Source organism: Tyto alba, unplaced genomic scaffold (genome assembly GCF_018691265.1).
Source record: "Tyto alba isolate M040663 unplaced genomic scaffold, T.alba_DEE_v4.0 Super-Scaffold_23, whole genome shotgun sequence".
Taxonomy (NCBI): Eukaryota; Metazoa; Chordata; class Aves; order Strigiformes; family Tytonidae; genus Tyto; species Tyto alba.
Genome location: NW_024881297.1, coordinates 19,925,429 through 20,069,607, shown reverse-complemented (window position 1 = coordinate 20,069,607; position 144,179 = coordinate 19,925,429). Strand labels below are relative to the sequence as shown.

At 38.7% G+C, this 144,179-nt stretch overlaps 1 protein-coding gene and 2 long non-coding RNA genes across 3 annotated transcripts; all 3 read right to left on the bottom strand.

Moving 5' to 3' along the window:
* Positions 1-4,620: 4,620 nt before the first annotated feature.
* Positions 4,621-10,719, bottom strand: LOC116962789. The gene is made up of 3 exons (XR_004407811.2): positions 10,612-10,719; positions 9,840-9,979; positions 4,621-5,560 (listed from the first exon to the last, which is right to left on the bottom strand). It is a non-coding gene; the product is annotated as an uncharacterized LOC116962789 (long non-coding RNA).
* A 14,358-nt stretch (positions 10,720-25,077) lies between these two features.
* Positions 25,078-59,494, bottom strand: LOC116962788. Its single transcript, XR_004407810.2, has 8 exons — positions 59,398-59,494; positions 57,056-57,146; positions 51,362-51,427; positions 44,659-44,898; positions 43,367-43,430; positions 30,967-31,806; positions 29,041-29,173; positions 25,078-27,277 (listed from the first exon to the last, which is right to left on the bottom strand). It is a non-coding gene; the product is annotated as an uncharacterized LOC116962788 (long non-coding RNA).
* Positions 59,495-61,313: 1,819 nt separating this feature from the next.
* On the bottom strand, positions 61,314-119,941 carry LOC116962787. The gene is made up of 11 exons (XM_042796522.1): positions 119,834-119,941; positions 108,959-109,069; positions 108,526-108,571; positions 108,241-108,345; positions 101,990-102,067; positions 98,507-98,642; positions 73,164-73,264; positions 71,120-71,292; positions 69,200-69,229; positions 63,776-64,012; positions 61,314-61,630 (listed from the first exon to the last, which is right to left on the bottom strand). The coding sequence occupies exons 1-8, from the start codon at positions 119,851-119,853 to the stop codon at positions 71,173-71,175; spliced, it is 717 nt and encodes a 238-aa protein (XP_042652456.1). The 5' UTR covers positions 119,854-119,941; the 3' UTR covers positions 61,314-61,630; positions 63,776-64,012; positions 69,200-69,229; positions 71,120-71,172.
* Between the last annotated feature and the right edge of the window lie 24,238 nt (positions 119,942-144,179).

Sequence of the window (144,179 nt, the reverse complement as noted above, 5' to 3'; positions counted from 1 at the left end):
CTACTGATTGGAAGAACTATGCTGTGTTAAGACAGTCTTACTCAAACCTTCATGCTCCCACTGGGAACACATTATTGTGTGCAAGGGCCATCCTACTACCTTCTTAGTATCAGCAAAGTTAATAAGGTCAAATTATTTCATACACTGCAGAATACTTTCCATGGATGCTCTTATAATACTAAAATTTAAAAACCCTTTAGGCAAATACTAAAACCACGCACAGTTGTCTAAATGACACCACTGATGCACAAGAAAGGAGAGAACACAGGGCTATCTGAAACTGGTTACTGAGTGGAAGCTGTGGTGTGTGTAACAGCAGTTAGACTGTATGTAAGGTAACAAGTCCATCTGACAAAATTTCTACTAGCAACAGCCAAGCTCAGCCAGCTTTCTTCTAACACTGTAGACAAGCCTCACAACAAGATTATGGAGTCTGTTCAAAATACCCTTCAGATAGTATTTTGGTTCTGATCCTTCAGAGACTTGATCAATTTTGACCATTGCACATGACCAGAGAAGCCAATTTTAAGCCTCCCTATTTGGCATGAAAGAAATACTTTAACAATATAGGTAAATGTTTAATTTCCATATAGTCTGATCCAGTTAAGTCAAATCGACATCTTTGCATTAATTAAAAGGAGGAGACCAGCTCAGTTATTTGAGTACTCAGTAAGAAAAATTATCCTGAAATTAGGATCAGAGTCTTTTGTTTTTTTATTACATCCTCTAAATTAGAAACACCGTATCAGGTGTAAGAGATTGGTTTTGAGTCCTACCATGATTTGGGGTGGCTTTTTCTCCATCTCTGCTCTTCATGCAGCACTAAATCTTTTGAGCAGTGTTCCTCACAAGAAGAGAGGGAAAGGAACAGTGCATACCAAGAAGGTAAAAAATTTTAGTGCCCTGTACAGCATGATCTCCTCTCCTTACTTACCTGGTTATAATGACAAAATTGTTGGGCTCTCCAGGTAATAATCTGTTTAAAGCTCCTGGAAGGTGCCTTTTTTATCAGCATTAATTGCTTCCAGTGGGACTAAGCATTAGTAAAAGTAAGTCTTTGCATCATCAGGGACTAATTGGGACAAGTGCAAAAGAAAAAGAAGTAGAGTGAAAATTGTTCTTATTATTCTTAATCCCACTATGTATTTTGTTCTGAGCCTAACAGCACACTTTTTTCTTTCTTGCTTGTAACATTACCTATTAACATCATGAGCATTGTCTAACTTAGTGGACTTCTTTTGTTGTATCCATCCTTATTTTTAATGTATTTATATAAATTCTACCAATTAATGTTTGATTTTGATGCTGCTTTCAGTGGGAAGCCACACTTGTGAAGATCAAGTTCTGTACGCAAACAGTTTAGTGTCCTATTCAAGGAACACAGATTGAGTTTGATTTTTCCATAGTGACTTTACCTGGACACATATGGGAAAACATAAGGTATGTAGTAGCTAAGGTGGAAGTATATTATTTATTTCATTTTTCTGTTAGCTGTCATCATGCCTACAAATTTAAGTGGACTATAGTCCCTTATTATTTGGCATTTTTGAAAGATGAGTGATGGATGGATGAAGGAATAAGAGTTTTAGTTTTGTATATGTTCATACTGTACATGGTATACTATATGTATAGCATTAGGTATAGCGATTGCTGTTTAATATTTATGTTATATATATAAAAACAATGTATCTAATAATATATTACCAATACTTTCAAAGAAAAAATATGAAGTTTGATTCCTGTGTTTACTCAGGGCCTTATCTGACTATTTTATAGTGATATCCCTGCTGGCTTGATGTAGCAATCAGTTATAATTAATCTAGTTATTCTAGTTATAATGTAACCAAAAGGAAATCAATATAAATGTAAATAGAAAGTAGAAAAATGTTTTTTCCCTCAGCTACTCAGTATCATTTCTAAGAATGAGCAGGCTATCTAATATAAGCACTGTTTGAACTCTAAAGCAATGAATTTTTCGATGGTGTAAGAATAGAGTACCTCACTGGAATCACTCTCTAGGGCATTAGAGAATAATCTATAAGTAAAAAGCAGAATGTTGTGATCATGCCTCCTTATTGTGGTTCCTGATTACCTGACTTGCTAATCACACATAGAATTTTCCTTAATGGAACTAAGTTTCACTACCACAGGACCAGCTGACATGGTAAACTGTAAAACCTGTAAGTTTAGTTTATGCTTTTCTGTGTTCTAAGAAAGAATCTGATTAAAAAAAAAAAAAAAAAGGCAATAAAGAGTATATGTTAAATTCAAGAAAAGAATCCACTTTGTCACATTAAATGATTCCAGAAAATGCTGTGATTTGGGAGGCAGTTTTGTGACCTTGTTTATTAGTTTTAGATCTGTAGTTACTGTTTGCTACTATTGTAAAATATTATACTGTCGTATGTACACCATGTACACAAGATAGACTGTCCTGTTCAGTATCTCTTTGTGTGCAAGCGAACTACTAATAACTACTTTCTGAGTATTTCTCTCCTCAAACAACTGTGCATCTGTTGTTTAATCTTGACTATCTCTCCCAATTTGCTTTTGGGAATTTTATGTTGGAGGGTACCAAAAACTTTGTTATGCTGTGCAAATATACATTGTAATCTTCCCACTCTTTACCAGGCCACTTGTAAATGAAGGAAAGTAAGCTAGGTTAGCATTTGGTTTTGATAAATCTTTGCTTTTCAGCTTACAGTGATGTAGGTACCTGTAAATTGATTATAGTAATTTTTCCAGATGTTTTCCCAGATAGTCAAATCAGGCTAGTAGGTTCCTGAGATGCCTTTTTCCCCCTTCTTTCTTAAAGATAAGTAGGATGTTTGATCTGGTCCAGTTTTCTGGATCTTCACTTAGCTCAGAGACATGGAAAAGAGTGAATGTTACCTAGGTCACACTGTGTTCAGATGCCAGAACAAACATAACAGAACAGGTAACAGGCATTTCCTGATTCCAGGTATGTAACAGATAACACCTTATTCCAAATCCACATTATACCACACTAGCCCTGAGATCTATTTGAACTACTACTAATATCTTTATACTTCCATCCATGTCATCATTGTAGCTGCATAACCAGAGATTCTGGAGGCAGTCTATAAGCTTTGGAAAAGTTCACTAAAGTTTTAGTTAGTTCCTCAGCTGTAAAGCCAGGCTTACTGTCATTGTCCAACATAATGATTCACAAGCTTGAGGTTAGGCAAATATTGTGATCAATTCCCACATTTTAAAAATATGCCTTTCTGTCTCTGGTGTGCAGCTACTCTCTAACCAGTCAGCCCTGTTGTCCTCTCCCAGCTATTTCAACTCAGAAGCATAAAGTGGGCCTGATCGCAGAGAGTTGTTTCTGGGGCACACAGTGAACATGGATCGCAGTAACAGCCAAAGTGGTAGACATTTGTGACCATATGAAGAAAGGACTCAAGACAGGAGGAATGAGGGAAGAGAAGTCCAAGCTCTAAGAATAAAGAAATAGGAAAACACTACTGTAAAGAACTAGAAAAATAGCATGTTTTTTTGTGAGATACCTCAGTGATTATTCTTTTACTGGAATCATTAAACCTTTCTGTAATTAAGTGAAAAGCTTGTAATGCTCACATACCCACCTCTATAGGAATTCCTTGAGTATTTTGTTTAGCATGCAGAGGCATAGTTTAAGTTGGCCAATGGTAAGAGACAATCCTTGGTTTATTTTTCACTGGGGACTTCTACACCACACAGACTTTCTGTTTAACCTTTACATTTTCTTCAGAGGACAAGAGGTTGAAGTCTGCAGGATAACCAGAAATACCCAACGTGACACAGCTGCTCTGGAGAAAACCTAAACTGCTTTTGAGCACAAGAAGTAGTAAACATCTGGGGATCATTTGAAACTGTAGCTGCTCACTCACTATGGAAGACATGAAAGAAGCAGTTAATGTTTCTTTTCTGGGTAGGGGATTGATCTTTATCACCACTTTCCCTAAACTGTATTAATAACAATCACTAGGGACAGGAGAAGTACGCATATTTTAAAAGGCAGCAGTAGTTGCCCCAGGTCACAGAAATAAAGGAGGAATTTAAATCTGTTCTACTTGTTTTCTATCCAGAAGCATGAACCTCTTTTGTTGGAAATAATTTTTGTGTGAAGTTTGACTGAGACTTGTAAGTATACATACAAATAAATCAAGTTAACAAAAGAAGAAAGAAAAAATCCCTCCTTTGGAGGCCTCCTGTAAGGCCTCCAAAATAATTCTTTCTCTACTGTACAAAAAAGAATTGTAAATTTGGAGGGGTTTTTTTTGAGCCAGGGCTTTTTATTTTTAATTTAAGATAGAAGTATATGAGAAGGTTGTTCTTGCTTTCTAGAACATTCAGTCTAGTATTTTCTATAGCAGATCACTGAGACTGCTTCTATCTGTGGAGCCAATAATCTCTATGGCACCCAGAGGACTGTCTTCCAGCCACGCAACATGCATGGCTTGCTTTGTGTAGAAACAAAGAGGAGTGGAGGAGAAGGAATGTTCTTCTGCAAACATATCTGGTGAGGTCACTTGAGTTTACTGATATGAAATATCACTGTGGGATTACTTCCTTGTACACCCACAAGACCATGTAAAATGGTCCTCACTCATGTCTGTTCTGAGTGATTCTGAATCTTCCACTCTCAGTCCCTACTGGCCAAAGTAAGTGGTAAGGGTTGGCATCCAGTTGCCTCAGAGCTGTCCCCTTTGCTGAAATACTACCATTACCATGGAGCAAGTTGTTGCAGGAGCTGGTCCATCTGCTGCTCAGCAGTATCTTCCTTCTGTAAGAGATAAGGTCTTCTGCATCATCTGTACCTCTTGGATGCTCATGATGAGGGTGGATCAGCACAGGAAGGGTCTGCCCAGAGGGGCCACAGAATTTCTGTTCCTGCAGATCCTCAAAACTTGACAGGACATTCTCTGGCCAAGCTGATCTAACTTTGAAGTTGACCATGGTGTGAGCAAGCGATTGAGCTAGATGATGTCCAGCAGTTCATTCCAGCTTACATTATTTTATGATTCTGCTTTAAGTACTAGAAACTGTATACCTTTGTAGCAGATCTGAGATCAGAATTAATGAGGAATCCTACTGGCTGCAGAAGGAAGACCTTTGGTCAGTAACAGATGCTTCACTAGAATATCCTTTTTTTTTCCAGCCTTGGAACTCACCAGGCTGCATTCCTGCCTGTCAAATAAATGAGTTGGTTTTCTTGGTTGTGGAATTTTCAGGTCCAAGTACAATTATCAGGCATTCTTAAGTTCAGAATTTACCTACGACCACTAATGCTCAACAGTCACCTGCTGTCCCATCAATAAGTCTCCAAGGATGGCCAGATCTAGTGTCCTTCCCAAACTGGAGGAACCGTGGAAGCTAAAAGCAATCCCTCAGAGCTCTTGCTCCAGGAAAAAGCAGTTGTTCTTCATTCCCAGCTGCTCCTGAGTGTCATCCTGCCTCTTCAGATCTTGGAAGCTAGGCAGTGTTGCTCCCCCTTTCTTCCTTCCTTCTTCTTCAACTCCCACAATGTAAGATGAAGTCTTCCTTGTTCTTTCTATACAGAGCCACAAAAGCCAAAGGAAAGAAACATGTGAATCTCTTACTTTTACTATGGGTGTAAATGAAAATTTGGGTTTATGCCTTTAAATTCTTACTGATGAAAGGTTGAGGTGCTGCTTTTTCTGATGTAGTGGAATAATGCAAGTACTAGTCTAAATATTTGAAAGTTCCTCTATCTGGAGCATGAACTAATGTATGGTGTGAATTTGCCATCTCAACAATCTAACGTACCTCACAGGTCTTTATGTATCTTGGGGATGTTGTCTTATAAAACTTTACTTTTCTTAACTTTGAGAATGTAGTAACGCACAGATATCAAAATCAATGCAAGATATTGATGGTGTAGGAGCTTTTCTAAACTTTTCTTGACTATTTTTAAAGGAACCCTTTCTGCGCAGCTATGGCAAGGCAAATTTCCGAGGCAGCATACTTGATTCTTGCTGCTGTTAGATATTAATGGATGTTACTTGGTTGAGTCCCCCTGTGGTGCTTTGAAAGGGCACACTTGTGTGTATAATAAATTAGTTTGTTTCCTTGTTCACAGATTTTTTGAGCTGTAGAACTACAAAAGCATTCCTTCCTATAAGACAGAAGCAAGGCCCACATATCATACTTCATTCCTTTCAAATGGATGTTTCTTTCCTGGACCTGGAAAAAATGCTATAATTCCAGCTGGTAAAAATTGGATTTCAGTGAAGTCAGAGGGGAACATGAAATCCCTGAAGGAACAGACCACATATAAACCCAACAGCACAAATTAAGGAAAGGTTCTTATCTGTCACAGACTAATTGGCTGGGGCCTACTGTTTCACATATCAGATCTCTCCTACTGTTTAGAGAATCTTCAGTAAAATAAATCTGTGCTAGAAATAATTTATACTTATATGTGTATATCTGTTCATAGATCACAATGTGGCCTGCCTCCTATACACCCCGTCTGTTTGCAAGTATCACCACTGATCTAAAAAGGGGATGTATGCATCTGTACTAAAGTAAACAGTTTTTACAAAGTTAGACACCATGCTCATCTCATTCATCTTTATTGGGTCATATGTAGGTAAGGGTTTTGTTAAGTGCTCTATTATTCTGAAAGTCAGTTTAATGACTGCATACTATAAAAGTTAAAGCAATTATATGTAGTGCATAATGAACAATATCACTTCCAAATGTTCACATGTAATGCATGTCAGATTTCTGTTGAAAAACAAAACAAAACCAACCCCTCAAGGTTGCAGTCTGCTCTTTAGAAGAGCCACATGTTGTAACCTCAGAACCTCAAAATATCAGCTGATTTCTGTGCATGATCAGAGCAGTGGAATCTATGCCATATTCTGCCCTTAATTTTTTTGAATCTGGCTGCAGTAATGATCAGATGTGCACTTCTGCCAAATGCAGTGTTTGATCCACATACAGATCAGTGAATTGATCTAAACTCTTTTTCTCATGGCATATCTCATTCTGACACAATTTTTTTACAGGATATAACAAAGACAAATATGTAAATAACAAATGACCTTTTTTAAACTTCATCTTTGGTTATGTTTGTTATATTACTTTTGGTAAAATTAAAATATCTATAGACACCGAATGAGTTCAAGGACCTCATACTGGAAGAGGTAGTATTTTGTGAAACATTTAAAATCTAAATACTCTGGACAGATAAAAGAAACAGATTTACACCTTCCTAGAGAGAAGAGTAGAAGTGATCAGTCATGGTTGTCAGAAATGCCTTGCCATTGTCAGAAGAACCTCTTGAGGAGGCCAGTTACTCTCGTTTTAGTCCTTCAGCAGATTTCCACGTCCCACACATCTTTCCCATTCTGTTTTCTGTGTACCTGCATCTGCTATTCTTATCCACTGCTAGTGCCTTCTTTACCATACAGTCCATACAGTGTTAATTGGTTTATTATCAGAACTGTTGTTGTAAGTTATCATAGTGAACTGAGCTTGAGCAATTTAGGAACCTGTCCTTTCTGGCTCACCTTTTCTTTCCCCAGAGGCAGTGGCACACAGGAAAGAGTTAGGGCTAAGGGCCAGGACAGCAGCTGCCTCAACTGTCAAACTCTTGTCTGTTTGTATTCATGAGTTGGCACTCTGAAATTATACACCAGTTTAGTCAAAGAAAAGTTCCAAATAAAGATCATTAATTATAAAAAGGACAGTGCGAAAGCCTGGCTGAACCACTCAGATGACTCAGACTGGATTTCTATTTCCTCCTTTGCAGGTGAACTTATTATATGAGAAATATGGCCTCAAGCCCTGAACTTTTGAACACTCTATCAAAATGCATTGATTGTGATTTTGCTGAGGATTGCAGTATTTCTTGAAAAGTTCATATGAAGGGTTTAGTTTGGGGGGTTTTATGCACCTACAGAAATATTGTAATCTTCTGTTCTGAAGCAAGTCAGCTCCCTGGGAAGTTTGCAACTCTTCAGATTAGATTCATGTAAGCTACTTAGGAATATTCCCTTCAGATAAACAGACCAACAGTATCACATTTGGAAATAAAACATGTTATATATTGAAATAAATTTTATGTATGGAATTTTATTTAATACAACATCAATATGATTTTAGGTAAAGCTGTCCAACAGGGTGAAGCAAATGCTTGAAAGAGTTTTTATTTTACTTCTTTGCTTATATTGTGGTTGGTATAAACTGCTTTTGTTAGTTTAATAACAAGGGTGGGAAGAGGCCAAGCACTGGGAGATTAATTTAAAAAATAGCTCAGAAGAATTAGTCACAGGAGAGCAACTTCAGGGTGTCTGGCACATATCAGCATTTTATTTCATTGTAACCAAAATATTGCACATGGATTCATAAAACACATTTGTTGGATTTTCTTTTAAGTTTCACGGTTTGTTCTTTCTTTTAAAACCTGTGGTAGGTCAGAATTAATGGTAGCAATTTCCTTTGCTAATGACCTCGAATATACTCTTTTTAAACCCCCCAAAACCCAAACCATCACAATCCATTCTTTTAAGTAGGATTTTGTAGTTGTATAAGCTGGTTGCTTGCTTTCTATATTTTAAAGTGTCCAACAGGGTAGTAGAAGGATTTGTTGATGTTCTTGTCATGAACTTCACAGATACATGTACAGGGGACAGATCTCTGTGTAAAGTATTTGCATCCTTGGACAGCTTGAAGGCATTTTTATACTACAGAGTTATGCTACTGGAGATCTTGTATCCACTTATGTCACAGTTTAAAGTAATCTATAGAGAAGTTAGGGGTTTTTTTCATGTTTTATTTTTAGTATTTAGAGCACATGATCATTATTAATCAGATTCAGACTAAGTGCCAATAAATTCCACAGGCCTACAGTCCAGAGATATATCAAATGACTTTGTCCTAAAAAGATGAAGGAAGTAAATTACTTACATTGTGCAGTTTCAGGCTGTGTTTCTATAACTGTTAATATGAAATCTTTGGATCAGGCACAGGAATACAGTTGTATTTCGTCTGAGTGAGCCAGCACCTTTAGTTCAATCTTGATGCCATCTTTATGCTTTTAGATATTCTTTAAAAACACGAAAACGTGCCCAAAAAATGAACCCCCCAAGTCTGTGCAGTGAGTCTGTACCAGACAGGTAAATTGTATTACGTGGTTGCAGCAATTCTGAGCCAGTAGTAGATGTCCATGAAGTGGAGATGCTTGCTTCGTTCATGATTTAAGAGGGAAACGAATGCCTGGGAAGGCTACCCAGTTAATGGACATCTTGTTCATCACTGTCTAGACATGAGTGTGGGCATATTTATTTTTATTTATCTTCTACGGTAGAGAAGACAAAATTCTGGCTACGGCTGACCTGTTAGCAGCAACACTTGTGCTAGCTCAGCAGAAGGCCAAGAAACATGATTTCCAAGCTACTAAAGAGAGCCCCACTCTGATAAATCTCTTATGAGACGAGGTGTGAGTGGGCAACTGCAAACAGCTTAATTCAAGTGAACAGTGTTATACATTAGAAATCAAAATAAGCATTTTTATCTTAGTGAAAAAAGAGTTTCGGTGTGATAGGTGTACTTTGGTGATGAAAATGCTGTATTTAAAGCATTCTGGTCTCCTCTTTTTTCCCACTTCCAAATGGCAGATTCACATTTCCTCAAGTCTGCATCAACACTTCATCTTTCTAAGAAAGATTAATAGTGTGCCATAAAGTTTTCCGCATGTCTGCATCTCTCTGAGGAGCCTTTAAAACCTTATCTTCTCAGAAGGACTTTTTTTAAAAAATAAAACAAAACAAAACAAACGACCAAAACACAAAAAAAAACACCCAGCAGTTGGGGTTTGCCCCAGTGACCTCAGCCAGTCTCTTTCCAGAGTCATAGCACCTTGTTTCCTGAACGGATGTAGCGTTGCACTTCAGAGGTGGCTGCTTTTTAATTAGTTTGGTACTGTTTGTGAAGGAGAAACCTAGATAAAGGTAAGGTATTCAGTGAGGTTTTTTCCAAAAGAAGTGACTAATAATCTAATAATCAAACTTTTTGCTCACTGAAGTCAGTCACGGGCTTTAAGAGGAGCTGAGTCAGGGCACCAGTGGGTGTTTTTGAAAAATCTATCCCTGCACTGTTGGGTTATTTTAGTATAAACAGGAATCAAATTCGTCTTCCTTTGTTTATCCCTTCATTTCTTCCATAGAGTTTTCTAGTTAATGATGACTGAAAATAAATTATTCACCTCTCCATTTTCCAAGCATGGAAGTGTCAGTGACTCTTCCCTTGCTGTAGGTGTTAACACATGGAAATACTATTTCTGCTTTGTATCTATAGCATGTTAGTTTCTGGCATGTGCACAAAGGCTGGCTGTGTTTATTTTCAGGTATTGTTTACATAGTTCCTATGGAACTTGGTTTAATGATATCCCTTTTGATTCATCTACAGAACAAAACATCTTTTTATTGTTTTGTACAAGTGATTCTAAATGTTTGAAAAGTGAAATGCCATTTGAATGCATTTCTTTACCTTTTGCCAGTGTCATTTTTCTGAATCACCTTTGCAAAGAAGTGGCAAAAATTTTCATGCATTTCTGGATAGCTCAACATGTACCAGTTTTTATTGAAATTAATTTGCTGTCAGATGTTTTCTGCAAGTTCCATCCTGGGGTAGCTTGTTTTAAGACAGAAGCTTTCTAATGCAGGCAAAGTACTATGGCAGCACCTATGAGGAAGTAATGTCTATTAAGAGCACAGCTCTGATTTTTGAAGTTTCTTTCTTGTTCTCAAGCATAGCATATATCTCACCCTATCATATAATTTAAAAGGATCTTTTGAACAAAAAACTGACATGCAGAACTAGTGCTTTGGGGTTTTTAAAACTGATTTCTTTATTAAGCTTACTATTACTGATGAGGGCCTGATCATAATCCTGTAATCTTTACTTCTCTTCATTTGACCTTTAAACCTGGAATGAACAAAAATATAACCTGGGATGAGCAGGAGTTTTGTACTTCCTTGTCAAATGTTTTTACAAGAACAGAGTGGTAATCAGGCCATCCACACCACCCTAGCTCTTCCAATCTTCCCATCCCTGCAGTGTCTCAAGCTTTGATTTCTAAAGTATTTTCCTCAAATAAGAAAGAATGTTAGACAGTAGCCAGTTTAGGAACAAGCTTTGATGCTTTAAGGATTTCTACCTCACTGTGGGCATGAGTATGCATTTTCCATCCCATGCTTCTGAGACCCAGCTAATGTTCATTTGTGTCCCACAAAGGCCTACAGACTCAGATATAGCAAAGCAGGGACTAAGCAGCACAGCATCAAAGGCCTTTTTGTGAAAATATGGACAATGGTATAAAACTAACCTTGTGTTAACCTACTGAAGAACAGAGGACAAGAATTCTGAATGCCAAAATATAGAGAGATGTGTGAAAGGGAAAACTTATACAAAAGTAGGCAGACTGAATAAAACTATTTATCTTTAAGCCACACAAGTCATGGTAATTAAATTAGGTCAGGCTGGCTATAAAGCTACAAAAAGCAGGCTGTAACTAATTTAGAAAGAGACAGAGAAGACCTGAAAAGAAAACAGATTGACAGCCCCCTATTATTTTTTATCTAATCAAGGCAAAAAAACTTAAGAAAGAGGAGAAGGAAGGAAAAAAAACAAAACAAAACAAAACAAAACAAAACAAACCACATTGATTTATCAAGATTTTCTCTCAAACCATTAGGATAGACAAAAGCACGTAGTCACATCTTTGATGTGTGAAGGTTTTCACATTGTTATTAGTGCTGAGGGTTACATGCATACAGATTTTACCCCTGAGAAAACCAGAATGATTGAATGCCTTAAAGTTCAGAAAGTGGGGGAAAGTATATCAAAGAATAAAGCTGATCTGAGCTTTATCATTACAGTATCATTTCACTGAATCACTCTAAGCATCCATATCATCTGCTGCTATGTGAAGAGAAATCCTCAAAATCAGTGAAAATAGGACAATTAGACTTTCATTTATAACTATTTCTTCATAAAAGCCACCTGCCACTTTGTATTAAAACAACTCATTTTGAAAATATTTTCAAATATTTTCTTTGAATTTGAATGTGTCAGGTTGTATAGGGTGTGGGAAATACCATTCTTGGCAGTTAAGAATGGAAAGATTAGGAATTCATTTATAGGTGTGGAGCCAGGCTCATTAAACAAGGTTTAAAATAATATTTCAGCTGATTTCTACAATTGTTTTCTTTCTTCAAGTGATTAGAAAAATTAGCATGCTAAGGCTGTCTGAAGGGTGAAGAGGACTGTGTGAACAAAATGGGGGAAGGGAGTAGACAAAAAGCCCAGCTTGGTTTGTGTTGGTGTTTAATAGCAAACAACCCTTTCCCACCCTGCTTGTCTTTTATGCCTGTTTTAGTTTTAAGTAACTTCTAAAGGTTTTCCAGCAGCAGATGACACTCAGCCACTACATTCATCTGAAATAAGATACGAACTTTGCCCTGTGAAGAAAATATTTGAGGTTTTCAACACAATTACGGGGTTGCAAATTCTCTGTGAAAATGGAAATTCCCTCCCATTTTTACCAATAGGTCCCTGAGGGTGAAGTTTTGACCCCGGTGCAGTCAATGGAAACTTCGTGCTCTTTCATTAACACAAGAGTCATCCTTCATTCCATCTTGCAATTGCGACAATGAAATGTGGATAGTAAAGCAAAAACTGTCTCACTGGTGTATTGCCATTAGGTAACACCTTTTCCAGACAATGAGATAGAAAAAGCGAGACTTTGAGAGATGATCAGAAAAGATACACAAAAATGCATGGAGTCAGAAAGGGGGAGCAGGCAGGAGAAAAGGAACATTAAGCATTTATCCTTGCAGAACTGTCCCTGGGTCTGGCCTGATACCTTGAAGGTAGAGGAAGAAGGAAGAGAAACCATTTGAAAATGGCTCTAAGCGGGAGAGAAGAGTCTGTTTGCTGCAGAAAAATGTAGTATAGAGAACTTAAGCAGTGAGAGCTGTCTTGTCAATTTTTCAAAGCTGAGCTGGCACCAGCAACAGAATTTATTTCTGTTTCAGAGAAGAGGAAGCTCTCACTCTTCAACCTGAAGAGCACTCAAAACTCTTCATCAATAGAAATACAGAATTTTAGTAAGAAGTTTCAAAATTAATTAACAGAACCCCAGAGCATTGGCCCAGAATTTGGCCTAAACATAGGCTCAGAAATTCCCAGCGTTTCTGTATCAAAACTTGTTGGCAAAACCTTCTATTTTCCCTTCATATATCTTGTCCGCTACCTGCCTCCTCATCCATCTTCTTCCTCCACCTTCACTCACTGCTTCTGAGTCCACACTGCTTCCTGCTGCTGCCCTCTCCTTGCTGCCTCCCCTTTGCACATCTGCTGTCACTGGCAGAGGCTCCAGGGTTGATCCTCCAGCTCCATCCGAAGCTGAACCAGAGTATGACAGCAAAACTTAATTTCTTGAGCTCTGAACTCCTTCTCATCTCTACTATACAAGTGTACAAATGTCAACACTGCACAACATTTTTTCCATGTCTGTCACTTTAAGTCACTTATGTATAAAGAATTGCTAGCAGAATAGGTCATCTCCAAGGACACAGACATTTCCTCTGATGTGCAATATGGAATTGATAAATTATGGAGAGGATGAAATAACAACCCCTTTCCTCCTAATTTTTCATGCTTTGAGAACAGAACATGTTGGCAAATGGTTGCTGTGGTACATACCGGAAGAAGACACAGAGCAGAAAGAAACTTACTCTACATTATGACTGAACTTTCAGTTTTGCCCTGGCACACCCTAATTTGAAATGTCTTAAAGCCAGTTACAATTGTCCTAAACTCACAGGGAAGGTAGACCACCATTTTCAGACATGTATGTCTGACGTTGTATCTTAACTCCTTTACCTGAGATGGATCTTAAGTATTTTGTTTGTGTGCTTAACGTTTAGTGAATACAGTGGAGCTCTGAATATGTCAGAAACTGCCAGTGGAGATGAGCTGAGGCATCAAGATAAGAAGGAGATGTTACCAGGTGCAGTGTCCTGCTAAAAAATACTAGCCAGAGACTAATATAGAACCAGATTTTTAAAGATAAACCACACAACCAGGTCTGAACTCCAAGATTTCAGTATAGCAATTTATTGCCTTGTGCAGTGTTCACATGCAGCCAATGTGAGCCAAGGGACTGAATTAAACCCATTGAGCTTTGACAGATTGACTTTTATTTCATTTTTATTGCTTATAGATAAAAGGGGACCTGCCAACCTACAATAGATTCTGGATCTGCAGGATTTGGACCATAATATCTTGTGTTTTACTGTGTTTCTTTTAAAAAGACCCCTCCTATTTAACTAGAAGCTGTAGTTTATATTATTTTTTTCTCTTTTATACTTAAGATAAATTGGAGATGGCACAGAGCAGTGGAAGAGCAACAGCCTTTAGAATCACTCTCCAAAATTAGAGTTTGTGAAATACTTTCCAAACATCTGCATGAACAGTGCTACATCAACCTTCCAGCTGACTGGTTGAAAAGAGTGTCCTTTAATCTGAACTATGTTCCTTGGGATTTCTTAATGTAATTAATTCTTCATTTTCTTTTTATACTTTGCCAGTGAGAAACTGACTGGTGGTTGTTACCTCTGAGTCCTTTTCACTAACTGTTTCTTTCAGTTTTGGCACGATGCTGTACATTTTCATTGCATGGGGATCTTCTCAAACAAAGGAAAATTATGAAACTGTCAGATAAAATTTCATATGTTACTCTTGGCATTGCATTCACTAGGCCTGGTACACAGTGAATTTTGAAAGTCTCTGATCTTTTATAACCATTTCCAGTCTTATACATACATTTTAAAGTTTTTTTATCTGTAGTCACTGGGAATATGATTATTAAAGCTGAGGTAATTTGGATATTTTCTTTATGTAAAGATATATAGTGATCCATTACACCATAAATAATTTCTAATGTTTCATTATCCTTTCTGCTACAGTTCTTATTGTTTTATTAAGACTCTGAATTTATTTCTTTCACTTTTTTTCCCCTCTGCTATAATACTTTAGAACTTAAAGTCAAAGTGCTTAGATGTAAAAATAGATTAATTCAGTTTGTTATATTTTCAGCACCTTTGGTTTTTAAATCAGCTTTGTGCTTCCTTTTAATTTTTTTTTGCTTTTGATTCTCTAAAAAGTGTTCTTTTATCTCTATGTATCTTCGATTTAGTAGATTTACTTGCTTATATAAATTGCAAAATGTTCAAAATCATTTCAACAAAGAAGAGTATTAGTGTTTTCTATATCTCTGATATACAAGGTGGGATAAAATCAGTGGGGTTTGTAACTGTTTTGCTAGAAGGGAAGAGTTGAAGTTACTCAGGTATTGTTCAGAAAGTGTGCCTATGAGAATGAACACTGAGAATGGGTTCAGAGTGGTGAGGTCCCCCTAAGTCTTATAGTACCATAAAATAGAGACATCGAGGACACAAAATCTTTTTTTTCTCCTTCCAGATTGCTGTGTCAATCTGAAAGCCTAATGATCATGCATTAGCACCTCAGTTATTAACACTCTTGTGGGTTGGGATGAGTGTGACTTCTCTGCACTATTGTGTTCCTCCTCGGTTCAGGGAAATCAACTAAACTGAAGATACATTGACATTTTGAGGTTTAAATAGAAGAGAAGATCCCTTGACACAAAATCCTTTAAGTGTATTTATACAGCGATTCCCTTGGCCAACTCAGTGGGCCACACAAAAGATTTCCAGAGCTGAAAGCATGAGCCTTGAAAACTTGGGCTACAGTCTAAATTAAATAAAAAGGCTAAGCTTGCTGGAGAACATTAACAGACAGAAATCCCATGTTATTTGTGGGGTTATAACTCAGCAGTTGCTTCAGAGATCAATCACTCATGACTTCTTTATGAAAGGAGAAAAAGTTTTTTGGAACAATTGACTGAGATGACAGGTTATTCAGATGCCTTTTCTGAATGCAAACAAAACCATACTATCTTTAATGTTTGGGTTATAAACGACTTGCATCAACTCCTGAATCCCCTCCCTCCTTTCCTTCACTCATATGAGCACTCAAATTTAAAAGGGGGAGTTATTTTGTCAATCTCTCTCAAACTTCTGATTGTACTTCCTTCTTCCTTGTACAGCTCATGAACAAGTCAGAGCAGAGTATTTGCATTCCTCTGTTATGAATACAATACACTTTCTGATTGTGGCTGCCACTATTTCCAAAACCATTTCTTAGTAGCCTTTTAATTCTGGCTAGGCAATTGGTAACTTTCTTAGACGGATTATTTTTATCCTTTCTGTTTTTCCTTTCCGTTTTTCTTCGCCATCTTCATGGTCATGTAGCCTACTATTCAAGGTCCATCTGCTTTTCTTAGCTCAGATAAAAATCCTTCCTTGTCTACATACTAAATGTTGGTCTCCTACCCCAGTGTTTCTTTTGACTGATCCTGTTATCAGTTCCATATCCTGATCTTTTGAAATTTCAGGTAGTATATTCAGATAGCATAGAGTATTTCAACATAGCTATTTTTGGTTCTGTTTATTACTTCATACATCATCCTGAATTGATGACACTAAATCTATCATCTGACTTAGTGAAAAGCTCTGCATGAGGCATGAGGAGAGTTTCCGTCACTCTTTGTCTTCATCACAGTACTCTTTCCTACCTCTATTCATTGTTTGTTTTTCTTAATCAGATGACTATTGCTTCTCTACGTATTGAAATACCATTGTAGGTCAGTGAGAGCAAGTCAGCGTTATTCTTGCAAGGTAAAGATCTTCTCCAACTCAATGGTATACCAAAAATATGGGTGGGTTGAGCTGGGATGTGTTGGAAACAAATAATTCAGGGAATGAATCCTTGTGGATTATTCTCTTAGTTGAGAGTCTCTTTCTTATTTCAGAGAAATCTCAAATTTAGCTCTGATTTTTTTTTTTTCCTGCACTGGAAAGATATGTGTAATGTCTCTGAGAGAAGGACATAAAAAAAAAATTTCCTTAATGAGATTTGTGGATAATATTGCCTATGCTGGTTTTAACAACAAGCATAAACAGGCCACTGCCTAGAGAAACTCTGCAATTCATTAGCTAGTTTTATCTTTCTTTCAAAGAAGAAAAGAGAAGTATCTGACTGATATGTCCATCCAGCACACTCTGAAAAGAAACAATTCTTAGCCAAACCATTCCCTTCCTTAACAAGAAAGCCAAAGAGAACTCATGCATTAACTTTTTTGATTCTCAAAGAAGAAAGCCTATAATCTAACTAAAAAATGTTTTATATTTAGAAAACATGACAGAACAAAAATAAATTTTCAAAAAGAGAGCTTCCATGGTATGCATATGGCAGCATTAGCACTGTTAAATTTTCTATCTGAAAAGCATCTTTTGGAAGCAAATATCAGAGCACTGAAGAAAGGACAGTGCACAGAAGTGAATGAGAAATATGGCAAGGTTATCAGTGAGTGTGACATGGACTAAAGTAGTCTTTAATGAATAAAAAGGAAAGTGTTTTTGGGGAGGGTTCCTGTGTTTAACAGACCCCTAAACTTTGCTCTAAGTGGTATGGGCAGAAAATCTGTGAGGTTTGCTCAGAGTGGTTCACCTTGTGACCAAGCACATTAGGGAAGCTGCTACACAGCACCAAGTTCAGTATGGAGATTATTACACCACTTAACCTTATCCTCAGGTCAGGCCCTCCTAGATCCATTAACTGTCATTTTGTTTCCTCCCGCTTTCAAAAGCCCTTGAGATGGTCTGAAAATAAAGAGCCTGTTTTACTTCAAATCATTTAGCATGGATGTAGCTTTGATCTCGTAACCTTTAGCAAAGCAAGGCAGCACAAGAGCATTGTGGCACTGCTGTGGTACAGCATAAGCAACCCTGTGTGACACTGGTAACACTGGCATCTGAGACACCGTTTCTTATCATCAGGGCTTTAGTCATGTTATTAGCTGGTAGAGTTAATAATTTCAACTCCTATGGATAGGTAAGATTCTCACAAAAAAAAAAAAAAAAAAGAGTGAAATTAATTCTATTTATTTCATTTTTAACATTTCTTGAAAGTACTCCACTACACTTCAGGAAAAGAAGGGAAAAATTCACTCACCCAAAAGAAAAGAAAGGTGACTGGTATTGGGCTGAACAATAAGGCGAAAGAGGCCACGTGTCCAGCACACACTGCACTCCAGCTATTCTCAGCTGGAGTTTGGTCCTCTGAAGGCAGGCATAGATTTGAGTCTCCTGACAGTGTCTTACCCCAGGATCCTCATATAGAATTTGAAATTTAGCTTTAGGCGAATAATCTTAATCATGGCTCCCCTATAAATAAAATGGAACCAGTGGGACTTGCATAACCTAGAGGAGTGAAGCGCTATTAATTTGTAAATACATATGAAGCATTTAGATTGAAGGTGGTATAGCATGTGCAGTACAATAACAGGATATCTTGCCATCTTATTAACCGGATTAATTGATCAGCCTTTTCTAAGTGAACAGTGAAAGGAAAAGAGTTTTTGGTTACATAAAATATTGGTTTGCTTTGCTATGATGGCTTAAGACATATTATTACTAGAGGTGGTCTTTAATACAAGTCTCATGATATCCTTAAGCCATAACTCTTGGGACCACCTTGTTCCTTATACCTCTTCCTCTGAGTGGGAGTGTTGCAGCACAGCACAGTTCAGCACTATACGCCCCATTAATGGAACTTATATAGCATCTTATAGGCCTATAGGTCCAGGGGGAACTTTTGACAGACACAAAAATGCCTTGTAAGACTGTGGGAATGCTGATGACCTGACAGTGATTGATAATATTGCATTAGGAAAATAAATACCTGTATAATATTGCAGAACCTGTCAAGATGGATAAAACAAAGATTTGCCAGTTACTATGTTGTGCAGCTTTCCAAACCACTGAAACTGCTGGTTAGCCCAGGCCTCTATTTCCTCCAAACCCTCATAAAAATTTATTGCAGATGGGTACTGAGAAACTACAAGAAAATACTTCACCTGTCTAACAGCACCTCTGCCTTATGATAGTCCTACAGGAACTTTTTTTTTTTCCCTCCCCCAGCAGGAGAGGATTTCTGCAGCCCAACATGGTTTAATCCTCTCTTACAAATGACAAAGAAAAAAAATTTATTGGCCTAGCTGGGATAGCCAAGGCATGAAGTACCAAAAAGCTGTATATGAACAAGAGAGACTTAAATCACACTTGCAATTGCAGGCACAGTTTCAGCTGCTGTGTGAAGATCCCTGACACTATCCTCAGCCCAGGTATTAGTTTGCTCTGGGGCCTGATTGTAACTAACTGCCTAATATATCAGAACAAGACAGTTTTGTGTAATTTGGCTTCTCTTCTGCTATGTATTCATCAATACATTAGGAGCAAAAAAAGCCCAACTGAAAGCAAACCTGCTCGACAGTGTGATTTGGAGCTGACTGAAAGCTGGAGTAATGGGTCAGTGTACTGGCATGCTGGGGACCAGGACTTGGCATATGCCATGTCCTTTTGTACCGCTCGCTGCACAGAAAGGCATGACAGAACAACTTTGAGATCCAGCTGGACATGCTGTACCGATAAATCTCCTCTCACACTGGTGAACCTCAGCAGAGCACAGACCTGGCACTGGTGGCTGTACACTTGTACACCATTCATTTGTATCATCGCGAATGCAACAGGTTTACAATTAGATACTGGGAGTTGTGGGCTTCAGCAACCCACCATCTGCGGGAAGCCTGCCTGTCCCACCCTGCCGGCAGGCTGGGTTTAAACCACGCCAGGCTGGCAGGAGCCCCGGCTGCCTCCAGGCTGGGCTGACCTGGAGCAGGCGCCGAGCAGAGTCCTGAGCTGCGCCAGCGCCTGCAGCAGCTCCCGGGGCTGGGGTGAACAAAAAGTGGTGGCAAGCGTCCTGTGCTTTTCTGTGCTCACGTGTGATGGCCCTACTCTAAAGACAGACAGAGCGCTGTATAAAATTCACTGCCTATTTCTGAGTGGTATACAATCAACCCAGGCTCTCTAGAGGAAAACAGTTAAGCCCTGTATTACCCAAAGATGTGAAGGCAGTGTTTAGAGAAGTGTAGTCTCAAAGCCCTGATGTGTCCCTTTGACCCTGACACAAGTACCTGCCTACTTTTAAACTTACAGGTGACCAGTCTAAACCTTATTGACTTCAAAAGGCCTACTCCACAGATTCAGGATATGCACCTGTTTGAAAACAGATAATCTATCACCACAGAGGCAGGAGTTAAAGATTGACAGGGTAAGTTAGTCTGGGATAACTTTTTTCTTTTCCCAAAGGAAAATCTGCAGTATCTAGATCTGAAGGTTACTAATGTAGTATGTAGATTTACCTAAATGTTTCTCTGTGTGCAGACTTTTGCAAAAAATTAACATTATCTATTTTTCTTTCCACTTACTGTAGTGTGCTAGTGAATCTACTATGGGATTTCATTCTGTGGAATTTGGGATCTTACTGCTTAACCAGTAAAGTCTGAGAACTGAAATCTGCATTTGCTGGAAATATCAGGAATTGGGATGTGGAAATCAGGACATGTGGAATTCCAAACGCCAGTAATAAATGTCAGTTCAAGTTGTCTTAATTTTTTTCCAAATATTTATTGGTATGGCTTGTCTGATCACATATATCACATTTATTTCATTGGTAACAACTGTTCTTTGTCATGAAATGTATATGAAATCTAAGCTTATCCTCTATATTGTTGTTAGTACTTTTTTAAAAAAAAGAATTATTAAGCACTGAAAAATCCAAAATAAAAAAGAGGACTTTTTAAACGAGAAAAAAGCATGACAAGAATGTACAAGCATTCTGAGAACTGACTGGCATTACATAATGAATAGCATGAGAATAAATTACAGCAAACCAAAATCTTATTAAAGGATATTGAAAAGCATAAAATCCCCCTATTAAAAAGCAAGCAATAGGACAAGTGCAAGAGTTAACCAAGTATCTGATTCAGTTATACATGCTGTGAATCAAGACTGAATGTGTAGAGATGTGTTAGTGTGATTTTAATATTATAACTATTTTCATTCATTAAGAGATTACAGATACAAAGAGATAATCTCTTATTTTACAAGAGAATGCTTTTTGCTGTACTATTAAGGTTACAGACCTAAATAAGTTTTACATGGACTATGAAGCATGCTTTGTGCCTTCCTGGCGACAGCAGGTTAAATCTCAAGATAACCACTTCAGACTGGCTGCATACTTCAGTATTTTTCCCCCTTCACAGTTGTTAAAACTTTATAGAGCCTCAAAACATATCCAGATGGACAGTAACTGTGACTGCCACTTACGAAACCAGTATAATTTAGCACAATACACAAAGTAGGGTAAGTGTGGAAGGAAAACAAGTTCTGAATAGAGGACCTCCTTGGAATATTGGATCAGCCATCAGACACACCAATTCTGTTTAGACAGGCCTGTTATACACACCCAAATGTTCTGCAAAACAAAGCACACCCCCAACCTTTCACCACTGCAACTCCTAAACACTTCTGCCCAAGGGTGGTCTTCACCCTGCTTGAGGCAGTATTTGTGCCTACATCTTTATTCACAAAATGAAGCATTGGTTTCCATAGTTTTTTGGCAAAGCTGAGACACATAAAGCATGTTCTTCCTCTGAGAGGAATATCGTATCTGGGCAGTTTTATTTGGGTCTGACCTTTTCAAATATGCAATAGCAAAATATGAACAAATAGATCACTGTACCATTGCGCTGCCATTCTGTCTCCAGTGGATTCCCCTGCACACCTCCTTCAGCCTGCTTGTGCGAGCCGGGATTATCTTAAATGACATAAGCGTAGCAGAGAATTTGTCCAAGATAAAACTGTTGTTATTTGAAATTATAGTCTTTGTTCACTTGTTGGATGATACCTGCTAAGCACACCAAACAGCAATATCTAGTGGCTTCTATGGATTTTTTTGTGTGCTGAGCACAAAAATAATACATACTTTTTTGCATACGGTATCCATATCTCACAACAGGATGATTAGGTAATGGAACCATGAAATAAGAAAAAAAAAAACAAACCCTGGCAGATTTACAGCAACTAAATCTATGGCTTCATTCCTCACTCCAGCTAGAATGGATGCTTACTTCAATTGAACTTAATTCTGACACCTATTTCTAGTTATGCGTATGTTGGCAGAGACACATCTGAGTGCAGCAGGCATGCTCATATACTTCCTTATTTGTCACATTTTGCAAATTTCCAACTTATAAGTTAACAATTAAAAAAATTGTATGGGAAACTGATTTTAATTCATGGTATTTCATCCCCTTTGCTGCCTTTCTCCCTGTCCTTTCAATTCATTGTAGTCTCATTATGTGTTAAAACTCTGGTGCAACTGTTCAAGTTGCATACCTGCTGCTGGTGGAGAGTGTGTTTTTAAATATATCATACAAAAGGACAGTATCTCTTAACACATGGTAGTAGTGCTGTGTTTTAGTTTGCTGTTTTGCAGAAAAGATTGCTTGCCATATGTCTTAACAGAGCCTGCTCTTCTTTTCCAAGAAATTGGCTATGGGAGTTAAGATTATTTATTTTTTGGGGGTCTTTTTGTATTGCAATTAGATATTGGCACATGAAGTATTTAATTAAACTGTGAATACTGCTGTTTATTTCTAAGTTAAACAAATGCTGTATCATTCAACTATCTCCAACTAATAACCTTAATTAAAAGTAAAAAGAGTTAGGTAAAACCTAAATAATCTTGGAGTCTTTTAACCAGCTGTAATATATTCATACAACACTATTCTACTGAATAAGGAAGCTATCATTAAGGCTTTTGTCAAAGCAAAAAAAAACAAAAAAAAAAAAGTTCTGATATTTTTGTTTGGGTTTTCTTCATGCTGCAAGCAAAGCTCCGGCCTTTAGCATTTCAGCTCAACTCCTTTTTGTACCAGAGGCGACTGAGCCACTTGAACAGTCAGTTGCATGTAAATGTGCTGAACAAGAACCAGATCATAAACAAAAGCACACTGGGGCTCCAATAAGCGAAGCACAAGAGCAGAATATTAACCACGAATCCTGCCTAGGTAAAAATTCCTTTTGCTTGGTCATGGCATATAACAAGGTTTCATGCCTCTCTTTTTGGCATGTTTGGTGCCACAGACTCCCCAGGAACCTTATTTCATTCAGACGTCTGTTTCTTAATGAGCTGATCTTCAGAGGAACATCTATTTACTGATTCATTGCTGGGTTACACCTTTAGCACATGATTTTCTTTCACAATGGTTCAGGAAATAGAAAACTCAATGTGTCAGGCAACTCAAACCACAAGCAATTGCAAGAACAGTCATGCAGCCAACACTGGGAATATGGGATTCCCTCATTTAGGTGCAGAAATTATTTTCAAATGGAATAATCCCTTCAAGTGGCTTAAGCACTAATTAGGGACTCTGGGGTACATTAGAAAATATAGGGTACATTAGAAAATATACTGTATCATTAAATAATACTGTTTTAAACATCAGTATGTATAAAAAGCAATGAAAGTGATGTAAACATGACTGTGTCTTCTTCACGCCTTGTGGCTGTATCGACTTCACACCTTTTAATTTTTCAGGCTTGCACCTTTGAATAGGAGGAGACCACAATGTGTATGCTAATTGTTAAAATACATTTCCTTCACCTATTCATTCTGTCCAAACACTTGCAGTTGTGGAAACGTTCAAAATATTCCTTTAGTGAACTATGGCTGTATGAGAAAGACTGGGAAAGGAGAAAAAGAAGAGACTTGGTGACTTGACTCCTTCCAATGTTTATGTCTTCTAATTTTTTAAGGTCTTGATTTTAAGTTTGACCATTTTCGTATCCAGAATGTCCCCCTGAAGGCCAGCTACCTCTAAATTTACCATGTTGACAAAATAACCAAAATATTGCTGTGTTAGCTAGACATCAACAATTAATAAATCAAATTTGATTTCCCACGACATTTTTGCACTAAATTTGCTTCTTGAAGCAAAAAGTAACACAGTTGAAGAAAGGTTGGAATTACTGAGCTAGCTATGTGTGAAAGGTATGCATGAGAGTGTTAACTCTTGGATATAGCTATTCACTATTGACCATCATTATTTCATCATGTTAGCAGAAAACAGGATGCATTTCATTTGGGAATTAGTACACTTAGCTGGAGGGAATGCCTTCCTAAATATCATTCAGTCATTAGTGAACTTGAGGAGCTAGGTTACAGTATAAAGCTGTATTCTTGCGTCAGATAGATCTGTTTAAATCTAGGTGGTCTCTACTGATTTCATTGAGATGGACTGAATTTAATTCAGAGTAATTGTAATTGGAAATGGTCTATGTAATGAACAGATTCTACTATGTGTTGCACCGTTAAAAAGTAATGCAAGCAAAGCTTGTCTTGACACAGAATATAGCCACAGTCTACTGAAAATAACACATTTGAATATGCAAATACAGTTCTCAAACAAGATTCTGAAGTAGTAAAACACAAATCTCAAGTCATAATTTGTGTAATCTTTCCAGATGAAGAAGAAGGATTTAGGATTAATGAAAAGATGAGTTAATTTTCTCTCCATCATCAGACTACAAAAATAAAAAAATAGAAAGAAAGGAAAGAGATGCTTTCCTGAACCACAGCTACTCAGAAACCTCTCTGTCCTCTCTCCTCCCAGCCTTTTCTTTTCAGGCCCATTTGGACAAACATCAGTCAGTCTTGTTACTTTAGTCTTTTTTGCTCATGTTCTGTGGGTTTCCAGTTTATTTCTGCATAACCTGAAAAATTCATATTTGCATCACAAGCTGACCAAAATGTTCTTTAATTATTTCCCAGGAGCTTTGCTTCATTCTCTGAGTGGGCACCACTGCATTGCTACACTGAAGGGCTTGTCAACGCTCCCATTACAGATGTCTAATTTTGCAGGATACTACAAACCTGCTGACTTAATTGTGTAGAGCTGCAATTCATTTTACAAGATTTCAGGAAGGATGCCAGGTATTTAACATGCTTACGTTGAAATAACTTGGCTTTTTTTTTTCTTTTTTTTTGGGGGGGTGGGGGGTGGGGGGAAGGTCTCAAACATGATGGAAAATAAAAAGCAAATCAGAGCAGAGTTAAAACTTGCCAGGTTACTTCTTGTCAAGGTAGCCCCTCATTCCCCTCTATATGCTGCCTTTCTCAGGTATCAGTTTTTAGACTTGAGTGTCTGTCACTCCTAATGCCTTCCAGGGGAACTTACTACCCAGCTATTCCTTGGTAATGTCTTTGTTTCTCTCACTTTTAATCCTTCTCTGACTTTGAGGACTATAATCTCAAAATTAGAGATGATCAATTTTTAAATGATTTTTTAGATCACGGAAGTTTTACAACCAACATATTTAGGGGCACCCACTGCTTCAGCTGGGTACTGTACACCACCCATGTGTGGCCCACATGTGGCTTCTGTCACTATGAGTAGGTACTTTCAATACTAAATGGATATCAGTATAATTAGCCCTAGGATGTCTTCTACCAGTGACTGGAGAATGCACACATTCATTTATTGTAAGAAATGCTATTGTCACTGCCAGGAGTTGTCCCCACCTCCTAGAGAAAGTAAGAAAGGTATTTTCATATTTGTGATGCCTTCAGAAGTTTTCAGAGCATTTGTATTAGGTTCAGATAAAACTCTGCCTTTCTGAGTATTAATGTATGAAAAATCTTTGAACTAGTTGAAAATTGTCAATAATATCTTCTGCATTTGTTCAGTCCAAAGGGATTTAAAAAATTCAGAGCAGAGCAGCTGAGGGTGAGAGAAGTTTCACCCCTTATCGGTCATCCAAATTTGCCAAGACAGTTTTATGAAAGCAGTGAAGCAAATGCAGAAACTAAAACCATGGACTGCTTGATAATGCTCTAAGCCAAAAACAAAACAGAAAAAAGAGCAGGTGTTGCTACTATAGCTTACATCATATGTAACTTAAATGAAAGGGAACAGGATCAATACAGAGTATGTGGGCGAGGCAGGCAGACACATGGTGTTGGAGATACAAGGTCAAACATGACACTCTTTCTTCCAAATTGAAATTCAGGGAATTGTCAACAAGTCCCCATCCACATGGAATAAGTGAAAATGGGCTTGCAAGGAGCCTGATGATAATCCTAGGACAAATGCTGCTCTCCTTCAGCCTGGCATCAATTCAGAAATCTGGCTGCATGGGGACTGCTTTGCATTGTTGTTCAACAGAGCTGGAGAAGAGTTTTGCCCTGTATCATAACACATTTATCCCCAATGCTAGCACATGCATCTGTTTTTGTATTCAAGTTTTTTTTTATGCAGTTCAATAGTTTCTTGCTAGTGGCCTCAGGGATATTTAAATAAGATGAACCCTTTTACCTACAGGACCATAAAAAGAGAAGAGCAAACAAAAGGCTATGAGGTGTTATGGCAGAGGTGATGAGGTGCCTTTATGGGACCTCTGCAAAGTGCTTGACACCCTGAGTACAACAGGCAGAATTCATCTTCCACTAGTGTCTCCAGGAAGGTAGAAAAAATTAAGCTTTTCCCAAACATCACTCCTTTGCGCACGTGTGCACAGGAAATCTTGAGGCACCGTCTGCGGCATGTTAAATGATCTGTGCTCAGCCAGTGTTCCAAATTCCCAGCAGAACATGCTTGGAAATCCACTGCTGGCAAAGCTGAGGCTGTCAGGGATTTAAGCCATTACACTTAGTCATATTTATATTCTATTAATGGTAGAACACTCTTAATAAAAACAAGCTCTGCCACTAATTTTGGTTACAGCCTATGTGATATAATGACATCGACTACTATGCACTGCATATGGAAATTTCTCACCAGTGCGAGGGCATGGACAAATTCTTCACAGCCACCTTTTATAACTGATGGATGTATTAGCCTCTTTTCTTGCCAACAAGATCTTAGGAACTTGGCTTGAGATTCATGAAATTTGGCTTTGCCAAATCATTTAGCATTGAAATCTCAGTAAGCAGCAATGTGCTGATTTGCTGTTTAATCATTATCCAGACTACCCCACCTGGTTGTTACATGCAGCTCACACCCAGCAGCACCCCATATGAAAAAAGAACCAGCAAAAAAGGACTGTCAAGATGAGCTAGGCAAACATGATTCTGCCTGTATTTCAAATTTTATAATTAGTCAGAATCTTTTCTTCCACACTAAAGCATATTTTGGTATTTCCTCAGGTCAGATGGAGAATACCGAGTTTGCTCTTTCCAAATCAGTAATCTGAAAAAAAAAAAAAAAAATGAAGAATTAATAAATACTTCAGAAGATAAATTTTATATAGATATGTAAGCTGCAATTTCTATGTGGATTTTTAAGTTAGAAGTCTGATTGAAGGAAGATTTGTTAGACCCTCCCTCCTGGTTTAGCAAGAGGAGTATTTTGTAAAGTTTAGATCTGCAATTCAAAAAGCAACATTGCAGCCTCCTCCCTCCCCCACCCCTCCAGCTTCAGAGTCCACAACTGGAGATATTCTTCCACTCTAAGGCTGCAATATTAAAAATAAGTGTGCATATGCCTGGCCAGGAGATGTGCCTAGCTCCTAACAAGAGCAGCCCCAGAGCTTTCCCTGAGAAAAGATCTCTGAAGAGTTTCACCCAGCAAACCATTTTGGGAAGTATGCACATTTTCCATAGATCAGCTCAGAGTCATAAAAGAAGGAATGCTGTTTGCTAGCTGAAGCATTAACTATTACCAAGAAAATGATTCAGAGGGTGCAATGTAGAGAGAGGTTTAACATGGCACTTGAATGCCTAAGGATGACATGGGAACCATGGGTCAGTTGGCAATAAATACAATGTACTAGTACTATGTACTATCCCAGATTTCCCAGATTGCTGTCACAAAGTTGCGTTTGCTCAGGGCTTTGTTTCAGAGATACCAAAATATGAGCAGGGTCTCTCCAAACGTTTTTACATAGATGAAGCATTGCTGTATCAGCCCTAAGTGTTCACCTCTCATCTTCTGCCTGTGATCTGTGGGCAGAGGTTTTTTGACCTCATCTGACAGTTTCTAACCTGGGAAAGGAGTAGTTTGATACTATCACAAAACAAATAATGAATTATAATAAACATGGGCATTAGTTTGTTTGTTATAGATGGAGGCAAGATGTAAATGGGAGCATTTCACTCAGACTTATTTTGGAATTCCAAAGACTTAATCAGTTACTGGGAAAAATCACATCATCCGAGGTCAGAGTTTCTTTTAGTGTAATAATTTCAAGTTATAAATTAAATATTTTAAAATTAGAAATTAAATTATAATTTTTTTTTTAAAAAAAGCCCATTAGATTTTTAAATGGATATTCGTAGTAACAGGACAGTTAGTAACAGTGTAAGGTGGAAAGTATGGCTAAAACTCTATTACAGCTTTTTTCACTGCTCTTCTGTGAATACTGGTTATGGTACTGTAGTTAAAAATAAACTTCTACTGTGAGCAGGGCTTTCACCTCTTCTGAATTATGGTCCCAATCCTCTTGGATGTTCAACAAGGATAACTTTACACTAGCCCCCACAACATGTTGTATACTATTTTCCCAACCATTTATAAAATCCTTCCATAATTTATGATAAAAATGTATTTATATGTTTTCTCTGAAGTGTGAGAGGAAAAGAATTACAATCACTAGCATGAAATGCTTGTTGAATAAATAGTAGGTAACTGTGAAAAATAGTGGCTAAAGTTCTGCTGGGAGAGGGGCTTGGCTAACGTGTAGAAATTATTGCCAGGTTTTCAAGGGGTTTCCAACCGTACAGAACTGTAATGAGTAGCCCTCTTCTGTGTTTGCTGATTTGCTTTGTAAGAATCTGTTAATATTAATTAAACAGAATAAAATAAATACAAAAATAAAAAAAAAAAGAGTAAAATAAAAGGCAATGCAAAATACATTAAGATGGAAACATTTAAAAAGAACAAGTGTCTGTTAGCACTTTTGCCTGGCAGTATAGGTGTTGAGGGTGCCAACCTAATGTAAAAAATGTACTTACAGGCATAGCGTATCAGCATTGGACCTACAGGCGTTATCCAAGGTGGTGTTATAGTTACAGTAGGTCTGTTACTTAAATCAGGTTAGTTGCACTATCTTGAATAGGACCTGAGTCTCCATCACTGCTGCAAGGCCTGTACATGAAATGAAATACAAAATATGACCAGAATGTCTGTCGGATAGACACTACCTCAGCGCTTCACCAAACTGAACATTCATGACTCCAACACTGAGACACAGACAAAAGCACCACGGAAAAATGTTGTACTTTTTCCTTAAAGTGATCACAAACACATCTAAGAGCAGAATATAACAAGCATTTGTATTATGGTGTTTGAAACTCTGTATTGTATTTCCCAGAGATAATGCAACAGTTAACTTTCTGCTTTAGTTATAATGTTTTTCCTCAGCATCAGTTGCTACTAAATAAGTCCCTATCATTTTTCAAGGGCATAACTTGCAACAAGACAGCAATAACAATTACATATTGTTTTCAAATAAGATGCCATTTTCCCTTCTGGCAGGCAGCAATGGGGTTTTAATGTGTAACATTTGTTTAATAAAACTCACAGATGCTTCCTTGACAATTGCAAAGGAAGAAAAGAGAAGAAAACAAACCCAAAGACAAGGCAGAAAATATAAAGAGCAAATGAAAGATTCAGCTTCCATCACAACTATTCATCTTGTGTCTGAGGCTGATTATGTACATTTTGACTGGATCAGATATCTCTGGTGAACCTGAGCATAGGAGGGAGGTGCTGTGATTTGAGGCCCTTCTTTGCTGAAGCATTGCCTCGATTTCCTACAAACGAAGAAATGCTGTGTGCTACCAGGAGGCCCCACCTTCATGAAGGTCACATCATTTTGGCTTTTGTATTCTTACGAGGCCATTCAGCTAAGCAGGACAGATTTTTCTGCTAATTACACATGGCTGCTATAGCTCCAAGTCTGCCTACACTTCTTAGTTAATAGTGTGTGTGAATTGCAGCAGACAACATTTCTTCCTTTGGAGCAAGAAATAACATATATAACCTTTCACTGATTTCACTGACTCTTTGTATGATAAACTGAAAAAAAAAAATCATTCTGATCTTGAAAACAAAACAAACAAAAGGAAACCCCACTTCTTTGCAATTAAAATCCTTTAATATAAGGATAATAGACACACCGGATAAAGAGAAAGGGAGCACACATACATTGCAGAAAGCAGAACCACCTTCCAGCTGAGAGTCCTGAGCCCTTTCAAATACAAAAGGCCAATCTCTATTGCTATCTCTACAACTATAAAAGGATGTGGGGCTGAGACAGGAACCTCCCTCAGGTCACCCAGCCAGCTGCAGAGCTCTAGTGAGATCTTGGGTCTCCCACCTTGTGTAGCCCCACCAGCTGCTGGCTAACTAAATGCCCACTCTGAATTGCAATGGGAAATATTAGAAGAGAATTACCATGAAAGTGGGGCCAGTCAAGTAAAAGCAAAAATCATAGGGAATAAGCTTTCCAAAATGTAAAAATAATGAATATAGATATAACTATAGTAGACAAATAAATATGGCACAAATCTCATTCCAGTATATGAAGTGCACTGTGAAGTGGCACTAGTCTAACCTGAACGAATGGAAAAGCCAACATCTACAGAAGAACCAGGACAGTAGTTATGGCCATTGCTTGCTTTTTTCATGTCTATTTTTTGAGCCCTCCAGCATATCTGGTGAGTGCCAATAGGTACTTTTTTCTGTGAACTGACCCAAACCTCAAGCCCTCAAGAGTCCATCAGCTGTGCTTCATGGCTAATGCCAGAGAGCAAGAGATAGGCAACTGTGAGTGCCTCAGTCTAAGTGGTTGGATAAAATTCAGAGTCTCCACATATTCTGCATTAGAAAGAAAAATTGTTATCATCATGGTGTATCTTTGAAGCAATCCTGCTTACCTACAAAGGTCCTGTTTCCCAGGTCCAGGAGGAGCCAAGCTGCAGGAGATGGTTTCATTTGCACAGCTCTGGGTCAGCTTCAGCCAGGACTCAGCCCTCCAGCCCTCAGCTTTCCACACTTCATTTGTCTCCAGTTCGGACTATTTCCTCACTCTCAGCTTCTCTGCTCTTCTTTTTTTGATGCAGACACAAAATCCTCCAGAGAACAGCTAAATGGGTCATAACTAGTACATGTCCGTGCCTTTGGTTTGGATGGTAAAATCTCTCTGTACATGGAGTGAGGTGTCTGAGTGTTATATGAAGCAGGTTCAGTGAATTTTCCCTCATGTGATCCCAATGTCTTTAATCTGGGTGACCATCTATGCAATCCAGTATTTACTAATCATAGCAGGTCCAAGAAATACTGCAGTGAAAATACTGCTTCCTAAACATAGGTACTCTGCAAAAATTTGCAAATTCAATTTGCATTATAATGGGATAAGAGCAGATCATAATTTTTAATTAAAAACTGCATCCCCTTGTAACGTCTGCAGCTCTTTCACATGGCTGTCATCCAGAAATAAGGCAACGTGAGCTAATCTCCACAGAGAACGGGACATCACATTCCAACACTGGTACACAGAAAGGGTTTTTTTTCCAGTTGTCACATAAACGTTTCACTGGCACAAAAAGTAATTGGCAGGCATTGTTTAGTAATGGATGGCAGACTGGAGATGGGAGTAGTTCCCACTTGACAGAGCAGCCATGTGCTCAAAAATTCCTCTAGAAAAGGGATTCCCTGGACAGCTACAGATCAGGAGATCCTTCCCCATTATCCATCAGAAACGATGAACAAACTCCCTGAGAAGAAAGCAAAATAAAAGATAACAAAGGAATGCATCCAGTTCTTATTCTGTAGCAAGTTCAGTTGTATTTTTCTCTTCATCCAGCAAGTGAGGGAAATGCTTTTTTTCTGGGTCTCATTTCCTACCTGTATGTATTACAGCTGGATACTAGGGATAATCATAAATGCTAAAGGAGATTTCTTTTTTCAAAAGCAGAAATATCCAGTAATAACCACAGTGTAACTCATAATAATGTTGGGAAAAAATCATGTGCTTATAAATCTGAAGAATTTTTAAGGGATTATGTCCGGATGATGGGACAGAAAAATATCAACCAGAGTCACTGGTGTCCTCTGATGGCTTGCTGTTCAAGTAGCCTGTAAAACTCCCAGTAGTTTAAATGGAAGCAGGATTTCAATCTATGCAGATCATACCTACCTGAGAAATAAGCATGGGTTTTAATCCAGGACCAGTATAAATTCAGTGTATCCTCCCACATACAGTGCACTTGCTACATTGCAAATGTCTGAGCAAAAGCTGGTGCCTGGCTTTCTGTAGCCATGCACAGGCCTTGCACTGTTACACCCAGTCCATGCTGCTGCCTCAGGCATTTCTTTCCTGAGGCTTTGCCTGATGTTGTTTTAATTCTTCACACCCTGGGACCCCATCACTCACTTTCCTTGGGAGATCATTCCAGAGTTTAGAGATGTTACTATGCCTTTTTTTACCCTTGAATTTCAGCCTGAAATTTACTTTCCTTAATTTAATTTTGTTCTCTACAAATCTTTTTTTTCTCTATGGATATTTTTTTATTCCAGATAAAGTCAAACTATTAGCAGCTAGAAATCAGTCTTATTCCTTAGCTTGAAAGACCTAATCTTGAGCAGGCATAGGTAATTATGGATTGTACTTAGGGGTCCGCTAAAACTTTCTGCTCGATTAACTATCCCTGCAGGGATGATAATTGCCGTTACACATGAAAGTATCAAGCGCAGAGTGGAGGCACTGCCTCTCCAGCAGTGTGCAGGGCAGCACTGATGGACTCCAAGAACAGCTCTGTGTAGTCCCTCGGGCTGAGAGAGAATAAGGAACTGCATCCCAGCTCTTTAAAACACTGGAGACCAAAACAGACCCATGAATAGACTGCTGGAGGGACCATGGTTACATGATCTTCTCCCCAGTCAACTGTACCTCACTACACAAATAGGGAACTGTGACTATTCGAAATTAAGTTCATAAGTGGAAGGAATGGGTTATGTTCTGATTTCACATTAGTTTAAATCAGGAGCTTCTCTAATAATCCTGTGGAATCGGGTGGGTCTGCACGCCAGCTGAAGTAAAAGACAGCTCAGGCTGAGGTGATGTGTGCCACCAGGTTTGCTTTTACTTATTTATTTATATTTCCACCAGTGATGCTTAAATATCAATCCCAACTGGTACTAACAGAAGATTCCAGGAGCCTTTCCCAGCTGTTTTGGGCTGCAACCCCCAAAGCTTGCCTCTCATAATTCAGTTTTAGCTTTAGGCACTTTAAAGTTAATAGACTCATTTGAGCAAAGGGCTTATTTGAAATCCATGTTGGAAAGAAGTGAGCGTAAGTACGCTAGTGCCAAGCTATAAACACGTTTATACAGTGCAGTAAATCAATACTGCTGCCTTCCCTTGGAGAGACTGGGCCAATTAAGCCGAATGTACGTGACACGATGATGGAACCTGTTCAGTTTATTATGGGACCAGTAGCAAAGACTGCAACATAATACCCTGCTGCGCCTCATTTTGACGTTCCCTAGCCTGGCCAAATTTTAGACCATTTGTTTTCAGCTTGTCATGCATTGACTACTGGAAAAGAACAGAAATATATTTTTTTCTTAATTATCTGAAAAAAATGGTGGGAGTCAAAGAAAGGATTCAAGGAAGGGGATAATTTATGTTTTCACTGTCCCAAAAACTTTGTGAGGTTTTTTTGTTGGAAGCATCATTCAAATACAGGCTGGTCTATGAACACTGCAGCTTTTTCCTGTAGTCACCTGCTTAAATTTAAGCCTGTTAGTAGACATGTCTATTGAAATGTTTGTGAGTTGGCTGTCTTCCTCTGGACTGAGGTGAAAGTTATTAACTTTATAAACCCGAATTGATTTTGATGAACGTGGAGCGCATGGAAAGTAGGGAGAACATCAGTGAGAAAAATGCATTATGAAAATGGAAAGACATTAAAAGCATTGTGTGGGTGCAGCATGAGGACGAGCAAATGGGAGGAGGCAGGAAAGGTGATGCCTATCTACATCTTCCACTTGTACAGAGTCTACAAATGTAGTTGGACTCTGTAATGCAATAATGATGCTACACTCACTCTCATAAATTCCTACATAAGAAGAGGTCATATAATCTGACCAGTAACTTTTTGCAAACACAGAAATGTTCAGTTTTTTGCTATTGGAGCATTTCATTTAACTGCCTTAATAATAGGGCTTCCCCTCAACCTCTTTTAAGTGTTACAGAAAATCTAAAACAAGGTTATGAAAAAAGTACACAATGTTACAGAGAGCTGGTTAGCTCTTGGTGCATTAAGTCCCTGAAAATAATTTATATGTTGTGTTTATGTAGAACCTGTCATTGAGTAGTAAATGTAAAGTTGCCATGGCCTGAATAGGTACTCAAATCATAGAAAGCTTACTGTATTTGGAAGCTGACAGCTGGCAAAGTTGTCTTATAAAAACTCTCTAAATTGCATTAAAATGTGCACAAGAAGAAAATTTTTAAATGAGAGAAAAGAGGAAGAAAAAAAACCCGTGTCCCATTTAAAAGGGGAGAATTCAGACCTTGAAAGAACTAAAAAAGGGGGATTTGAAACATTATTTTAAAGGTTTTCCTTTTCAGATCCAAAAAATTCAAGCACGCTTGTTGCCACCCTAGCCCCTAATGCAAGATGGTCCTGTGTATATCTTACCTGTGCAACTCTGCCAATACCTATTTAAAGCAGGAGAAGGAGATTTCCAAACAAAGTTAAGTGCCAAAAGGCAACTGCCAGGTCACCAGCAGTGCCTGACCAGGTCCCAGCCCATGGCACTAATTATCCATCTGCCTCACCAGGCACCTGAATAGGTTCTTCATCCTGTGGCTGGGCATAGGAAAAGGCTGCCTTGCCTCTTCTCACACATCTGATTCTGTGAGTAGGGTTTTTTAGAATTGTTTTTAAATTTTGTACTAGCTATTTTTCTGTTCATACCTTTACTCAGCTCGTTACTTGTTTCACTGCTCATTTACCCACTGGCTCAAAAATTGCTGAAGTTGAGACAGGCAGTAAAGAAGTGTACATTTGTGAAACTAAACTCAGTCACCTCATGAGGTTAGCAACAAATTGTACCATTGTAAAACAGATACATTTACCCTTAAATCTTGGCTTTTGGAAAGCAAGCAGAGAAACATGTAAGCACAAAGTGACTAACGTAAAACTGAGAATCCACAAATATATTGGTAGGGCAATATGCTCACGGTGCTGTCCCTGTGGGGCACAGCCCATACCCCTGAAGATGCATTCATAAACAGCTCATTATTTGGCAGTCCTTTGCAGAGGAGATGCTGTCACCTGAAGAAATAAAGGAGATATCTTAGCATGGGCCATGGAAACTGTTCTTTCTACAAAGGCTAACTGATATCAGTGTCGGGGGAGGATTGGGACAAGGAGGAGGAGAAGCACACAGGCTCAGAGGCAGGAAGAGCAGCGGCCTCTGATTGCAACTTACCCCTCATAGCCCTGGCCATATGCTGCTGCCCACCTTAATCCATTTACTTCATCAGTGAGGCAAGAGTGTATTTTTCCCCCTTCATGGCTTCTGTACAGCATGAATTAGTGAGCTGGCTATACACTAGTAAAATATATCTGAGCTCCCATCCTCTCTCCACCAAAACTGTCATTATCTGCAGAGCAAAAAGAGCGGAGAGTGAAAGATAAAAATCTCGTGTGTGAGCTGTTGATAAGTGATTCTGTCTGGCTGCTTCTGTGGGTTATGTCAGCCTAGCTACTCCCCTCAACATGGTACTTACTGTGTAATACATTATCTTTCACAGCTAGTACTCTTAGTTTCTTAATATATTGTCTGCTTCTTCCAGTACATTAGGCCTATCTGCATTTACAGCTGGGATCTCTAACCAACTTAATTTGTCCTCGTTGTGATTCCGAAGAAATTTTGAAAGGCATCTCAGAAACTTCTCTATCTGCCTTTTTCCAAGTGTGCTTCACTATTACAGTGGACATTATATTGAGTTTGTGTCGTCTTCATAGCTACAACATGTGAGAGATTTCATTCATTGCAAATCCTTTATAATAGTCTAACTTCTTCAATGGATTAGCAATATATTTTATTACTAATAAGCCTGCATTTCAAAGCTGCCAAAGGCTTCGCACAAATATCAGTCTGGTGTGGCTCCAAACTTTCTTTTCAGACTCACATTCAGGCTTTACAGAATACCAACTGCACAGACACATGCAATAAATTACTTAATGATTTCTAGTTTTTGTTCTTTTATTCCCCCACCATTTTTTTTCCCTTTTCTTTCCCTTGACATCAACCTCCAACTCAGGGATGAATTTTTACTTTACACCAGTACCTACTAACATTATAAGAGGTGTCCCATTTGCCTAGGGTGAGGTATATTGGGTCAGCAGGGTTCTGATGCTTTCCCTTACTGACATCAGACTACATTCAGTGTAACAAACCCAAGTTTAGCATCATTATTCCTGATTCTCAGCACAGAAAATGAGATTAAAATCTGCTCCAGTGAGTACACACTCAAAATAAGATACACAGCTGGTTTTTATCTGCATATGAAACAGCTTAGATTGCTATAGCCTCCTTATTTTCTCCTTCTGTACTATCAAAGAATGGCATTAGTAGATGATACAAAAGCCTCAGTGGGGTTATCAGGTGTAAAACATTTCAGATAATCCCCCAAGACTTTAAACAGATGATTTATTTGTGGCACATGTGGCGTGATATGGAAATTAAAAACCAGGGTTGTATTTCACTGCAAGTGGTTAATAAAGTCTGCTTGCTGTTTGTTTTTCTGTGATATAAACTTATAAAAGTACATCAGTTCCTCATCAGTTTGCAGTTTATCTCTGAATATTCCCCGGTGGTGTTCCCAATAGCATTGTGGGGAGGACTGAAATGGCCACAGGGATTTCAGAACAAGTGCTTTGCAGAGAAGATAATAATTTACAATATGTACATTTATTTACTTCTGCCATAATTGCTACATCTGCTTTATTGACACCAGTTAATTAAGCCTCATTTAATTAATTGTGTTCTCCAAGGAAGGTGATGTTGACATTTTGCAGCTGGTACTCGAGAGGGGAGCTGTGGAAGTCAAAGTTCTTGACAGCATCCCTGGTTTGAAGTCCTCCAGCTCCCCAAGCCCCTGCCAGCGCCCATGGGCTACGTTGGGCTGCTCAGCTGGAACATGCTGGATATTAGCCTTCTCAAAATTGCCAAAACAACTTCAAATGAAGAAATAACAATACAAAATCCGAGCTGAGTCTAAATAAACCCCAAACCCAGAAACAGATATGTGGATAGCATACCTTCAGTTTCCTTTTAGTGCTCTCAGTGAGAACTCCTCTATTTATTTACTCATTTAGTTACTTAAGCTTCCTTGGGTCAAACTCAGATGCGATGGGACAGATCTTCTGTTGTTCTGGATCAACTTAATATCAGCCCTACATGTCTGACTTGCACATCATTCCTGCGTGTGCCTGCACATCTTGTTTTACACAGATGGGCAATCATGCATACAAATGTTCGTATAATTTATCCCAGAGTTGCAGAGCTGTTTATACAGGCAACTTTCCATCTATTCCTAACATTCCACATCCTACAGAGGTGTTTTCTCTTGTTCCCAAAATATTATTCTTCATTAATTAAATTTCGGTAAAACAGCTATACCTTTGAGAACTGGAGATTCTTAATCTCCTAATGGGCTCTTTGTGGTTAGGGGAAAAAAAAAAAAAAAGTGTAATATTTTCCACAGTGCTATGTTGCCTACTAATTTCTTGTCAAAATGGCATATGTTTACTACCTCTCATCGATGCTCTGACTTGAGTTTGGCAATAAAACCTTTGCCAACAACCATTTTACAAGCAAACCCTGCACATTTCTCCCTGAAAGCTAAGTTTAAGAACACTTGCTTTAAAGAAAATTCTTTTTATCATTTCATAGATTAGATGTCCTGCTCCCAGTCTAGCTTTACTGATTTCAGCACCATTACACCAGGAGTGAATGTGACTTGCTCGATTGTTTTCAGTGGCATGATGTCGCATGCATTTACTATATCCTTGGCAACAGCAAGGCTGCCCTATGGCCATTTAAGAAGAAAGAAATTGAGTGAATCAGAATAAGCCATAGTCTCTGCAAAAAGGAGGAAGAAGAAAAGAAAGAAAGAAAGGAACAGCCACAGAGTGGGGTCTGGGAAGATTAGGCACTGGTTTGAAAACAACAATGCAATGAACTGAAATCTGAAAGATTACTTGTCTACTTTCTAGCTGCACCAATAGTCATTTCTCTGCTAATTACTGTCCTTTTTGTGGCATGGGTGCCATTAGCAGTATCACAGCAGTAGTGCTGCTGTACCCATGACAGTCCAAGGGTATACATGAGGCAAAGCTTGCACAATGCATGTGTTTGGGGTACGTGCCATGGGATCAGCCACCAGACAGATTTCAGGAATGAATCTCAATGCCTGCGTTTATTTTGTTTTGCTTGAAAACATTTGAGCTCTAGTATTTGGCAAAAAAGGAAACCACTGCATGTCCTTCTCTTTCAAGATCCACATAAAAATCCTATCAGTGGTTTATAGACAGCAGCATGGTAGTTTTCCCAGCTCCAAATGCTTTTCTGTGCCTGCTACTCATCCAGATGGACAGGTTCTCCAAATAAAAGTTGAGTACAGTGAAGGCATGTGTAAGTTTGCTTCCAGCCACTTCAGTTTGCAGATATTTGTCTTTCTGCTGTTGGCAAATCTGTCCTTAAAGGTCATAACTAGAGGTTTATTAGAAATGCAACAGAACCCTTCTTCCTGTCCTCTTTTGCTTTGTCTTTCCTGCAGAGCAAGTTATCAGCACACACTTGTCAACATTTGATTGCTGTAATGCAGGTGACTACAAGAAATAAGAAATACTTGGGGTTTTTTGAATGTTTTCTGTCTCAGTCTGTACCCAGGGTGCTGCTTCCACTTGAAATTGTTTTTCACTGCTGTTATCTGAATCCCACAGTTTATAACAAAAAGGGCTGATTATGTAAAAACAAAGTGACATTGGGCTGTCAAAGCAAAATATCCTCACCACAAATCCCAGCCTGGGCCTTGAGCTGGCAGCTGGATTGCAGAGCAAGATGAATGCCTTTGTGGAAGGGGAGTGGAAATGCGTGCTGCCGAGAGGGGTGGCCCAGACAGTGTGCAGGTCCCATTCAGGTCCTTACTCATGGGAGTGGGTCAGCCTCTTCACACAAGTTTCACAATTGCTTTTGTGCATCGCTTGCTTCTAGATCAGAAAGGGCACAGCAGATAGGGACCACTGGCAGAATACGTGTGGCTTTAATAGGAACAGTCTGGAGCCAAGTATTTCCCTGCAAAAGACTTTTGATGTGTAATAGAAGCCATACTTCTCCACAGTGCTGAATAAATTGCAACCCAGGAAAAACCAAAGACTTTTGCTAAGAGTTTGAATTTTATACATCAGCTCTGTCTCATAGATCATGTTTATATATATATATGAAAAGAAAAAAAAAAAAGAACATATGATTAAGAGGATTCTTTTTCTTTACATGAATGCAGGCACACTGCCGATATCCACAAGCTTCATTTTATACCACGCCAAAGGGAGCTGTCTTCACTTCTTCGCTTTATATTCCAGTTTAGGACCAATACTTCCACTGATAATTTCAATAGAAACTACTACTCCAAAAAGATTGGCACCACTTAACCAGGAGCAGGATTCAACTTACCTAAGTTTAGGTGTCTAAAAGTTGGGCATTGAGTCTCAGTTGCTTGGTTTGGTTTTCTCTATACTGAATGGAAAAAAAAAAAAGATATTTCTCCATAGGGCAAAAGTTCCCTCTGTACCATGCCTGTCACATGGAGAGGTCTCCAGAGGTACCTATTTTTCTGCCCCTGCCAGTGTAGGGCAAATAGTTAAGGATTAACTCTTAATCATCTGAAGCTGGTAAGATGCATCCCCCTTCATTATGTCCTTAAATAATGAATCACTACAGCATCTTAATCTGATGGGGTTTTGGGTAATCTTGTGAAACTCCTCCTCCCATCTTATTATAAAATGGTATAAAAATGTGTAAAACCACTCCCTCTTGCAGGAAAAGGTTTTAAATTTCATTTTGAACTCATCAGTAACACAAACTATAATTTCAGAAAGGCTGCTATTATTGTTAATTAGAAAGTCAAAAGTCAGTTTTGGGTAGAATACTTTGGTTTTTAGTAGAGCTTATTACTAGAATGAAGACATGGCTTTGATAAATTCAGAACACACCCAAACTACAAACAAGAGTTTTTGTTAACTTCCAAAAAACCTCCTCCTTGGCAAGCAGTTGTCTGACTCTGTTTTTTTTGGTTTTCTCTATTTCTTTGCAGAACTCTTGGCAACTTCCACACTAGCTGTGCTACTTAAGACCAATGGTATCTGTAGAATTACTGCCAGAAGGAAAGAAAAAAAAATAATTTTAGATCCCGTCTTCAGAGAAGACCTGTCATGAAAGGGAGCCGGAGAGATCTCTCCCCTAGCGTAAAGCAGATGACATGAAAAACCTAAGAAATGCAGTTTAAAGCCAAGAGCATACCTTGGGACAAGATCAGGACTCGAAGGTTTCTGGGTCTTGGAAAGCTGGGTTCATAGGAAAGGTGTTAAACCTACTTTTAATATAAAGAAAACTACTCTTAAAAATGGAGAGTGAATGAGTTTAGGTAAGTACAGAGTAAATGGTGGAAATGCCTCATGAAAAAAGCTAAGGAGAACAAAAAAAATCCCCAAATTATATTGGCCTTGTACGTAAGCATTCACTGGAAAGGTGGGTTAAACATGCCCGTGCAGTTTTGCAGAGAGGCCACAGAAAAAGCTTCTCCTGACTCCTGTGTCCAGCTGGCGGGTGGCACCTGGCTGCATGCCGGCTTCTAGCCGGCCAGGGCACAGTCGCACAGGCACGCTGGTGATTTTGGCTCCAGGGTTGGAGTGCCTGGTGGGTTGCCAGGATCACTTCTGTGGGCACCCACATCACACAGACTGCTCACGTGGCCTCTTTTCTGCATTTCTTCGTCAGTAAATGTCTAGGAAACAGATATGGGATGATGGAGACCCTCTGCTGTGGTTCTGTCTGGACCACTTGATCTTACTTGCAAATTGCTCTCAATTATGCAGCCATAAACTTAAACCTGTATCTTCTGCAGTTAAGCTATTAAGGTAAGATTTATGTACCATAATTGTAAATTGGACAAAATGGGTTATTTTAAAGTGGAATGGAAATTATCAGTATCTCAAAACATTCTCTTAAACAGAAATATCTTCAAAGAGCAGTAGTTTTTTTAATTATGTAAAGAGAAAACCACTTTCCCAAGCAAATGGCATGTTAGATTGAGGTTTATGTTCTTTCATTGCCTGTTAGGGAAAGAAGGGTACTATGACATCTGCTAGAAAAAATGAAGCGAGTTACTGTCTGGTGCCCTTTGACTCACTAAAGCCAGAAGGAAATATGGTATGGGGGTTTATGCTGAAGAAGAAAATGCAAAATATGTGGTGCCCACAAGCAGATGCACCATGGTGAGTAAATGGCATGCTGAACTAGGTGAAAGAGTTGCCATCCAGCCAGGTCTTTGACTATATTCACACAAGGGTACTGCCAAAACACTGCCAAGTGCAATGTCAAAAAATGCTCACCGAATAGCCTGCAAGCCTGGCAACACCCATTTTTCCATGAATCCTGATAGTAAGTCTGGTTGGCAACATCTCAGAAAAAGCAGCAGGAGATCTAAAGTCTCAGTTTCTCAGTTCCTAGAGTCGTTCTTTTGATACAGTAGATAATGGAGAGATCAAGGCGGGTAGCACTTTTTGTGAGTGTGTCATTGCTTTTCATGCTCAGCTTCCTATAAAAAAGGTGATCCTTTCACTGCCAACTTTCCCTAACCTCTGTGAGACATGGAGATCATTGTCTTCTATATTCCTAACAAATATCAACCAGACTTTTATTTTGGAAAATAAGATAAGGCAGAGTCACTCAGTGAACATACCTGACTGTCACTGCCCTAATAACATGTTCAGTGAAAACAGCTAGGATTGTGTGCATCCTCCTCAGACCTCTCTATTACATACAGACACATAAATTTTAAAGAGAAGCATGGCATTTGCCGTGGGTTTTTACCTATTTTGTGATCCATGGTTTGACACATTTACTAAAATTATTCCTTTGTTTTAGTTATGAGTTGTGGGCTGAAATCTCTTTCGACTCTCTTCAGGAGCTTGGATGCCCCTCTATTATTAAAACTGACAAGGTACTCCTATCTCCTGCTTTGCTCTGAAAGTTTCACCTATAAATTACAAATGTGGTAGGACTAGTATAACAGGGAGAAAGGAAAGGTAGTACAATAAAATGGTTCCTCTTTATTTCATTCTCTGTCACCACTTTTCTATTAAGAAAAATCATGATTGTTTTCCCTGTTCAACACTAGTTCTTTTCAAAAGAAATTTGCTGTTTGTGAACTGGTATAAATGCTACCCATGTAACCCTTAGCTCTGCCTCTCTCTGGAGGGGCTCCATGCCGCACTTCTCATAGCAGACCCCACACTGGATGCCTCTGGTGGAGATGGCTGAGGATGGTACGAATGGGAGCTGGTGGGACTGGCGGTCCTGCTTCTTTCCACGTCCCTGTGGCCAAGGGAGAACGAGTGCCCTTGTGTGAGCTCCCTGTCCTGCAGCAAGGCTTAACCACCACTGACTGCTTGAATAAACCATTACAGTATTGCCAGTCTGTCCTATGGTCAGCAGACTGTGGAACCTAGCAAGCATAGGGTGAATGATTTGTTTTTCTGATACAAAGCTGAAGTATATCTTGGCTGTTACAACTTACAGTTATGACTGTAATTCCTAAGTACTGAACATGGAGTGTGTTTTAACCTCGTTGTCATAAAAAGTTCTGACTTTTCTAAACTTTGTAGCTTCGTTTTTAGTGTTTTCCCTATTTTAAAAAGTCAGGGAAAGAAAAAACAAATAAGCAATCAAGGATTTGACTGGGAAGTAGGCAGAAGTTCACACTGCTTTTGAACCTGAAGAGCCCTGACTGGGATGCAATGGAGGGGCAGCATGTGTCCCAGAGCACTTCAGGAGCTAGCAAATGACCAGGGCATCAAAATGGCCCCAGAGGTCTGAATTATCATGGAGGAAATACTTTTATTATGCCTCAGCACCATGTTTTATCTCTGCAGATATTGCTGGTATTCCTCAGTAGTATCTCATATTGAGCAGACCTTGAATTTGTACTGACATACTGTAAACATCACTTTGTGTTGAAAAGCACCTACTCACCAGGTAGCAGGAGAGAGATCTTCCTTCCCTTGAGGAATTTCCAGCTCATTTGTTGATGGTCAAGCTGAAAGAAACAGGAGATCTCAGACTATAATTTTGACTAGGATGTATCAATCCAAACTTTTCCTAAGCACGTTTGGTGTTTAACTATGAAGTGAGCTGAGCTGCTGATATTATTTTGAATGTAGAGCTAGAAAAATGTGAAATCCATGAAGCCAAGGCAAATGCTGCTGCTTACTTTAATATGTCAGCTTGGATCAGCACAAATGATAATACCAATAGCTCCTTTGTTGTCAATGAGAGGAGGCTTTTCTTCACATTCTGAACTTAATTGCTTTTTGCAGAATTGAGGACACCAGGACTAGTCAGTTATTAAGTGGCAGTTAACTACAGGTACAGGCTATGATTACTTAATCTTTTTGGCATCTTGTACTAAGGAGAGGAGGGCACATAAATTCATGAAAAAAACCCCAGTTTTTAAGATGGGCTCAAGATCTTTAACCTCACTGTGTTGCAGAACAGGAGAAAGCCCATGGAGGTCACTGGTGTTACAGTGACTTGACACCAGTTTGAGTGCAGACAAGATGTAATGCATCATGCTTGAACCCTTGAAATAAGGACAGTAACTTCAGGACTCCATTTAACAGGAGACCAGCTACTGCTGTCATTTCTCCTTGCCAGCAGAACATTTATTTTACTTATAGCCCATCTGGAGACTGAAAGATGAGCTAAGAATAAAAGGTACTAGGGAAAATGATGCAATAACTTTACTGTCTGTCCCATCAACCTTTGTCTTTACAGGCAGCCCAAGGGACACTTAGCTTGTATTCCCACTGTGCTTGCACAAAGTATTTAGGTATGCATGGAAAGAATTAACCAAAAATCCCCCTAACAAACAAACCCCAAGCTATTCAAATTGATCTCAGTGAATAATTTTACAAAAAAAAGCATTTTCTAGTTAAATGGCACAGGATCATGAAAAGGTTTGGCAGCTCCGTGAGTCGGTGACTCAGGACCTCTGTGAATCTAGTCAATTGTGAGGGATTTTTAAAAATCCCTGCAGGTGTAGCTGCAGTTTCTGTCTTCAAATACATGCTGAAATCAACCCTTTTTTCCTAGGTTCATCCTGCTCACCACGGCACTGGGCTAACTCCCCAAGGTAAGCATCTACTACCCCCAGGCCCCACCTGTACTCAGTGCAAAGAGACAGTGCCAGGAGGCAGCTCAGCCCAGCTAAGCTGGGTCTCTCCAGACACTTGTCTTTCTCACTGGCAGCTCAAAGGAGTGCTAACCTGGGTGCTCTGGTTAAACGTGTGAAGTTAGATAGGACACTTGAAGGGATCAGAATGTGCAGCATGTAGCGGGTTCACTCCTGAGCTGGTGGAGCTGCCAAGCCCAAGATGGTGAAGAGCAGCACAATACAGCGTCATGCAGGTGGCACCTGTGTAGGTGCTCCACTGCCATTTCCAAGTTTTGCACAGAGAGAAACAGATCAAGCTTCTCTTCACCTCCAGTATGGCTGGGTCAGACTCCTGTTGAACAGAAAATACGCATGAGATGTTGCTTCTAGCAACCAGCTTTTTGCTAGTTGGAAACTATTTGTGACATCTCTGGCCCTAGAAAAGTGCCAGGCATGATTAATATTGTTTAACAAAGTATTTGGCTTGACTCTGATGAACAAGAAAGGTCAGAGACTAGGGACCTATGCTGAAAACTAATTGCTGAAGTTTTTTGTCTGGCTTGTGTTAGATGCTTGGATCCTGCTATACAAGTTAGAAGTGCAGAGTGCCCTAAGTGCAATATTTTAATTTAAATGCTTATAGTACAAGAGAGAATTCACTGATCATCTCATTAGAAGCTTAGCTATTTACATCTCGACACCATTTACTCTTTGATCTTCTAAGAAAAATGAATGGAAGTTTAGGACATGTTTGTTTGCTTTTGTAAAGGCTTGGATCCAAGCAAAACACACTCATATCTGGTAAATAACAATGAGAGGTTGTAAATGTATTAAATACCTTTGACAAGCGCTAGATACCAAACCAGAGATTTCCAAGGTTAAAGAATTCAAGAGTGCTGACTCCTGGTTTCCATTTGATTCTCATTACAAACCTCATTTCTATGCTACTAAATGAAACAATATACTTCTCCCTGTGGACACATGAATGAGTTGTATCGTCATTGTTTGGATTTATTTTTTTTCCCCTTGTAGTCTTCAAAACCTTCAAGCACTGTAGCTTGAAAATTTCATGAGTAGAGAAATCTCTGCTCCCATCTATTGGTGAGCAAGAGAAGAATGCCCATAAAACTAGTTAATCTCTTTAGCTGTTTTACCCAGATCACTGGTTGGACAGATAATCCAGTGAGACAGAGGCTCTCTGATACCATCTGTTCATTAATAAAAAAATATGGCCCTTCTTTGTCTTTCACTCCTTATTCTTCCCATGGCACTCTGGGAGACATCATAGTTACATTTCAATGACCACAAATTTGTACCAGTCTTCTCAGCATCCTGTACTGGGATGGCTCCTCTGTAAGAGCTGTTGCAAAGGATTTAACGAGTAGACCCGATCGAGAGACAGATACAAGATGGAGTTGAACAACAGAAAGTGCTTTTCACACAAACCATGATAACAGCAGCACAAGTGACACATTTTGGGGGTTGGACTAGATGACCTTTAAAGATCCCTTCCAACCCAAACCATTCTGTGGTCTTCACTAAAAACCCTTTTACTCAGCCATGAAATAAAATGAAACCTTCAGATTGTTTTTTAGGGAAGAGATTCCGAAAGTGACAGAATACCTATTTGCAGGGGGCTGGAAACAGGCCTGTCCAGGCAAGGAGTCAGACCTCCAGAGCTATGGTGTCCAAACAGTGCTAAACTATAGGGAAATTTGGCAGACAGGGAAGGAGAAATGATGCTTGGAAAGAATATATGCCTACAGGAAATTCACAGCATCAACTGGCGACCAAGTCAATGGTCCCTTGCCAAAGGTACTGAATGAAGTAGATGGTTTTATTTATTGTGCATTGTTTTCCCAAAGTTAATGGTATCTTTGCCTTGCCATTAGTGAAAGACTCTTTGTTTCAAAGAGTTTCATACTTGCAAATGAACTATTGCGAGAAGATGCTTGGAAAACATTCTGGGTGGGAAGGGACACAATGCTGTGCACTGACTGTAAAGAGGGGTCATTTTTTGAACATGGTTTTGTTACTAGCAGGAACTCTATCTGGGTTCTGGGTGTCCAGTGATTAGACATGGTGACAAGATCCCAACTAGGTGGAGGAGAAAGTAGTCAAAAGAAAGTAAATTACTGGATTCATATGGACAGGCTAAATTTCTGAGCTCATCAGCTCCTTCACTTCAATTTTCTCAGCGTCCAAATCTTAAATGAAGTCTCACTGCCATTGTTAGGAGCAACATTCAGTTCTTGCCACACTCACATTGGTGGTCATTGCTATTCCAAGATCATTAGGAAAGAGGTCCAAGCATGGTAAGGAATGCAAAAGTGGGCTGGAGGGGAAAGATGCTGCTGAATAAATCCATACTAGGGTGAATACAGTGCTGAGACAGAACATCATTCAGCAGAATGGTTTTATCACTAAAAACTGGCATGTTGCAGTTGAACTGAGATTTTCTAAAGAAAACTTCACCCACAGACAGCTGACTGATGAGTTCACATTATAAAAGACTGTTCAGGAGTTCATCCACTGAAAGGCCATTTGCGGGCTTTACTTTCTCACGGTCCCACTCTGGAAAGAGTTACTCCGTTTGTAAGAGTTACACAGCCCATGCATATCCTCCCATTGTTTCAAGTTAAGGGAACATCAGCTGTTTTTTCTATTGTGAACAGGGGCCACGATGGAGGGCTAATTGGTTCTGTTCAGTTAAATGTCTGTTTTATGAGACCAGGCTATTGCATGCACCGATGCTGGACAATGGGACAGCAGTCTGAATCTGTGATCTCTGTTAGACAATGCGCATTTAGGCTGCTTCTGAGGGACTTGGCAAGAAAACTCCTTGTTTCTTTTTCCACACAATAAAAACCCCCAAAAGATAATTAGATAATTCATAGTGGATAATGATTATCCATGGTTTGGAAAGAATTTCTTTTTGACAAATACTCCTCTGCATCTATAGTACAAACTGATTTTACTGGAAACTTGTTATCAGCCAGAGGAAACGTTTCCCAGAACAACTTTTGAAGGTGTGAAGTATTTGTTAATGCTAAGATACACACAAAGATACATGAAGGTTATTCCTAGCAAGCCATATTACATTCTCACTAAAGAAAATTTGTACATCTCCACCACTTGATGAGATCATGGTGTTCAGGATCAGAAACATGTATTTCCAAAAGAATGGGTTTCTTTGGTGTTTTGATCTTTTGTTTTGAAGACAGTGATCATGTGCCAGGTTCTCTAAGAGGCGGGTCTCTGAGCCTGCTAGAATCATGCTTTATTGCCTCTGTGTCAAAAAAAAAAAAAAAAAAAAAGGATCCTACATAAATTTTAAATGGCCTTCTGATTCTGTAGCACCAGGGTACAGAATTTATTCCAGCTCCTCTTCCTTTCTGGACTCAGATGGTTGAACACCACAGGCAGTGTTTCAGGTATGTTGGGGGACAGAGGTGAAATAGGACGTGCAGCTGATTTCTTAATCCTGACCTTGCTATTTTAATGATGAAAACTGAAGTAGTTCCATGGATGTTCTAGTCCATACAAGATCCTTATTCAAAGCAATGCTACCCACAGGAACAAGGGAGGCAGGAAGATAGCTTGAGCAACCTCTGAGGTTCATGATTCAGAGGATTAAACATTACTATAGACTCTTGCAAGGAAGAAAATAGTTTTTCAGAAGAGCAAATAACCAGGGTATTTTCCCAATAAGATGCCATAAGACAATCATGATATTGGCTTTGGAGGGAGGGAATCTACAGGTTAAAAAGCTGTGTGTTCACATGCTGTTTGAAGGCAATGGATTTGTCTTTCTGCAAATTTAGGTCACTGGAAGAATACTGGATTTTTTAGTTTTGCAGCGGTAGTTTAAAAACATATAAGAAGACAGAAAACAAAGGAAAGGGTCAGAGGATTATTTTTCATAGATTTTTCACATTTCATAGAGGCCCCTTTACAGGAAGGGATTGCAATACAGCTCATTATGCAAGGTAAATACAGTGTTTCTATAATATCGCTTGTTTTTTCCTTCTGTGCTATATGCAAACCTGCTCCTTCATTCACCAGAAGCATCATGATACAAGTCACAGACTTATCATGTAGCTTCCCCTCTTCAGCTTACAACTGTATGCAGCCCATGGGGAAATTAAACACACCTTAAAAATGTCTGAATATACCCATTGACAAAGATACTGGTTTTACAGTGGTTTTTTTTTTCAGTTTTTTGTATCATACTGTTCACAAACATTCAACTTACTGCCAGGTTTCTGGTTAACTAAAAAAAATTAACAAATGTGAAGCACAGATATTTATTTTAAAAATTAGATGTTTCCATTAGCTTATACCATTGTTCTGTAAATCCTAGCAATCCGGGTTATGCCAAAGAACTTAAAACCATGGAGCTCTGATTATACCAACCTGAAATCCAAGTGACCCCTGGGTTAGAGACAGTTTTTGTCTCATGCAAAGGGAGGCTGCTGTGAGGACTATAACAAACGCAGTCTCACTTAACCTCTTTTTGAAAATATAGTGAGCTCAGTTTTAAAAACAGTTAACGCTCAACTCTTGTTAGTCTGTGGCAGTTCCAGGATCAAATCACTTATAACCATCGTGATTTCCAGCTTAAATATACTTACAACCAGTTTATCCCTGCTTGTTCCTAATACCAAGGTTGTTCTTAGGTTGCTTAGGTAGCTTTTCTCCCTTAATACTCATCTCCAAAACATAGTCAATGACAATGATTGTATCCCCTCTTGATTTTGTCAGGCTGTGGAAGCAGTGATCTCCACTTTTCTCTTCTATGATACATTTCCCAAACCTCCCATTATCCCATCACCCTTTCCAGCATCAGTTTGAGCTCATCTTTCTTAACCATGGGTGGTCAAAATTTTACACAGCCTTCCTTGTGCAGAGCACTCTTCTCAGGGCCTCATCCAACGGCGCCAACATTTCCCTATCTCGACCTGAAATATACTTCCTGATGCATCCAAGTGGTACTTTTATATTGTATGCTGTTATTACGTTTATATGGTTTCCTGGTGTTGGGGGTTCATATTCTTCATATGGCCATGTAGGACACACAGACCTTTTTCTATCCCTAGCTATAATACATTGTGTCAATGAAACAAATCACAAAAATCCTATATGGTGAAAACTGCTTACCAAAAACTACTTACAAAATAGGCTGCCAAAGATTTGTTGAAAAACAACTATCTACTGAAACTGGAATTACATCTGGATGTAGTGAATGTGCATGAAGTGAATGTCTTAATCAACTCTGTTAAAGAGGCAAAAAGTGAATGTTTGTTAGATATTATTGTGACTTGCAAACAAAAAAGCATTTTTATTACTGTTTATTGCTTGCATTGCAATAGTGCCAGGCAGCCTCCCACCAAAAGGAAACTTCTATTGTACTGGGTCTCAAACAAACATAAATTAAAGCAAAACAAGGAAAATATTCCTCAGCAAAGTATTTTCTACTCTAACTTGAAAAAAAAAAAAAATGTCCAGGGAAAGTGGGGTTTTAGGTCACTAGAAGGTAACATGGGAAATAATAACTCTATGATGACTACTCCTCAGGTCAGCTGAAAGCTGCGCATCCACACATGTGACCAGAGTGGCAAAATATCTTCCTTCATGGAGAATCTGGGCATGAAATGGATGCTCAGGAAGTATAAAAGGAGGTATTAAGAAAGTACATTGAGAGCATGGCATAAAGATGTCCAAACAGTATGGAACAAGGAGGCAGATAATTGTGTTTGATTTTACACTAAAACTAGTTCTAAAAGAGCAGACATACTGTTTGAAAGGCACTGTCTCCTCCAAGATCTGTGTCTTCTCATCATAATTCTCCTCTGCAAAGGCTTAAAAAAGTCAGATGGGATAAAAGAAACCTTGTTTATAAAACTCACAAAAAGCAGATTGAACCGAGATCTGGTTTTGAATCAGCATGTGCCAGCTGAAAAACTAACTATACTTCTGCCCAAGTTTAGTGCTTTTGGAGAAGAACATGCCTGTAGTATTTAGTACAATTGCTGAGACTCTTTCAGAGATTCCCAGGATGTAGATACTTTTAAAAAAAAACATCCAAAACCCAGAAACAAGTATCAGCATTAAAAAACAAAATAGGTGAATAGGATTTGCTTTGTTAGATCACAATCTAAATGCAATGCTGGAAGCAGTGTTAGGAAAAGCCTCAAGCATAGGAAAATACTCCAGTAAGAAACAGAAAATGATGCTTGCAGCTAGTTATAATAACACGTTATTCACAGGCATTGCTGACTTAGAGTTTATCCTTAAAACTGCTACCTTGTATAATAATTCAAACACTGGCTCACTCCAGATCCTGCTCTTTCAAATAACAGAAGAGTTGGCCAAACTGCTATTAATACGACCTGATGTGACCAGAGGCAAGCTGGCTCAGCAAAGGAAAACCAGTGACACCCTTTGGATTTATGCTGATATAGATAGGTTCAGCAACATAAAAGCCACCTGAAATAAGATGGGAACCAGCCATCCCAGCGATGGGGTGATCTAGGCAATGCAATGGAGCTGCAGGGTTGGGAACTGACTGAAAGGGGAACAGAACAGGACTGCAAGAGAGCAAGGACATATCCTCACAAAAGGCCAAAAGTAGCACTAAGAAGCAACAGGAAAAGCCTCAGCTGTAAGCCTCAGACACGAAACTGTGGTAGGTGAGCAGCAGAGAGTGCCAGCTGGGAATCATGCTATGAAATGAAGCAAACGGCAGCCTCTTTCCTCCAACCCCAACACCACACAATAATACAAATGAAGATCGATGAAGTTTACCAGCCTACCATGCCAAGACATTACAGGGTATGTCTAATAATCCATGTCCCGGGTAATCTCTGGCCTCAGACGTTCTGCAGACAGAGATACAACAGGACGGAGAGGTGACTCAACAGGACTTGAAGAAGGAACTCAGACTGATGGGTGAAGATGTCTACAGCACCATGGGGAAGCTGGCCCGTGGCTGGACTACTAGCTACCACTCTGGTATTTCTGTAGCTCTCTATATAAAAAGATGGAATGTAGTTACAAGCTTGGAGGTTTTCTGTGTTTTTACACAATGTACAGAGTATGAAAAACATCCTAAAAAGAATGCCACAAAATCCACAGGAGATCGCCACATCTCACTTTCAATTTTGGAGAGGCAGAGACTGAAGCAAAACAGAACTTATCAATGGACTTTGAATAGATAACATTCACTTGCATGTCAGCTTATAGGCTCAAACATTACTCATCTGGTCCTAAGTAATTATGGTTAATGAGACTACAGGTAGTCTAAATGATAGATTTTCCATGAAGACTATTTCATGCTACTCTTTACCCCATAGCAGAATTTGAAGTATTGCCCATTTAAAGACCATGTTGACAAAATTAGTGCAATATTTAGAGACATGTTGGAAAAGAAAGATTTTTTTTCCACTGTTGCAGAACAGTTTCAAAGCAGAAGTGGTATTGCATGGCAAATGCCACATTAATCAGTGGCAGACTGTAATAAATTCTTCACAGAAAATCATCTTAATTAGGCCTGGATATTTAATCTGAAGAATGGTTGCCACAATTGGGTTACAGCTGTATGATGGCTTTGAACTCAACTTCATTCATTACATAGAGGTGAGAAATAGTATAAAGACACTTTTCCAAATAGAGATGGCTTGCCTTGTGCATGATTGGCCTGGTTTCCATAAACTTCAAGGCATGTAGCCTTGAAGAAGCAGCTCACATAAATGTGACAAGGCTGGTTTCAAATTAGCTGTGTTGGCTGTCAGAGCGTCCCCACAATGTGGGAATCATCGTGAACTGCACAGAACTAAGTTCAAAAATTAGCTGCTTGTCTTGGGGCAAGTGCTAGACTAAGTGGCTCTCGGTACCTTCATCTCCAGTACACCTAATTTAGCTGCAGTCACATTGGGTAGTCCATGTCTAACCATTTCCCACTGTGTGACATTGGCATAACCCCATGAGAGCTGTGAGGCACTGTGCTAAAGGATCTGCTGCAATGCCCAGTAGCGTGATTCTGGGGGATGAGGAAGACCAACTCAGAGGTATCGTCATACATTCGAACTAGAGCTGCCTGTGCACAACCAGGGCAGACGCTTCTCTAAATGCATGAACAGCACAGAATTATTTCAATGAGGGACATATCAGAAACACACAGAACAAATCAAGTGAACTTCATTTTCATCTATTCTTCTCATGTACTTCTCTCAGCAGAAATAAGTCCACGCGCCAGACCCTGCGTAGTAGAGAGCCCAGATGAAGTCTGCGAAACAGGGTTTTTATCTTCATTGAAACTCCACTCAGTAAACTTCTAGTCAGTCTGCAGGAAAAGCTCATGGTCCTCTGCTATGGGCATACTTGTGGAAGGCCGTTGTTACTTCTTTATATCCCTTAGTTTTATCTCCAATTTGGGTTTGGCCTTCCCCATTTCATCAGTGAGTACCCAAGCAATAATTTTAAACATGTCCCCTTGCTTGTCTGTCCGTGTTTCTGCTGCTTGTATGGTCTCATTTCCATTTCAGACCATTACAAATCTCCTTGCTTAACCAAGAAGACCTCTACTATAATTCCCTGTCTTCCTGCACAAGGGTCAGATTGGTCCTCAGCTTTCAGTAAGTTTTTGTCAAAACCTCTTGAGCACCTTTTCTCCTTGTGGCAGCTTTTCAGAAGATCTTAAATAATTAGCTAGCTACACTTCACTGTGTAAATTATGATCTGATTATTCCTACAGCTGGTTTCAATAACTTTTTAGAACAATGTTTGATTTATCTGATGGGAGAAGAGGAGTCCATTTTCCTAGATTTCTCTTATTCCCAGGTAGTTTTTTAATTTGAATTCCAAATATTCTTGCCTTTCTTTTTCAGACCAAAATATCTAGATTAATGAAGGCATTTAGAAAAAAATGTGCTTTATCTAACTTGTAGTAAAAATCAGTATTTTCAGAAAACATCATGAATTTTAAAAATTAATCTAAAATGGCAAAATACGAGCACAGCTCTTCTTCATGTTTAGTTGTTGCCACTAGAGTGAGCCCAGCAATAACTAGAAGGAAGAAAATTAAAAACAGCAAAAAAACCACATGTGCCTTTTGTCCCATATTGCGCCTGTGGCTTAATTATATAGCTGCATTGTGTGCTTAACGAAAAAGCAATAAAGGCACTGCAAGAAGTACCATTAATGAGTCAGCATCACCCCCCTGAAGATCAGCTTAGTTACTGGAATCTTTCTGCTGGAAATGCCTTTTATTTCTCATGTTCAGCATTGTCTCTGGTGGTCAATATCCAGAAGTCTCCAGTTTGTTTGTACTGGTGTAAATATCTACCAAATGGTGAAGATCGAGGTAATGCGCAAGATCACAAACAGTTCCTAACAGTTCAGCACTGTGGATCCACCATGTAGAGGGTAAACTCAATGAGAGGATGTTAGCACGGAAGTAACAACTCAAAACAGGAGATTTTAAAGTTGAGAACAGTCTACAATGGGAAGAAGGCACATGGTGAAAACATGAAAGCACATGGTGAGAACATGCAGAATGGGGACAAGGCAGAGAAGATGGTACCGAATTACATGTATGTCCTGGAACTTCCTGCTATGAGGAATTTCAGGATGTTAGACATTCTTGAAATTCTTATTATTCTACTGCCCCTTCAAAGACCTAGGACTTGGCCAATTTCAACTTTTGGAAGTTGAAAGCAAGCCTTCCCTGAAGGCAGGGTAACTTGTTAAGAACCACTGCAGGATTGCTCTGCACCTTCTAGTACACCAGTTTTGAGGAAGCATTCTACAACATTTAAAAATCACATTTTTACCAATGTGTTTATGGATAATGGCTGAGTAAGGTTGGAGGAAAGTTGTAAGTATGGAAAGGGTAGAATAATCTTTTTGTGAAAATTGCAGTTTGGTAAAGAAAACAGTTGTTAAAGAAGAGTTTCATTTTGGCGGGTTGGGGGGGAAGCCACTGTGAAAAAGCCTGTTTTGGAATGGCCATTGAACACACAGGGAAGGTACAACCTCTCTCCACACTACCACCTGAAGGGTGTTGAAGACCTCTCCAATAATGCCACATATCATGGATATATCCATCAACACAGATTCAAGATGAGCTCTTACATCAGTGCACTTAGGTGATCTCCAAATATAGTAGTAGCCAGGGCCATGGGTTGCTGGGTCCATCCTGTGACTTTGGAAACACTGCCTCTCTGCTCTGGATTTAAACACTTTATTTCTTTCATTAGCTGATGCTCCATCTTGGTGTTGCAAGAGAATAGCAAGCACATGGAACACATTTGCCCTTCTCCAAAAGCTGAATAATTCACTGGATAATCTCCATTCTTGGTGAATGGAAAGCTGAAAGCTATAAACTGTATTTTAAAAGTTCATTGTGAACACAGAGTGCTGCAGGAAGTAGCAAGCTTATCAAAGATCTTTACGTTGCCTACAGTATCAAATGTTATGTTCACAGGGAAACCAGACAAACAAATTGGCAGGATATGTCAATAGAGTCTAGACTGGAAAAGGTCCCCTGAGAAACTAATTCCAAATATTTAATCTACCACCTTTTACATATTTTTATCTACAATAGTGCAGCTTTTCACACACCCATATTTTAAGAAAAATGTAGTTGAAAAAAGAAGAAGAAGAAAAAAGGAATTACTGTGCTCCTTTTTATCTGCCTGCATGTTTTCCCAAATGCAACTTGAAGCCTCATTCAGCAGAATATTTACATATGTGCCTATGTCATTCAGACTGCTCACACACTTTCTGTACTCACTGGAGCTCATCTGATGCTTTAAATTAGGTGTTGAAATGCCCTACTGAATCAGAGCCATAATTCAGATTTCTTTTTCTTTAAGGTGGAGAATGAAGAGCTAACTCTTCCTCCTAGAAGCCACAAGAGTTTGTAAAGAAAGGCGATGATGTGGGAAACCTTGTGCCCCTCTCTCCGGGGTGACGTTTGATGTCATTGCCAAACCTACCATGTCAAAAGTACTCCAGATAGTGAGGTGTGACATGGCAGTCAGCTCCTTCATCAGCATTTCAAGCACTCTCAGATCATTGGCTTTGCATGTGTGTATTTTGTACCCCTGTTTGAGATGATGCCGTTAACGAAAATATAATGGAAAACATGGAAAATGACTGTGAACTCTTCCAAAAGTGTTTGGCATTACAGAGGATAGGCCTGTTCATAAAGAATTGAATTAAAAAGTTATAAAGGAAATCCCAGGTTACAAGGCAGACTTTGTTTTTAAAGGGCTATTCCAGCTTTAGCCCATTTCTCATTAAAACCATGGCTTTGCAAGAATTTATGTCCAACTTGGGTGACAGAAGAATTTTATTAGAAGAAACATGTATTATTTTTAAAAGCCAATGCCATGCTGTCCTGTGTGTTTTGTAGCATCACTCATTGCTTCTGTCTGCTAAGTCTGGATAAAGAATTTAATTGCTAATAACATAGTAATTGGTCTGATTTTGTGAAACTGAAGGGGAAGTGTTTTTTTTCTCCTCCAAGACATGCAAAACTTAATCCTTAGTTCTTTTAAAGGAAAAAAACCTTAATCTGAATGCGATAGAATGTAGGTTTTATAGATTTTTTTGAAATGTGTGCACTGTGTATGCTTGTGGACATTCTTCTTCATATTCTACTTACACAACTGCCATTGCATGCATATTAAAAGAAAAAGTGAAAAAAGCACAGCCGTTGAAGATATCATTAGTATTTAATTCCTCTGCATATGGTTATTTTTAAAATTTCTTTTCCTTTCCCAGAGAAGCATATTAAATGCCTTTTCTACGACTTATACACAGGACATTCCCTAGTGCTGAATATCCTTTTATCAAGTTGATTCTGAAATCACTATGATTTTATGCCACATTAAAACATACTGTATTGAAAGAGCATATAAGCACTTATTTCTTGTTACAGGCAAACACCCATTCAGCACTCCTCATGACATCTCGGGAACCTGTCTCATCCTATTGCTTTCTTATTGCTTTTCAGGATATTTCACCAAAGGAATGAGAACAAATCAACAAGAAACTTGCACAGAAAAAGCACAAAAATTTTAGATGTAAATCTCCAATTATCAGTGACTGAAAGGGCAAAGGACCCCACTCCAGTGCCACACTCAATATTCCTCACAGGTGAGCTCTTTCTAGAACACTCACTTTTCTTTGTCAACTCTTGTCTGACAGTAGAGTTTGAAGTTTCTGGGTTTATCAACTCAAGTTTTGTCTGCATACAGTGTTTTCATCTGTCCATCCCCTCTTTGCCAAAGAGAAATGCCCCCTCACCTTTGTTGCCAAATTAGACAGCCCTTTCTGTGATTACTGGAAAATTACCTCAATGGTTCTTTCAGTGACAACAGTACTCTTTGGGACGTCTTTAATATGGCCATATCATTCTTTCATTGCAACACAGAATCCTTATTGAAAAGCAGCAGTAATGCTATTTAGAACATTATACAAAGGAAAACACATTTAAATACCTTGAATGATGGTTCGTCAAAGATGAAAATCACAGTATTGCCTGGTCCTCATCTTGAGTCTTTTTGAGTTGTTTTTATGACTGATGTGTTGCTGAAAAATAAACATGAGATATAAAGAAATAAAATAGAGTAGTTAATAGGATCCTACCAGCACTGACAGTTTACTGCACTTTTTGAATTTATGTTTTCAGTCTCTCATTCCACAAATAGTCATGGCTCTTCACCTTTTGTGCTTTAGTTTCCTAATGCATCACTTCCATGGCACTGATCTCTTTGAGCAGTGCTGTTTGTGTTTAAAGTGTTGTGGAAACAACAGCCAGAACCAACCAGTCTGCCTGAAAGAGTGAAAAGCTATGTTTTTCTGGTAGCAAAATACTGGTTTAAATATAATGAAATCCCATGTCTGTTACAGTAGTGCATGTAAGGAGAAGAATTCTTTTAAGAGCTATTTTTGCCATTCCTGTGAACCTGAAGCCATGGCAGTGTTTTGCTGGTTTCTATGGTGCAATTTCAATATGCAACAATCTCTCCAGGTTGAATAATTTGGAATCCACATGTGCTTTGCAGTTTTGAGATAATTTGATCTGAATAGCAGTTTCGTGTAAATGTTTTGGCAGTAATGAAAATATCCTGAACATTACTACATACAGCTTGAAACACCAATAACAATTTTACATGCCAGCAGTGAAAGAGCATGATAGGCAGGTTAAAAATCAGTAGTTCCTCTCTCTGAAATGGATATTTTTTTCACTGAAAGGTTTGAAAACAAATCTTTCAACAGGTTATTTCTGTATTAACGTGATACCAGCAACGTCTGTGCAGTTACCTCTCTTCTCCTGTGGGCAAGCACTGTTCAAGGGAGCTTGAAGGAACACAGCTCTTGCTTGCTTGGCCCCACAGCTGTGGGGTAAACATGGGAAACAATGTTTCAAATGTTAAATAATTGGGGGAAGTGAATGGAGAATGATAACAACAGCAATAGGGAAATTCTCAAGTGATTTGAGAAGGTTGTCTGGTGCAGGCTGGATGTTTGATTATGTATGCACTGGATACCCACCTCTCTCTACTTGAATAATACATGGGAACCAAGAATTGTTTACTTTAAAATATCAAAATGAGAAATGACCATGTTCTGAAAATAAAACCTGGGAGTTTCAACTCTGCCACCTCTAAGAAAGCCCAGTGGGAGGGATAGGGTTGCTGGAACTAGGGGAGGCCTCCTTTTCCTTATTTGTTATCATTTAACAAAATCTGAAGGCATCTTCCTTTGCAGAGAGCCAGAAATAATTCCTGTGCAGCTCCAGGGCCTTGCAGAGGTTATGGTGCCCATTTCTCTGGCTGGTGTTAAACAGAGGGCTTCAGGATCCTACTGGGGCTGCATCACATTGCCAAACACTGGACAAGAAAAAACAAAAGAGCAGATGTAGAGTGGAGTGTTTCTGACTAGTAACAGATGAAAACAGAGTGCTCTTTAGCCATCTTCTGCCTCTGATATTCTCAAATACAACTGGTTGTGTTCCACTACTGGGGAGATTTTTCAGGGTTACATTTGGGAGTGCATGGTCAGCAGACTAAAGATTCCAACCAAAATGCTCCTATTAATTAGTGAGTGTTTCCGAAACCTTAACATTGTGAATTAATGTTGTATTCCCAGCCTTTGCTCTGACTCTGCTTGGAATTAGTAACCCAAAGTTTTATGGTGATAAACTCCAGTATCCTACTGAGAAGAATTAGTGTATGTGTTGTCTACATACTAACAAATGCAACCATGTTTCTGCATGTCACTGAAAAATAAAAAGGACTGTACACATGGCATATATATAACACAATGTTAAGATGCCTGCATCTGGGAGACAGACTGTAGCCACCGCTTCAGTCCTGCGATGAGGCAGCCCAAGCAGTGTCAAGAACTGAGAGGTCCCTGCCTTACACAGAGTGAAATGTGGTGTCACTGACATCCATAGCAAAATTCTCAATGGCTTTTGTGTTTCACCCGAGCTGCATCATGATTCCCCATATATGGAAGCAAGTATTTTACCAGAATAAGCTAATCAAAGAATATGTAATCACTTAGGCAATTTGTAACAGTATTTACAAAATGTGAATCTCAGATTTATTTTGCACAGATCTTCTTTCTCTATCCAAAGTTGCTTGTTAAGCAAACTCTGAAGACTGTTAAATATTGCTTGATTAACTTTTACACAATATTATGAATAGTGTGTTTGGAAAGGACTTTGAAATAGATCTGGCCACAGCCTTACAGCAAACCTCCCAAACTAATACAATTTACTAGGTTCATATTGATGTGGAAAGACTATATTTCTTTACATCTGTTAGCTTACCTTAATTAATTTATTCTTCTCATTATGAATCCAGTTTAACACCTTCAAACACTGCAAGTTTTTGTTTGTGTAGCCTCCTCCATTTTCTCCCCTTCTTGTGTAAAAGAAACATCCAGCATATCAAATGGCAAGCAATGCTCTATTTGCTTTATCAAGTATAAACTCAGCTAAAGCCATCAGCTAAATACTCTGCGCATTTCAATCCCGTTATCACTAGTCCCACGCTTTGCAGAGATCCTGTTTCTTGTCTGCAGGCTTGTGAGCCTTTCCACGGCACGTTGGCTCCAGATGTGCGGTCGCCGTGTTCCCCAGTGGTGTGTGAGCGATGGGAATTGAGCTGTGACACTCGCCCGAAACCTCCCACACCCCAACCCCTGTCCGTAGCCACCTCCTAATGGGTTTTTCACACTTGTTTGAGCTTTAAGGTTCCAAGCAGGGAACTTGCTCCGGGACAGGGACCATCCCACTGGGGATCTGCAGAAGGGATAGGCTCATCCCCTGCACTGTCTCAGGGAATACTGAGCAAGAATCGAACTGATTGAAAAAACAGAACTCTCAAAAACCCCATTTTATTGTGGTTTGTTTTTTTTTTTTTTTTCCTCTTTGGTTCAAATCATTTTGGGTTGATATTCTTTACAACATTAACCTTTCTTGATCAGTGCTTTTAATACAGCTGTCTGAATCAACCGAGGAAGATGTTAAGAAATCTTCTCTCCCACGGCTGCATTACCAAGGATGTTTCAATGAAAACACAGTTCTTTTGATCTTAGTTATTTGGGAGCTCTTCTTCTGCAGCTTGTATCTCAGCAGAAAACCTAACAATCTGTTTGCGCTTACTGAGAAAAAGATATTGTCGCCTCGCCAACATAATTACATTGGTGAGTTAGGGAATAATGAGTGAGAACAGATGAAATATTTAGATATAAATAGTCTGTTTTCATGTGCTGTGATTGTCGCTAATAAGGCAAGGACGTGTGGTTTGTGGTTCAGGGACAGGATAAGGAATCAGGACATCTGGGTTCCTTTCCCAGCTTTACCACAGTGTATTGAAGAAGTCATCAAGCCTCTTTGTACCCCATCAGTTGGAAGTGGATAATAATGCTCTGGGGACTAATTCTTTAATGCTGTCATTGTCAGATGTTCAGAAGGGAAGAGAGATACAAGTGTATGATTTTTACATACTATAAATTGATCCAACTAAAACTTTAAATCCAGATACGTAGAAAGCTTGTGAATTAATTTACCCTATCCTGACTTTAGAATCTGACCCACTTGCAATTTTGTAGCAATGACAGAAAAACAAGAGGAAAATTAAAACCAATACAGAATGTTTCAACAAAACCCTGTCTGAAAGTATGTGATCTTAAGTTTTCTGTGACAATTTTTTTGGGCTTTACACTCAAACGTTTGTTTGGGGGTTTTTAACATCTAAAGTGGGATGTGCTAAATGGGAGTGCTATGTACTTAATAGGGAAATGGCAACGATGTCCTTAAAGACTGAAATGTGCTCATTTGTTCAGAGCCCGTAAACTACTTAAGACTTAACTCGTAAGGCCTAGTAGGATTTAAAAAAGGACCTACAGCGGCCATCTACAAAAGGATGCTTTTCCCCAGCCTATGTGTATTTTGCTCACTGCAGCTGCAACTAATAAATCACTAAACCATAGATTAAAAGCACATAATTAGTATAAAAGTAATTAAAGCCAAGATTCATTCTACCTAGGAGTAAATAAGCACATTTGGCATGTAAGTCATAGTACAAAAGAGATTTATTTCTTTTTAGCATGCATATGCTAGCAGAGAGTCTCAGAACCAGAGTTTCTTCTTCTGCTGAGGAGGGAAAAAAAAACAACCCTGCACTAGGGATTTGAAAGCTTTGAGTTTAAACCATGAGAACAATCCATTTGTGATGAGCATTCTATTATTTTAGGGTTTCCAGCACTTATTTGAAACAATTTTAGTATAAAACTGACAGTCTGTAATACAATAATATTTTTTTTTACCTGCTGATGGATTCTGGGTGTCAGATGGCTGTATCTACGTTAGAAAGCTAATGAGCCAAGCAGGAGCAGACCTACAGTCAGTAGTGAGGTTCCCTCATCCCTATTTTACTTGTGGTCAGGTTTTTCAGTCTGGTCCCATGTGCTCACTGGCTGGAGCACAGGAATTGTTCTCCTGGAGTACACCTTTCTGATGTTGGTTTCACCCAAAAGTCTGGTTCACATGCTCTGTCCTGCAGTGCAAGAAAAAGGACGGTAAGTGGGAGAAACCAGGAGATTTGCTTCAGAAGTGCACTTCTGATCAGAACTAAAATGCCAACCTACCCTCACCCTATTTGCACCCTTATCACTGAAAAAGGGTGGTACAAGGCCTTGATTTGCACTCAGAATCCAGCTGGCCAGCCAAGACAGCACAAATTTCCCCTTGCTTTCATTGAAAGGCAGGCAAGGCTTTGCTCTAAATCACTGCAGTTGCACAATGCTAAAGCAGCAACTGAAATATTTATCATGAAGTATAATTTCAGGCTTTTTTTGAAAGAGGCTTATGGCTATGTGTAGGAGAAATTGGCTTCAGTCTGTTGATTTTTCTATCATTTGAGAACAGTTTAGTCCACTGCAATATTGGCACAGGAGGTACAATTTTAGACAGGGACAATTAGCTCTTCACCATCACTCTAAGCTAATACCATGTTTTCTGTGATACTAAGGGAAAAGCAAATCTCCTGATGCACAAGAAATGCTCCAGGAGTCCCCAGCAATTCATTTATTTCCTAATTGACTTGTAGACTAAAACAGAGAATACAAGTCTATGGTTAACCAAGCCCTTCCCCTTTCCTATCCCTAGTCTTTGCTTCCCCCAGGAAAAACATGGGCACGTGGTCTGCCAGGAAATCTTCAGCACACCCTGTTTGCGTCCCCAGTAAGAAGATGTAGGGAGCAGAATCCCAGGGCTTACTAGTGAGTGGTCCCAGTGGAAACAGAGCAGTTTGTATTCACAGTGGCCTAGGAAGTTATGTCAGAGCGAGTGAAAATCAGTGAGCTATCAGCTGAGATCCCTCATCCACCTCCAGAGTCTTAGAAAAATGAGTGTGCTCAGGGATACACGGAATAGGTACCAGAACGCTCATCATCTTTTCCATGAAAATTGCACTCATCCTAACGATTCACATCATCATCACATCTTTCACGCTAACTTCCCTAAAAAGATGTCCCAAACCAACCCACACCCACATATCTTTAGCTGTGTATGTATGTATGCGAAGTCATGAAAATAACTGTATGTGGTAAGACAAAGCAGCCTGAACGACCAAAATATTTAGAAACAAAAATTCTTTTCCGATGGCATAAATCCCACTAGTAGTAATTTCATCTCGAAATGGAAAGCATAGCATTACATTATTTGAGCACAAAGGCCAAATTTCCCTGGTTGCCAGTTAGACCCCAAGCTCATACAAACGCAGCAGGAGAAACCTAAAATGATTTTATTTCCTAGTGGCACTAATTCCATTGCAGAAGAAAATGTAATTATATTTATATTGACATTATAATGATAACTTTGCAGGCCAGACTCCATTCTGTCTGTTAGGCCAGATATAAACAAAGCAGCAGTGGAGATCTAAGAAATTTCTGTCCCTTGGTAGCAGTGTGCCTGGCGGCCCAGCTAGTAATTTCAGCAGTAAGGGGAAAGTCCATTCTCTGAAAAAGATAGTTAAGATTTAATTTTGTCTTAACTATGAAACCTCTCCATTTTGTATTGATCACAGCACCCTCAAATTAATTCCATGTGAATTTTGCAATAAGGAGACTAGGCTTTTGTCCTGTATAGCTGTAAAACATGGCATCGCAACATAAAATCTTGTAGCAGTTATATATGTATGCACATACGTAATGCAATGTGGGTTTACGAGCACAAAGTTGTACAAAAGAGGAGCAGGGTGTTCATCATCAAGATAACACTAACGAGGTCAGAGTATTCACTTGTGATACATTAGAGAAATAGTAATTTCCTTGGAACAGGAGGAACTTTCTCCAGCACAGCCCTCTTCATGCTCAGCCCAACCTGCCACTGCCCCACATCCATGCTGTTGGGGATAGTCTGCAAAATCCCAGCGAAGGTCTGCTGCTCATGCTACATGCTTCAACATTTGTAAAGAACAACAAAAATTATATATGTATTTATGTGAATGGAAACTTGTTACATGCTGTAAGAATTTTGTATGAGGTTTTTTATTAACTTTTTTGTATGGCAGAAATAACCTTCCTCGTATTATGTGCTTGGTGCATGTTATTATTAAGACAAAACAGCAAAGAAAGATTTTAGTGAGATTTGTAAAGTTCTGGTGGGGATGGGTGCCACTATCCCCACGTTAAGGACTGACCTTGCATTTCAGGAAAGCAGAACAAAATATGAATTTCTGTTACAGTGATGAATTTCTCAACATAGAGCTGATAAATGATCGCAGCAGATCTAGCACCCTGGAGATGTCTTGCTGTTGTGAACAGTAATTGCTTGCTGGCTGTTTAAGGCTGTCAGGATCACATACAGTAGTTCAGACTGGAGCCTGGCACCATCTGACGTGTGGTTTTGCTTGCTTATTTATCAATCTCAGTTGCCCCTGTATTAAAAGAGAGGCCCTTCAGGAAAATGGAAGTTCTTTCCTGAAATTCAAGGAGGTGGGAATTGCAGTTATTCACTACTGATACATTAATTTAATACATAGTGGCATTTTTAGGTATTTATCCTGGATATATTAACTTAATATGTTATGGTACATGTGCCAGCCTATCTTATTGTTTTCTCAAGGCACCTTATTGCTGTAAAATATTGCCGGTTCTAAAGCCAAGATCATATAAGTATTCATTACTTCTGTTGCACAAATGGTGCCACTGCCCACAGGAGAAGCAATACCAAAGGAGTGTGTTTAAATTCAGGGCTGAAGGATTTCTCTTTCCTTATAAAATTCATAAAGTAAACAACTCTAAAAAATATTTGCAGGCTGGAACTGTACTAGATGAAACAATTATAAGATAGAATGAGCTCAACAACTTACAATTTTCAAAAGTTAGACTTTGGCTGAGAATAATATTTGAGGACAATCAGAACATTAACCTAATAAACACAAAAACCTTGTTTGGGTCAACTGAACTTAAATTTATTTGGCTTTTTCTTCCATACTTATATGCAAAGACAAAATCCACCGTTATGATATCTATAACTAGGATACCATTGGATGGATTAGTTAAGTCACTGCCCCAGATAACCAATATGTGTGTCATATAAGGAAGTCAGTTAAGGTAGATGCAATTTCCCTAATTTAACCATATAAAAGAGAGGCACCTGGTTTAACCTACCATCCCATCTCCCTCTACTTTCAAAGAGGAGAGAGGAAAAAAGAAAGGGAAATCTGGGCTGTGGGTGGAATCACTTGCTTCTTGGTGGTGCCTCCTCCGAGGCAGTGGGGAGGAAGGTGCTGGTATATTTGAAACTAAGTTTTGATCTGTTACACTGAAATATTGTCACTCCTTACCGCACAGAAGAGTTCAGAAGATGACTGTGGGACATTCAGGTGTGAGGGCAGTAAGAGGCACATAGGAGCCATTGATAGACTGTGCACTGCTTGAACTCCCCATCCTCTGCAGCTGGACGTAGCTGAGAGAGTTTGTCAGTGTTCACAGTCCAAGCCTGGAGCACAAATTTGGCTGAGCTTGTTTTTTCCATTTTCGTCAATATTAAAAATATGTCCTGTACATGGTACTACTTCTGTCATTCACCACAGAAAGACCTTTGCAGGCAGAGTCCGACACCATCACATTTTTATAAATGCTTCATAGAAGTGTACAGATTTCACAAGCTTACATTGGCTTAAATCAGAGGAATTTTATGTGCTTTACCAATGTTACCTGAGGAAATACAGCTCCCAAATGGTGATATTTTTTTTTTTTTCCAAAATACAGTTATAATACGGGGGTGGATGTATGTCGGCACCAGACCAAAGTTTCTTAAAGGACACTTAAGCAATTTTAGATATGGAGTTTTCACAGCTTGTTTGTTCTTAACTGTAAGTTTTGTTTTTGATGAACTTTTTAAACTTAGTATTTTGTTTAAATTAATCTCTCCTCTAAGATATTTCAATACATATTAGATTAAATCTTCTTTAATTTACAACCACAGTGCCTTCTCTGCAGTCAGTTTGTATATACAACGCAAACGTGTATTTTGAATGTTAACTGTTTTATAATCTTGAAAAAAAATTCAAGAGGCTTGTGCAAATATCATAAAAAAATAAGGATAACATACACACTAAAAGTAAATATAAATATTTGGGAAGAATGGCAGAAATCCTTTGCTTATGTACAGAAACTCCCAGAGTATTAACAGCAGTCCGTCATATTCCAAAGTTCTAGAGTACATTTGTGTTCATAAAAAGAACCCTTTTCTTCAGTTCTCAGTGTTTTAGAGATGCCTGGATTGGTTAGTGTGAGAGAGAGTTTTTTCGGTAGTGGAAAATTTCTTCATGGCAATGACAACAGTTTCTTACAGGACAACAATACCAAAGTTATAAATCTGAAATCAACAGAATTAAATTGCCATAAAACCACTGCTATTGAAATCACATTTACTTGCTCTTAGTTTGTTTTGGTTGTTTGGTTTTTACCTGAAAAGGTTTAGGAGTTTGGTTTTTAATGTATAATACAATTCAGTTGACAATAGATGTTATAGGAATATGGTTGTATTTATAACTAGTAAAAATGCACCAGTGTCAGGGAATACCTCTTAAGTACACACATAATGGCACTGACAAGTTCTAAACTTACTACATGAAATCTAATAGGAAGCCAGTATATGAAAGCACTAATGTTTAATATTATGGGTCACCTCCTTCTCGTTTCATTTAGAATTACATTTATCGGCTTCCAGATTTAACTAGATCCATAATACGTAAAAATACAACATGCGAGTTGGAAATGCATATATCAATTTGAATAGAAGAGCTGATAAATTTTACATTTTAATCACAAAATCAAGCCACTTGGAAAATAATATATTTTGCAGACTGCTTTAAAACATTTTGCCCCATTTTTTCACTCCTTACTGGAGCTAATACCATCAGTGTAGCAATACTTCAGTGCAAGGGAGAGCATCTTTGCACAGATCTCACCCTGCCCAGAGTACTGGAAATGTCACAGCAGTGTGATTGGAGGAGTCCCACTTCCTCTTCTAGAGGAGATTGGAATAAACATCTGTGCACTTGGATGATCATCTAAATTAAACTGAGTGTGGCAGAGACTTCCTTTAGCAGTTTCCCTGTCACTAAAGGAAATGAGAGTGTAATTTTATAAGTCCAATTACAGGATGACTGTTTAGCAGCCAAACATCAGGTCAAATGCAAAATAAAAAAAAATTAGATGTATCTCACTGTAGATTGGTTTTGTCTATTACACATCAATACTTACACTTGGTACTCAGAACTGTACTACATCATATATAAAGCCTTGTTCCTGAACCAGGGAATTTATAGTTCATTTATATGACATACCACACAGATGAAGGAAAAAGCAGATAGCCTTTTTAAAAGTCTCATTAATTCTAAAATAGTCATAATGTGAAGCACAAATTGGATTTTTCTTCTTGTTCACTTGATTTTTTTTTTTTTTTTCATTTTATCTGGTGTGCCATCTCACTCATTCAACTAGTGCTACATCACTAGGACATATAACTTAAGATTAAACATAAAAAGATGAATTATTAAACTAATGTATAGGTGCTTCAGGCTCTGTTTGAGCTGAGATGGATCATTCCTTCCTTCTTCCTGAGTACTGATTTCTTTACAAAGATTTTCTGGGACAAGAATTCACCTTCTATGAAGTCTATATCATCTTCATGCACCTTGTCAGATATTCACCTCCTTGAAGCTACTATATGAATATTGAATACTGTACATGAACTGTTTATTGGAATGTTCCTTGTGTAAATAAACAGGTTTGATATAGCAGGCTGTCAGAAAAACAAACAGAAAATATGGAGAATGGCTTCAGACAAGCCATCTCACAGCAAACTCTCATAAAACCTGAGCTTTTCACAAAATTCTTTTTTTTTTTTTTTTTTTAACCTCAGCCACCTTGGAAAATTGTTTTAACAAGACTGAGGGCCAAACAACCAAAAGAATGGTGGCTGGTTGAGATGGTCTTCCAAGGAGCTAGAAGTGGAGGTCACCACTGGGGAGCCATTCAAAACCTGATCGGCCATGTCCATGTCGCCCTGTAAAACCGCTTTGTCTCACACCAGATTCACTGGCTGCCCACTGCTTGCTGGGATCAGCTCACAGGAGGCCTAGTTAGTGTGTAACAAAGACACGCAGGGCGAGCTCAGAATTTTTGGGTCCCCTCCAAAGGCAGCCTGGACAACCCACCTCCCCACAAGCACCTTGGCCAGAAGCTGCCGGCCAGAGCGGTGCCAGGGCAGGCAGCGGACCTCGGCTCCCTCGGCTCCTCACCATGAGCTTCTCCGCTTCTGAGCCCCTGCCTGGAGGTGGCGAGTGAGCAAACCAGTTAGACCAAAGGATTCCCATCCCATGCTGGGATGGTAGCAGCCATTCGCAGCACGCGTGGATGATCAGCAGCATGTGCTATTGTTTCTAACCAGATCAGCACGGTCCATGTGAATCTAAATGAACCTGCACACCAGCAAAGTTAAGTGCTACCTAGCATGTCCATAAAACCAAATGAAAACTTGGCTGTGTGGAACTGCAGCACTCTGGTATATTTGTAGTGTTTTAAGTTTGATTTTATTTTCAGTGGGGTACCCTTCCTGCAGAAAACAAAACAAAACAAAAAACAAAACAAAATTTCTGTTTTCTGTATCACATTCTGCCAAACAGGGTCAGTTTCCATGGGTTTACAGCACAGTGAATGAAAACTAGTGGTATAAATCAGGTGGCTCAATTATTTCATGAGAGCTGAGTCATGTTGTGACAGTAATGATTTTGCAAATATTTGTGTATGAGTATTGTTGAGGCTTGAACTCCTGTCAATATGTGTGTTCAGCTTAGCCTGAATTCAGTGGAGATACACTAAATCACTGAGTAACTAGTATGCAGCAGTTAAGCTTGCATTTGGCCTCACATAAAGCACAAAAATGTCCTGGATTTGCATTTAAAATTGATGTTTGGCATGTAATCATCCAACTTGCCCCTGTAGGACACTGCAGAATCAAACTCTGAGTCTTGTTTCCCGCTGCTCAGTGCCACACATGATCTCTGTAACTCTAAGTGCACAAAGCAGGTGTGTAAGACATCAGAAAAGTAACATTATGGTCACTTTGCACAAATGAACATGACTAGAATAATGCTAGAAGCAAGGGGAATTAGGTCTCATGAGTATAAATTTTAAGCTAAAGAATTAATTTATGTTTGTTTGAAAGAGCTCAGTGAAGCATAAAAACGGTCAGGAATGTTTAATCCTAAAGGGAATGAGATTTATCAAAGCAATTTGAAAGGATAATACATTCATTTCTGGTTCTACAGGCAAAGAAAAATCAACAGCCCAAAGCATTAACATCTTAGAAGCTATTTTTCATGTTGCCAACTTAGAAGCTCTTTTTCATGCTGCTATCATTACCTCAAGTTTGATGCTACAGTGAAAGGCAAATCTGGTTTTGGTAAGCAGTTACTAACTTGCGATAAGCATTAGGTCTACATTTAAAGATCAAAGCAAACATATATAAACCATTTTGAGTACTTATTCTCTGCTTTATATCCTTGCTCTTGGTCTTATAACCAGTCATCACGGTGTTTCTCTCTTACCTTCTTAGACAGTCCAGGAGCAACCGGAATCTGTATTGAAAAGAAAATGTAGTTAATTTAATTCATAATAATATGTAATGGACTAAAATCTTCAGGCAGGGATTATCTCAGTTGGTATACTAGAACAGAGGAACTGGAAGATCTGTTATTGTCAAACTCATTAGAGAGACAATGAAGCACTTTCCTAATTGTGTTATCTTTCTCCCCTCTGAAAACAACTATCACCCAAATAATCAAACCATTAATACTCCACATTTACTTAAACAAAATTCCTATTTATCTGACAAATCCCAACGCTAGAGCTCACCATAACTAAAACTGTTATTCAAAGATTATTGTGTCATGAGAGGGTGGGGGGTTGGCAATTTTCTTCATTTCAGGGAAAGGGTCATCCCTGTGATAGATTCCATCTACTCTTTCCAGAAGTGAACCTGGTCTATAGCTAAGCAATCTACAGGTCATCATTATGACCAAATCTTGAAGTCTTTACTCATGACTGAACTCCACCTGGGATCCATTTGTGTTGGTTTTTTTTAATGCTTCAATAAATCTGGCCCTTTGCTTCTGTTTGTCCTTTCCTCAGTCTAAACTTTTCAGCTGGATAAAAATGAAGGTATCATTTTGAAAACTCTTACTAAAAAGTCTAAATTCCAAGCATTTTATGAAGACCTTAAGAATACAGATTTCAGCTCAGGCTCTAAATAGAACAACTAAGAATTTGGTCTGAATAAAACTCACTGTATCTTTACTGTAAGGTGAAGTAATAAAAATATGCTTCATTTCACATCTTAGGACAGACAGCTAGATATGACTTCTGCAAGGTAATTTTAGCAGGTTATGAGCTATTCATCTCCACTCACATGCAACAGGTTCTTCTGAAGTTATATGACCATGCATATAAACAAGAAAATTGATGGCAGATTTACAATAATTTTGCAAATGTTATTAAATATACCTGTAAAAAAATATCTGAGCCTATCCTACATGTAGTAAGCTACTGGAAGGAAAAAAAAGAGGAGACCTGACAACTTGAAGAAACCAAGTTCATCTCCCTAAATGCCTGAGAACCTTCTAATCATTAAGTGAGCCAACACCTTGCCAGATCACTGACCACATGAAGGTTAGGTATCCAGGTCATATTAGACTAACTACTGCACATTCATATGAGACATCAGGGACTACTTCCAGATCATTTATAGTCTTACAACACAGAAAAGATGTGATGTTGGAAAAGCCTAAAGTTTTCTACCAGTCTATGTGTCTACTTCATGATCAGGGCTTCCATTAGCTCCACTCTCCATCCTGTACCCACTGATTTACTAATAGGGAACACTCTTGCTTCTGGTGCCATATCATAACAAATTTAGGCAGGCTAAAAACGGTACATATGTCTAAATTTACAAAAGACTTGGCTGCAAAACCACCAGTTAGTTCCAATCCACTCTTGACAGTTCTCCTGGATGCTCAATATCTGTAGAAATCTCATCCTCTGACCCTTGAGTTTCCTTTAAATTGAATGAAAACTCTTATTGAAAATCATAACATGAAAGTATGGAGAATTATTTTTATTTTCAGAGCACTGTAGAGTTTTAATTTTGGTTCCTAATGCATGTAAATTGAAAATATCATCATTATATAGTCCAGAAGTTTCTGTTTTAATGGCCTGAAGTGTACCATTAGTTTTACATGTTCTTATACACTGGTTTGACTTAAATCCAGTTTAGCTGCTTTGTTACAAATGGTTTTAGTTTCCTAGTAAACTTAGTGACAGAGCAATTCAAAACATACTGAATTAATTTAAAATATTAATATCCACAACTGACTCTAAATCAAAAAGAATTATTCTAGATTTAGAGAGTTTTATTTCTGATGGTTCTTACTTTTAAAATATAGTAAAACATATTGCATATATTCACTTACTTTAAAATAGCAAATCAGCACAGGGATCAACACATTCCTTTTTTTCTCTGTGTCTAAGACATTTCTTTATACAGAAGAAAATGCTTGATTTCTTTTCCGTTCAGTGCAGAAATTATCCAGTAAATGTACTTTTCATGTCCCAATGTGTAGCCACTTTGTTGAACTTTCAGATTCTGCAATTAGATAAATGATATTTCCTAGTGAAGATCTAAAGCTGCAAGTACAATTTATCTTCAGTTCAGTAGTGATATGGGCAGTTACTCTCTTGGGTCCGGATCCTGTAAACCTGCATATGAATAGCTTCACCCGTAACAGCGGGTCCAGTGATGACCATTACACTATTTATGTGAGTCAGGGTGTGTCAAATCGCTCCCTGAGGTGGAAAATGTTTGCAGGGTACCAGTGTTGATTTTCTAATAGAAGATAGTAAAAAGATTGCACAAAGAAATAAAGAAAAAAAAAGAGTCAGGAATATCAAATGCCCATTAGATGTTTTTTAACATTTTTTCCCTATTACATTGAAGATGTCCCATAGTTATAACAAGCCCAAACTTAAAGCTCTTATCTCCAAACACTAATACAAGTCCCTTTGTAACTGATGACGACAGCAGGGTGATGCAGAAAAGTACCAGGCATTTTTTGCAAAACTGGCTCTGCAAACAATATCTGCTGAGCTGGAGGTCAGCGTGGCCCCCCTGCCACAGCCCCACGTGAAAGCAGCAATCAAGAGCAAGCAAGAGTAGCCCAGGCACAGCTTCTTATTACGCATCTCATAGGTTGCAAACTAGTGCAGAGAAGGTACCAAACTCTATGTCAAATGGTTGCGAGGTGCCTGCACCCACATTTCAAAGAGGTTATGCTCCTGGCATGGCTTGCAAGGTGGCATGATGCAGCCCCACCACCCATTGCCATTTCAAGAGCAAGAGCTTGCTCGCAGAGATGAACACTGCCAATGCAGCATTTGCATTGCGATTACTGGGTCTCAGAGCGGCCACCAAGGAGACAGGAGACACCAGCAACCCACAGTCATTTCTGACTGCAACTGTACCAGTTGCCTGGAGGCTGGCCAACAAAACTCTCTTTAATGGTGCCCTTACGCAGATCTCTCTGTTACCCCGATTCATCGTCACTTTATCCTGGTATTTGCTGCTGTGCCTTTACACATGTAATGTCTCCAGGATTTGACCCACACAGAGGCTACTCCCACAGCCTGTCCCTGTGACCTTTCCAGGAGTGTTAATGACAATGTTAATGGCTATCCACTTCAGAAAGGGTTGTGGAGACTGGGGTGTAGCAGGTCATTATTGTTTAAACACATTTGTTTTGCCTTTCTTCTCAGAAACTTTAAATCAGAAGAAGTTTCCTTACACAGAATGCCCAAAATGACAGCTTTAGGATGTGTGAGAAAGACACAGTTAATTTAGTGCAGAAGATAAGACATTTCCTTGGGGAAGCACTAATACCAGGCCTATTACCCCTCAATGTCATTTCAGATTAGTGTACTACGGATAAAGGGATTCTAAATCTTTTTAATTGAAAAACATTTGTCTTTTTCTTACTAAAATAAGATTCTGCCTAGAGGTTAATCAGATTTAAAATTATTTCTGACTTACATCCGATTTCTGGACAGTTTATCAAAAAAAGGAGGATACAGTTTGTCTGTTGCCTTGTTAATTTGACACAGTAGAGAAAGGAGAAATATATTTCCTCACTGACCCAAATGGAATAACTACAAGAAAAGATCATTAGAAATACAAAGTCCAGACATAGCTAACTTGCTAAGATTTGCCAGCTGTCACAGACAAATCCACATGTATGAATACATGTGCGCACATGTCACGCATGCATAGCGGAGGGATAATTGTTACCCAAACTTGGTGGTTGAAACAACAGTCAAGAGAATAACTTTACTCAGCTTCTCTCCCTTTTTTCTGGCCAAAAGTTCAAAAAGCATCAAAACCACTGACTTTAATCCAGATAGGGTTTTGATTCATAAGCCAGGAAATGACCTCACTAAAAAGAGCAAACGTAAATATCCTTTTACCTTTAGCATGTTCTGAGCAGGAGCATCCAAAAACTGCAATCCAGACTTGCTCAGCCCTTGACTCATCAGGAGAAGAATTCCACGTGGCCTTGGACCAACCCCTTTTTGTCACAAAATTAAAGAATGAGATTTGAAGCAAAGTCCTCGTTTTGACTGGCGTAGGCACCAACCTCAGAAGCTTCCTGGAAAGCATGGTTCCCTTCAGCATAGATGACATGTTGAAATATATTTAGATGATCTTTTAGGTAAAATGGTGCCTTGTTATCTATTTTAGAGGTCTAAACACAAAGGCGTAAGTGCACTCCAATGTGGGGGCAGCATATTTAAAATGGCACTCTGCAGGTTGATGTTTCTAGAGAGATACAGTCTGCCCACAGTCTTTGGGTAGCTGCACGGCTCACAGAACACTTGTGTGTTAGGGTGCTTTGGGGCTTTTTACCTTGAAACTCCTTCCAAATAACTGTACTCTTTCCATTTCTCCTCATGCTTGCCTAATTGTCCTGTTTCCTCTGATCCTTACTGAAGAAAAAATATTTTCCTTTTCTAATTCAATCCTTAGCCATTGTTTTCCCAGACTTCAGTTCTCAAGAAATAAGATTTCTTAAAAAAAAACCCAAATAACAAAAAAAAAAAAAAAAACCAAACAAAAAAAACCCAAAACAAAGCAGAAGTCTAATTAAGCCATTTATCAAAGTTTTCCAAGTGGCTAGAGTGACAAATTAGTCCTATCTTCCACCAACAATCTGATGGATGGGAAGATAAAGATGCAGAGGCTGTTATTTTAGCTGGAAGCTCTCTACTATATCAATTATTTGGCCCCAAGCCAAAAGACCCTAAGAGATGACAAGAACTAATGATGGGTCCATGAAGTTTATGCAGCATGAGGCCTGACATCAAAGGAGTCTACCCTTATTAGCCATATATCTCTATGCCTTCTTCCTGGAAAAAAATATTAATTTGGGTTTGGTTTTTTTTGTTGTTGTTGTTTGTTTGTTTGTTTTGTTTTTGTTTTGGTGTTTTTTTTTTTTTTTTTAAATTTACTTAATCATCTTACTCTTTCAGTAAATGGAAAGAAAATGCAAACTGTAAATAAATTTGCACAATAATATATTGTCAACAAGTTCTGCTCTTCTCTACCAATATGAAGTGATCATTATGACATAACTTCTAAGTCCACCAAGAGATTCTAAGACAGGTAAACTGCAAATAAGTTTCCCTACAGGTCTTCTAGGCCATTCTTTCAGAAGAACTGGGCTCCCTGACAGCCAGTACTGCCAGCTGTACTGCACTCCCAGTACAGCAGATACAATCTGTGCATGTGGAAACCAGTGTGGTGTCCTGGTCAGTGGAAGTCAATCAACTTCAGTAGGGTCAGGAGCTCCAAAATTGCCCCGGATTGCAACCCACTGGAAGTACTACTCTACAAGTACTACTCTACTGGAAAGAAGGAAGAGAGGATATAATGGCCAGGATGACTTCTCAAAAAAAAAAAAAAAAAAAAAAAAAAAAAACCAAAACGTGTTTTGATACATAATTAGAAAAGTTTGACTGAAAACAAGCCATTTTGCAGATACTATATGTTACTGAGAGCCAGAAGCAAAATCTGTATATTTTTCACTGGGAAACTATTTAAAGATTATTCCTGATTGATTTACAAAACTCAGCTGCAGTAATTCTGCAGAGCTAAATATTCATATACCTGATCAGCTTGGTTCATCTTTTTAACTGAACATTTTTACAGTATGGAATTAAAAATAATGCAATGAAAAGATGACAGCATTAGAAGTCAGTGCAAAGCCATATTCAGCACATCCTACTGTATTTTACCTTCGTTCTCCAGTCTGGATGTAACAGTATGTGTAGAAGAAGCACTATGCAAAATTAGAGTATGTAATCAATCTTGAACTTTCCTGTGTCTCGATAAAATTCCCTGTATTCATTCTTCTTCTATAGTTACCTATCCATCAAGCAGTGTACTCAAAGTGAAGAATAAGTGGCTTTGCACTCATGAAGTGTTTCTTTCCTGTTACTTTCAAAAGAGGGCATGCCATTTAATCTGCCACGCTGTTTTTTAGCCTGAGACATAAGGACAATTTACATTGCTTTATCAACTGTAGGAATGTCCACAAGCTCTGATGTTTTTTGGGGAAATAAAAAAAATCTTGTAGTACGTGAGGTCCAGCATAAACAATCATGGTAAGAAGAAGAGAAATTTTTAATACTAAACCCTTACTTGACAACTTCAAAACAAGGAGCTAAAATTCTGCTTGAGAATACAATGTGAACCATGCAATACCATAGTAATTCAATTTCTTTATTCCTCCTGATGCACTTGATATCTTTAAGTACATAATGTACTTTCTTAGCTGTTTATTGATAATAGGGCTGCTTAGGAACCACATTGTGGGTTCTTTATATGCTATGCACTTGTGATACTTTGGGTGAAACTGTAAATAAAGATAATGCACTGGTTGAATTTTTCTATTCAGAACTGTATTTTTCCAATAAAACTGAAGTGTAAGTATCACAGCAATATGCAATTAAGTGTTCAAATGTCAGTGCTTCTAACTCAGGAAGGGAGCTCCTTGAACAAAGAAGCTTAAATGCAATTTGGCTGGAAATTAAATGTTATTCAGCAGAAGATTGGTACTGAAGTTGTCAGTGAACCAAACTGTCTGCTTACTTATAATTAGCAACATGGTCATTGTCTGGCTACCCTAGCATACTGTAAATATGCCCGGGCAGACTCTGTGATTTAAGATTATTTAGAAGACAGTTATTTATTGTCTCAAGAGACAGGTATAACAACTCCTCTCTTAGTCATTTAGCTTGGTTCAGGGGGGTAGCAGCTACAACTCAATCCTATCTCGCCTTTCTTCAGAAAACTAAAGAAATGATTTTTCTTTTCTTTAAATATGGCTCCAATTACTGATTATAGCAAGCTAATTCAGAAATACAAGCATCACATATTTCAAAGTCTCCTAAATTTCCCAAACATTTTAGCAAACAAAGTTAAGAAATGTTGTTCTATAATTTACACTTTATGACACAATTAAATGGAAGACTTTAAAAAAGTTTCCTCCAAAATAAATAATAACCAGAAAGTTATTCCACCCTGCACTTGTCTTTTATTTGCCAGATGACCAGTTTGCTTCACTTCCTTTCCACAACTTTAGAAAATACAGCAACTGTACATGTACAGTTCCTGCCTGGAAGCACAGACTTTAGCAGTTAACCCCAAGTTAAAATATAAACTCATCTTTCATTTTTATTTTAAGATAATATTTAATCAGTTCAGGCTGAAGGATACACACAAAGTTTGCCAATAAACGTTGCCTAGTAGATTTTGTGGAAAATAAGTTTGGTAGAACAAAAATGCAAACCCACCACACTGCTACTAAAGCTACACAGAGAAGCATACAGATCAGCCTTGCATGAATTAGTACTTTTCCACTGTGTCTGTGAAACTGAAATGGAACGATGGTAAATGAATCAGAGCGCAGAGATATTGCTCAGCTATGGAAACAGAAATACAGATTTCAGCCTCCAAAGGCATCTGGTTTTCACTTGTCTTCATTTTTCCTTCTTCTAAATCATGTTAATATTATATCTTTTCAACTTTAATTTTAGTCTCTTGTGTTAGGAACAGATTCTGATTTTAAGACTACTCTCAGAAGAGTATTAAGAGAGAAATTCTGTTCACTGAATGATACATGAAGACAGTCATGATTTCAGAGCTGTATGTCCTATTTTAGCTATTTCCACTACCAGGAAAAGATGGGTTGACCTACTCATATGTTACAAAAATAGTCAAGGATCTTTAAACAAAATCAATCTCTTTGAGCTGAACAGAAATGGAGAGATATAATGTGCTCACAGTATCACCCTGTTCGGTGCCCATCTAGGCAGTGGAAGCAGCAAAACCACCAGAGCACACCAATAGTGTGTTTTGCCCAACACAACCTGGGGATTACTGAAACTGAGAAGCTTGTTTTTAAAAACCGTCATTCAAGATCTAGGCCAAAGAACTTCAGTGAGGATTTTGGTGAGCATCACTCTGTGGGCTTGAAGAAGATGACACAGACTGATAAATGAAACAGAAAAAGAGGTGGATCAGGAATGATCAGAGATGTATTGGAAAGGATGGAGTGAACTACAGCTGCTCAAGCTAGAGAAAACTGAGGGGCTGCATGACAACACTCTGAAAAATATGTGAAAACAAAGGGAGTAACAGTTTTTTGATTATGAGCTTGATCTGGGACAGGGTAATGCCCAAATGACCTCTGAGGTCCCTTCCAGACCTTAGTGAGGGGATATGCTATGTGAGAATAACCTTTCTGTGAGGTTTTAGAAGCCTTCAGTAAAAACAAACAATAACTTCATCTAAGCTTGAAGTCCTTTAGAATGGTTCACAAAACAGAAACTATTTTTTTTTATTTTTTATTTTTTAACTTGGAAACCTGTCTACTTTCCGCAAAAAAAGCCTGAATTTATACCCTTCCACCAGCCTGCAGAGATTTGGTCCTCACTTTTTTAAAAAACTTTGTGTTTTGAATCTAGGTGCTGCCAATCACTTCTGATAACATGTACAAACCCTTTTGAGTATCTCTATCATCAAAACAATTGTTGGAATTCTGTGATTAAATTTATTATACCTCATGTATTTTGTACAATTTGCTATTACACTAAGGATGAATATTAGCTACTCTCTATTTGAACTCTATTATCTGCCCAATGTCCTGTGTGCTACTAAGATGAAGTTAGCTATTATAATGCTCAACTGAGTATCAAAGCTTTTACACAAAGTAATAAATTCACTAGATGGCAGTGGAGAGAAATATTAGTTTATATAATTCTCTTTTTTAATAGGACAGGGAAACTACCCAGTAAGTACTGCAATTTATTAGCGTTGTTTGTGTTAATGCCAGATCACAAGACAGCAGTGTTTTTGCCCACGCAAAAGTCAGGGGCTTCTGCCCAGTTACATCTCCATGCAAATGTTTGCTAGAGCATGGACACGCATTCTTCCAGCACTAGCACGGAGCAGCAGGGAGTAACACGTACTCATCTTTGAAGGCTTGTGTCACAATTGCTCTTCCTCTGCCTTCCTATATAGGAATAAACATCACATATTTCTATTGTCATAGTCACTAAAGCAATTCAGAGAAAGAATTAATACCATTATGCATTAACCACAGCCAGGACAAGAAAGGGATGGGAAAGAGATGTCCCCTACCCTGTGTTTGCTCTGCTATTGGCGGAGTGACAGACTGCATGTAACCTCGCACAGATTTTAAGAAAAGAGATGGAAGCCTTTGACAAATGAATATTGACACTCTTCTAGAAGCAGCGTGATACAGCTTCACATCAAGGGCACGAAGAATTTTCTCATAAGCTCATTTGTACCATAGTCTTTCCTGAAATGTAAAGTCAGAGACACTATCCCTCAAAGAATTGTACCACTGATGCTATAAACATATTGAAGAAAATGAAAGGTAAGAATGAGTCAGCAAGTGATTCAAAGAGTTTTGTGAAGAATACACTCTGTATTCAATAAAATATTCTTCCTTCTTAAGAACTCTTTACAAATACAAGGGTGTTGGGAGATCTTAACGTCCCTCACAGATGACTCAGGAAAGAAAGCGTAATTTTTCAGACTCCTGACAAAACTCCAAGGCAAAATACTTTAAGCAGCAGGTTCTGTAACTTCTAAGCTCCAAAACCTTCAGAAATTCAATCTTCTGAATATTTAGAACTGAGGCCTGCCAGTCTTTAGAAATTAATACACCTGAAGTGAATTATTTCTGCCAAGATCATTGCTTTAATTAAAACATTATCAGTAAAATTCACCAGAAACTATGGAGCTGTCTGGCATTATCTTTAATGTTCAAAAAACACAAATTATCATTTAGCCCAGTAAGGAGATGAAAAAAGTTTGATTTCTTATAGCATCAGATGTAACAAAGTATTTTTTAAGGTTTGTTTCTTGGAGAAACGTTATATATATATAAAAAAAAAATCAATTCACTGCCTAGATCACACTTTTCTACACAACGCCTTGCCATTATCTTAATGATGTCCAAGACTTTCCCCTTAGAGAGTGATACTTTGTCCTCTGACATCTCATCTGCTTGCTCACCAAACTGTTTGCAATAGCTAGCAGAGATTCAGGATATTGAAAGTGATGATAAAAAACAAACCCAGTTCTGTTGCAAGTGACTTCTTGACTTATGCCTGCTAAGCACAAACCTCCATTCAAAGGCTTGAACTTTAAAAGGCATAATTCTCTATGTTTGTGTAAATACAAGCAGATGAGAAACTATTCCTTATGGCATTCATTCTGTGAGATTTCCCTTCCTTTTTCTCTTCACTGGCCATCGAGAAACAGAAATATATGGAGGTGCAAAGCCCCAGGGTTTCGTTAGTAACACAGTGGGTTGGATTCTCTGCTCTGCAATTTGCACATGGCTCTGGTCAAACAAACATACGCAATACACAAGGCTGTCAGATATAGTACAAGTTGTTGCCTAAGCCAACTTGATAAAATTTAAATGACAGCTCCCTAAGCATCCAGAAGTAGGTACAAATAAGGAGTGGGTTACATAGATTCCAAGGGAAACAGACATTTCAAATTAGCTTGGTGGATTTCCCCAAATAGAGATATTGTAAATAAATCACTACAATTCAGTATATTTGTGGAACTAAGTACATTCAGCAGAAACACAAAACAAAAGACCAACATGACAAACAGTCATGTAACTTATGCTCACCCCAACCGCAGTTACAGGGAAGTAATTTTCTTTTATCATTAACATCAGACAGCCTCATACTGGATGCTCCTGATGTGCAATGTGACAGTTAGGTACCCTGGTAAGATGCCAGAAGTCCTCTGAAACAGCCTAGATACTGACAAAGCAGTCCTTTTAGTTAATTTATTGCACTCATTCGGTTCTTCTTTTTAAACTCTTAAATTAACCTTACATGAGAAAAATCTTAGTTGCAAAATAAAGGTAACTGTTACACTTTATCCTTACCCCTGTCCCCCAAACTCACTCATATATCAAGACACTGTGGATTTGCCTGGAAGCTCTGCCACTGTATTACTCTTAACTAAGTAGACTTAAAGTGGCCAATCGATACTGATTCATATGGGTCTCACCGCAATAAGTCATCACAATGTCTTAAGGTGCTACTGATGTGAATATAATATCTAGACTCGCTCTGTCCACATTCATGTCAAGTGAAGAATAAGAGTGAAAAGAAATATTCACCTAGCTATTTTCCTCTATATAATCTATATCTGTCTGTGTACAGAGCAGCTTCCCCTCCTTTTCAAAACTGTATGAATAGTTCCCAGCCTACTTAGTTTGCATCTAATTTCTCTTCACAGCACTTGAATTTTGTACTGCCACAAAACAAAACAAAACACAAAAACTGACCTACTTTTTCCTGAGTATTAGAAGGAGGTCTTGCATGACAGACACTGGTTAAATCCAACCATAGCCTGCACAATACTTTGCTAGGAATGAGGACTGAAAATTGCTGTGTTATAGCTATGATAATATATCATTACAATGAGATGCTTTCTTCCTTACCAATTAAAAAAATATAACTATCTACAATTGATTAAATGCATCATTAGGTTGATTTTCACTTATATATCAATATCTAAATTAACCTAATCTAACTCTGAGCAACTTGCTCAGATTTCCTCAGAGTTCAGGCATGTTGTTCTCTTCTCTAAAGGGACATAAGGGTTTAATTGTCCAGTGTCTATAAGTGATTTTTGCCACAGCCTAGTTAACTGATTAAGACCGTAAAGACTACAATCTATCAGCAGCATCAAAAGTTTACTACTGTTTGGTTTCCTACAGTTCTAACACAACCAAAATGAAAGAAAATTGTCTTTCATACACACTCTCTCTACACTTTGTGCTTACAACACACAAGTTTCTACAATTTATGTAGAATCAACATATCAACAAAGTCTATGTGCTTATTTTATAGTGCAAGTACAAATTTATTGCTTATTATAAATAGTATTTATGTGGAATTATTAAAAGAGGAAATAAAGACATGAAAACAAATTGTGTATTCAGTCATGTAACATTTTTTGGCTCGGTTCAGGTTGCACAGTCATGCAAAACAACTCCTCCTTAATTGTCTGTTACCCCACACTGCATAGTTTGTATAAAATCTTTATCATAAATCTCCTAAAGCTGGGGATCTGCCCTTACGTGCCAATGCATTGGTAATTACACAGCAAGAAGAGCTTGATGCATGACAATAATTTTTTCTCCTTCCTTGGCAGTGAATTTGCCAGAGGCAGGATTAGTGTGGGTTCCACCCAGCTGTGGACCGAGGACCATCCGCCATGTAGAGCAATTCTCAACAGTCAGGCTGGTAATTTTGCAATGGATTATGCTTCTATCTTTGCACTAACCCAGATCAAATATTTGCAAATGAGGCATTCATTACTTCGTTATCTTCGAAATCAGCATATTTTTTCTTGTGTATGTCCTGCCATCACTATTCAGCCAAAGTAACCAGAGATTCACGCGATATTTTAAAGCCCCTCAGTTATCAGATGATGGGTGTATAAGCTATTTTTTATCCCTCCACCCAAAAGATTTCTAAAGTTTGAAGCTCTAATTTAAAATGATTGTGTATTTTTACAGCAATTGTACTAATCCTTGATTGGGTTCTGGAGCTTAAATAACAGTGAAATGAAGCTGAAGACAGAGCGCCAATTTACAAACTAAAGTTTTATACATCAGTAAATCCTTGACCAAAGTGGATTATAACATAAACCCCTGACAGATACTTATTATTCCACTGCTTGTGTTGTAACTAAAGCAGTATTTTTCTTACCAATCCAACACCAATTCTCTCTTGGAAATATATTTCATATTACAGCCTCTCATTCTTGCTCAGATTTGTATTACCTTTTCTAGCTAGTGTTTAAAAATAAAACTAAATATTTTAGTTAGATATATACATTTTTTGCTACCCTTTTCTTTCACCAGCAATGAAAATTTGCAGTACTGTGTTGCTTGCTATGGGCCGTAGATGTGTTTTCAGCTTGTACAGTCACACTCTGTTTACTATGCAAAACAGTTATAACAGTATGTGGGAATGAAAAGACATCATTTCTGTGGAATTAAATAAATTGTATAAATTTTACTTCTGAATTGCTCTGGAAACTTGAAATTGTTACATAATTAAGAAACCCATTCAGATGTCTTTCCAGTCTTTCATTTTCTCTCTTTGATGCATTTGCCACTGGGTTTTTCACAGAATATTAAGTTTTCCATATGGTTTCATTTACATTTCTAGTGCAAGAGGCCTAGTTTGCCATCGTGTACAGTTTAGGTCTCATTGTAGGTCACATCTAACTAGAGGACATCTAGAAAATGAAAAGTCCTAGCACCTCTGTGGTTAGCCCTGCTGAATAATTGCTGCAGTAGCTGAATTTTGCTGTACAGATGTTGGTAATTTGCTATTGAAAACCACCAGTATCAAACTGTCAGAGTCAAGAAATGGCTTTAATTATTTCCTCCCTGGAGCAGTAATGGCCATTACTTGAATACTGCCAAAGCGGGAATGTGTTTGTGCTGGTGATTTCTTAGCACAGTCAGTGAAGGCAGCTTACCTGCACTTGCCAGCCCTGCGGCTGTCGTAGATTTGCTCCCTTGTCGGAGGAAACACAGAACAGCACGATTGCTTCAGCGAGGGCTGAATCATCTGGAGGCTGCCTTCATGAACTTCTGTTATTTTCTCTGGCCATCAAAGACTAATATTGTTTTTTCTGCTTCATCGAGTACTGAAAATAGAAAACAAATCAAACAGAAAGCTCTTGGAAGTAGTGATATGGGAAAAATCTTCTCTGGAAGAGAATAATGAAATTAAAAAATCAGAAGCTATGGAAAACTTGGTGGAAAATTGCACTAAAAGAAGGTGAGGTCTGCAGGGCTACTGCAGGAGTCTGCTTGTTGCTCTGCATAAGCAATGGCCCGGCTCTCATCCCTACTTGCAGCAACTGGTATAAATAAAACCATAGTCAAAACCACACAGCTTAAGAAAAAATAAAAATTCAAGAGCAGGTTGAAACATATTTAATGGTTTATAGCAATTTTAATATCAGTCTCTGTCCTCCTTCAAAATAGATCTAAAACCCAGAAAAATTAAATACTGATGGTAATATGAACATTTCCGCAGGAGCTTGCAATGGGCTTTGGCTTGTGCTTCAAAAGAAAATAAAAGCCCTTGAACTAGCTCTTGGCCTAGGACTTTTTATTCCTCGTTCCCATGCTGTATCGATTTGGGAAGACAATCTAACCTCTGCACCCCTGAAAGCTATCTTGTCTCTGAAGTGGGATAAGGTTTCTCCCTAAATGATTGCAGGGTTTTGTCCCTCTGACAGAGGCTATTAAGAAGTGCTGATGCAAAGTTTTTATGAAGTCTGGAGGAGTGTGTCTCCTAGAAGAGCGAAGAATCATTGGGATGTTCATGCAATAGTCATGCACTTGGCCAGCAATAAACCACCCTTCTTTTGAAGTGCATACTTCAGATATTTCTGCATATAGAGACCAAGCATGTTTTCCCCCATGCAGTAACCTTTCTTCTGCTGACTCCACGTCACAGGCTAGTGCAACATCACAAATGTAGCATTAATGGTCTCCGGGTTGCTCAAGAAAGAAGGGTGGAAAGCTGGGAGAAGCAAACATTGCTCATAAAAAAGAAGGAACACTATGAGGAAAGCCAGCCTAAAGAAATATTTTGGGGTCCCTTTGTTTGGAAATATTTGCTAGCCTAAAAGTCTTTAAGTCATTAAGAACTCACCTCTAGATTGTGCAACAAGTTTGCTATTAATTAATCCAATGTTTATAAGCAAGGAAGAGGCCAAGGAATGTTTTAACTACAGCCAAATTTTCCTTGACTTTGTTTTTTATTTCCTTTCTTTTTAGGTCAGCAATAAACATTCAAAATTTGAAGAAGAAAACCCAGAAAGTTACTACTTTAAAATAAGCAGCTTGAAAAAGGGAGAAGAAAAATGGGTTTTCTTTGTACCCTGATGAAAAAACCCCAGAGGTTCTGTTGAGTGTTTGATCAGGCATTAAGATACTTTTCCAAGCAAGCTTCTGCAATGAATATTTCTATGATGTGATCACTTCTAATAGCAGTGATTACTGCTGCTAGGATTATACCATAGTAATGATAACCAAGACTATGTGTCAGTATCATAGGCTGCTGGACCATTAACAGAAAAGACTGTAATACTGGTTAACAGAGGTTTGTGATCAATAGCTATTAAAGTTCTGCTGTTGCCCCTCCACAATGGCTTAGAGCATAAATAATAATGAGTTACGAACCTTTCTAGTGTCTCTGCATGGGCAGGAACTGTTTCAATTGCAACAGGCATGTCTTGTGTGTGGCATATTTTAACCACAAAACTGATATCTATTTACAGAGTTTGGTGTCATCGACATTCAACTCACAGCTGAAAATATTTTGGAGTTTTGTTAAGAATGACAAGATTTGATGAATGGAGATTAATGATTAAAATATTTCAGTTTAAGTCCTCACACAATGTGATGGCAAATAAGTCTTCAAAGAGATTTATTTTTGTTCCTAGCAGCTGGATATCTAGAGCCTGCCATTCCTGAGGGAGTCCCAGAGACCTACTTGATGATGGGAGTGTTTCACAGCTGTAAGAGACTCAGATTGTTAAGCAATGACTTGAGCTGTAACATATTTTAGTGACGAGACTCTTAAAACCCTGAGGTTTTCTAATTGCTTACAGCCAGCCTGCTTATCTCTGGAAACCTGCAAGCTCCTACGTTGTAACACAAAGCAGTGAAAGCCTGTCTTAAACATGTAATTCAATTACAAGGAAATTATTCCAGAAAAACAAAAGCACCTTTACACCCCATTTTTCTCCTGTCAGAGGTGCAGGCGGGCCGGGGGCCTTGCTGGCACAGGTAAGATGGCCCTGTTCCTGATGGACCCCTGCAAGGGAGCCGCTTTTTGAGTGTTGCTTGAGAAGGCACGGATGTGAACAAAACCCGTGATGAGAGTAATAGTTCCTACAGAGTAAAAACCAGCAAATGGCAGAGAAACCTTCCTCCAGCTCATCAAATCCTTCCCCAAGGCGCACAGAGCAGTGAGATTTACTCTGCTGTCAGTGGCAGGGTGAACTTCCCTTTAACCATCGTGATGGTGCCAAAATTACAGCTGGAAGATCAGACTCTGTATCATCTCTGCAGAGAAGAAAACCCCTGAAATGGCTATCACCAATGCCTTATTCTGCAAGGCATAATGGCATTAATAGTATTAAAGGCCTTTATGGTCCGTAGAAAAAGAATCCTTATTATCACTTATTCAGGAAAACAGGTGTGAAAATGAATTGGTTTTCCTACCTACAAAAAATATTTATTTGCAAGGCAATTACTCAATTACAAACATTTCCATTTTGATTTTGAATGAAATTAAGCTTGGACAATGCCAGAGAAACATTTGTGAAGTCATGATGACAGAAGTAGAGCTTTTGTAAAGCGCTTTTTATAAGCCACGTGCACATTTAAAAATCAGTTTGAAACTCTCATCAAAGATTTAATTACAGGCTCTGTAGTGATCTATATTACCAGGCCTTGATTATTTTTGCAAAATATGCTGCATTAACTTACACATGGTGGAGTTGTAGATTTAAATAGCTTTAAAGTATTATAATTAAAATTAAATAACCATAAACAAAATTAATGAATAACATTTTCTGGTTCATATCCCCAGTTTTTATGGACTCTATTCACTGGCTGATTAGTATGCCAAAAGTAGTCATTTTGTATCAGGCAATCATAATCCTGAACGGCTGCACTTGTGGATGCAATATTCTGCTCAAAACCCATATGACAGAGAATCAAACTACACAAAGTTCTAGTACTGCCTTGAAATTAAAAAAAAATAAAAAATAAAAAATAATCTTACAATGAGTGCCTTACTGTTATAGAAGATAAATACATTAATAATTATTTTTAGGAGACAAAAAGATCCTCACTAAATCCAGCATCTTTCTAAAACTTGTCTTTTAAAATATTTAAGAAAGTTTTCAAAATGTCTTGTTTAGCTTGGTTTTTGTTCTGTAGCAAGACTTTTTTGGGGATATTGTTTGCATTAAAAGCATTTTCACTGTTTCCATTAAAAATATTATTCTGAAAAATCTAATTTTATCCTTATTTCAAATAAACAGCGACAAGAGTAGAATTACTCTACAATAGAAATAGTTACAACTCCCCTGAAAAATTAGTCTTTTTAGAACCTAATTGCCACATGATAAAACCTACTGTGACATTTTAGGTCAACATGAAGAAGCATTTTTTTTGACAATAATTTATTATTCTTACCCTGTTTTGACATGTGTTAGTTCTAGACATGTTTTTTAGCTAGTAGTTTTCAGTAAGCATCATTCTGTCTTGCCTCAGTCACATACAGCATCTTGTCACAATTCAAGTTCTACTTTGATTTTTTCTTCCCCAGAAATATAGATTATGTGGGATGTCTGACTTACTGCAAGAGGAATAATTTGCTTATATAGTGCCAGTCAGTTTCCAGGCATCACATTTTAAAGGCGGAAAAATCCAGTAACTGTGGATCAAAGAAAAAATTCCAATAATGCCAAATTTGAAGCCATTAGTCACTGTGCCAGGAATCAAACTGCTGGCACTATGCATATTCATAGGTGAATAGCAACTGAGGGAATATGGAGAAACTTCAGCTCTGAAGGTGGATGAGATCAATGTGCAAGAATTACCTGAGCAACATAGTCAAGTATAAAAAAAGTTATTCAATTGAAAGAGGGAAGATACTTTAAATGAAACACGCCACTGCTTGTTTACGTAGAATGAATTAAGTGGAGTATCTTATGGCACTTTGTGTACCTCAAACATTTTTACAATAAAGGGATATTCTTCGGAGGAAAAATGACAGTTCTGCAGTCTCTCATTTCTCCAGGGACAACGCTGAACACAGTTTTGCTCTAGGAAAATCTTAAATTTTTCAGAAAAATCACACTTACATGGTTTTTGCTGTAGTTTGTCACACTCCTTTCCTGTATATTTCTTGATAAAATGGAGTTACTGCTTTGATTAGCGTGGCTGTGCCTAAAATGAGGGAAATTTTCCCAAGATGGGAATGAAGCTGTCACCTTCTCAGGGGACTGACTGCAGCTAACGGCCATGCAAGGCTGCTTAAAGCTGATCCTCTCTCCTTTGCAAGACCTTGATGGCTATAAGAATTAACCCCACACCCTCCCCCACCCCCCCCCAAAAAAAAAAGTATCTCATCTATTTGGGTACCGAGAAATAGGGGAAAATTCCTCCCCTGGGGGTGACTAGCTACTGCATGTTCCAGTAACTGCTGGCCTTCAGGTTCTTTTTCCCCTCAAGTGGTTAAATAAAAATAGATGTAGCTAATGATTAATTTAATCTCCACCTGAAGCTTTTAGAGGATCAGGTCTATAGGGAAGTAGATTCCAGTGTGTCCTCAGCTGCGGAAGGAGAGACAGGTGCAGGCTAAAAAAAAAGGCTTGTTATAATCACTCCTCTTCAACGCAGCTGGTTTAACAAGAGCACAGAGGTTTATTTGGACCATGCTTGGAAAATGGGAATTTCCATCTTTTTGTTCTCTTAATGTGCTGTGCAGAAAAGTCAGTTGTTCTGGCAGTGGCTAATATCTGACATCTGAGCAGATCCTTAACAGGGGTAAATTGCTGTAGTTCAGCAGTATAAATAGCCACAGCAGCACTCACTGGCCGAGGATCTGCTCATAAATGCTTTGATTAATTTCCTGTTACCGGGTTGGTCTTCAAATGCCTCTAGATAACTTCCTGGCAGCACAGTTAAAACCCCATTTGCAGAGTGGTGTTTCCATAGTTTTGCCTTTGATTCACAAGCCAGCACGTGATGCTTCCTATTGATCATATTCACCCACCTCTGTCGGTGTCCTCGGCAGGGAGCTGACCCAGGAACCTTCCCAGTGCAATCTGTACCAACACCGCACAGACATGCAGCGGCATTAATGCCTCCTGTCCACCAGCTCCTGAGTTTTCCCTTGTGTATCTGCCAGCCTGTGGAGTCCTCACCATATCTGGAAGGACTTTGTGCCCTTCTTCCTCTGGCATGTAGGGCTGGATGATATAAATATGCTGCCTCTTCACTTCCCAGTATACATTTATGGCTCTTGACTCTTACAGGATTCGTTTAGTTGTGATGGCAACTTCTCAGTAGCATTTGCATATCCAACAAATACTGATTAAAAAAAATGGATAGCCATCTCCATAATGCATTTAATGAAATCCTGAAGGATTTTATTTTCATGTGTGGTTATTTGGACTAAAACTGTTCACCTGTAGCATTTTATGGCAATTTGACATTAAATACAGTTGTAGCACAAGTGGGATTTATAGTCATAAGATTCATTTACTAGAAGCAGGTGAAGAAAGATGTATTTGAGCAGCAGAAACCAAAATTCACATGGTGAACCTCAGAATAGGGTGGTCTTTTCTACAAGGCTGTAATACCAGGATTGTGAGCTCAATTTTTCTGTCACCTACATGAGTTCTGATGAAGCATAACTAAACTTGATGAAGCATAACTAAGCTTGGTGAAGCTACTGTTGATGGAGAACACATACCATCCTCAGGAGAGTCCAGTGCCAGCAAGTGATCTAGTTGTTGCATCCATGCCTTATAGCTGAGGGTTTACTTCATCCTATGTAAAACTGCACAAACACAAGGTGGAAAAAGACCATCTCTTCAAAAGATAAGAAACGCTAGGGGAAATCGTAGCAGCTTGAAGGCAGAAGGAAGGAGATGCTCTTAGGGCTTCTCTCTTGAGTCTCAAAGACCACCCCCAGGTAGGTCAGTGGAGGCAGGACCCCAAACCAGTGGTTTAAGTGCAGTCCTTGCCACCTCTGCTTGCCAGCTGTTACTTCCAACCAACACACTAGAAAAATAACTGACAGAGACAGGGGTAAGAGGGTAAAAGGGAAAAGATAGCATTTTATGCCAGATTTTGGGCCACATAATGATGGTGTGGAGATGGAAAAGTGTTCACGTCCCAACCTGCCTGTACTCCATCTGTTTGCAACAAGATACTCAGTCCCTGTGTAAGTAGAGGGAAAAGGGATGGGGTTTTTATTGCACAGTCATGTAGATTTTGAAAGGAGGAAACCAAGAAAGCTAAAATTAAACATAATTTTTTCTTTTTCCCCATAGACTCAGTCTGGATGGATGCCAAACCACATTTCAGAGGGGTGAGAAAGGCCCAACATCTGCTTCTGGTGTAACTGTTTGTATCTTCATTTTAGGAAAATTAGGTTTGAAATAATCTCAAATTGTCTGACACCTGTATCCTATTAGAAGTGACACATGGAAACACCTTCAGCGTACTGAATTTAGCACCATGTCAACAGTTTAAAGCTAACAAGAAAAAAATTGGTAAAAATCATTGCTTCCCAGTTTCTGCTGAAACAGATCTTGTGTCATTTCACAGGATCATACTGTAAGACTGATCCATAAACGTAATGGGGTTTGAACCAGTAATAATAACATGGTTTGTGTCCCTAGCTAGAGCTGGAATTAAATTCAGAGTGCACCTCAGGGTGACTAGTGTATTATATTTTGAGTTCAGTGGAGGCACACCTTATGGGCCAGGTGCCAGCCAGCACCTAGGACACAGATGCGCAGTGATTTCAGGGGCTTTTTTCCGAAGTTCAGCTATGAATCTGAAGCTTAGCAACTTGCAGCTTATAAGAATAACAAGCAGGTCATATCCTATTTGTCTCAAGAAAGGGAGTCAAAATTAAAACCTGCATGGCATAGAGGTTTGCTAGTTTTTGGACACAGAGAAAAACCAAAAGAATTCTGAAGTCAGGCAACTGGTTTTGCTGTATTGCCTGTGCACTCCCCTCAGTGCAGACACTGCAGTGCATGTATGGATCTATTTTAAACTCTCTTCCCAAAACTGTGTAATCTCCCATTTACAAATTCCTCTCATTTAGGAGCATATTTGGTGACTTTTTCCAAGATAACATACTGACAATAAGATCCAAGTTCTTCTGAGGACATTCATTAAAATTCGTAAAACTTCATGACTTTCATAAAATTTATACTACCTAAAAATACACTATCCATTAGGAAAACATATGTCTTCCCTTTCATCTTGAAACACATTCCTTTTTTTGAGGACTTTGAATGAATCTGCTTTGAGAGATTATTTTTATAATGATAGTCTGAGAGTAAGGGAACCTGTTTTGGTTTTAGATAGTGCTGCTTTTCAGCAGATCTGCATCTTACATGAGCAATTAGAGTCAAGAAAACAGGAAAACACATTGGTCTCACTTATTTTTCTCTTTTGTTCCTGCCAGTTATTTGACACTATGAGAGCCACCATTTTATCATGGATATAGCTGTGACAAGCAAGGAGGGTATTTACAGAATCACAGACAGGTCAAAATGGTTTTTAAGAGTTAAAAATAGCAAATTGACTTTTGGAAATTTAAGCAGGGGACCAATACCAGTGTCTATCAGCTTGTAGAGATGGGACAGGACTGGAGGGGAGTTCCTGCCCCACTGGTGCTGTGGGTGGCCGGGGAGGCTGGCAGGGAAAAACGGCTGGGGCTGATGGAGATGCCTCCCTCTGCCATGGGCCCTGTGATGCACAAAATGACCGGCGCGACGTCACTGTCATTCCATTCCGGTTGGGAACCTGTGGGCCGTGTGAACAGGGGAGTGCTTTCCTCTCCCTTTTTTGTTTTTTCTTTTGTCTAGCCAACAGATAATAATGATAAATGCCACAAACGCTCAGTAAGACCTGTTATTGCTAACCTGCTGTCTGTGTGTGAGTAAAGTCAGAGCTCATGCAAGAACAGACCAAAAAATTAAAATATGGGCAAGCATACTGAATTTCAACATGAATTATGGCATGCTAATGAAAAGTATGTTAAATTAGAAAAATGGGGCACTAATGGAAAGAGAGAAACCAATAACATTTTCTAGAGAGAAGAAAGCATGCAGGACCCTGTAACAAGAAAGTGTCAAATACAGGTTTATGCTTTTTTTAACCCCAGGACTGGGCAAGTGGACTTCCTGTATGATGTGGCACTAGTGACACTAAACAAAGGACAATACATAACATTTTACATGCACCCATAGCTGAAAACTATCAGGGAAAACCTGGAGCACAGTGAAACCTATTTGAGATGGAATTTACTCTAAGGGAAGAGATCCAGTGCCATAGCCTGATTCTGGAATAGGTTAATGGAAACTGCTCCCATGGTTTTCCTTAGGTTTAAAACTCTCATCTTAGGAGAAAAAAAAAAAAAAAATAGACCCCTGCAAGCTTCCCAAGAAAGAAAATTATATTCTGCTGTAGGCGAAATGTGTGTGTACATTGGAGGAACAGCTTTAAAGCAATGTGAATTTGAATGAAGGAAGCTCACAGCTACATATTGCAAACAGTCTTCCAAAAAGGATGTTACATGGTAGGACAGTTCCCCCAAAAGGATGCTACAAATCACATACTTGAGTTATTAAACAACAGCAACAGTCTGAAGGGAACTATATAAGACAGGCAGTAATTCTTCATTAGGATTGTCTGATTACATTATTTATCTTTCTAAACTATTTTTGCCAATTACTGGAATATATGGGAAAAAATAAGGGTGCCTTGTAAACAGCTGCTCTAATTTAGGTACACAAAACCAATAAATCTTCAAACAGCAAGGTGCCAGCATTAATTCAATAAGGCTGCAATCCTGCTCTCCCTGTATTTCAGTCATGTTACAGCTGAGGTTCAACTGGAACATGGATGCAGAGCCCTGCTATTCAGATGTGCAAATACTGATCCCATTCAAATATCAGGATAAGCTATAGCCCCTTCCCCATGGGCAGCTTGGCCTCTGAGATGACTTAGCTGCTGGCAAAGATCCTCCCACACATCCCACAACCTGTTTATCCCAGCTGAGATCTCTGTAAAGAACTGAATCAACAGATACACATTTGTAAGTGTGAATACGGCCTGTGAAACCCCAAACTGAAAGGCCAGCACAGCCTCCTCACATATCCCAGCTCCCGCCCTCAAGCTTTCAGAAGTCATTTTTTCCTTGGTACTTCTGATTGTAATATCATGAGCCTTCTTCAAAGTCTTAGCAACTTTTGGCCTTTCAAAAAATAACTAGTCTTGGTTATTCCTGGCTGGACCTTGCTACCACAACTTGACAAATGTGAAACAAAATAACAGATAATAAATTTTGCATACAAATCCCACATTTGTCTCTGAGGAAGTACACCATTCTTTTAAAGATGGCCAGTGCAGTCTTATCCCAGCATTTGTGTCTCCCTTCCAGAACAAAAATAAAACAAGGATCTGCTTATTCTGTCCTTTTAGGTTCATGAAAACGTAACTTCCTTCAAGAGTCTGATTGGTGGCTGATAACATCACCTAATCTGAGCAGGAAGAGACTGAGGACTCTGGTGTGTGACAAGAAAATACACCAGCTGGAAATGTGCATAGGGGAGGTACCAGCTTCAGCTACCTCTGTCAGACCTGCTGGCTTTCCTCAAGCCTACAAAGACCATAAAACAAACATAACTCAGGGAAGAAATAAGGAAAAAAATGTAAGGGAGAAGAGGACAAGGAAATCCAGGAACTGAGTGGATTAGTCACTGGTGTCTTGCACCTGGGGTCTGGGACCTGTTGAAACATTTTCAGTTAAGTAAACCCAAGATTTAATATCCTCTTGTTGGCAACTGCAGAATTATTTCATGGTGGCCGAGGCCCAACTGCATCTGAAAACAAAGTGCCCTATTGCCTGTCTTTCTCTCTAAAGCAAACTAAGGTGCATGAGCAGCTGGCATATCTTTCAAGGCACATTTCAGGTGTTTGCTTTCTTCAGATTAATAAAGATGTTATTTTCTTTGTTTCTGTAGCTCACATGACTTTTTTCCTAAGAAACACCATGCTCATTATGTGCCCTTTGAATTTCAAGACAACAGAGCAATTCCCCTTTGAAAGCTTGCTGTAAGCTGTGACCACTCTGATCCACAGGTGATTTTAATTAAGCTACACCAGTCTGCGTTGCTGAAAATCTGCCCTTGTGTGCGGAATGATATATGAAAAGCTACAGGAGAAATGCAGATTTTTCTCCTTATTTAACTGCTAATTACCTAAAAGACAAGATGCACTTACATCAGATGGGCTTTGGGCAAGAGGAGCCGCTTTCTGGCCTCCAAACAGCCCAAATCCCTGAGGAGTGGCAGGGGACTCTGGCAAGGGCAGCTCAAGGCACATGCTCTGGTGTCACCCTGCGCACCCAGGGAACCTGAAGCAAAGAAAACCAGAACAAAAGTACTGGAAGAAGAGTCAGGAACACAGCTGGGACTCTGGCACTATTCTTTGTCTTTCTTCAGGAACCTAACCTTTCTGTAAGACCTATCCAGAAGTGACCATGCCTTTTACAATATAACATAGATATAGCAACAGTACGCCAAGACAGAGCATGTTCCATTTTGAAACTTCTCTGAAAGTCAGTGTGATTGTATTAAATGCAATAACATTTTAAAATCCATAATGCTTTCCCCAAGATTAATTTCTCTTGGCATATTTCTAAAGACTTGCACTTATGTATCATTAGCTCTAGGTGTTCAGCAAATACAATCATTCACAAATAGAGGAACACAGTGACAAACAAGAAACAGTGAGTTTAAAGGTAGCCAGGTATGACAGACCACTATAGATAAAATCAATGACCAGTACTCCAGTACGCACATGTAACAAATTACAGTGCAGGATTCAAGATACTAATATCTGAGTGGGAGGATGCTGAAATAATCTTTTAAGCCATAAAGAAAACTTCATAATCAGGGAGACTTCCTGAAGAGAAGGAATCCCTTTCCTTTGGAAATATTTGCTAATAGTAAGTCTAATAAAGGTGTATGTATCTATAGAGCCTATAGTAATGCGTTATGAACAGGTTAACTATTTTCCTTTTTCCACTTTAAGATATCTACAAAAGACCTGTGATTTTTTTGTTGATTTGCTGTGTAATGGTCTTCCATTTATTTCCCAGTTCTGGGAATTGTTTAGGAAACAATATTGATGAGTGAGGGATCTGATAACATTCATGACATCTTCCTGTCTCACACATGAGCCCAGAAGGCTCATGACAAAGCATGGCAGGGAAGGGGAGGGAAAAACTTTTCTGCATCAGAAATGGAATAGGAGACCAAAACCAAATTTAGATGCAAATATTAATGTTATAGTGACACAAGGTGAAGATCTAACTGCCTTGCAATACTCTATCAAACCCCATGTTAGTTATTTATTAATGATTTAGTATAAGCAGTGAAGAAGCCCAACCTGCCAAAGGACCTGCTCACCCTGTTTGTAAGTATCGCTGACGACTGGAAGGAATTTCACAAAGACTTAATGTGTGTCCACAAAAGAAAAGGTCACAACTTTTAATAAGTTTTCTACAACAACCTCCTTGTTAATTTAGAGCCCTCCAGTATGTGTTTTCTTTTTGTCATCACACAGTCCCTCTATTGCCTAGTTTAAGCCTGAGGTTATGGCACACTTTAAAACCAAAACGATCTCTCCCAGAAAAACAATCAACCGACCGAAAAAGAGATGGCAACATTGGTATCAGAGATGAGGAACGGGATAAAGCAGTAGCCATTGCCACATGGGTGTCAGCACCTGAGCCAGCTGCTGGGGCTTGCTGGTTGGCCTTGTGTCTTGTTTTGGATGCGCATGTGTTGTAAACCTTACTGCTCTTCAAAGATGATACAAACTGCTTTTTACAAAACATCTGAATAAAGCAACTCTTTCATACCATGCAAAAACAGACCAAAAGCATGTTGTAGCAGGAAAACCACTGGCTCGCTGCCCACACCCTACCAGCCTTTTCTGAGGGGCCCCTCTCCTTGACCAGGCAGTGCAGGACTGCACCCTGGAAAAACTGCTCAGCTGCACACCCCTGCCTTCCCCTTCCCTGCATGAGGGTCCTGCTGATTTTCCCCCTCGTAACTGGAAACACACCCCACATGGGAAAGAATAACAGTCACGTGCCAGATATATCTGCCTGTGTGTCAGCGACTACTGCTGTGTCCCCCCGTCCCCAGATGTCTAGCTACGACTACATGTGGCCATGAATTTGTGACCATGAAAATCAGCTGCCCTCCACAGAGCAGAGCAGATATCCTTGCTAGACATGCTGGTGGTGATGTGAGTAAGAGACTGGAGTGTGGGATCTCCCCAGGCCTCATTAATGACGTTATACATGCAAATAAATCATACATAGAAAAATCCACACCATATAAAAAGGGATATGTTATATATATGTATGTGTGCCAAAGGTATGTGCTATGCTGTAGCCATGTTTCCAACAGTTTCCTAGGATGTGACCCTGTGCGTCAGTTCTTAGCTGGGTGCATGTTTTCAAATACATTTGTAAGGGACTGAAAATGCTCGTTTAAATAGAAATGCTGGCTGATTCTGAAAAATACAAGAGAGAACATCACAGCTTTTACTCGTGCTCAGGAAATGCGAATGGGCATTTTATAGAAATTTCAAGCCTACTTATATTTGTTATTTATATAAAGTAGACTCACTTCTAATTTATGGGCTTAACCAAACACACACTGCTAAGGTCAAAGTCTTCTTACATTCTTTAAAAGCGAGTAGTGATCATTTTCTTACTTTATACATGAAAACTGCCTTTTAACTTCATTCATAAATGACCCAAATGCATAAAAACACAACAGAGAAAAAGACCTTTCTAAAAGAGAGAAATCTTCTGTCAAACTGAAACTCCCTCCTCCCTGGTACTGTTAATGCTTTCTGATTTATGGAAATGTTATTCAGTATGTCTTCCTGAAAATTCATTTGATTGGAAACATAAAAGGGTTGTTCACTTCATCCTTTCAATGGAAAATGTTTATGACAACGTGATTATGGAGAAAAATGCAAGAAGACCAAAGTAAAATAATAATGGACATTTTCAAAGATATTGATCTGTTTTTTTCTAATTTTCTTTCTGAAAGGCTCAAACTAAAACACCTGATACTATTCACTAACTCAGTAAACTCTTGGTGTTGCTCAGAGCAATGCAAGTTTGAACTCACTAAATTGGAAGTTCAAGACTCATTACCTGAGTTCATTTGGAGAATACGCAAGTCTGTGTAGGGTTGTGCTTTGTCAGCCAAGCGCATGCTTAGTTTTCATAGAGTATATTCAGTTCATATTCGTCTGGCAGAAGTTACTCAGCAATTTTGAGAAACTTAACCACAACATGTTATCATCAGTGGAGATTTTTCTCCACAGAACATGCAAATGCAACTTTTTCTGAGCAAATGTGGTTTTGCTGCTTTCAGACACAATTTGAGGACAGATTGCTCATACACTGACAATATGACCAAATATTGATGTTCGTGTTATCTGGATAGCAATCCCATAACATATTGCATCTATCAAACAATTACCTTGTCACTAGCTCTTTAAAGTCTAGAAATACGTATATGCACAAGCAGCTTTGCTGATGCATGTCATTCTCCATACCAATAACTTGCAGCTGGGAAACTAACAACCTAATTTGTACCTTGTTGGGCAACGAGATGTTCTGACAAGTCATTGTGCTGAGGAAATCCAGACTTCTGAAAGTAATTTTTTGCTGATTCTCTGGGCTTCCAGTAGATTTTTATTGCACTCTAAACCAGGGATTGCATCCTTTAACCTCTAATGTTGAAATTATTTTGAATTTTGTTATTGACTTCAGCTCAAACAGGAATGAACTTCAATTCAGCACATTACTGGCTGCTTTTGTAAGTCTCCAATCCCAGCTGGCTGAAACACCATGTATGCATAAATAAAGTCCTGTCTTTACTCTGGTCCTGGTATTCCTAAACTGCATAGATTATTACAACATTCAAAAAGGACTTGAGAAAAAGGCTTACACATTTTAAAATAAATGGTTTTCTTTAGCTTCAAAGGAAGTTGAGGAAAAAAAAAATGCACCCTCTTCTTGCCCTCTCTCTCTTTCTGGCATACATTTTGAACCAACCACTTTGTATATACTCTGGCTATTACTTTTCCCATGCGTATCTGCATTCCTAGCAGTTTAGAATCAGAAGTTTCACGAGATTTCTTTACAGGACAGATGAAAATATCTTGAGTAGGAATCAAAAGAAAATTATCTACCAAAGAACTAAAATCCCTAAATTTCTCACTTAAAGTCAGTCAAAACCATTAATCTAAACTGTTAACACGTCCAAATGGAACCCCAAAGCTGTCTTATGGCAGGCAGCAAACAGTCTTCAAGGGTTTATGTCATCCTGAGGACTGCAGTCACGTCATGGTGGTGCAAGCACACCTCAGCAGCACCACAGAAACAATTATGTCATTTCCATCCATAAACACCTTGGTTCCAACTCAAAGTGCTTAACCACATGCTTATATCTAAGCATGCTTGTAGAACTTGTGAAGCCAATGCAATTACTGGAGAAATATTCTCCTGTGAGGTTCATCCTGTCCTTCTCTGCTTTCTCTTGCCTTTATTTTCTGTAACCTAAAGGTCTTGACACCTTATTCTTCCTGACAAAGAAGGGCTAATTTTTCACTATGGTCATACAGAAAATATTCATCATTATCACCACCATAAAGTAATTAAATAGATGAGCAAGGGAGATCCATCGACTGCATGAAACTTATTCCTTCACTTCTACTTTTCCCTTTTTTAAATTACAACTGTTTGAAACAAGGATCCAGCTCCTTCAGTAACCTGTGAGGCAGTCAGCCTTCACTTATGATTCTAGTAGTAACAGCCAAACTATTAGGAACCACATAATGTAATTTGCTGTACTATGATGTGTTTGGATAGTAACTGTAAAACTGCCATTTTTTACAGCTTTGAAGGATTTATAAAGAAAAACCCCACAATTTTACTGTGTTCATTACCACACCAAGTTCACCATTTTTCTAGTGACTTGCCTAAATTTTGATATCAGAAAGAATGACACTGTCTTAAGTCTGCTATCTTATTTTTACAAGAGTGTGAAGGAATACAAATGCAGAGCTCTGTCAATCCTAATAACAGCAGGGGCTTCTAACCTTGCAGTGATTTCACTAGATTGAATTTAGATGTGCTTTCAAATGCAAGCAGTTAAAAAGTGCTCCAGAGTCATTCCTGTCTCCAGTAGCTTGTTGGATTGCACCGGGAGATAATGGATTGACATTATTACTGGTCCTGGCCAAATGCTGTTGGTAAAGTGCTCAAGGTCATTCGCAGCTTACCTCTGCCTGTGCTGGGTGATGTACAGCAGCGCTCAGCTGCACTGATGGGTTCATCGTTCTCGAAGGCAGTGACCAATGTTGAGCAGCTGGCTGAAAGGCTGTTTGATCTTCCCACTGCTTTGCAAGCAATACCACACTGCTCAAAGAAAAAAAAAAAAAAAAAAAGAAAAAAGAAAAAAAAAAAAACACAGAAGAAAAGAAAAACACCCACTATTGAAAAGATTTATCAGCAAATGTAGTAGAGCCATGCTTGACCTCCATATCTGCTCTTGTTCCCCAAAGGCAGCACATGTAAGATATTTCCTGTCTTTCATGTTACTAACTGGAATGCATCACAAAGTCCAAATTTGCAACCTGCTGTCTGTTTTAGTCATTAGGCATGACTTTCTTTGTCTCTTGATGAGAGCTGCAGCCAACTGTTCACTGTTGGAATGCATAATTTTCTCAGTATTTCCCCCTTCCCTGAACAAATAAACAAAAAAAACCCATCCAGGCTGAAAGTTGACATTCATTCCTAAGCCAAGGGTGCTGCGTCTTACAATATCTTATTTCCAAATCAGCACATCACACTCTGCTCAAGAACACCAAAACATTAGTTGCGGAGTAAATAGTCTCCACCTATTATTCAGGGGCCAAATTCAAAGGTTACTGAGCAACAGTTAAAAGCACCTACTAGATTTCAAAAGAGTTGACCAGCCCCAATGCTTATTCAACTGAGCATGAAAGTTGAGTTTACTGGCTACAACTTGGTTCTACATCCACTGATCTGTCAAAAACACTCATGCATTGTGTTCTTTATATTGTTTTTCAAAATTATGTCCACTTTGCAGAGACATGCTACAAGTTATGAAATTATTTTTGCCAGCTGCTGTATCTTTAAATATTGTTCACAAAACAGTTAATTGGTATTTTAACCATCTTCAAAGTCAAATGAAGACAATTCATAAGGACCTTAAAATATACATAAAGTGTAAAATACCAGTCCACAAGTAGTACACAAGTACTGATTATGCCCTTGCTCCACTAATATTATACATATATATATATTCAACAAATGTCTTTAAAATGAAAGAAAATCCTAGAATCCCTGATGATTTTTATAACAAGTCTTCTTCAGTACAGAAAAAAAGAACTAAAAAAGATGTGCATGCCAAATTGATACCTATTTTGAAAACTAGATTGGTGAGAGGGACCTCACCCTGACAGACAGCGACCTGTTGGGCTGCTCTGCCATTCCAATAACAAGATTATTCCACAAGCAGCAAAATTAGCAGAACTTGATTTCTTATCTATTTTTGCCTTCTGCCCCCTAAATCTCCTTCCAGTGCAATAGGCCTGACCATCTGCTTTTCCCCTACACCAGTCCGAGCTGCAGGTGCCTGCAGCGGTTAGTCTGGAGCTGGAGACATGGGCTGGCCCAGCAGCTCCTGTCAAATCCACGAGGTAACTGATGGTTTCTGACGGTGCTTCTGTCAGTGTGGGCACCAACATGAATCTTTTCCCTCTATCCAGCTCCCAGTGCTCATAGACCTCATAGGCAATTAAGGCGAATTTGGTTGAAATTCCTGAGCTATTTCCAATGTTATGAAAGGGAGAGTTGCCGGCAGATTGGGATGCAGACCACAGAGGGCTGGTGTGCCAGGTTAAAAGCAGCCCATTCCTCTAATTCAGCACAGATATCCAAACCCTTACAACTAGAAGTAAAACAGCCTTCGACTACATTGTACTAGTAGTTCAGCAGCTACTTTGTAAATTATAAGGCAATTTGATATTTTTTTTTATATACTAATTTGACATTAGTCATTGCAAGCAAGTTGAAAAGACCTAAAGGTCAAACCATCCGTTCACCTGCAAACACAACACTGTCATTTATTTTATGTCTTACCAGAGACAGGCTTTGTTGTTTGTAATGGTTTAAAATTTCAAGACAGAAAACTGACAGAGTATCTGCCAGTTTTCTCATTCAGTTAAAAATGTTGGTCTGAAGGGAGGAAAAAGATTTAATTCAATTCTTCTACAACAGCAAGAGTTTCAGTCTTTCCTTTTTAGGAAAAGTTGCAGGATCCCAGATATGAGCGACCTCTTTCGAAGACAAGTATGGAATATTACAAATATTTTTGCCCAAGGACTTCACCAAGAGGTAAAAGGATTTAGTGGAAAGTGTCTGTTCATGCCCTGCATCTCTCAGGCTCGCTATTTCCAGCCTTTGTCTGACCACACCCATTTACTTTGAAAGTTGTGAGTGCCGGTGGAGTAGGGATGTTCAGGCAGTTTATAGTGTTGTGTTCCCAGTTGCAGATAACACTATGCACTTTCATCCCTCAGCTGTAGACTGCAGGCTGATAGCTTAAATTATTCTGTTGGGAATTACTTTCCCTATAGCTTGAAGTAATTAATCAACTTTCATTACCTGTTTAAGTTCTGGATTTTCTCCTTAATTTTAAATAGATACAAATCAGATCATTTTGAGGAAGCTTTCATAGTGAGAATTACAAACATCTTTAAAGATCCTTGCTGAGGGGCATTTTCCTCTAATTCAGTCCATTAAAAAATGTCTCAAAACAACCAATAGAAAAATAAGATCTGCTTGACTGACAGCCAAGGCAGGCTATCTTACTAGCAGAAATTATTTAGCGACTATGATTCACGGAAACTTGTGTTCCCACCAATCACATGAGTTAGTTATAAAGCTTTGTGTAAGGTTAGTAAGACCCCCAAACCTCCCACATCTCCAAAACTTTAGACTATATGGCAAATCATTGTCATCTTCCCATACTAGAAAGGTTATTTCTAGTATAGTAATGATAGAAGATCCAGAACTGGGAGACTATGTTGGAGACAGGGTGTTTGACTCTAGCACTGCCACTAGATGCACTTGTTCTGTCCCTTGGGCATTTATGTAACCTCAGGTTTTACTTGTGAAGTACAACCAAATCACATAGCCTTTTCTTTAATACCCTTTTCACTGTCTGTGATTTATATCTCATTCTGGATTATGACAAATGACAATTTCAATTCCACATCCAAATGGGATTTGAAATGCCATGCAAGATGTGTATTTAACACTTTACATCACCGCATCTATTTTAAGTAAGCATCTATACACACTCCAGATACTGCATTGAAGCCTCACGTACGTTAAGCAGCAGCAAGTCCTGTTCTCAGAGGCAGAGAGTATAGCTTTTCTATACTTTGAGGTGGATTGGCCAAATCCTCATATATTAATTCTCAAGCACAGGTATTAGTCCTTTTTTTTGTCAGTTTAGATTAATTGACTGTGCCATTCATAATCCTGCTAATAACAGCCACATTACTCAACATATAGTTTGGAAGGTTTTCAAACTGACATTATAAAATATCTGCAAGAGAAGGGACAACCACCATGTTTCAAAACTTTGCCTGCTCATTTTGACCATCTGTGTAAATCAGCAAACAAATTTCATGACCACTTGTAAGATACAACCCAAAAGCTACAATTGTTACCTGAAAGATATCCAAAGAGCAGAGACAGGAATGCAACTTAACCCAGCAATATCCAGGCCTCTTGAAAAACAGGCAGACCTATTTTTATAAATAATGGGTAAGTACATGTCACTTGAAATAAACAACACCTAACGGACAATATGGATGACTGAAAAAAATAACCAACATCAGTTTGACAAGAGCAAATCAACACTGCCTATCAGAAGGGAGAGTGGGAAGTCAACAGAAGAGAAAATCTGTGGGTGATAACCAGTAATGTTTTATGTGTTGACTTATTTTATGTGTGTCTTACAGAGCCCACTGGCAACATTTTTCTGTAATTTTATCAAAAATCACAATAAATTTTAAAATAAAAGTGATTTATAGGAACTTGGATGTTAGCGAGAGGATAGACTCAAAGATGTTAATACTAACCTATATATGTTGGGGAAACTTGGAGCCAAAGTAATGCCAATCATCTTCTATAAATTGCATAATTTAAATTAATTACTCGGTGCCCACAGACTAAAGAAAATTTGGTAACAGAAAAAGTAGTCCTCATTTTCATCATTGAAAGAAATGACTGGTCTGAGGGAAAAATAAGACTGGTGCCTTAAAAATCACTCTTAGGAAAAGAACTACTGGTCCGATTGCAACTCATGTGTGATTCAGTCAACTGCCTGTAACTATAAGATTGGCACTGTTTAAATTCACAGCTTCTCAGAGGGATGAAGCTTGCTTCCAATTCATCTTTTCCACCATCTGAAGAATTAAGAGAGTGGCTGGTGATGAAGAACAAATTAATCAAGTTTATTGTGACAATCATGACTGTTACAAAATAGTCTTACAGCACATGCTAGCCTCCCACACACTTTTTCTTTCTTTATTCAAAACTTGTTGAACATTCGGTTCAGGTCCCCTGAGACATATGTCTAGTAAAGTGCTGATTCCAGGAATAAAACCATTTCAGGTACATGCAATAGAAGTTGCTTGTAATAGACTATTAGCAGTTATGTGTCTAGATGTACTGTTGTTCTCACATCTGATGTCATGCAATTATTTCTTAAAGAATGGCTTTGAACAGTCTTCAGGAACAACCAGCTGTGTAGAACAATAGCTAACCGAAAGATATTTATCTTTGATTTAGTTCAATATTTGATTCTTATCTGAATATTTACTCTTTACAGGGGAAGTGGCTGAGGATAGGGAGTAATTAGAAAATTTCTGAACAGAGGTCAGTTCAAGCACAGTCAACATCAAAATACCATCAAAGATAATACTCAAAGTTTTCAAAGAGGCTAAGGAAAGACTGTGGTCTGTGGGCTGACAAAGATGGGGAGGCTTCTAACTAGTGAGTTTGAACTGACATACGAACTCTTGTCCTGAAAACAACTCCTTCCTTGACACTGTGAGGTGTTAACAACCTTTGTTGTTAACCAAGATGACATCAGTGGAAGAATGGCCGTAGCTATCCCTTCCCTCCCGTGGCCCTACAGAGTGCAACGTACACCCAAGCATGCAAGGGCTTGATGCTGCACACCCAACCCAGCCTACAATCTTCCAATCCAGGCTAAAGAATCGCATTCCTCTTTCATCATTGCTGCCCCATGGACACATCACAGGAATACCAACATTCTTCAGGCAGAACCACCTCCTCCTGGCTAAGATAAAGGGCTACACTATCAATTGGCACCGCTCTAATCTAGGCCACAAAGAACAGTTACAGCCTAATTTTTCAGTCTTTCAACACTCAGATCACACTACATTTCTCCAAGACTAAATAGCAAATACCTACCCACTTGCCCTGCATATTCTAATATTTAGGAATGGTGACAATTTAATGCTGACTGTTGCAGTGGGTCATTTTGAAAAGGTCTTCCATAGTGACAACACGATGATGGAACTTCTCTGTCCTGTGTTTCAGTCATCAGAGGCAGCTAAATGAATACCAAGTTTGGGAGGGAGAAAGCAAAGTCAGTAGAGAAAAAGAGGTGTTGTACACTGGGCTGAGTACACTCGCAAGACTAAATTGCATCTAACTTATTACAAGAACCACACTTCATGGTCTCTGGCAGAAGAATCTGTTGTGCCAGGTAAGTGTCAGGGATGTGGATTCCTAAATATTCTTACCCTGCCCTGTTGGTGAAATTGCTAAATTTCTTTTATAGCTAAAAATATAGCCTGGCTTGATTTGCTTCATCTCACCGTTAACAAAATGCAGTCCTATGGTCACAAGTTCTACTGCGAAGCAATGGGACAGCTGCAATCTTACTAAAAATGCAAGGAGGGTAATGATGTCACTCTGACATTTGTTCCTTTATAACTGTCAGAGTGCCAACTGCATTTTATGCATTAGACTCAACTAATAGTAGTGATAATACAGCTTTCAGGCAAACCTTACCAAAAAAAAAAAAAAAAAAAAAAAAAGGCTTAATGAAGCAAGGACTCTCACCACTAAATCTTTTAGATGTACCTTGCTGCTGAAGACACTATAGAGGACTCCATCTGATAGACTATTGGAAAGCAATGAAGTTTCGAAGCAAGACAACAGAAGAAAAATGAGTCTCTAAATGTTAAAACCAAATTATTCTCCCTTGCGTGGAGAAAGAGAATCAGAGGCCTAAAGTAAATATTTGAGTCATCTGATCCACATGCTGTAGCCACAACTCATTAGGTATCTGCTAATTACAGCTTTGAAAGATGCCATGGAGTGACACAAGGCAGCCTTAGATGTATTTAGTTAGTTTTACAACTGAGGAGCCTGAGAAACCCTTGGGTTCTTTCCTACAGTCAACAGCTTCAACAAAGAGCCTCTCCATTAATTACAACCACATCTTGTCCTTTTTTATATATGAGAAACACTACAATCCTTATAAAAACTATAAAACAGCCATTGTCATTTAGGGATGCTATTAATCAAGGCATTCTCGTGTGTTTTCCCTTCACACCCTTGCCTAGATTTCAGCGTAACAGCTTGTTGGTTTTTAACTAAAAGCAGAACAGCCATGTGCAGCCATTGCAGAAGGCTCAGGATTTTGATTTCAGTGAAGGAAACACTTAGCTGTGATCCCTCTTGCAAAGGGCAGACCCCGAAGTGTCTGTTGGCATTACCAGCACTGTAATGAACAATCTGACAAAAAGGATTGAAAATAGCTACTTGGTTCTCAAAGTAACTTTCAAATTGTCGCTTCTCTCCTCCACTCCTGGAAAATCAGTGCAACAAACAGGAAAGAAGCTGAATTGTTTTTGCACTATCCCAAACAAGTTACTCCTGGGATTCAGACATGACATAAATGACAACCCCGAATACTCAGACTGAAGATTAAGAAAAACTTTCTAACATTAAGGATAAGCAGTTGCTTAATGAAGCTGAAGGGTTGTCATTACTGGAGATATTTAAGGACAGTTTAGACAAGCATCCATTAGGAATATTAGTGTAACTATTCTGCTTTGGGGTAGGAGCACAGATTAAATGACATCCTAAAATTCTTTCCGGTTGCCTGACACTACAACTCAGCAGCCTTCCATCCCAAGTTGCCCACCCTCCATTTTATTAGCCTTCTCTATAATTTTTAAACTCCTTCACAATTCTCCTAGGAACTCTGCACAGATATACTTGCAACTCCTGAGGAAGACTGGAATCTCAGTTACTTAGTAATAAAAAAAAGGAATAATAAAGAAGGAAAAAGAAAAAAATAAATGGGATTTTTATCTCATCGAGAGGTAAGAATGACGCAGAAGTCGCACACGATAAAAGGAGATATCAGAACCGCAGTAGTAGAAATTAACAGCAACATAAATCCTGTTAGCAGGTTGGCAGAAACCTGACATTTTTCATTTCTCAATAAAACTATTATACAGAGCTTCTGGAATAGAGAAGTAAGACTAATTCTGCCAGTTTGAGTCACAGCCAATTTAGGTAAGTTTCAAAGTTGTCCTCTTTTTGGGTCTGTGTTAGACACCTTCACTCTATGCCAGCTAATTTAGTGCTGCAGTAGATTGGCTTTGAAGCATCACTAGGTGAAACATGTTTTAAGGCACCTAGAAAACAATTAAGTGTTAGAGGATAACTCTGGAGTGAATTATTTACCTCCTCCCCCTCTGCCCCCAAATAAATAAAACCAAACTGTTTAGTTCAGATTCATTGCTTAAGGCTCCCAGTTTGTTACAGAAGTCTTCCGAGCCTTGACTTGAGCAGCCCATAACCAAGTCACCAGTTATCATAGAAACACAGAGAAGAGAGCCAAGGGACCTTGGTTAGTCCCTTCCTCTGCTCAAAAGATCTAGCACACAGGAAGAGGACGGCTGAGTAGGACAGGCCAGCAATAGCATGGTTCTTCCGTGTGGTTTTATGGGGCAGTTAACTTTTATTACCTGGTAATTACTGAGTAAGACTTCAGACAAGCTGACTCTACAGCCCACATGGCAACAGACTTGTGTGGGCAGTCAGCTTACAGAAATTGTGCTGCAAGACTAATGTTTCAGAGGGGAAAGTCATTCCATTAGGAAAGCTAAGCTCAAGAATATAGTCTAGCCATACTTTAATACTGCCATTAAAGAATATAAATACCAACTCTCAAGTTAAAAAATACAAAACCAAACTTGCAAAAAGGAAGCTAAGGAACAGGAAGAAGTTACCAGGTACAGGCTGCAAAGACAAAAAGTACAAAATATCGTAAGAATAAAAAAGGCTGGTGGGCAGGTGAGCAGGGATCAGATGACAAAAATGTGTCCGTGAGCTTTAGAGTTGAGGTGGGAAGATGCTTGCTTATAATAACACCACTAAAGTTGGTACAACCAGGAGGAGCAAAGAAGAGGGAAGAGATGGCCTTAGAAGAGGAAAAAAGCAGTACTGAACATGTACATTTTTCAAAGCAGAAGCAGTATATACCAGGGGTACAACAGCTGTTGCTTTAAAGCACTGGGTATTATTACCAAGGAAGTTGCTTGATATTTTTTTCTTCTTTATTGTTCATTAAGAAATAGTACTGTAGTAGTGTAGTCAATAATATGAAATATGTGTCATCAGAACACATTAATACGTGTAAGATCAGTACAAGCATTCTTCTCTGCAAGGCACTGAATATTTCTTTAAATGAACACTTTGGTGAACGTCAGACTGCTTTCTGTAAACTGATTCCAGTTAGCTAGTTTTGATCCTGTATACCTGTTTTAAACTTTATTTAAACCTTAAAGCTAAAAAGATATCAAACAATCCTAAACCATGTGATAAACAGATGCCAAAGTCATATAATTCCCAATCTCTTCTGTTCATTCTTTGCAATAAAAAGCAAAATCTACAGTTGATTTACTGTGCACTCAAATGTTGGGAGAATCCAGGAACATGTGGGATCAGTTTAGGTCAGGATCAAAACCCCATAATTTAGCTGAGAGCAGCTTCCAAACTAAGCTCATATTTTTTCAGACTATATTTATAGTCCAGTTACTATGTGCCAGTACATCATTAAATGTCCTAAGGACTAAAACAACCCTATTCTTTACTGGGAAGTTTTTTTTCCCCTTAAGTCAGAAATAGCTATTCTAGTATAATTCCGCATGAATCGGCAACACTCACAGTATTCGGTCGCCCATCCGATCTCCAGATCTGATGGCTACTAAGCTGACTACAGGCTCTTCCTGTTGCTGGTAAGAGATCACAGTCTCCTGTTCTCAATTTCTAACACTCACCTCTGCCTGACTATGACCACAGCTTCCCCTGACCAATGTGAAGCAGAAACTAGATTTGGCAAAAAAGCAGAAGAGACTTGGGATGACTGCGAGTGTCTGGTTCCATCAGGAGTACATCAGACTCAAGTAGGCTGTTGAGAAGATGGAGGGATAAGCTGCAAAAGCAGCAAAAAAAGAGAAAGAAAAAAAGAAAATAAAAAACCCCAGAAGCTATACCAAGGAGACCTGAACCATTCATGCTGTTGTCCGACCTACTGCCCAGAATGCAGGACAGGGAGTAAGAGGACTGACTCTGATTTCCACCGCTACTTTTGTGATATAAAAGCCCTTCCGTGGACTGCTCTGTCTGTACAATACAGATAATGATGCAACTTTCAAACGTTCTGGTTTCTATACTGCATGCTCAGGCACATGATTTTGTCTCAAAGTCTGATTATTTCCAAATTTGATGCATTAAAGCAGCAAACTGAGAAGAGTGTTGTGCAAGAGACAAATTGGACATGCATCAGAGATAGTAGTTTAACATACATATTAGAGGAATGGTGCTTTTTGATGAATTTTCAGAGCCAAAAACTTATCCTTACCGCACAGAAGTTGCTGTCTGTAGAGAAAGGCGTAGTGAGAGTAATGCTGACAGGAAAAGCAGCTAGCTGTCTCGGTATCTCTCTCAAACAACACTGGGGGACATGCTGAGCTCAGGAAGCAGTGAAAGAACGAGCAAAATCACGTCAGACTAAATCAAGTGACACTTCTGCTTTGCAAAATCTACAGCTATTGCAACATCCACAAACTTATTTGAAACACGAAACATGAGCTGAAAATGAGCTATTGGAAGATACAGGGTTTTTTCTTTCTTTTTTTCCTCTTACCACTTGAATGTATGCAGAAGATATAGTCTGTGTATTAAATGGCTTCCTAAGAAGAAAATGACAGAGACAGGAATAAATACCCTAGATTTACACAGCCAGTGCACATTCAGTGACAAGAAACTTTGCCAGGTTGTTACAGGCACTCATGAGATGGTCTCTAACGTCTGACGAAACACTGCAATATTCAGTGGGATCTACTGAAAGGCAGCCAACATGGCAAGCATCTTGGGTGCTTCTGTGACAATAATTAGCTTTATCAAATTCTAACTAGTGATGTCAAAATATTTTTAGCTTGTAGTCATGAGATGGGCAAAAAACATACAAGTTGGCTGCTTCATAGTAACATATGTTTGGTCTCAAGAGGTTAAGTATTCATCTGTTTCCAAATTGTGTTAAAAATTTAAAAAAAAAAAAAAAAGTAAAACAAACTCACTTTTTTTCCTGTCCATGATTTTGAAGCACGTCTACCTGCACATAAATTACAGCTTTGCAGGGCTTCTTATCTCTCTGATACTTCTCACGGCATAATGGCTTTAGTGTAGACCTGCAGGGTAAAACACAGTTTTAAGCATGTATAACAAAACTGAGCCCTGGGTCAACATGGATTAGTTGACAGGAGGAAAAACATCTTTGACACACAGATAGCATTTTGGCTGAAAAGGTCAGACTGCTGCGACACAGACAGCAAAGGGTCCTGAAATGTTTTTGCTTCCCTGAAACAAACAGATATCAGGACTGGATTTTTAACTCCACTTTTAAAAGTCTGACTTCAGACCCAATAAAAGCAATTAAATTATTCCATGAAGACAGACACACCTGAAGTCAAGCACAAGCCTCTGACCTGATACTGATTAAAAGGAGGAGCTGTACAACTCTTCTGATAGCCCACTACGGTCTTAGTGACATTCATGACATCAGCAGGTACTCTTGTGAATGTGGATTTTCAACCTTCGCATTGAGAAAATTGATAAATTAAATGAGCTGTATCTGCCAGTGATCCTATAGCACTTTTTTCCCTTCTTTATCTTAAAGCAGCCAGAAAAGCAAAAAAAAATAATCCAACAAACTCCAAACCTCAACCATTTCACTGCTGAGTTATAATATATTAAATCATAGATATGAGTCAACAATATCATGCTGCTGGGAAAAAACGGAAAACTATTCTGGGAAAAATAAACAGAAGTATCATCTGTTAAACACATGGTGTAACGGTTGCATCTGACTCCGTGGTGGGAAGCAGGCGGCTCAGCTGTGGGCACCATCATCCCCAGAGGATGTGGACAGAACAGAAAAAAACCTGGAGAACAGGAACAAGGATGATGAGGGGTCTGGGGAAGGCAGCTTATTAGAAAAGGCTGAAGGATCAGGGCTGCTTGTTCTGAGGCACAGAGAAGCAGTCCTCTTTGCGGCAGTCTTTGGACGTGTGAAGAGCGGTTAGAAAGCAGAGAATAGTTTCCCTCACACCCCCCAGGCCCTTGGACAGCGTTAAGCTCACTGGAGAGCATGGAGACAGGGCTGAGGCAAGCAACCCTGCTGTGACTTTTAGTATACCAAGAACTGCAAGTTTGCGCAATGCAATTTGGCTACCTTCTGAAAAATTCATCATGATCTTACTAGCTGATGCATTCCTTGTACATATGTAAATGTTTGCTCTGAAGTTGTCTTCCCCCATTGCCAAAACAACAGAGTGCTCAGCATTTCCTTCTGGTGTCCACCTGGCCCTTCGTTTCAAGCTGCTCCACTTTGATCTTCCTCCTTTCTGTTTACTGTTATTAGGTCATTAGTGGTTTGCCCATCTTTTTCCCCGAGCCTGGCTGTTGAGAAATGTGCTGGGTTCCCTTTGCTGACTCAGAAACATGTTGCACTTCTCCACTAGGAGCAGCTAAAGAAACAGGAGTGTTCCAGCAGTTTCCACAGACCAACCAGATTTCACAAAATATGTGCTGCAAATTAAACAAAAAATTCAGATAAAATAATCTATGACTGACAGAGCTACCACTGATAGATTACCTGCTCTGGAAAAAAACAGGGAAACCTGTTGAATATGACTGGAAAGTCTCTAGAGCTTATTTAAATACAAAGCAGCAACATGTAAAAGTCAAGTCATCCAGGAACAAATAGAGATGTGCACATTTAGTGTCTGTATGTTTGTTACCACAGCAGAAGCTAAATCTAGAGGGCAAGGGAGAAATAGATGAATGGCATTTTTGACAAGCACTAAGTTAATCATCCTGTATAGCTCATTCAGGGTCTCATATCTACGGAGATAATAATGAATCCCTTTAAATGCAGTAAGTTTGTTTCTCTTACAGGATAAGGACCTAACTAAAAAATTCAGGTGTCAGATAATCCAGGAGAAATTACAAAACAAAGTGCTATTTGTGCTTGATGCCCACAATTCAGTGTCTTCTGAGTGCATCGTGTCCTGGAAAACATTTCTAGAGCTCCCTGGTATTTCAGTTATCCTTCCAACACCACAAGCCATTTACAGATAAAGGCGTAAAGGTAAAATTACAGAAGAGCTTCTACCATAAACAGGAACAAGACAGATGTTTGAGATAACTGAAAACAAGCTATTCAGAAAGACCATGACACTCCCACTTCAGCTACGCAACCACAGATTTTGGGCATATTCACAGTACAAATAAACAATCCCAAATAGCTAAATATTTTTTCCCATTATACACTGTGGTCCATGTTAGCTGTCGTACGGACAATTAAGGGGCATTCTCTTTTTTCTCAATCAACTTGTATTTCAATAGCATTTAAATACATATGGACAATTTAATCTTTATTTATATTATAAATTTTTGTCATAGTAAGAGGGCTTATTGAAAATAAAATACAAAAATTCAAAAATTCTTTCTCCCTTTTTCTTTTCAAGCTCAATTTTCATAGTGCACCCCTTCTCCACTCATGGAAGGCCAGAGGTTCCTCACCACCCCAGATGGCTAAAACACAAAGCCCTGCAAGTTATACATCTACAAACTACTTTTATTGAAAAAATTGCTTCTGCCAAGAAAAGGTCTGTGTTGGACCTGATGGGAACAGGTCTCAGAATTATGAAACCAGTGCCTAATGCAAGGATAGAACTCATACAGCTAGATACGCCCCCCATGAAAAACGAAGACACAATATCTGTACCTCAGGACTATTAATGCATACAATTGTTAAATATCTGTTAAAACTTTAACAACCAATTGGAGACTAATGATACAGCCCATCAGAATTTAAGGCAGATAGCTAATTCATTCTCTTTCTTCCTATAAGGCATATTAATGTTGGGATATATTAAATCTGTGGTTTAATTTTAAGGCTCTGGACATTTGTAAGCAGTTTTAAATGATATGAAGTACTGAAAATGCAAAGTATTGGCTGACAAACCCAGCTCCACAACACCTTACATAGGCTGTGGTTCAACTGATGGGCACAGCCTGTCTGTGTAAGTCAAGTGAGATCAGTGAGCATGTGCAGGGGCCAGCAGGTACCATCCACGTCCTGCTTGATAATGCAGAAAGTCACCTGGAGGAAACACACGCTCAGGACCAGGTATATCCCAGCTCATCTGCTTCTGAAATCAATTCTGCCAAGCTCTTTCTTGAGGTTTTTGTTTTGTTTTAAGCTGGGGCTGAACAGGCAAACCAAGCAAACATTTAATCAAGCAACAGCAACCTGCTGATTGAGAACAGTGGTGTAGGAGAGATTAAATGAAAGCAACCTCAGCAGGAGCCCGCACTCCTTCGCCCAACAGTGGAAAAGACCTGGAGGTTGCCTGCTCTGACCTGGTTCAGTTAAGCCATTTATACCGCTGGGACTCAGGAGCTACAGGCCAACTAATACCTTTGCTTTACATTCCTTGGTCTTTTAAAGATCAGTAACAATATGAAAACCTCTCACCTTTCTATCTTTGTAAGCTGAAGGAATTGATGACACTTGATTAAGCCATTCTCTGACTATACTGTGGGGGTTTTTCCCAGCATAAATTAAGAATGTCTCAATATGAATTCCCTGAGAGCCTTTATCTGCCACCTCCTCCCAACCTCAATATGCTAGTGTTTCAGGAATTATTCTCAGAACAGCTACTGGTAGCAACTGAAAGGATTTCCTTCTTCTGCGAAAGCATGGCAGTGTTCTTTTTTTTTTTTTTAAACATTGATAGTTCTTTAAGTAACAATTTTGCATTTCAATATCACTTTACAAAGTTAAAATGTCTCCAAGCACTACTATTCACTTGTGGCAGCACCATCCTCATTTGAAATGTTGGGGAAACAGAAAAAGGAAGTGGGTAAAGAGAGAAAAAGAACAAAATTTTTCAGAATTGCTTGTTGATAAATCAAAAAATATTTTTCAAACAAATTTTCTACGTGCAAGTATCCCAGTTTCCCAGCAACTCTGTTAGTGACATAATGCTAACTTTGTGGGAAAGTAGCTCTGCATTGCGTTCTTTGGACAAGAAGTTAGGAGCTTTCTTGGAGTCTATTCATAACCCTGCATTTGCATTTGATAAATTGCTTCATTGTTATAGCAATTCCCCTTTAACTTGATGATTAATTATTCTTGTTTTACACAAAAAAATATTTGTTTTAAAATGCTAATCTTCCAGCATTTTCTGTATCATTAGATAGGCTCAAAGTTTTTCAAAACTTCAGGAAAGTTTTTTAGGTATTCTCCTCAAATAAAAACCATTTTATATAGGCTAAGTTTCTTCTACATTTTATAGAAGACTGGTACTAATTTTTATAGCATGATTTTAATAGCTTTTAAACCAAATAAAGTATTTAACTATCTAGATCACTATTTTAAAGCTAAAAAAAGTGAGTTTTAACATTGTTGCATCTATAACACCAGATAAAAAAATTAGTCCATGTGTTTTCAATTTATATATCAAATATTTGTCAATTCCTGAACTGCATTCAGTTTCTTGAAAGAAAGGCACAGGGTCCAAGTTTCTTCTAATTTATGCAGTCGTAATTTTTTTTGACATAATGGAGCTATTCATACCAGAGTGGGCAAGACCACACTCTGAGCAAGTTGGATCTTAAAAATACATATTCCAACCAAGCTCACATCAAGGTGAGTACTGCTTTGAAACTTTTTAATAGAAATTCAACCAAGTAAGTCATCTGTCCCAGCTCCATCAGCCTCTGGGGGATAGCAGAGAAAGGATCCTCTGGGACATTTCGAGCTACACAGGTAAGTGAGGTGAGCAACCAACTGGAGATCTGGTTTCTACCACCACCCAGCAAGCAATAACTAACACCCACGTTTGCGAAGGTTTTATCCTTGCACTTCTGGTGAGGAGCACAACACACCCCAGCACTGTGTGATGCTGGAGTATTTAATAAAGCACCGACCCTGACCCCCTCCTTTACAGACCCGTCTGGGCAACACCTTGGGTACTGTCATACACAGCAATGAGCATCCATCCACCTGCAGCTTGAGAAACACCCCGCTCACACATGCTTCTGCTTCTCTGCATCCTTTGCTACTTAAAATTTAGCTTTTCCCCAAGTAGTCTGTAAAATTTCTCTCCATTTAACCTTAAATTGCCTTTCTCCCCTGCTCACAACTCCAGCTGAAATTTAAAAAAATAAGTTTGGCTTGTCTCAGAGCATCAAGAAATCAAATCAGCTTTGAAACAACTGCAAAATGGAAAAAGTAGGTTTCAGTGGGACTTCTAATGTACTGTGAATTATGCTTAAACTACCTTGCTGAATCAGGTCCTAAATTAAAGTGAGATACTCTTCAATGTTTATTTGGCTCAGATAATTAAAGAAAGTAGCAAAATGAGGTTTTAGAGTGAATGTAAAAAGAAGTTTTAATAATTAAATATTTCTTTAGTCAAGTACCTGGCACAGCTATTTGGTATACAACAAATGTAGGAATAGGTGAACAAAATTCTTCAGTTGCTATCCTCTGCTACAGAAACCAAATGGGGAAATTCTACCAATCCTACCTCATCCTGATCCATTTGGAAATATTTTCTTTCAAGCAATTAAGTGACCTGTTGTATCTCCTTTGTACCCCCTGGTGCTGGATTCCATCTGAAACCAAGAAGTGGGAGCATGAGCTATTTACTTATTTACTTTAAGCTTGGAAAAATGAGAGAGACTTTGAAAACACGGGTTTCTTCTTGAGAAAGGGATGAAATTTCATGCTGGCTCTTATTGAAACCAGTTCACATATGCCAGGCCTTTCCTCTCACTATCCCCATCTCTCCCCCACCCCTATAATTTGCCCATTTACGCATAAAATCTGGTATAATAAATCAGACTCCCCAAAGACCTAGAACCCATTTCTACTCCTTCAAATAAGGGCAACTCCACCTGGGGCTGCAAAATGGCATTAAGGTAGTGGAGAATATGATTTGCAGAATTGACTTGAATTAAACTGGAATTGAAAATAAAGACCCCTGAACAGAGTTTCTTTTTGCTGCGCTAATAAAATCTGCATTCTTGGCAGCAGCGACCAAAAGCTGGCTGATGCACTGAAAACAGAAACCCTTCCTCTGGCTGGTGTCGCCCCTTTCCTTCCCAGGGCTGCCAAGAACCGCAGGTTGGTGCTGGAGGGGAACACCCGTCGTGGCCGGGCAGCCCCTCTCCTCCCTCCCGCCCTGCGCGGCTGCAGCTGCCGCGGCCACCGCCGCGCCTGGTCCTCCTCACCCTCCTCAGCCAGCACAACTCTCCCCGTGAGATGGGCACTGCAGGCAGACGTGGCTCCCACTGGCTGCTGCAGGCTCTCTGGCTGGTAAGCCCAGCACCTAACTGCTGTACAGCGAGCTAAAGTGAGCTTTTGAGTGTGCTGAGCGGCTGGGGATCCTATCCCTGAGGGATCCAAAACTGGGTGGGATTAACAAGACAAGGGTCCAGTCTCACTTGACGATGTAGCCACTTGGGCTGGCAGAAAGTCCTGGCTCAACCTCTTCGCGCTGGCAGCTGGAGGGAAACACCGTTCCTGCCTCCAATTGAATTAACCTCTGGCTGAAAAAAAATCAGGCAGAAAGACTCCTCTGCTCCCATTTTATTTGCCTGTTACTCTCAGGAGCATAACGAAGCATGCCTGCTTTCTGCCTCTCTCAGTTTAGGGTCCCACCAGAATGATTATTAGCTCAGGGATACTAATTCATCTGCCTATGGCCTCAGCTGACAGAAAAAAAAAAAAAAAAAAGGGTATTTGAACAGAAATCTGAGAATGGGGGGAAAAAAAAATGCCAGTGAAGTTTTGACATTTTTAGGGTTTTTGTTTTGATGTATAGTTTAAGTCTCCAGTAAACCCTTCTGTAAGTTTAGATCAAACTGAAAATGTGATAAGCTAAGCTCTGTGCTTTGCTGGAATAACCAAAGTTAATGGACCACACTCATTTTTTACTGAAGGAGACTCACTCAGTTGGTTCAATAGCTTTCCTATACCAGGTTCTTTTTAATGTTTCTTTGTTGTCACCTATATTTATCACCCACTATATATATGTATTTCTGCAATCCATCTTTTTACAATGGCACCCGGTACATTATTTCTAGTGAGATAGCAGTGAAGATGCCCATAAAGACTGGCTTTATAAAGCAGCCTCTGGTCTTCCACAGAATATAAACAGGATAAACCACTCAAAGGACATCTTGAAACTTTGCAGCAGCAAGTCCTGAAAGAGCAAAGTACCTCATGATTTGAAGGGCTTCTCTAAGTTTCCTGCATCAGACGATCTGCTGGGAGGTCATCAGTCGCCCGGATGAACTATTACTCACAGTACTATACTGTTATGGTCTTCCCACAAGCATTAGCAGCAATATCCGGAAATAAACTATGGAAGCCAATAAATATAGGATTCTTTCAAATTAGTATCCCTTCAAGATCAAGGAGGAGAAACATTGTTGTCTGTTGTACCTTACCTCGAGAAACATTTTATTGGAAAAAGCACAGATGTTGAAGAGAAAGTTAAAAACAAAAAAAGGGGACGTGAGGACTGTTTCATCTGGATTGTTATTTCTGTTATTCTGCTGTCAAGTCTCTCATCAGTATCTGGAAACTTTTAAAAATTATTAAAGTGATCTAACACCTTCTGCTAAACTCAAGCTCTCTTCAGCTTGCAAATAACTCTGAAGGGCTGTACCAGCCTTGCTTCTTTCTGCCTCACGGAAGACTTACTGAATACTTAGCCTTTTAATCACACTGAGATCCTTGCATCTCAGACACAGACTTTCAGGATTATTTTGCTCAGCTCATACACTAATTTCTCTTATTTTCCCATCTGTAGACAAAGATGGTCCCCTTATTTCCCCAAGCGAGGAATGACGATTACCTTCCACATTTAAATCACAGATTCCTAAGAGGCAATTAATGCTGTGAGCATGAACAATGCCTGGCAAATGGCACTCTCCATTTCTGCAAAGACTCTTCATTATTGCTATAAGCGAATGCTTCTGCTTTAGAAGCATTCTAAAGGTGACACCGATAAATTAATTCACAGCACCCTCTCTGTCCTAAGCTCGTCCCAAAGACAACCTGCGTGGTGCCCTCCTGAGCTCTGGCAAGGTGTGTATGGACCCACCTGCGGCTCGCCACCAGCCAGAGAACAATCCCTTCGTGCAGAATAGAAACCCCAGAGGTGCAGGAAACTCCAAGCAAGAGGGCAGCTGGTAGGTGAGCTCATGGTGGAACAATCACTGGGTTGTGTTCCACTGCTTTTAGTCCTAGGTATCCAAAGCCCTTTCCTGGATTAGCCCTTAGTCTCCCAAACTGGGAAGTGAATCCACTCAGGAATAAATCCACTCAGCTCAGCAGTCTATTTTCAACTCCAGGATAAAAGTCTCTCTACAGGTCACATAATAAGGTTGGCAATCATCTTTCTAAATGACAAATCTCCTTTCTTTTCCTTGAAGGAAACAACTATTCTTTTACATACAGAAAAAGTGCACAATCTGTTATATCTCTGGATTTAATTCCCAGCCCTTGGAACCTTCCTCTTTAGAACTCCTCCCTATTAACTGATATCGCACATTTAAGAAAAAGCAGAACAACTTCCTGTCAAAAGGAGGTTTGCTTTTGTGGCAAATAATAATGAAGATTTCTGTAAACCAAACATCGCAAAGGACCACCTGTTGGTCTGATCAGCTACTTCTTTTTCACAGAGTACTTTATCTGTGTGTCTGTTCAGATCCCTCACAATTCCACCAGCTATTGCCATTCGCATTTGAGACAACTGCATGCTGAGAAATGAGTGCAGGAAATGGACTTAACAGAGACCACTAAACATTTATCTTAATACTAGTCTGGTAGATCAATGTGTTTATTTAAAGCAACTTAACAGTTTACAGTTTAAAAAAAAAAAGGCTTTTTTTCTTTTTTTATTCTTCAGAAGTAAGAGGTTCAGTCTCCTCATAGATGTAGCCTTTTCATTAATATTTTGGAGAAATTTTCAGCTATTTTTGAATGCACAAATATACAGAAAAATATTTATTACCTTCATTATTTTAACCCTGTTACCATGACAGGCATGGGAAAATAAATACAGAAATAATGAGGACTACTAAGGTGCTGTATTTATCACTGACATGGGGCAAGCTGATCATTACTTATTTAAATCAGGGGCTTGAAATAATCACTGTGCTTGTACAACCCAGGGCTTCTGATTTTTCATCAGCAAATAAAAAGTTTAAACACTCAAACCCATACAACGATGACCAAAAAGATGCTCTACTTCAAGCCCTCATTTCATCAACACAATTTCTCCAGCAGTAGTGCTAATATTCTGTTGCAAATGTCTCAGTATTTGGATGCAAGGTGGAGACTGTAGTCACTGAAATACTAGAAAAGAGCTTACCCAACATCTGTGGTTCGGGACTGTTCCATGCCATACTTTCTGCAGCATTACAATGTGTGCAATATACTGAAGGGTTAATTAATTCACATCAACTCCTACTTCCCTTGGAAAATTACTACGCTGGCTAATAAACCTTACTGTTAGGGGGCTGTATGAACTTAAAAATGGCATTATTTTAAAATATCTGTTTAGGTTATGCAGCTGTTCAGATACTTATATCTGCTACCCACTTTATGCATGTGAATTATACCTTAAATCAGACAGATATAGCTGGTATGATCCCACACCTACTAGAGAAAACATGTTCTGGTCTAAGAAAATATGCTGACTGAGGTCAGTGTCAGAGAACTGCATCCAGGAATCTTAACCTGAGCCCAAGAATACTCGACTACTCACTATGAGACATTGTGAGTTACACAAATTAACATGGGTCACAAATCTGCCATAACCTTAATAAACTCCATTTATATGCATTATAAAATCCTGCCAGTCTTGTGGAAAAAATTACTTTCCTACAAAAACCCCATATCTGTAAAATATAAACTTTTTGTGAATCATACTTGCCAGCTACATCAAAACCCACCAGTGATACTAAAACCACAAAAGTTGTGCTCCTGATGATCGATCTAACAAAACTCAAATCAGAAAAATAAATCACTCCATGTAAAGAAAAAAGAAAAGTTGTACATTTTGCATTGAAATCCATTCCCCTGATCTTCCACATTCATTTCTATAAATATGCTCAGGTGAATGCAGCTTTCTTGCAAGCCAGTGAGAAAAATGGCACAGTCATCCAGAAAAAACGTTCCCCAAAGTCTCCCTTGTGTGCAAGAGCATTAATAATGAGTTATCTCTACTGGAAGCATTTCAACATAGTACAACCTAGTATCACTCTTGCTGGTGGTTTTTGGTTTGGTTTGGTTTTTGTTTTGTTTTTATAGCCATGCAACTCCCCGAATCACCATTATATTGGTCAATCACATGCAGAAAAAAAAAAAAAAATCTACCTCTCCGGTGTTATAGCATATGCAGTATAGCGGATGGTTAATTAACTCACATCTTCCCCTATTTCCTTGGGAAAAGTATTATGCTGACTCATAAACCTTACAGTTATGAGGCTTTTATGAACTTACAAACCCTGCAGCATTTAAAAGTGCATATGAGGTTTACTCAGCTGTTTGAACGCTTCTCACCTTAGTCACCCTTTCTCCCTGTGAACTCACGCCCCAGGATAGCTTTGCATCAATGAAAAATAACTGTGTGATTGAAAGTGTATGAGATTCATGCACATTTATTCCTTCCATGACTAATTAAAGGGTTTGGGGATTTTTTTCCTTTTTCTACTAAATGGAGCTATGTTGCCAGAAGCTGGGAGCTGAGGTGTCTGGTGTTTAACATACTCTGGATTTATTACCTGATCTTCAGGTGAACCATTTAAACCCCTAGTGATTTAATTTTACCAGCTGTAAAACAGAAGTAACAATCATCACTTACCTTAAGGTGTCTTCAGACATTCCAGTGAAAATGCCATCTAAAGGCACGCAGACGGTATTCACTGAATCTCTTGTACGGTGTGAACAAATTATTTCTTCCAACTTCTCACAGAAGTTCTTGCCATTAGGATAGTAGAGAATGCAGAGCACACATCTCAACACAAATGTGGAGGTGCTATGTGAACCATCTCAGTGCTACGCTGCCCAGAGAAGCTTGGTGTAATTGTCACTTTTCTCCAGGAAATCTGTTTTGGAATATAAATTTTTAAATAAGACATTAATAGTTGAACAAGACGCAAAGGATTTTTTCCTATCAGCTATGAAGAATCCACTCGGTGCTAAAGGGTAAATAAAATAAATTAGTGAAGGAAATAAGGCACCCAGTTTGTTTCTTTCTCAACACCAGATTTCTGTTGCACAACACGAAATATTCTTCAAATAGCCTCTTTAAGGAACATCTGACCATCTAACCGTTAAATGGTCTCTAAATTAACATCCATGAAGGATGACTGACTCAACATGCTGACAACCCTACCTTATTTCTACCCACTAAAAAGACCTAAAAGTCAAATAAACTGCATCAAATATTTTCCAAAAGCATTGAAAATAAACACTGCACCAATTTCATTAGGGACCTTGCAGAATAGTAAAAAAAACATGAAGCCTGATTAAATATTTATAAATAAAAAGGGAACTGTTCCAGATAACAGCTTGTGTCATTTATCCTTCTCCATCTGAAAATATCTGAGAAAACTGATCAAGATGTGATGCCATAAGAACAAGCAAGAGCTCTAAGGCATCATCCTGTCACTTTTCAGAATGGAACTTCTCTCGAGCTGATGATGTGATCCCCTTGGACACATAGTTAATAGGTATAAATTTCCTGAAAAACACGTTTTTATTTCATGAATCATCTCTTTAAATGGTGCGAATGTGATATCTGGCACTATACATTTCTGAAATGCAGGACTGATTTTAGTACGACAAATAGCTGAGAAAAGTGCATCTAAAATGATGCAAAGCAGAAACAACATGAAATTCATTCTTGCTGATACATGGGTATTTGTGAATGCTAGAAAACGTACCAATTACCAGCACATGTGAGGACTTAACCTTGAAAACATCTGGAATGTCAACTGAACAAGTCCAGCTGCATCACTTATCTAGTATTTAATACAGAGAAATATACTGTGCTATGTGCTATTTCCCTGGCATTTAGTCCAGACAAACTTTTTTTTTCTTCTTTATTTTTCAAATCAGGATTAAAAACCCAAAACACCCAAACAAAAAAACCCCAAACCAAAGTACCACTCCACCAGCAGATACTCACCATTATTACTTCTTTTGACAATGAAAATAATAATGAGAAATGCTGTTACAAGAATCTTTAAGTGGCTCTCACAACCAGGTAATGTTATAGGTCAGTCTGTGGAAGACCCTGCAAATTCAGATTATGAGTGCATCTCTAACATACTCAAGATTGTCACCTTTGGAAGATGGCTACAGTATGGACATTTGTATCACAGTGTTTCAGAAACTACAGCAGCAGTGGGTTGTCAAGGCAGAACACGAGCAGTCATCACAAGGGGCAGTACCAGGCTGATTAGCAACAGAGAGGAAAGTAGATGCCAGAAACATTCTGTACTGCAGCTGAAGCTGGCAGAAACAAAAAAAAAAAAAAGAATTGCTTTTCTTGATTTTAATAAATTAAATAATGATAGTACTTTGGATTATTTTATTTTTTTCTGGAAGGAATTAAAAGAGATGGTTGAAAAAGAATAGAGGAAAGGAATAAAATCTGACCTTTTTGAATTGGGAGATGTGCTTTCTTGGTGGCCCACGACCTCAAAAAAGGAATTTCTACCAATAAAATTATTTTCTTCTTCAACATGCCACACTTCAACAAAACATTTTAAGCAATTCTAAATCATTAAAAACCACAGTCACAGGAAGGAAGCGAAGCTCCATTCATGCTCTCCACATCTATATTCCAGTGCATACAAACATCATATAGCACTCCTCAATATATTTTCTGAATACTTGGCAACAATGCATTAAACATAACCATGGTTGCATGTTGGCACATTCTTCCTGTACTCAGAGGTGGGAGACTTATGAAGTGGTGTCTTTCATCTTATGAAGTTTGTAGGAGACATTTTATTTTTTCTTTTAAGTACAAATATTACAAGGTTTGGAGAGGGTAAAGTCAACAAACTGTGCCCAGCAGCTGGAACACAGAGCAGAGAAGCCAATTCCTGTTGGAGTTGAGTCTATAGCTTCAGATTAGTCACCAGGAAAGCTCAGTCCTCAGACAGAGGTGCTTTGTTCTCCTCACAGAAAATCCCATCGCACCCTGAGAAGCTAACACTCTCAGAGGCCTCATCACAGAGTTTTTACAGTTTTGTTTATGGCTTTTTTTAAGGCTGTGAAATTCACAATGACCTGAAGCGCTATGTGCCAGCATTCTTCTCTCAGTGTTGAACTGTGCTGTCTCTCAATGCTCAGAAGTGGTCCAGGCTGCCATGATTTACAGAAGCATATGACAACTTTATTTACAATGCACATCAGACAAGAGGTTGTGTTGATAATGATCCCTAGAACAGTCATTTATATGCATATAAAATAGATTAACTTCCCACACTAAGGGTTGCCCTGAATATTTACTGATGTACGCTTAAAAATCAGTTTCTTCCTGTGATAGAAATATATCAAAGCAGAAGTTAACAAGACTTCAAAACTTAGTTGACTCCAGTAAGTAAAAAGAAACAGATAGGAGAGTGCTTGCTGTGTCGCAAGGCCCTGTCTGCAGATGTTAATGTGAGAAAGAGATGACGTTTCCACCATGCAGGCAATACCACCACTGGGCTGTACAGTCAGGTTTTCACCAGGCTGCTGAGAGTTAGTTAACAAAACAACTGTTGTAACAGGAAAGCAAGACAGTGGCAACAACCCTGGTGCAGCCTGTTACTTCAGGTACTTACCCCAAAACAGAGAGAAATTGCAATCGGGCTTCCACAGCCAAGAGAAATAGCCTTCAGAGCATCACCTCAGTCTTCTAGGATCCTTCTCAGGATATCTTGCTGCTCTGGTGCCTCTTTACATTTCTTTGGTCTGCAGAAGAGCAAGTCAGCACAAAATAGAAAGCTCTCCCTCAGGAAAGGAATGGTCTTTATTTATACCCCACTAAATTCATACCTTTGAGAGAAGGGACACTGGAGTCAAAGTTCATATTTCTACTCAAGCAGATCAGTGTCAGGTGACAAGCTGGTATTGCCACCCCCAGCTCTGTAATCAGTCTCTCCCCTGTCTGCTTTAAGCTGCTACATTTTGCATTAACTGGTTTTCCATTAGTGCAAAAGCTTATCCAGTCTGATTATAACAGTATAGTGGGTGAAAATCATCCCTTAAACTGGAAGAAAAAAAGACATCCAAGTTAATTCAGGACACAGAACAGAAAATTTGTATCAGACTATTTGGAAACAACCACTACAAGAAACAGTTTAATTTACTGCTCTTACATGGGAGTAAAATTGGAGGCAATGACTTGAAAAAAAAAAAAAAGTATACATATTCTTCATGCTACACTGGTATGGCCAAATTTGATTTATCTGACACTTACAGAAACACAAGGATGACAACATTCTCTTCTCCATGCAGAAAGACGTCATCCTTGTACCAATCTGACTCTGTGTCCTCAACCCTGCGAGATCTCTAATCCATGACTGGGATTCTGTCCTGATCAAGCAGTTAACGTCAAGAAACTTGCTACCTTGGAAGGTAAGGCCACCAGGGCAGTTCAGTCTCTTACACACAAAACGTCTTTTCTCCAAATTCTTGCCTCATTTGAAGTCCAACCTAAACACCAGATGAAGGTTGAGCTTTCAGAGCCAGAAGGAAGCACTTAGAGGATGTATCTAGCACATGAATACTTTCGGGGGAAAAAAAATGAGGGCTCTGTAGCAATCCCTCACCTCCTTAAGAAAGAGAATGTACACCTTGCCCAATAATAAAAGTTTAACAGCAGTTATCTTATGTGCTGCCAGACTGATCCCCACATTCATCATTGGCTGGACTGAAATGGACTGAAATTCAAGACATTTAGATGCACATCAATCTGCAATGCATAGGCCAAAGTCATACCTGGGAACAACAGCTTGCTGTTAGGTTTTTATAAGGGTTATCTAGCAGTGCAACGTACAGCATGCACAGAAGTTTTGGAAACCAAAAGTCCCTTTTGACACTATATGGGATCAACTTACATCATTACAGACCATACAGTCAGCAAGATTTGTGTATGCCCTATGAGAGACCTAAAGGCAGATTTCAATGGATGCTGCAGACCATCCTCCCTGTACCAGTAGGACATAAACCAGAGTTGGGTGTCCCCAGAACAGCATCGCTGCAAGATCAGAGGATGCCAGTGAACATGCTGCTCCTGTAGAGTCCAACCAGAAGGGCTTGCCAGGGACAGACAGTGTGTGGGAAGCAATGCCTGCAGCAAAGGGGCTCCAAACCAGAGCACCTTGGCTGTGCTGCAGCAGGGTAATTTGGTACTTTCCCACATGCTCAGCCAGCTCCCCTAGCCAGCAGGAGAGAGATGTAGCAGAAACATCCTTCTTTTAGAGGATTACTCCTGGCTCTGGAGAGGTCTGTAATTTTTGGCAGGCTTCTGATGGGCTGCACAAAGGGAAAAGGAACCTCTCTGCTCCCTCTCCCACACTGTAGCCGTGCAAGGCCCAGCCATAACGTAGCTCTTTATTAAGAAGCACAGATGTGCCCTGTAGGCACTTAAAGACTAAAGGAGAATAAAAAAAGAAAAAAAAAGAAACCGAATGTTCCTGTGTGTTTCATAAATCGGTATATAAGCATAATGCAACCTACTATCCTAGATAGAAAATGAAATATCTTAAAAAGTATTGAATCCTTTGTGAATTTTCTCAGTGGATCGGCATGAAGCTATTTAGCCCAGATGTTTCTATAATTCTGATGCATTAGGAGATGCACAGCATTGCGGCCAAGTGTTAACATAGGGAACTATAATGTAAAACATGTAAAGATACTGGCTTCCAAAGTTATTAGACATTTTCACTCTAACCACTCTGCTTCCTTATGCAGCTATATTTTCTTTACAATATGTACTTACATTTTAGTACACACAGAAGAAGAACAAAAAATCTCCCCTCTACTCTATAAAAATTTAATTCTGTATGTTCTCTGGAAGAACACACAGGGGCCAGCTAAAGATTGACACGGAGCCTTTCAGAAATTGAAATCTCATCTCTGAACAGCAGTGAACAGCAAATCTCATACTACACACAAATGCAAGGCCAACAAGGCACAGCTGGGTACCACATGAGCAGGTGAAGAAGTGATGGTGAGATTTCTGATGACAATTTGGTGTCCAAAAGACAGAGTATCTCACTGCATGGTTCTCGTTTGCATCTGTAATGGATTTAGGGATTTGTAGAGGTAGTTTTAAAGATATCTAAGCAGGTGCAATGTCTATGTTGGAATGGCTTAACCAAAGGAAGAACCGATAATGGGAATATGAAGTAGCACAAAAAAGGTAACAGCATATGCTTAGAATGATGCAAGACAGAGTGCAAAGAAATAATATGGACCTCTTTATAGGAGAATAATGCACAGGCATACCTTGCAGTGAGAATCCATTCCAAAAAATCTGTCACTGTAATTAATTATTCAGAAGAGTTGAAAATATTTCAGAGCTCATTTCTGCATGATCTACCCGCCAGGATGTGATCTGGGAGTTCTGTGATTCCTCAAGACCTTGTTAGCTTAGAGGGACAAAACACAATCCTAAATTAATGAAAATTAACTTCTACTGCAGCTTTGAACTTGCGGTCACAACTCCATTTTCATGTAGGTACTTGCTAGAGTACACCTCACGCTTAGACAGAAAACCAGTATCGAGAGGTAGAATAACTTCCATTGTGGCTGAAGTAGGTTTTGATCCAATTTTATTCTTGAAGCAAAAAATGCTGATACTTCAGTTAAGTCTGGAGTTTCTCATGCCTTTTTAAGACAAACAAATGTTACTCAGGTTTAGCCCGTATAGCAGTGCAATCTACCGTGGAATATCACACCGATCACTAATATGCCGATTATCCTCTATAGTAAAGTAGGCCACAGAGGATTTGTTTCAATTCTACAAGATAAATGTTTGGTAACCACATTTCCTGTATGCCACTTGCCAACTATTCTGCCTTTTTTTTCCCCGCCCCCCATGGCGACACAACAACGTGCCATTGGACTGAATTTCCCAGCATAACCACTTCAATTCACATTTCTGGCTGTTACTTTTATTTAAAATTATTATGGGACTTTCCATTAGTCAAATGAAAAAACTGTATTTCAAAAAATTAGTTTGTAAAGCCATAGCAGGTGGCAGAATTTGTCCTCCTATGTTCCAGAACTTAATCCCAAGCCTGGAATTATTCACAGATAATTTAAACCATTCTGTGCTTTTCAAGTTGGATACAGTCCGTGATAGCTGTTGGACAAAAGCTGATGACATCTGTAACCGCTAGATATCTCTCTTCTCTTTAACAACCAGAGAATTATAAAGCATTTAAGAAACAAGTCAAACATTCAGTATGTACTATATTTTTCCACACTGTTTGTAAATCAGTGCTCTACAACTTAAAAGCTAATTCTTGTATCATCCATTTCATCTTTATCTATTTGCCAGCTCAAAGGTCAAATGAAGTAACAATAATGTAACGTTCCTTTAAATCATAATAATTTGAAAAAGGATAACACATGGGATATTGAAAAAAGAGGCACAGTCTTGATCTCTTTCTTAAACTATGAAAATATTGTCAAAAATCCGTTAATGTCACGCTTATTTGCGAACCCAAAGCTCCCAACAATTAATGACCTGGATATTGTAACAACTATTTCTCTTCTAAAATGGTTTTTGAAAGCTGTGACAAAAAAAATCGAGAATGAGGAAGTACTAGTAATCAAAATGCACATTTGCCATGAGTTTACTCACCTCCTTCTCCATCACTTCTTTTCCTGTAAGAGCTTTAATAGAGAAGTCCCTAAATGACATGTTTAGAAACAGAAAAGCTCCATAGGAAAGAAAGCCAAAAATCATGGCCAGAGGCAGACTTCTGGTCAGAACTCAGTATTAATGCGCAGAAAACACAGGACAACTACTCCACTTGTAAAGGCTACCTAATCTCAGTTCTGAAAATTCTGCCCATATTACTACAATGTGAGTATTTCCTGTCCTTACAATTTAACTGAAACGTCCTTTGGGGAACGAGATGGACTCAATTCCTGCAACTTAACCAATGAAAACAAAGGCCATTATCCAGCAGTACCTGAATATTTCATGTGGAAATTCCATGTATTTTCATTGGTAAGCAAAAGCATTTTTTGTCTATTTCAAATACAATCCTGAATAGTGAAATAATAGCTTAAAAATTGCTATTATTACTCACTGAGATTCTGCAAAGGCTGGTGTCTCAATTCTCTTTTTCCATGGAACTACTAACTAGACCATTGTCTTTCTCTGTCCGAATAATAGACAGTAAGGACCTCATCAGAAATGATCACTGGTATTATCCAGTTTCTACACTTCATTTTGCTGAATTACTCCTTTCCTGTATAATTTTCACTGATGTTTAGCTAGTTCCCAAATGGCTCAGAGTCCACGTTGCTTAACCAGCTTCAGTTTCTTCCAGAATCTAATTGTTCCAGCAAAATCATTTTCCTAATATATAGCCCAAACTTCTCTTTTTTGTGTTTGTATGTGAAATAGGAGATCAGAAGAAATACTGCATTTGTGAGTACATATAGTGACAGACAGAAACGTAGCAAAGTGCCTGCAGAGAAGAAAACAGCTCCAACAGCAGAGCTGAGAGAAGCCAATTCACTAATATTTCAAGAACATGTCACCCAAAAGTATTGTAAATGAAATAAATCATCATGAGTAATACATTCTGCTATTTCTTGGTCCATTCTTGGTACCAAGACCTTTTTTCTCAAAATTCTCTCATAAGAAAAGTAAAAAAACTTAGTGTGACTCAAACATATTTACATATGAGGCCAACATTATCTCAAGGCTTTAAAAAAGCTCCTGGTTTTTTTGATGAGCAAGCCTGTAGATTGGCTAGTCCATAAATCACTAAATTTCTTTTCTCTATTTAAATATAGCCTATCTCTGGATTTAGCACAGTGTTTCTTGAAATAAAATTTAACTTAACTCAGTTTTAATAGCAGGAATTTACTGCTGAGTTGTATAATTTGTTCTAAGTTACTTCTTGCTTTGTTCACAAAAATCAAAGAAACAAAGCATAGCGGTAACTTTTGTATGAAAAAAAAAAAAAAAAAGATTCCCCAATGCACATGCATGGGAATGCCATTTATCACTGTAAAAAAACAGCACAGTGACAGGAACGATTGCAGGCCCCCAGATTCAGTATACATGTAGTGTTTTGGGTATAGTTGGTCCTGTCTCAAGTGGGGTTAGCTCTGGCCCTGTTTTAATGATTTTATGGTACTTCTTTAACAACGTCTACCTTATTTTCAACATAGGGAACTGAAGCACTGATCATCTAGAGTTCAGTGCCCATCAGATGCTGCTGGGGAGATCTTCCTGCTACAGATTTATTTTTGTTGCACTCAGGACTTAAGAGTACCATTTTCCTATTCTGAAAGGCAATACTAGAATTCATTATAAGCATTTACAATGGCAGCAGCCATTTCTGAGAGACTTCAAGATCAATTTTTGATGGATTAGCTGCAATATTAGATCAGATGCAGCATGTTTAAAGTTTATAAGTATTATTCCACTGTGGTCTTGCAATACACTGTTGCAATAATTTTTCCCAAATTCCATTAGGAATGTGAGTTATAAAATATTTCTAATTAGAAGTGGGAATATATGTCAGAGCCACTGTTTCCAGCCAGCTTGCTTTCTCTCAGACACACCAGTAGAGAAGGTTGATTTGATAATATAGTGGCCTCTTATTACAAATCCGTGCTTGTCATGGAGGTTTCTTACAGTGACAGACTCGGACAGCAGTACAGCCAAACACTAAGTTATGATTTTTCCATATTTGACATGTCTTCATTTCCTCTTCCTTATCCCTGCCCCCTCAGGGATTCTGCAGATCTAGTAGGAGATTGCTCACCTGGAATATAAGACCCAGGGCCTCCACCCATGAAATCTATTTATTGATTGCTCTTTCGTGACAGCTCTGAGGCTGTTGTTTACATTCCACCCCCAACACTAATTTCTGATTCATATCCTTACTCTGTCCTAGCTACTGTGTCACTCCTTTTCCTGTCTTTCCAAACTGCCTTTCTTAATCCCCAGCCCCCTAAAGCACATAAGATGTAACAAGCACAGTCTGCTGTCCTTACTCAGCATTTGATCGTGTCCCTTCCCCATTCAAATCTGCCTGCCAGATGCTCATCTGTTATCACACAAAATTCATCCCACTTCAAAATCTGACACGGCTCTCTCCCCAACTATTTACACCAAGCTTCAAGCTCTGTGCTGGCCTGTCCCTCCCAATCCATCACCAAGCATTACCCTGTCCATCTGTTTGTCACACTGTCATACAACCACTCCACATGTCTCTCCTCACACAGAGCTCATGCAAAACACACGAGTGCCTTTTAAAGACTCATCTCTGCTCTCTGCTGATCAGTGACTAAAATGAGCTTGTAAAGGGTATGTTGTTTTTCTTCTCCCAAGATAACTGCTCTTCCCCTCTCTCTGCCCTCCAACCAGAAACACCTCAGAGACAGCATCAGAATAAGAACGATTCCACAGACCCTCACTGAGGGCAAGTGTGCTACTGCACTGAGCAGAATCAGCCATATACACAAATTTATTTCCCCTTCACATGCAAAATATGTTTGCAAGATCAAAACACATGTGTTGGAATTCGGCCCAGCAAAATATTGCCTTTTCATAGCATTCCTTCCGCTTTTATGGGTTTTCCAAGGGCACCACATCTTGCACTCATGAGATCTACAGAAAAACAGTGAATGTGACCACGTCACATCTGCTGAGACCTGCCAGTACCTTTATGAAAGCACTGTGTCAAACATAAGGAATTATATTTGAGATCCATCCTACATGATGCTTTTTTTTTTTCAAAGTACAGTGCAAACCATGAATTAGGATGACACATCAGCGACAATCTAGTTTGATTCCTTGGTTTACTCTCCCTGAAGAGGGAAGATCAGAACAGAGACTGTGGCCTTCAGTGAAAAATGGATACATTAAAAAAAAAAAATAAAACCAATAATAAAAACTAAACACAAAAGAAGGCAGTGATATGAATATAGAAAAATTCTGGTTCCACAGTAAATTAAGGGCTGTCCCTAATACACTTCAAGATGTGCAACTGTTACCCATGTGGAAGCTGTTCAGCTAGCTATCACCCTCCTTGTAGGAAAACACTGAAGCCCCATACACTTTGCAGCTTTTCAGTGCAGCAAATAGGTATGTAGTCACCAAAAGGATGCACAAGACAAAGGAAAAGCTTCAAAACAGACACGAACCACACTGGTTTGCCATTCTACATTCAAGAAACATCAATAATGTACTCCTTAGATAGGAGTAGTCTCTCTGATACCTCCTAAAGAATAATAATAAAAAAATCCAGAATGCAGCATCTAATAATGTGAAAACATCTGCTATAATGCATTTCTTTGTTACTGAACAGTGTTTCCTTCACTAGAAACTGTGTTTCCCCTCCAAATCCCATCTTTACCTTGTTCATGTTCCTGTTTGCTGCAGCATGTTGTCATCCTAACTGACAGAAATTCATCAATATTGGTCCATGCACACAATCACTGTTCTAAAAGGTGATCATAGTCAGTTACTCATGGAAAATAAAGTAACAAGATAATTACGACCTTACTTCAGGATATAAAATGAACATGTAAGGTCTGGAGAATAGGTTTTCTAGCTCTCTGGCCTCCAAGACTCTGGCAAAATCATGCTCTGGAATCTCCAGGTTTCCACCCTTACAAAGCATGTGCTCAGATTTGCTAGCAGAGCACAGTAGATCTGAACCAACAATAAACCAAAGCAGTGGTTTTTTTCTCCTTTTTGTAAACATGCCTGAAATAATAACTGGTGAAAGTGAATTACACCTATTGGACAATATTTAGATGCATATACCTAGGTTACTGTTAACGCAATAGCCTTTAGCATAGTGAGAATTATATTAATGAAAACTATAAGTTAGATTTTAATAGAATAAATGATCCAGAGTTTATAATGGGAAGGGAACAAAAGACAAAAAATGCAGAACAAGCTACTGTACTGAATTTATTGCTTTCATAATGCATAAAGGAGGTCCATTTTCTTTTTTTTAATTCAAACAACGCTGGCACAAAACATCTGTGTTGTAGTGCCAGAGGTATACGGAATTCAGTGACCTGCCTACAAAACTAAGCATTCTCCTGTCATGAAATAAAGCTGTTCTTAACTGTGGGGTCAAACAAGAATTTATTACTTTAGTTTAATACATAGACTGAGAGAACAAAGATATGAAAAGAGACAAAGTTCCTTTCTCTCAGGCAAAAAGTGCTGTCTGTGGTTAAGGAGATGACACTGAGCTAGCTGAACAGCTGGTGCAGAATGAGACTGAGACTGCAAGTTACTGACATCAACTGAGGTTACAGGTGTGCAGCATCCTGACAAAACCAGCATTTTTCACGCTTTCAAGAACAAGACAGTTTCAAAAGCACCCAAGTAGTTCCAAGCACATGAAAGCGAACCATGTCATACATATTTTAGTCTTCAGGAAAACAAATACCTTGTTTAAAACAATGGACTCATAGATTCTTTGCAAGTGCTCCACAAGGGGAGGTCCAAAGTATGGTTCAAGACTAAAATTCACAGAATCACCTATTCCCAAGGTTGATATAACATTAGTCCTCTCCTTTGACTTAAACATTCATATCTTTCAAATGCATACAGATTATACACATATCCCACTGCTTAGAAAATACTTAGTCTTTACAAATTGTTTTCACAAATTGGATCCCTCGGTCTCTAAATAATTCTTGGTTTTGCCCTTGAAATTTCAGAGCTGCAGCAGAAAATTCCCAAAAGCAATTATGAAAACTGTAAATATCAATGAAATTAGTAAAATGTTTAAGAGAGAGAAATGACCTCTTTTTCTAGAGGGAGCCCCGATACAGAGTAGCTATCCTGTTGCGACATAAATCATAACCTCTGCTGTTGTTGCAACTGAAAAGCACAACATAGTACTTAGTGCAGCATAGTAAAACAGGTTAATTTCATTTGCAAGTCATTAAACAGTTTGGTTTTCAAACAAAACAAACTCTATCAAGAAACCAGAGTAATTCCATTGCAAGAACCACTAAATACCCATTATTAATTGTATAGAATTATATCATCAAGGCCTTGTTTAAAGTTGACCTCAGCCTAACCAGAGCACTGTTTTGTTTGCACATATCACGTCTGCAAGTCTACTAAGTCTGGTCTCACAAACAATACAAATCTGTGCCCAAAGCAAATGGCAAATATCATATCTGTTTATAAAGCATAAAAAGGAGGACCCAAGGAACAAACCCTTTTTGTCCTCAGCATGCTGACACATCTTTATAAACACCCCCTTCTTTTTGAGGAAGATCAAAACCGATGCCCTGAGGCCCCAGAGGGAGAGTGAATATAATGCCAGAGAAAAGGGGTAGATAATGAGACTTCCATCTGTAACATTTTTACCATATAACTTATGAGGCTTTATTGAATTAATTATAAGTTTGTCTGGAGTAACAAAATATTAACCAGACTAATGGTAAATTCTTCATTCAAACTCATGAGATATGCTGCCTTTTGACTGTAACAAGATTTTGACTGTAACACTACATAGCTATCTTTTAAGAAAAGAGGTGAGTCAAAATACAACACATTTCTTCACAGTTAAATATCTGAAAGGTTAATTTCTACGATGTCTCTCCCCTTTTTTTCATTCAACATCTTCTGACAACCAAATCCCAGTGCTTCACACCACTAAAAGTTTACAACATTTTCAGGACAGCTGTGGTTGACGTGCAAATTTCTCATCATATTACAGTAGGTGTAAGAAAGCTTATTTGGCATAATTTGTCACCTGAGAACATAAAAATAGGTCACATTAATAAAAGCAAGTGTGAGATCCTTACCACGCATTCTGTCAGCCAGCGGCTTGTACAAAAGCCCTATAAATGCAACGTGAGTACATCCAGACAGAGAAGCATGGGCAGCAGGACTGCAGCTATCAATTATTTAAGGAAAGTCTGCCTGGAGACAGCCATGCCAAGCACCTGAATCCACTTTAATGGTGGAAGTGGACACATATGCTTGGGGACTTCAAATCCTTTATGAGTAACACTCACTTATGATATATGAACAGAGAGCAAACTTTAAGGAAGAGTGCAGTCGGTGTGTGGTGTTCGGGGCAGCGCGCAGTTCAACCGCCCTCGCTCAGCCTAGCTGCTCTGTGGCTGCTATCGTTTAGCAACACGCAGGACCTATAGCTCAGTTTCTTGCTGTAGAGATGAAAAGTCAGGACTTTCAAGTGATCTAGCATAAATTAACATTTCCATATCACAGCTACTTGCTTTAATAGTACTTACATTAAAAGGTCTAATGAAAAATTAAGTGAATAATGTTGCATGCTGAAAAAAGTACTCCTTTTGACAAGCTGATTAACTAGAAGGCCCTCACCAGCACTTCTTGGATGCATTCCCAGGAAAATCTCTTGTGTTACTGCTATTCCTCATCTTAGATAAATAAATGAATACAAAACATTACTCAAATATGGAGAAAGTTGTTTTCAACAACTGACAGGAAGTGTTTTGATAATAGTGTATTTAGTGTAAAGAATACACAAATCTCAGCATTTACAGAGAAGACACCATTTCTTGTGCTATATTTGCTCTCAGCTTAACAGAACACTTCCAAGTCCCCTATTAATTTGTGAAAAGCAGCAGAATATAAAATACTGCAGAGAACTTTACTCCTACAATATTTTTTCCCCTCTATCAGTATTCCTTCACAATAACTTGTGAAGTTTATGGAAAACAATTTAATTTTGAGTAAACATAGTTTGAAAATATTCAAATCAATTCACACCTCTTCACTTCTATAGTATATAAATCTTTCAAGTTTTTTTTTCATGAGGTATTATACTTGTTACCTGGAATCACAAACTACATGGACATTTGCACCAAAAAGCATAGTCAAAGCAAAAGGAAAGATCACACATACACTAACAAATTGTAATTACAGAAACTTGCAGGCAAAAAGCTGCACAAGATGGCAACGGGGAAAAAAACAAAAAAAAAAACAAAAAAAAAAAAAAAAAAAAAACCAAAACAAAAAACAGTGAGACACAGAAAAGGATTTAATGGGAAATGAAAGAGGAAAGACTAGAGAAAAGGAGAAGAAAGAAAAGTGCACATTTAGAAGAAAAGAGAGCTCTGGCAATTTACAAGTAGAATGTCTGATGGGAGAAAAGCAGAAATTTTGGCATCAGAACTTGAAAGAAAAGCTCCAGTGGGACTGAGACTGGGAGGAGGGGAGAGAGGCAGAGAGAGAAGGGAGAGATGAGTTGTAGTGTTGCCTGGCCACAACACAAAAACCTTCCCAGCCACATGTGTTGTCATGGCTAGCAGGCAGTGCAGATAAATACAACTCCTGAAGATTTGTCCAGGCAACACAGTTCATAGGGTGAAAGCATCTGCAGCTCTTCTAGGACGACCTAAATTAAGTTAAAATATGAGATTTTACTATGATTATGTCCACAATTTTAGAGATGTAACAATGGTTTAGGTGTGTGTGATGGTCCTGCTCTTACTCTAATACAATTATTGTTGGGCTCTTTCACCACTGGCACGACCAGAGCAGCCAGATGCAGACTCCCTGCTGTGCCATTAACTTGTTCAGCATACTGGAATCTAATATGTCTGGTTGCATAAAATGAACTATTGGGTACTTTGTCATGTTAAAATGCACAGCAGCAAAATTGGTATGCAATAGGTTCTCAGAAGTGGAAACTGAGAAATATGGAGAGCGCTGTGATTTGGGTTCCTTTACTAAAGAATTTAAAACATTCTAACCCTGAAGAGTGTACAGTGTACGTAAGAGTGGATCAAGCTAAATTTCCAGGGATTGATCTGTGGGATTCTGGTACTAGCTAGCTTCATATGGCCCTCCATAGGTATGCCAAGATTTCTAAGGTGTGAAGAGCTATAGGTAGTCAGGCTTTCCCTAAACACAGATACCAGGTTTGCTTCTACTGTTATCCCTCATTCCTCTTTCTGATGTCTCTGTTCCATTTCTGGCAGTATGCTCAGAGCAACCTCATCTTGAAAAGCACTTTTCCTGCAAAGTTTTATGGGCTATCCTGAGAGTGTTTCTGATGATCATTCTTCTCAGCTTGTATCAGACAATGATGCCAAGTGTTGTATGGATGCCTTTGGAAGATTTTATCCCTGTTTTTAACTCCTGTGTAGTTCAGTAGCCCTTCATTCTGTGATCTTAGGACATGCTGTTTCTCTTTGCCACAGTATAATGGTGGAAATTACATTTCCCTCTGTGTTTAGTTTGCTGAATATCATAAAAACATAGATGTGTTATGAACAGAACATTCCTGTAGCTCCATAAGAAAGAATTGTTTTCTTCCTGGCTCCTCTTCAGCACTCAATGGATAACAGGACCAGGCTGCCTCTTCTGAACAGAAGAGATATTAACAGTGCTCTTGGCCGTGTACCACAAGAACTTCTGCTCAATCTTATTCAAGAAACGTACTGTCTTTTCTAGGGGGGAGGGGAAGAAACACTATGGTAAAGTCTTATTTGGCTCTTTTCAGTAGAGCTGACGTACTGCTGTAGGCTGAGTGACTGTAGGCTGAAAAAGCTGGCAAGAAAAAAACAGCATTTCCAAGCTTGACTCTGTAGCCAGGTCTGATGGGTAGCATAACATACTGTATAGCCTCTAGTCAGAATAAAATCCATAAAATTAAAAAAAAAAAAAAAAAAAAAAACAACCAAAAAACCACCACAGCATGCAGTCATCAAATCAATTCATATGTTCAGGACTGGCTGCATAATCAAAGGAAAATTACTTAATTGGGCTCACTGCCCAATAACGAGCTGGAAAGGGTGAGACTTCTATTTCTTGGATTTAATTGTAGGCAATCAGGATGACATCTCTAACCCCACAAAGCTCATGTTCCCTGAACAGTTTATGATGACCTTTTTGTTTACCACAATCCTGGAAAAGTAATAACACAAAGGAAATCCAGAAAACAAACGATGTTGCCATCATGTAGAAACTGCACACTTAAGAAGGAAGAATTTCCCTCATTTGAAACACAGCCAGAGTTTTGTATTTGCAAAGTTATTTTCCAGTCCACAATGTCTGTACTAGTTCTACATGCATCTGTGTTTTAACCTTCATATCCCTTCATCTTATGACTATTATTTAACTCTTATTAAATCAAAGTGTTTTACGCCAAACTTTGACTCCTTGGCTGAGGCAACATCATGAAGCAAGTGCACTCCTTATGAATGCCTACTGCCTTCCTTCATGCTCAGCTCACCCTTGGAAGAAAAAAGGCAGGTGGGCAGTGAGAAGGTGCCAAGTAGTTTTCCCTATTAGGGGACGTATATCCCAGCACTCCTGGGAGGTACTTGTCTGCCTTGTTTTTAAAAATCTCCAAAGAGACTCTATAGTCACCTTGAATAGCTGTCTGCTTTGGGAGATCCTGACATCAAAATGTCTTTTTCCTTCAAGCTACTTCTTGCCCTATCCCTAGGGTATGTTCAGAATCAGTCAGCACCATTCTTCTTACATCCATCTTCTGATAAAGAGAAAAGTTGGACCAAGTCTTCTACCCTCTCTAAAACAAACCAAAATCCTCTGATTTTTCCAAATTCCTTATTGCCCTGACACTCTCCCCTGAACTCTAACTTCTCTACCTTAAATGTGCTTAAACACCATATTCCCAATAAGCCTCTAGAACAACTGAGCACAGTTACACATACATTCTGACAAATCACATATCTACTAACATACTCCAGAATGAAAAGTCTTTTTTTTTTTTTACTTCCCCACACCCCCCATCCCAACAGCATCACTTGGTTGACTCATTTTTTGACCCATTAAATCCAATTTTCCATCCTGCACCACAATACTATCACGTGCTTACATGGTCCCTCTTTTACACTTATGCATTACATTTCTCCCCACTGTCATAATTTGTATTTGTGCATTGAATTTCATGCATTTGTTTAAGATCATTTCACCAGTTTATCCACTGTTCTCACTTTCATAGTCTGAATTGTTTCAAACCCCTTCCCATCTGGACTTGCTCCACAAATGTTTTACACCTGCCTTTCCACTGTTTGTGCTCCAAGCCATTACTGAACTAGATTTAAAAAATATCCTTAGGCCCCACCTGAAATACCATTCCAGTTGACATCTACATTAACAGTTACATGGTCTTGTTGCCTGTTCATATTCCACTACACCATAGTAAAAAGTTTTAGATGCCAAAGTAGGTACATCTAGTACAGGTACATAGGCAATGTGCTGAGCAACACCTGGTGTAGCACTTCAAAGTGCAGAGAACAAGCAAAGACCTAAACACGAGTGATGGCTAGATTCCCAAAGTAGAAATTCTGAATGGGAACTGAAAGTAGTCAGTTCTTTGATGACTGAAGTTCCCCAAGTCCTCCTGTTTTCTTCCCTCCTAACAGCAGTTCCTTTATTGGCTTATTTCAGATCTCCCAAAATTTTATCAGGACTGACTCAGTTCTTGGAGTCAGTCATTAAGTTCTAATAGAGACTGCTTCAGCTAATCTTTCGAGTGTTACACATTTGATCAAACTCCTGATGTATGCCTAAATTAGCTACCTATTCTTCAAGCTCTTTTTTCAGTATTTAGTTTGCACTCCTAATTATCGGTTGTCAAAAGAAGGTTAATGATTTTATTTATCTGCATGGAGCCAGATGAGATCAAATGTATTAAAATGAAGGTTCACAACATGTAACATTTCTTAAAATTTGATGCTGAGACCAAAACAAAACTGCTAAACAAAAAAAAAATCTCATTATTATCTCTTAATGAGAACTACTGATTATTTTTTACATTTCATTTGACAGTCTTCATCTTAATTAATTCTACATGGCAAAGTTAAATTATTCTGGCTGATGAAGATCATTCTGACTCCAAAATACACTTATTAAATGAAATTAAAGCATGGTGCTAATCAGGCGAATGAGCGTGTGTTACTAACCAAACACACAAACCCTAACAATGAGATAATGACAGGTACAGTGACAGATACAAAGCATTGCTATTCAAAGCTAGTAAAATGCTTTGAGCTTCCTAAAGGGAAAGAGCAATGTAGATGTAAATCTCTACAATCTTCAGAACAAACATCCTTTGCTTTTTAAATTGTGTTTGTTTTGTATCTCAAAAATAAGGCAACATCTGTATTGCAAACTGACTGAAGGTGATAAGAGTAGTAGATTGGGAGGTTGTACCAGAGCCAGGTAAGACTCACAGCATGGCGTGTTGTTACATACTGCAAGGGCAGTTTTCCCTTAATGACCACTAAGGTTTCCAAATTTTTGGTACATTCACCCAGCAAGTTATTTTCAAAATGAATAAAAAAGTCTGGATTCAATACTGGTTTCCAAATGACTTTCACTAAATCAAGATATATTGGTTAGATCTTGAGTCAAGACAGTCCTATTTATGTGTATGTATGAGAATAATACTACACAGGTAAGCAGAGCCAGCAAAGCTTGCATTTTGATGTTATGGAAATTTCGGAATTAGCTTCAAAAGCTTTGTTTTGCACAATGACAAGTGAGATGATTAACACCAGAACTATTTGCTTTCATTTGCATAGAACACATGGTTCTCTGGCTGAAACTATTTATAGTTTTTCCTGGCAAACCCCTGACACAAAAAAGGGCTGAAGACCTGACAGTCCAAATCTGTATCATTTCAGGATGCAAGCTGACATAGTAACTTTGCTCTTGCTGAGCAAAAGATATTTCATGGCATAGCAGAGATATCTTTTGCGGGTCTGAGAAGACGGGAAGATTTCTGTACCTGCCTGCCTTGGGTGCCTAGGAGCTTAGCCCACTGGCTGGGGTGGTTACACAGCCTGTAGGTAGTCACTGGCAGTTTATTATCCCCCGGTCATTTTGAAAAATGCATTTTTCAGAGTGATATAGGTACGTTCAAGAACTCTCACAACTTAATTTCTTGCACAGCTTTTCAAAGATGAGACATGAGCACAAGTGCAGTGCCATGTGCTCTGAAATACTGTGGATTAAACACCTGAATATATTATTTACTACTTTGAGGAAAGGAAGAAAAGTCAGCTTATTTTTCAGAGAAATTTAATTTTTATGCTTCTCCAAATATACAAGGGGAAGTTCACCCAAATATTTTGCTCCCTGAAGTACCCCCCTTCCTGCCATTTCTTATTTTGCATAGGTTGTCTGAGGATGTAATTAAACAGAGATCTTATCTTCCAAGAACAAACACAGGTTATATGTTAGAAAATAAGGTAGTGGGGGAGCGAGAACATTTGTTTGCATCCTATTCTTGTCTGGAACCTTCAGGCTTTATTACTGGTCTTCTGAGGTATGCACTGAACTACAGCATAATCAAGTATAGGAACTGGTATTAATCTCTTCTTACTCTGAAGAGATGAGAGTCTAAAACATGTGACATACAAGAGGACGGAAGATGCATGCAGGCTGTTCTATTATTTAAATTTGCATTCAGCTCAGTAGTCTCATTTGCAGAATAACATGCACCAGTTTGAGCTTGCATTTTGGGGTCTGCAGTTGAAATGTAAAGAGAAGGTGTAAATAGACTCACATCTAACTATTTGTTTAGATAGTTCAGATACTTGGGTAATAGTGCTTATATCTATGTTAGCAGTTCTGCACAGAAATAAATCATGTCATGTCATTCTGTGAGTATATTTTTATTTTAGAAGTCGCTTGGGTGTAGAAGTATAGATCTAATTATGTGGGGTTTTTTTTTCATTCCATAATAAGGCACATAATATCAAAAAGATATATTCGAACATAGGTATAACTTTCAATTAATTGTTCCAGCTTACCTTATCTGTTTACAACAAACACTGAATTGCATTTGCTATTTTGTCAGTCTGGAATTACTTTATACAGATAAGGACTGATAAACTGAGATTTTAAATATATTGCTTTTGGTGTAGGACCCTGATTTGATTCAAATTATAATGGCATTTTTATTACTATCATCTCATTGACTTTCAAAAATGTAATTTTTCACATCCAGCTCTCAGAAAGTTCATCTGTTTTCATCTAACAGTAGTGCAGGTGCATTTTGTCACACTGTGGTGTACATTTCAGGACCTCCCATCCATCCCATTTATCATTCACTGATGAGCATGGGTAACTGCCATTATTGAATACAATTAAGTGCATTTTGAACCTAGGGAGTAGAATTTATTATTGCCAACATATTTTAAGAGATATTTTTCCCTGATTTTTAATCTGTAAATACATCTGTTGCTTGTGGCTAGCTTGACACAATCATGAGACTCAATGTTACACATGACCTTTTTCCCCTCCTCCAGTTTCTAAATGCAACAATTAATAGATATGATTGTAATATTCAAGGTAAAAAGAGGGCATAGATGCATCACATCATCTTGGCACTTAGTGTAACATATACTTTACAAGAACTGCATGTTTTTATACCCAGCACTGATTTATTCTGCCACTGTACTAAGCTGTTCGATAAATACAGTGTTTCACACCACCAGCATTCTTTGGAGATGCATTATTGGGGCAGATTTTTATCCCTCAACAGTGCCTTAGAACAACTAAATATAGATGCCTAAAATGAAACCTAGCCATGAATTGCAAGTGTAACACAAACCTGCATTAAAGCCAGTGAGAATTTTGGGTGCTCAATAACGCAGGATTCTTTATATAAACCATCACAGACAAGAATCATATTACTAATAAGCAACTTGCCAAAATAAATTGCCAAAATAAACAGGGAACAAGGACATTGTGGAGTTAAAATAAGAAGAAACCTTACTCAAAATACAAGCCAAACTTTTTCTTGAGTTTTTAAAGTCCAACTGACCAAAAATCCTCACACCCATTCTGGACTCCTCTATTAATGGACAGTTAAACCTCTCCTTTTCAATCTTTCACTCTAGAGAATAAAAAGAGGTTGAAATTGCAAATTCTTAACTCACTGGCATGTTAAACCCAAGTCTTCTCCAACACTTGGATTCCATCCTTTCACAACACTTTTCACATCATTTCTCTACACACAAGCCCATCCTTCTCTTGACTTCACTTACTCCCAGTAATCTTTCAGAAGAGGGAATTAGTGAAAAGACATGGTAACCCACACCCCTTTCTCTTAGGAGCAGAGAAACAAAGATGCTCTGAAGTTATGCCTAAACATGTAAAGACACAAAGACCTCCTGCACAGCTGTCACTGGTGGGTCAGCTCTGGCAGCATGGTTTGATGTTCTGTTATGCCAAGAAGCCTCTTTTATACCTTTTTAGGCCATTATAAAACTGCCTAAGGTGTAGGATACCAGCAAAAATCCAGAGTACCTTTCACGTGCAAATGTAAGAACAGGAAAAGTCACACTGGAGGCAAAGAGTCAGACAGAAATATAAATGCCAAATCCTGGCAAATGCAGTCAAAAGCAGTGTGTGCCTGGCTCCATGCATTGAAATTGAAGCTTTCTTGGCTCAAGAGAGAACTTGTCCTGGGGAGAGAATGTGGAACTATTTTAATGTAAAAAAAAAAAAAAAAAAAATCCTATTTGCAACCTTGCTATCTTGTGAAGAAAAAATGTTGTGGTATTGAAGATGGATCATATGAAAGATGGGCAACAGCCCACAGACGGCCTACAGTCTACAGTCTTCCAAGTTTTTACCATAACATAGCGCTCTTTGCCAAGTTGAGGAGCAAACAAGCCAGCAAAAATAGTTCTTCCTCACATGATGAGACCAATTACATTCATTTTGTTCAGGCCAACAGCTTCTGGTTTCCCCCAAGTTCTGATCTGAGTGTGAGGGGTCACTGCCTCTTACAGACACTTTCCTCAAAGTCTGCTCCTCCCAACTTCTAGCCAAAACAGCGCTTGTGGCAGGTAATTCATGGTCTGCCTCTGTATGAGTTTTGGCATACAATCAATCAATCAATTTGATGTGATGCTTCCGTCCTGTTGAGTAAACCCTATAAAGCTGTGAGCCTTGTTTCTTGTGGTTTGAGACTTCTTGTCTCATTAGTACCATAGTTAGATTCCGTATATAACCTCAGTTTAAACTCCACTTGTTTACACATATCCTATGGTTTCTCTACTCCACACAAGATTAGGATAAACAATCCTTCCTCAAAACAGAAGCTATACTAAGTATTATAATGTTTAGAACATATGGATGAAGCAAGCATTCCTTACAGTTACTGTGGTACAGCATATTTCCCAATCAGAAACACGTGGAGTGCTCTATTCATTTTAATTCATGAGTAGGTTTTTTGTTGTTGTTTTGTTTTGTTTTGTTTTGTTTTTGTGTTTGGTTTTTTGTTTTTTTTTTTTTTTTCTAATATACTTTTCAGGATATTTCAGTCGCCGAAAAAAGCTGGCTAAAGAACAGACTTGAAAAATTTTGGATGTGGACATCTACAACATGCATCACATTATACTTTTTTTCTAGTTAAGAATGTTCAACAGCTGACGTTAATCAACAATGCTTTCTTGATTTCAGTGCAGTGGTGCCAATTCATAGTACACAAGGATTTAGCTGTACTGTTCCATCTAAAAAACAGAATTTAACTCAAGCTGTCCAAATATACTTTGTCTCATATATAAGATAAAGAAATGAGACAGACTTGTTTTGATAAGACTATTCGATGAGAGATGCCTTTTCCTTCTTTCCCACAAGTGCATGCTTGTACAGCACTGACAACCCCGCAAGTCCCACCCCTCTTTGAGAGAGAGAGAGAAAATACTAAGAAGTCACATGGAATAACCTTATCCTACTTGCAAAGCATTCCCACCTCTCTTCAGTTCACTCCCTTGCCTCAAATATTTCCTTTTGATGTCTCTAGACACACAAAAACACAAACTTAGAAAAGGGGTCTGCCACCTACAACTGTTAGAAGAAACTTACTCAGAAAGGGTGGGTGAAAAATACCACCAGGTAGCAAAAAGCTTGTATAGAATTTGGCACAAGCAGTAAAATGGGTACTTACCAGTTCTTGGTATCCTTGTTTCGTACCCAAAACTACATGCAGGTGTGCCTATATCCCAGTTCCAAGTCATACAGGAGGCCTCATTCTTGTGTGCATGGTTGTCCTGGGATCCTGTAACAAAAACTTCTTACTGATAACTACTTGCTTGCTTTCTGCAAAACATTTCTAACTGCTAGCTTTCCTTATTCGTATGATTGTAAGAAGAGCTGGACTGCTAAGGCTTGGAGAAAACAAGTTACTTCTCTGCCATACTGAAATACAGAGTATGCATGCATTTGACATGGCTATATACAAACTCTACTTCAGAATAATATGCTGCTTCTGTCATTTTGGAAACAATCCATTAATCCTGTCAACAGAAAGGTGATTAAAGAAAAAAAAAGTCTGTCCTCAGTTGGAGTCTCTATATAAGAGTTTGAGAGTCCCAAGTCTGTATTCAGCACCTGGTAACATTGTCTGTGCACTACCAGGAAGATGACCAAATGCACAAAACTGTCTCTTTCTGTCACAGGGCAGCGGTATCTTTATGAGAGCACAAATCTCAAGTAAAATGTTGAGATTAGGTGAAGAGAAGAAAAGCCTCAAGAAACACACAGAACTATACTTTTACAAGTACATCATCATGGAAATATTATCTGTAGAGTTCACTTAAAGTTTTTCACTCCCTAGTGAATGACCACATCTGGTGAGAGAGAAAGAGATAAGATCAGAGCTACTCATAGGAAAGAAGTGGCCAGACTGGCACATACCTACAGATAAAACAGTATGTCCGTATGATCTAAATGCATTTCAAGTTTTTCACATAGTGTATTTCCTTCTCTGATAAAAATATTAGGAATAGAACACTTACTTGAAAATAAGTAATACAGATGTAGGTAACAGCAGTTGTAAGATTTCATCCAGTTTGTAGAAACAAAAAGTAATATCACTGAAAAACCATAAAAAAAAATATGTAAAACTTGACAGTGTCACACCACATATCCAAGAGATATTTACTGATGCTTTCTTTCTTTAGAGAAGAATGTAAGAAAACGA

Coding starts and splice junctions, on each gene's coding strand:
- LOC116962787 (XM_042796522.1), bottom strand. CDS start 119,853: ATGTCTGAAGACACCTTAAG. Junction 98,643..101,989: donor GCTCTTTGGATATCTTTCAG/GTAACAATTGTA, acceptor TTCTTTGAGCAG/TGTGGTATTGCTTGCAAAGC. Junction 73,265..98,506: donor ATCACCCAGCACAGGCAGAG/GTAAGCTGCGAA, acceptor TGTGACAAAAAG/GGGTTGGTCCAAGGCCACGT.